Source organism: Taudactylus pleione, unplaced genomic scaffold (genome assembly GCF_031769625.1).
Source record: "Taudactylus pleione unplaced genomic scaffold, aTauple2 ptg000051l, whole genome shotgun sequence".
Classification (NCBI taxonomy): Eukaryota; Metazoa; Chordata; class Amphibia; order Anura; family Myobatrachidae; genus Taudactylus; species Taudactylus pleione.
Genome location: NW_028284453.1, coordinates 591,923 through 733,480, shown reverse-complemented (window position 1 = coordinate 733,480; position 141,558 = coordinate 591,923).

Below are 141,558 nucleotides of genomic sequence, written 5' to 3'. Positions count from 1 at the left end.
GTATGAAAGGGAAGGGCTTGTAGGAGAGGGGAGGCAGATGTAGTATGAAAGGAAAGGGCTTGTAGGAGAGGGGAGGCAGATGTAGTATGAAAGGAAAGGGCTTGTAGGAGAGGGGAGGCAGATGTAGTATGAAAGGGAAGGGCTTGTAGGAAAGGGGAGGCAGATGTAGTATGAAAGGGAAGGGCTTGTAGGAGAGGGGAGGCAGATGTAGTATGAAAGGGAAGGGCTTGTAGGAGAGGGGAGGCAGATGTAGTATGAAAGGGAAGGGCTTGTAGGAGAGGGGAGGCAGATGTAGTATGAAAGGAAAGGGCTTGTAGGAGAGGGGAGGCAGATGTAGTATGAAAGGGAAGGGCTTGTAGGAGAGGGGAGGCAGATGTAGTATGAAAGGGAAGGGCTTGTAGGAGAGGGGAGGCAGATGTAGTATGAAAGGAAAGGGCTTGTAGGAGAGGGGAGGCAGATGTAGTATGAAAGGGAAGGGCTTGTAGGAGAGGGGAGGCAGATGTAGTATGAAAGGAAAGGGCTTGTAGGAGAGGGGAGGCAGATGTGGTATATTTGGAGAGGAAGATGAGCTGGGCAGCAGCATTGAGGACAGATTGCAGAGGAGAGAGATAGGAGTTAGGCAGGTCAGATAGGAGGAGGTTAATAATATACTAACAACACTAACAATCTGCATCTCTACCCCATCTCTGTGTTATTGTGCGCTATACACACACCTGACATACACCTGCAGCTAATGCTGTATTTCAGCTGGAAGCATCTTGAGATAATTCTGGAACAACAAATGCATGAAATAAGCTTTTTCTGTGTCCTCTTTATGTACATTCTGCGCACATATGCGGCCAACTATAAATGATCCCCCTACATGTGTAATTGGGCATAAGTAGTAATCACCTGGCCCGTAACAAAGTTTGAGGGGGCTACTAAGACCCTCTATTCTGATTTTTTGAAAATTCATGGGACTGGTGCAGAACTGAAAGCTAAGATGGGCCCCTGCCCTATATGTACATTCCTTACAAAAACTTTCTTTATGATATACAGCATCTGGAGAACCACAAGTAACACAAGCCCTTTCCAGAGTAAATGTGGATTACACACTTGTGCTTGTATTGCAGAGAGTGATTATTCCTTCATTACATTTTCAGGTCTACAATGAAACCGTTCGGGATCTGCTAAGACCGTCCTCTGGATGTCTGAACCTTAGAGAGGATCCCTACGGTAACACCAGGATAGAAGGGATTGCAGAGTTCTTCCCCAGCAGTCCTGAGGAGGTGACTATCATTAGTCTGTGCTACCCTATGCAGCATCCATGCTCCACCACTAGTCATCCCTGTCTATATTATTATTATTATCATCTTTTATTTATAAGGCACCACAAGGGTTCTGCAGCACTGAACAAGGGGGATACATATGACAATAGGTTATATAAGTACAGACTAATACAAACAGGTTTGCTGTCTGTAAAGAACCTATTAATGTGTGAATGAATAAGCAGAGCCCATTACTATGTGGTCGCTGGTGTAGTGACCCTGCTGTAGCTATAACACATGGGCAAGTGTAACTTTATGAGTTGTTTTGTGTAACTATATTACTTTCTTTTCAGGCCATCGCATTACTGACGAAAGGGAATAAGCGCCGCTCTAAGGCAGCCACAGCTGCCAATAAGAACTCATCCCGCTCCCATGCTGTTGTACAAGTCACCGTAAAGCAGACGAGCAGTGATGGAGTGTGCACGGGCCGGCTGTACATGGTAGACCTGGCGGGATCAGAGCGAGCATGCCAGGTATCACTTGTATTTTACATCTCATTATCATTTCTTTGTATTTCCCCTGCAATGCCAAAGATGTAAATATGGTAAGAGTTTGCTATCCTTCTGCAGTGTTCATGCTTCACCACTAGTCATCAGGGGGAGTCTGCACTTTGGTGTCACCCCTCGGCGGGTGACACCCGGGTGCGGCCCGCACCCCCCTTGTGACGCCACTAAGTACTCCCTAAAAGAGGTCTTTCTCCCCTTAGAGCGGTGATTCCCAATCTGTTACTGCCCACCACCCCCTTTGTTACATACATTTATATCAGTGACCCCCACCCACTAAGACCTTACTCTTATCAAAGTATATAAATTATTGACTATAGTAATTTTTTAATTAATAACATAATCTAGTATTAAATTAATGATACTAATAATGGAATTACATATTTTTTAAGTAGCTTGGGGTAAATTACATGCAGTAAGAAAAGCATTTCAGCCAATATCACTAACTAAAACTAAGGTGAAAGGGAGTCACTGTCTTAGGACACAAATGAAGTATATTGTGTAATTAGTTTTATCATACAATAGTTTGTGTTTATACCACATCCATACTGTGACTGAAGCCAGATGTGTTCTCATTATCTTTTCTGTTTCAATATCAGACTAAGAACACTGGCCAAACCATGAAAGAAAGTGGCTATATAAACCGCTCGCTTCTGGCCCTAAGGATCTGCATTATGGCGCTACGCAAGAGACCAGGCGGCCATATCAATTATCGGGACAGCAAATTGACCTGGCTGCTAAAGGTATGTTATTACTATGAGATTTCCTACATACATATGACAATACAACTGTACCTGATGTCAGGAGAGAGAAGGGCCCTGTGTACAGTCTCCATGCCGGCCTCCCCCTTCTCTTACAGGCACATGCACTAATTATACTCTGACACTGCACTTTCTCTACTGGGCATGTGCAGGACTTTGGAAATATGGCACCCATGTCATTCTCTCGGTGTCTACATTAGTGATTACAGTATAGGTAATGGGTGCAGGGTGTGGACATGTGCACCGTATACCCTGCACCCATTATAGACACACCCCGGGGTGTATTTATAATGGGTACAGGGTGTGTAGTTCAGGGGGGCCTGCACCGCACACCCTGCACCCATATTTTTTTATTTATACTTACCACTCCCACTGAGTAGCGCTACACAAAATGCTTTGAAAATAACCGCTGCTGCCTTTTTCCTGGTGTTTTTTGCATGTGCAGTAGGAAGTCACCAGGAAAATGGCTGTCGCACCATTTTCCCGATGACTTACGCATGCGTAGTAGACTCCGGGCACACCTACTGCTGCTGTCAGTTCACTGATGGCAGCTGATGAGAGAGAAGGGGGCTATGGAGAGAGGAGGGGGTCCATGCTCACTCCGCGTCTGGGGCCCCCTCCTCTTCCCCCGGCTGCTGTCAGAGAACTATCTCTTAATACGCCCCTGGATACACCCATGGCTGATGTATAAGTAGCATTAGTCACCTCTTAGATATCTTGTTGGGATACAAGCATTAAGGAATATGAATGTGAGTTATCAAATAGGGCCATGTGGTATAGTGTATGGGGGTGTGGCCACAGCTTATTGTAAATGCTGAGGTCCTGTGTACAGGGAATGTGGCCACAGCATCTATGCCTGAACCCCAGTCATCAGGAATATTGTTCATAAAACATCATTGCTTTGTGTTATCTCAGACAATGGCTGCAATCAACCATGATATTAGTATTTAGTGCAATCATTTGTTTCTCACAAACATAGTATAAAACAATAGTAGTAGATCTATAAGCTGCTCATTACAATGTACAAGGATTACTCAGTGATCTCTCCTATAACCAGAGCTTTCTCTATCACAGGGCGCACTGAGTGGCAGGAGCAGAATGGTGATGATCACACACATCAGCCCTGCGGATGCTGCCTATGAAGACTCTCGCAGCACACTCACCTACGGGAGCAAGGCCAAGCACATCAAAACACTGGTGAGCAGCCCCAAGGGGTAACGGCATATTCATCTATGTTACTGGATAAAACTGTGGTTCAATAAAGGATTTATTATTAAATAAAACAAATATTATGAACATTCAAAATCAGTTTTATTAGAAGATTGGTTGGAATGTGATCATTTACTTTCTATTGGAAATTCAGCAACCGATTAAAATATGTTAAAAATATCTACTACAGGCTCAATGAGTCATAAAAGCTACACCTGGGGTATTACATGTCTGTGTGAGGGCATGTAGGTTACCCATCCATAATCTACTGTCTCCCTGTTTTCTCTGAGTGTACCGGTGCCCAGTAACTAACTCTCTGCTGTTTACCCTTCTCCTGCAGGTGGAGAGGAACCGTGTTTGTGCCCCCCACAAAATCCCTGAGGCTACAAGAGACGACAAAGTGCAGCTGAAAGACCCTCGTCCTCCAGGTATTTTTGTATCTTATAATGAAAAGATTAAGAGGTCGGTTTATCATAGTTGTGCACTAACAATCTGCATCACCCACTTATCGCAGCAATACAGATTGTAGTTACACCACAAGTTACCATGCTGGGAGGTGGGAGGTATGTTCATATGCTGGTCATTACAGTTACAGATTAGGCAAAGGAATCAACTGACCCAGGAACAATAGGAACAAATAGGGGTTTACACTTCCAAACTATATTCCATTGACTAACTAAAGCAAAACATATACCAGACATAGTAGTAACTGTACTATTTCTATATTCTTTTCTACAGAGCCAGCCCATAAGAACCATAAGGACAAAGCCCCCAGTTCCAGTAACACTGGTCCTATGAGACGCTCTGAGTAAGTACCTTGTGCAGATATTACATGAACAATATGTAACAATGTGATTTAAGGATAGAAATATAAAGTGATGATAATTAGTGTAATTTATAGATAAGAATAGATTGTTATGAAGTATTTTTTTAGCTATTACTATATAAATGTTATACACCATAATATGTAGCTACAGGTAGATTATTATATTATACTAACCTTAGCTATTGTTACATTCTCTTGGAGTCCTTCAGGTGCAAATGTGTTTGTTTTCTCTTTTTAGGGCTTTGCTGCTTAAATTGTCATCTGTGTTCCCAAGAATAGACCTGGTAGTACCTGAGACCATGGTCCCTATGCCAGAGAAACACCTGGCAGTACCTGAGGCTGTGGTCCCTATGCCAGATAAACACCTGGCAGTACCTGAGGCCATGGTCCCTATGCCAGATAAACACCTGGCAGTACCTGAGGCTGTGGTCCCTATGCCAGATAAACACCGGGCAGTACCTGAGGCTGTGGTCCCTATGCCAGATAAACACCTGGCAGTACCTGAGGCCATTGTCCCTATGCCAGAAAAACACCTGGCAGTACCTGAGGCCATGGTCCCTATGCCAGATAAACACCTGGCAGTACCTGAGGCCATGGTCCCTATCCCAAGAAAACACCTGGCAGTACCAGAGGCTGTGGTCCCTATGCCAAGAAAACACCTGGCAGTACCTGAGGCCATGGTCCTCATGCCAAAAAAACACCTGGCAGAACCTGAGGCCATGGTCCCCATGCCAAAAAAACACCTGGCAGTACCTGAGGCTGTGGTGCTTATGCCAAGAAAACACCTGGACAAACCTGAGGTAAGTGCTTTCAGTGTGATTGTGGTTACTTACCTTTTCCTTATGTCCTAGTATTTGTATATCTCTTTGTCATACAATGTAATGCTTATTACACTGACATTTACATCTTATATTACTCCACAAGTGTCACAATTTATACACAATATGAGAAAAATAGGTTTCTTGTAATACAAATGATCTTGCAAAAACATAGGCCCTCATTCAGAGCCGCTCGCTATTTGCGGTCGTTCCTTCTAAAACAAGGGGTGGCTATTCAAATGAACCGTTCGCTAATTGCGGTCTGTTCACGCCTCTAAGTCTGAACGAGCGAGCAAAACTTGCAGTTGTAATTTTGAAAAATACGCCCCCTGGCCGCTCGCATCCTACGTCATGTCCGCTATTTATTAGATTAATCGAGTACATCGAACAGCGTATGAACTGCTCGCTATTATTGTGGCTGGTTTTTTCAACCGCTATTTTGCGAGCAGTTCGGAGTAAAAAAAAAACCAAGTGACGTGGTCAATGACGCTGCTGTATTAATTATGCACTCCCTTAAAACACCTGTTTTGACCTTTAAGCACGCCTGCGATCTAATTCCACACCCCCGTTTTCAAGCACCTTCCCCTGTTACCACCCACATACGCCTCCCTCTGTCACTCAAAATAGCAGGCATTCGCTATATAGCGAACAAACAATTTTCGGCCGCATTGACTGGTTCGCGCATGCGTATTAAAATCCGTACGCATGCGCAGATGTGCGAACATTGGTCAGAACGAACGAGCGGCCGCTTACGAGCGGCTCTGAATCAGGTCCATAGTCCATTATAATTGTAAATTAAATAAAAGTAATTGGTAGTGGACAAGTCCATGACCATGATTCAATTCAAAGCAATGATGAGTAGCCACGGGAGAGAGCTCCCAGAGCTATTCCATTCAGCCTGATGTTTGGCCCGACTAAGGATTTCTTCTCGCACCCTCCTAGGGGTGCGAGGAGAAATCCAACAAAGTGCGCTAACAGCCTCGCAGCCGGAACTTTGGTAGAATGCCAGTTCTCGCGACTAAACACCCATGTTTCCGAATTAACAGCTATTTTCCTAATTAACAACGCGCTGAATTGTATCGCGGCCAATAAGATAAGCTAAATGTATAAAACTAAGAAATGTGAACAAAGGCATGAAAAACCTCCAGATAAAACTAGTAAAACAAATTTATTCTAATTATGTATAATACATGTAGTCATCCATTGTAGTATTATAGAATTAAATACTGAAATTCTATTAGATATTCAGATGCCAATTAAAATATGTTAGAAATATCTACTACAGGCTCAATCAGTCATAAAAGCTACACCTGTGGTATTACATGTCTGTGTGAGGACACGTATGTTACCCATCCATAATCTCCTTTCTCCCTCTGTACTCTGAGTGTGCCGGTGCCCAGTAACTAACTCTCTGCTGTCACCCTTCCTCCTGCAGGTGAAGGCGCACCATCTGAGTCTGGCCCACAAGATCCCTGACGGCGCCAGAAAAATCAATGTTCAACTGAGACTTGTCCACCAGGTATTCTTGTACCATGTAATTAAAAATTGAAGGGATTTGTTTATCATAGTTGTGGACTAACAATCTGCATCACAGCTTATTGCAGCAATACAAATTGTAGTTACCCCACAAGTTACCATGCTGGGGTGGCTGGGAGGTGTGTACATATGCTGGACTTTACAGTTGTACATATTTATCTATGTTACTGGGTATAACTGTGGTAGAACAAGGGATTTAGGGGCATATTTAATAAACTGAATTTTCTCTCTCCATACTTTTCACTTTCTATCGCATTTTCCTACTATATAAAGTTTGCTGCCGGGACAGCTGAAGCGATAATGGGCTGTCCCAGCAAATTGTTACTCACTACACCTCTGTTGGCTCCTTCTGCCGGACGTCGGGGCTCTTGTGCACATGCATATCCTGTAGGTCATGCATGCGCAGTCCCGTCACTGCTCCGAAAAGGAGCAGTGAAGCCACTCGCAGGGACAACAGGTTTCGTATTAGCTGTCACCACGCTGGAGCAATGATGAATTTCTGCGGCAGCCGTGGTGTTAGAATGTTAATTATCGGGGTCGTTTGGACCCCAATAATTAACATCATGAATAGGCCCCTGTGTGAGGACACGTAGGTTACCCATCCATAATCCCCTGTCTCCCTGTATTCTCTGAGTGTGCTGGTGCCCAGTAACTAACTCTCTGCTGATTACCCTTCTCTTGCAGGTGGAGAGAAACCGTGTGTGTGCCCCCAACAAAATCCTTGAGGCTACAAGAGAAGACAAAGTGCAGCTGAAAGACCCTCATCCTCCAGGTATTTTTTTATCTTATAATGAAAAGATTAAGAGGTCGGTTTATCATAGTTGAGGTCTAACAATCTGCATCATCACTTATCCCAGCAACAGATTGTAGTTACATGCTGGGAGGTTGGGAGGTATGTACATACGCTGGTCATTACAGCTACAGATTAGGCAAAGGAAGCAACTGACCCAGGAACAATAGAAACAAATAGGGGTTTACACTTCTAAACTATATTCCATTGACTAATACCCCTTTTATACCAGACCAAAAACCTGGGTTTTTGCTGGGTCTACCCGGGTCGCAGCTCAGTGTAAAAGGGTCCCTGAAGAATAACCCGGGGTAAATAACCTGGCAATTTAACCCAGGTAACTACCAGGGTCAGACCCAGAATGGACCTGGCTAATGGTGCAGTGTAAACGGCGCAACCCGTGTTATGCGACCTGGGTCATGCCTAAAATGAGCTGATTGGTGGTTGTGGAGCAGTCACCTCCCACTTTTTATGATCTCACAAGTTTAGCAGGGCAGACCCAGGTTCAGTGTGAACGGGGCTGACCTGAAAGTAACCCAGATCGATGGTGCTGTGTAAACGGTGTCTGACCTGGGTTGGAACCATGTCTCAAAACCTAGGTCGGACCCGGGTATTTGGTGGAAAAGAGGTATTACTGAAGCAAAACATATACCAGACATAGTAGTAACTGTACTATTACTGTATTCTTTTCCAAAGAGCCAGCCCATAAGGACCATAAGGACAAAGCACCCAGTTCCAGTAACACTGGTCCTATGAGACACTCCGAGTAAGTACTTTGTGCAGATATCACATGAACAATATGTAACAATGTGATTTATGGATAGAAATTATGAAAATTAGTGTAATTTATAGAAGTAAATAGATTGTGATCTATGAAGTATTTTTTTAGATATTACTATATAAATGTTAATCATAATACACCATAATATGTAGCTCTGGGTACATTATTATATTATACTAATCTTGCAAATGCGTCTGTTTTCTCTTTTTAGGGCTTTGCTGCATATATCACACCCTGTGGTCCCTATGCCAAAAAAACACCTGGCAGTACCTGAGGCCGTGGTCCCTATGCCAAGAAAACACCTGGCAGTACCTGAGGCTGTTCTCCCTAGGCCAAGAAAACACATGGCAGTACCTGAGGCCGTTGTCCCTCGGCCAAGAAAACACCTGGCAGTACCGGAGTACGTTGTCCCTCAACCAAGAAAACACCTGGTAGTACCTGAGGCCATTGTCCCTCAGCCAAGAAAACACCTGACAATACCTGAGGCCATTGTCCCTAGGCCAAGAAAGCTCCTGGCAATACCTGAGGCCATTGTCCCTAGGCCAAGAAAGCTCCTGGCAGTACCTGAGGCCATTGTCCCTCAGCCAAGAAAACACCTGGCAATACCTGAGGTAAGTGCTCTCAGTGTCATTGTGGTTACTAACCTTTTCCTTATGTCCTAGTATGTAAATATCTCTTTGTCATACAATGTATTGCTTATTACACTGACATTTACATACACAATGCACAATATGAGAAAGGAAAAATAGGTTTCTTGTAATACAAATGATCTTGCAAAAACTGGAAATAGAGTTTGATATCTCACTCAACTGATCATATTGGTGAAACCATGCTGCACTGCAGGTGGGGCAAATTTAAAATGTGCAGAGATATTTAGATTTGGGATGGAGGTGTCCAAACTGACATGTAAATTGTGGCGTAATAATAAAGCTGTGCAGTATTTGTAGGCTACATTCAGAAGCAGCCAGTATTTACCCTGCATGCAAAAAAAATGTATGTATTTACTCCCCATGCATTGCAATATGGTTTGTCCAGGTTCACAGTTAAGTGCTATTTCTCACTCTATTCCCAAAGGTGAATCAGACCCTTAGTCCATAATTGTGAATGAAATAAAAATAATTGGTAGTGGACAAGTCCATGGCCACGATTCAATTCAAAGCAATCATTAATAGCCTCTGTATAAATGCCCCTGGCTACACCTGTGGTATTACATGTCTGTGTGAGGACATGTAGGTTACTTATCCATATGCTCCTTTCTCCGTGTACTCTGAGTGTGCCGGTGCCCAGTAACTAACTCTCTACTGTCCTCCCTTTCTCTTGCAGGTGAAGGCGCACCATCTGAGTCTGGCCCACAAGATCCCTGAAGGTGCCAGAGCAATCAATGTTCAGCTGAGACTCGTCCTCCAGGTATTTTTGTACCATGTAATTAAAAGTTTAAGGGGTCTGTTTATCATAGTTGTTGACTAACAATCTGCATCACAGCTTATCGCAGCAATACAAATTGTATTTACCACACAAGTTACCATCCTGTGACAGTTGGGACGAGTGTACATATGCTGGTCTTTACAGCTGTGCAATATTTAAAAAAAATAAAAAAGGCTGCCTTGGGGTATGCTGTTATGGAGTGGCGTATATGGCGTATATGGCATAGGCCTGGAATGCAGATTAGGCAAAGGAAGTGACTGATCTGGGAACAATAGGAACAAATAGAGGTTTATACTTACTAACTATGGAGCTGATTCAGAGCTGCTCGCTAGATGCGATCGCTCGCATGATGTGTATGCAGATTGCGTAGGCAGTACTATCCCACAGCAATGCATTAGCACGCCCAATATTTCTTAGAGAGCGATCACATAGTGTATGTAGACACCCACCAGCCTGTCTTAAGACGCCCACTTGTGCACGTCATGTCCAGGAAGTGTATGCAACCATCGGTACATCGGGTAACATCGGATGCGATCGCAGTGCTTGAGGTTGACCATACCCTGCCGCAAGCACTGTGAGCACTTCAGTGTAAAAACAAGCCAGGTGACGTGTACTTTGATGCTTTCTTATAATTATGCACACCTCTAACACGCCATTGAGATGCTCAGGAACGCCTGCGTTTGCACTTCCACTCCCCCGTTTTTAATGGCCAGCCCGTTACCACCTACAAACGGCTTCTCCTGTCACTCTCTCTGCTGTGCTGTCTATGCGCAGTGAGCGAACACATTGTGAACTTTCGCTAAGGTTTGCGCACACTGCATACACACTGCATACCATCGGCAGCAGCGAGCGTTTGCATCTTAGCGAGCGGGTCTGAATGAGCTCCTATAATCCATTGACTAACTGATGCAAATCATATACCAGCCATAATAGTAACTGTATTATTTCTGTATTCTTTTCCATAGGACCGTACTAGAAGGACAAGCAGCTCAGTTCCAGGGACATTGTTCTTATGAGATGCACGTAAGTACTTTGTGCTAATATCGCATGAACAACATGTAACAATGGGAATTATGGCTAAAAATTTCACATAATGACAAATAGTGTCATTTATAGATAAGAATCGATTATTCTGAAATATTTTTAGCTAGTTATAGTTAAATGTTCATCATATACCATAACAAGGCTGTAACTAGGGTGGTGCGGCTGCTGCCTCTGCACAGAGTGCAACATGCCCTGAGGCAGGAACCTGACGCAATCTCTATATTCCACTGGGCAACCACTGCTATGTATTAGTAGCTGTGCACCCGGCTACATTACTGTAGCTGCAGCCCTGCCTGTCACTCTCAGGTTGCTCCGCCTCCTGATCCATCTGCAGGGATGGGAGAGATGTCATGACGTCTCTCCTCAGCTCCAAGAGAAGCTGTTTGTTGGAAGTTGGAACATGGGAGTGCAGGAGAGGGCGGCAGTGGCAGGCAGCGTAACAGGTCCGGCACCAGTATCCTACATAGAAGGGCCAGTGTGAGTGTCACTTTGACACACTGGACTCCAGTGCACAGTCACAGCAGGTAAATAGGTTACACATATCAAAGTACCCTCATACTGACTACTGACAGTTACACCATTTTAACTATAGTAAAAGCTAATAAAACAAATATATAGTATGTATGCAGAAGTTTCAGGGACTCACTGGAACCTCATATATTATACAATATTACTTTACACCATGGGGATATATTTCATCTACACAACAGATTTCATGTCAGTAATATAATGTAAGGACACTACTGCCAGCCTCTACTATTAGGAAATGGTGTCCTACAGAGAATAATATATTGTGTTCTTCCATCTATGAGCCTAATTCACTGCAGATCGCAATACTGCGTACACACACAGTTCAACTGCGATAACAAGATAATCTACCGCGATCACAATGCAAACTCAGCACTATATAAGGACGCCCACTTTACCATACGCACATCCATAATACTCAGCACTACATAAAGACACCCACTTTACCATACACACATCCATAATACTCAGCACTACATAAGGATGCCCACTTTACCATACGCACATCCATAATACTCAGCACTACATAAAGACGCCCACTTTACAATACACACATCCATAATACTCAGCACTACATAAGGTGCCCACTTTACCATATACACATCCATAATACTCAGCACTACATAAGGATGCCCACTTTACCATACCAACATCCATAATACTCAGCACTACATAAGGTACCCACTTTACCATATACACATCCATAATACTCAGCACTACATAAGGACGCCCACTTTACCATACACACATCCATAATACTCAGCACTACATGAAGACGTCCACTTTACCATATACACATCCATAATACTCAGCACTACATAAGGACGCCCACTTTACCATACACACTTCCATAATACTCAGCACTACGTAAGGGCGCCCACTTTACCATACGCACATCCATAATACTCAGCACTACATAAGGGCAACCACTTTACCATACGCACATCCATGATACTCAGCAGAATAGCAAAACCATCAGTACAATCGAGTACCTTCGGACCCATACAAACACTTGCACAAGCCCTGACCTTACCCAGAAATTGCTAACAGCCAAGCACACTATGAGGCCTCAGGCTGTGTATGGCTTCGCAGTGACTCATTTATACATGCACTTGAAACGGTGTGCAAATGCGCTGGCACGCCTGACCACCCCCCATCACCACCCACAAACAGCACTTCCTGTCAGTCACTCTGTGATGGTCTGCATAGCCTCTGCGAATGCAGTGTCTGGCTCGCGCACTGCGATGCGTACGCATGTGCAGAACGCAACAATTGGCCAATTGCAGGTGTATTAGCAACTGAGATCCAGGCCCTATGTACCGTACATACCTTCCAGCTATTATACACACAGAATGGGGACAAACAATATTAACAGCCAAGAGCCCCAGGACCAGACTGGTACAGTATCATTTGCCATGGCCCCTCCAGTGTTGCAAACTAACAGTAATATGAAATGATGACATGGTGGAGGGGCCACTGATGCTCCTTCTCACACAGGACACCACAATGTCTATTTACTGCTCTGCCATAATATCTAGTTATGGATTTCACTCATATACTAATCTTTGCATCTCAGTAACTATCATAGAGAACATTACATTTTACTTACAATGTCACTGTAATATATTTATATTTCTGTATAATAATATAGAATAACTGATGAGTATAAAATGAGGAGGACAATGTCCCAATGACGTGAATCAGCCTCATTAAGTTGTATAATGTTCTCATGGAGTCATTTAGGTACTATGGTGTCTGTTTTCTCTTTTAGGGGTTTGCGGCCCCGTGATCTCTATGCCAAGAAAACATCTGGCAATGCCAAGGAAACATCTGGCAATACCGTAAGTGCTTTCAGTGTAATTGTGGCTACTTTCACTTTCCTTATGACCTAGTATTTATACAACCCATATACAAGCTGGCACTCGGGATCTGGTGGTCAGAATCCTGACAACGAGATCCGGGCAGGGATAGGATACTGACACCTGTCGATAAGTATCCTAACCCTACCACTAACCCTCCCTCCATGCACCTTAAACCTAGCCCTCCCCCCTAGTGCCTAACCCTAACCGTCCCCGGAGTGCCTATCCCTAACACCCCCCCTAGTGCCTATCCCTAACCCTCCCCCCTAGTGTCTAAACCTAGCCCTCCCCCGAGTACCTATCCCTAACCCTCCCCCCCTAGTGCATAAACCCTAACCCTCCCCCTAGTGCTTAACCCTAACCTTCCCCCTAGTGCCAGCCTAACCCCTAACCCCCCTTAGTGCCTAACCCTAACCCCACTACTTACCATAGGTATGCCGGCACCGGGATTCTGAGCCCTGGCACCCCGACTGCCAGGATTTAAACTACATCCCATTTATACATCTCTTTGTCTTACCAATATATTTCTTATTACACTGCTCCTGTATTTCAATTTAATTAATACTGCCCTTGATGATTTGAGAGTAGTTACCCTCCCCAAATCCTTACCCTCTTCATGTCACCCCCTTGTGCCACTACTTCAATCTTTTCCCTTTTGAATGTAAGATCTCACTAACAGGGCCCTCCTTCCTTTTGGCTACTATACTAAGAGTCCATTCTGGTCAGTACTATGCAGGACCCCTTCATTTAAAAAATCTCAGTCACATATATATTGCTGATATTACTTTCTCCATAACTGTATCTATATTAGCATGTGCATTGCAATTACAGTATTCTAAGAAGACCCCAATCTGGTCGTCAGTATACTAAGAAGACACCAATCTGGTGGCCAGTATACTAAGCAGACCCCAATCTGGTGGCGATTATACTAAGCAGACCCCAATCTGGTGGCGATTATACTAAGCAGACCCCAATCTGGTGGCCAGTATACTAAGAAGACCCCAATCTGATGGTCAGTATACTAAGAAGACCCCAATCTGGTAGTCAGTATACTAAGCAGACCCCAATCTGGTGGCTAGCATATAAATCAAATACTCAATTAGGTATGTGTTGTATAAAACAGTCCCATAATCTGATGGCTAGTGTATGGCAGATATCCAATTTAATAGTTTGTGCATTAAACAGGTGTCAAAGATGGGTTATTAATTTATCATCTACACTTTATTCAGGTTCATCAATGGGGGTGGGGTGGGACAATAAGACTAGAGGCTTTGTAGATATCATTTGACCCTGCATCTGTATATGATATTGGTTATACCAACATTGTGCTGTATTTTTCCCATTCCTGTCAATGGACATTCCAGTGGCCCATTTGTTGCAATGGAGTTGTGTGCTGCACATAGAAACTCTATTGAAATCAATAGGAATTGACAGGAATGGAGCCTCATAGTATTGCTAATTATTATTATTTTTCCCATGTTAGCAGAGATTCATTTAATCTGTACTGATGTTTGGTTATAGCAAAGAATCCCCATGACTCCCCTCACAGCCTACCAATCACAACAGCTAGTGTAGGAAACCACCTGTAATTGGCTAAGCAGCCAGCTCATAGTCATTCTGCAGAGAAAGTCTGAGCGGAACTGTTTGTGTCTTCCATTGTTATTTTATTTCTTGTGGATTACACATTAGGAAGATTACCAATACATTACAAGAAGAAAAAAAATAATGTGACTACCAATTAAAAAGATTTTCCTGTAAATAAAAATATTTACAATGTATTTTCCTTAAAAATTAAGAAGATCCCATTAAATTACAAATTAAAATATTTTCTTATGGATTCAATATACTGTATAACACAATCCCATTGGATTACAAATTAAAATTTGGGATAAAAATTACTTTTATTTTTACATGACTGACACTATGATTGCTTACACTTTGTCATTACACACTTTTCATTAGAATACTTTGGGAAATTGTATTTTGGTTACAATTTCTCTGTCATTGCTGTTATACTTAGAGTATTCTCACTATTGTTAAAACAGAAATGTTTAATTCTTCCTATGAATTGATGATGTGAAACTTTCATTTAATTCCCTTTAGATCAAGACTACAGCTCGTTGTAGCGCACGTTCTGTCATCCATCTGGAATGTGCCCATAGAAGGTGATGAAAAGATCTGCTTGGGCCGAAGCCATCACCTTGTTGCATTGTCCAATAACACCATCGGCCACTTATCAAATTAACATCTTACCAATTAAATAAACATCATTGGTGATTTTAGTGGTTTAAATTCATTACATTTCATAACTGAATTTTATTATATACTTATTTTATTGTATTCCTTTTGTAACATTATTCTTAGGTCTCATAAGGTTTATGTTAGGGCAGTAGCATTAGAGAGATGATAAGACCTTTACAACTTGAGGAGTTCACCTTTAGCAAGCTGCCTTTCCCTTACAGCAAGACGTGCTTAAGCCCTGGGGATGGTACGGTCTTCATTTCCCACCCTACACACTAATATATAGTAAGTTTTTGCAGGGACGGATTCTAGGCAGGGTGGACAGGGCGGTCACCCAGGGCTCCCCGCAGATTGAGGGCCCCCACACTATACCAAGCATTGCCCTGAACTGGGCCACTCTGGACCGGTATACACTACCTTTCCGGTTTGTTTTGGCTTGTTACTTGAGTTGAGACTGACGAAGAAAACTTTGTCTCCGCCTCTTCATTGGGTGGCCCATCCGTGGCTGCCTATCAAAGCCTCGCCCCCTCACTGGCACATTGCTGCGATTTGGGGGTTTATGTGTGGGGGCTGGGCTTGATGCCGTGACATGCCCGTCCCCATGAGAAACTTGATGCTGGAACTGAAGCCTAAAACAAAAACAGGTAGTGTGACACTACTATTGTCAGTGTGTGTGTGCTCGTGCTCTCTCCCTTTGTCTCTCTCCCTCATCCTCCTTTCCTGTCTCTAAGGGTAATTTTATTGGTAGGGGGCCTCACAACTTAGTTGCCCTGGGGACCCCACAAGCTGTAATCCGGCCCTGAGTTTTTGGACTGTGGGAGGGGAATGTAGTCACCATCCTGGAGTACACATTGCCGCTGCTCAGAATCCCGACAGGAGTCAGAATCGGGGTTAGGTTTATGTACTAAGGGGAGGGTAAGGGATAGTTAGGGTTAGGCTGTGGGGGGCAGAGTTGGGGTTAGGCTGCGGGGGAGAGGGTTGGGGTTAGGCTGCGGTGGGGGGAGGGTTGGGGTTTGACTTTGGGAAAGTTAGGGTTAAGCTACAGGCAAGGTGGGTTAGGAGACATACCTACATGGGTCAGGATTTCCTCTGTCAGGATTACAGCACCGGGATTCTGAATGTCGGCATTGCATGTGCTGGGATTGTGTACCCGACCTGTGGGAGGAAACAAGGCACCTGGGGGAACCACACAAAGATGAGGAGGAAGATGGGGGAGAAAGTTGCAGCATTGATTTGGTAAGTGGAAACACAAGACACGCACCATGCAGACTCTTCAACAGTAACGTTGGTATTATTTTTTACTTATTAAAGTCATCCTGCCATGGCACTGCCCCCACACTGTTATAGTATGTTAGGTATCCCTTCCGTCCTGGCCACAGTGATCGGGACACAGCAACAGCTGGAAGGAGGTGGGGTGCCGTTGGCTGGACACCACAGTAGCCGTGGCTTGCTTCCAGGAGCAGTGGCTTCTGCTTCCATTGAGGTTAATGGCTGCTCTGCAGCTGCGCCGGAAAGGGGGTGCTGCTGTCTTTCAATCACTGTTGATTGAGGGGGGTGCTACTGACTGTCAGTCACACTACGGTGATGGTCCTTGATGCATGCGCAGTGTGAATCAGAAGCATGCGCGGTTTATTGATAATCGCTCAACTGTGAAAACATCGGCTTAGTGTACAACTCCGAACCAGGCCCCAAATACCCTGTGGCGTGTGACATGTTATGTGACATGATATTCTCTCTCTGGTAGGTGGCTGTCACTGATATATGTATATACTGATTTGTTTTTATGTGAGTGCATCTATTAAAGATATATTTTTCCTTTTAAAAACCAGTATCATGCTATATACTGTACGTTTTTTTGTTTATCGCACACATCCCATATGGAATGCTGTTATGGAGAAAAGTGTGAAAGAATCATTGGACATACGCTTGAAACCAGTGGTCGAAGTGGGAATTTTGAAGTGGGGGAATGGAAAAACTAAGGCTGTACTTATGCGTGTGTCGTAAAATGGGGGATGGCCACTCATCAGTGTAGTGTACCCTACCGTAGTACCCTTTATACACATTATGCTACACAATAGTAGTGCCCCTTTTACAATGCCCACAGTAGTAGCGTCCCTATACAATGCGCACAATAGTAGTGCTCCTTATGCAATGCCCACAGTAGTTGTGCAACCATGCAATGCCCACAGGAGTAGTGCAACCATGCAATGCCCACAGTAGTAGTGCAACCATGCAATGCCCACAGTAGTTGTGCCCCCTATACAATGCCCACAGTAGTGCCCCTTATACAATGCCCACAGTAGTAGTGCCCCTATGCAATGCCCGTAGTAGTAGTACCCCTTATAGAATGCCCACATTAGTTGTGCCACTTATACAATGCCCACAGACTGCATTGTATAAGGGGCACTAGTACTGTGGGAACTTTCACATTAGCACATGCACACAGTGCAATAACTTTGTAATAACTGGGTAGCAGTGCTGAGGGTGTGGTGGGTGCCCTGTCATTATTCTATTCTGTCCAGCAAGGAACACCGGACACCATCATAACAGCCACAATTTGCCTGTGTGTGCACTGCAGCATTCACTCAGCTCAGCAGCAGTGACCCAGGGCAGAGACCCAAGCGGGAGCGTGTATCGTGAATGACATTGAGGGTACAAAGTAGACGATGTGCCCGATAGCTCATCCGATCTGCCCGGATCGGTAGAGATATCATCTAGTGCAGTGGTAGCCAAACTCGGTCCTCAAGAGCTACCAACAGTTCACCTGTGCACCAGATAGGTGGTCTGGAAAACTTGAAGTCATTACACACTAACACATTTGAAAAGATCCACAGGTGGAGCTAATTATTACACTTGTGATTCTGTGAGGAGACATGGAAAACATGCACTGTTGGCAGCTCTTGAGGACCAGGGTTGGCTACCCGTGGTCTAGTGTGTACCGGGCATAAGATACATAGTCTGAGCAGAGAGCGAGCCTTTCTGTTACTGAAGGAGGACCAGGGTGCTGTCGCCATGATTTCTACAGTAGGGCTAGGGGAGACAGGGAGAGAGAGACAATGAGGAGACAGATGTGGGGGAGAGAGAGAGAGACATGGAGCAGAAAGAGACACGAAGGGGAGAGAAAGACATGGAGGTGGAGAGAGAGAGAAACATGGGGGTGAAAGAACAAGACATGAGGGACAGAGAGAGAGATGAGAGTAAAGGGAGAGAGATACAATGGAGGTAGAGAGAGACTGGGGGGAGAGAGGAACAAAACTACAATAGCTAGTAACCCCAGTGGGTTCAAATATGCCTTCCCACAAACATGTAACTCAGACCTCCCCACAGGCATGCATGTAAACACAGGACCTCCACACATAACACAAACTTACATGTCTCTGAAACCCCCCCAAAGCAGTATCATCGGCCCACACTCTCCATGTCTGTGCCCTCCCCCACATAACAGTATCAACAGCCTCCTCTCTCCATAGTTCTCTGCCCCCTTCCCCCCTCCAGCTCTTACCTGTATCTTGTGTGGCTGGGGCAGGTCCTGCTCCTGTAGTTCCGCGCTCTGGCTGGCTTGTCCTCCTCTGCAGCTGCTCAGGGCTCAGACAGGAAGTGAAAGTAAACAAACTTCCTGTCTAGCTGAGGCTGAATACGGGGTCTCTGGCATGCTGCTGTGATCTCCTGTTATTTACTCCTGGCTGGCTCAGAGCGCAGAGTACGAGGAGGAGCCACACAGTAAGGTAAGGGCCATGCAGCTTTGGCTATAGAGGCTGTGCCGCACCGCTGCACAGCCTAATTAATAGTGATCTCCAGCCCTAGCTTCTGCTGCAGCTCACGCATGCGCGTAGTCACAGCTCAGCCTCTGCGATGTCAGTGCCCCAACCACAGCCACGGCACTGTCACTGTGTGACAGCGGCCACGGCTGCTAATGATAGGGGCGTCCAGTCTAGTGATGGTCAGACCCGCTTTCACGGTGGCTCAATCTGCCCCTGCTCACAGTGTGTCAGACCTTCCTTGCAGCTCCCTTTGCACTAGTAGGCTAACGCCGGTGACAAGTACTGCAGCTCCACTATCTTCCACTCGTGGCCATACTCCTCCCCCCGCAGCTGTACTCACGAGACCCGACCTTCTCCGCCACGGCTGTGCTCCAGAGTCCTGACACCCCCCCTTCCACTCACGCCAGTACTTCAGACCTGCACTCACAGAGGAGCTGTACTAGGGGATGTCCTACACTGACACTCTGACAGCCTGTGAGCAGTGTCAGTGTAGAAGGCGGGCAGAGACATGTAGCTCTCCAGCTCAGCGCTGCAGCCACTCATCTGCCCTCAGCTCAAAAAAAATGTTTAGTGCTCGAAGTGCCGGTATGCCATTCCGCTGTACACCGCCACACTTCGAGCACTGCTTGAAACCAAGAAGCCAATGTAAGGGCATTACCATACGGTGTTATTTCTTTCATATTAAAGGTGCATCTATTCTAATGTTTATCTTACACAGATATGGGAGCTGATGCACCTATTTCCAGCACTATTACTTACAGAGGGGCCTCTCACTGGGTGTGAGTGTGGAACACAGAATGAACTCTTAAATACGCTTTAGTCAGAGGTTCCCAAACTCCGCCATTACAGTCCAGGTTTTAAGGATATCTATGCTTAATCACAGGTGACTTAATTAGTACAGCAGTCAATTTGATTTAACCATCTGGGTTCAAGCATGGATATCCTTAAGACCTGGACTGTAATGGAGGAGTTGGGGAACCACTGTGCTACGTTATTACCCTATGAACATTTTTGCTTTTTACTTCCCTTAAGTTAACAATCAGAGGAGGAAAGAAAGAGAAAAAAAAGGAGACCTCTGGAGAAACTCGTCATTAGATGTCTCTAAGGGGCCCATTTATCAATGATCACATGGTCAGTGTGATCTGGGCGCAATATTAGTGCTCATGACCGCATTGCAGTAAGCGATCATACCGGCCAAGTGTATTAAAGAGCACCCGCAGGGACAGGGGCTCCGAGTGAAGTGACCAAGTCAGCGGCCATTCCTGTGCCAGGACTTCTGTGCATATATATAATACAATCTACAGACCACACGTGTGGTGGCGATTGTAGAGGGTGGGTAGGGATTCCCGGTAATTTTTGTGATGTGTAGCTTATAGGCTACAGCAGCACAACGCCATCTAATGATGGAGTTAGCGGTGGAAGCCAATCTCCGTAATGCTTCACATTCCAGATCTTGGTAAATCTGGCAGTATTGCACCTTTGAGGGTTGCGGCTACTGTCAGAAATAGAGGGATATCGGCAGCAGATATTGCAGATACATACAGAAACATGAACAAATTGTGCCTCTGTTACCTACATCCCAAAGATCATTCTTTACCCATCTGGCACAGCGAATATTACTGTATTGTATTCTTTAGTGAAAATTACACGTGTCACGTTTTTACGGCAGGCGTGTTCCTTTCAGTGTCGTGCAAAGTGAGTGCTGCTAATGGGAGCTCCAGAAATGACAGTCTGATACCCTAATGACAGTCTGCTGCCCTAATGCTTCATTCACTGCTCTTCAGGACCAGCTCATGTCTTTTTGCCCTGAGAGATCCCATGTTCTAGGTGCAGTGCTGCTTCCTCCAGTTGCCATGGGATCTATCATCAATGGTGATGCATTATATTCTCTGCATGCCAGGTCTGGATTGAAAACAGCAGAGACTGGGAATGGACTTTTCTCTCCTTCTCTAGTAGATCAGCAGCATCTTTTGTTGCCATCAGAACAAAGTTGGTTCAATTCCCAACTCATTAAAGCGCACTCACCAGTTTCCTTTATTTGTAACCATCTCCATGGCGCTAGCTCTATTAACTAAGCCCTAATTTTCCATTAGTATTACAAAATAATAATTTATTTATCTGTCATCTATTTAACACGTAAGTTGTTTGTAAGATCAGAAGGACAGAACCGTCCGTCCTTTTTGCTAATATGTGTTTCTTATGTTATACTACCATACGCATACGCATTGTAGGACAGGATTTTGTCTTATGCGTTTGCCTGTACCAATAATAGATTGTAAGCACAGGTTATATTTTCTTATGATTACTTCCAACTTATTGTATAGTGTAGGCTATATAAAGCAATATAAAGAGAACAAGATATTCCTTAATTGGGCACACATGGAACAATAATTTCTACTATTGGAGGAATTTAGCAATGGAGATATTGACAAAACTTAAAATACAGTATAACTGTTATTATTATATCAAAAATTGTAAAGTTGTCCACAAAATATAACAGTATGAATTCATATAAGGATCAAGAATATGACCCAAAAAATATGTAAAAACTAAAGAAATGAAACCACTATATATCTCTTGTATAATTATTTCTTGAAATGTGTATAGTAATATTCCATTAATGATGGTACATGTATTTTTCGGGTGTATGTAGAGCTGAGGACAAGTCGTATTTCTAATATTGAATAAATGTAAGATAAAGATAATATTCAGGGGTCTTATCCCTTAATCATCATTCCTGTCTTATATATCCAAATTAAGATTGTACAATAAATCTGAGAGATGTTTCAACCCAACAGGTATAATGTATTGATCTAATAGGTGCCGTATGTCTTAGGTGACCCAAATCGTTATCCAGATCCGATAAGTTGGTCAGGACATAGATATAATCCAGCAATATTGGTTATGATGTACAAACAATAACATAACACTCACTTAGGAATTGTAGCAAATTCCAGAGCATTCATATAATTCGGGGTGTAATGTATTACCCTATTAAATATCTTACACATAGATTATTCATGTTATTAAACTTAATAGCTTGGTCTGGACAGAAGCATAATGAAAAAATATATCAGGATGTATATGCGTAATGTTACAACACCTTATTTACTTAAGGACTATTGTAATTCCCACAGCATATGTGTGATAATTGGTGTGTGCACTGCAACAAAATCACCCCTTCTCAGGAGGCTTATCCATAGATACATTTTGTCTCAGACATTCTTCAGCTAGTGTAATAAAATCTATAAGGGACTTAAATAAATCCTACACATAAACCAATGGGATGCAGTCAGGAAGCCGACGGTCGCAATGTCGACCGCCGGCTTCCCAACTGTCAAATCCAGGCAAGGTACAAATGACAGGCATCAAAATCCCGACGCCAGTCATTAGACCTATGCCGGGAGCCCGACACTCGGTTTACAGATCGAAGGTAAGCCGGGTGCCGGGCGCGGACAGCCGTGGGGGGGAGGGTTAGGTTAGCTACACCTGTCATCAGCGTAGGTGCGCAGGGGTGCTGTGCTCCTGTCTGTCAAGGGGCTGCTGCCCAAAAAATAAACAATTTTTTTTGTGTGCGTGTTCGCCACACCTGTCATCGGAGTAGGTGCGCAGGGGTGCAGTGCTCCTGTCTGTCAAGAGGCTGCTGCCCAAAAATAAAGAAACCATTTTTTTGTGTGCGTGTTCGCCACACCTGTCATCGGCTTAGGTGCGCAGGGGTTCTGTGCTCCTGTCTGTCAAGGGGCTGCTGCCCAAAAAATATATAAACAATTTTTTTTGTTTGTGGTTGTGTGCGTAGTCACATGATCGGAGAGCAGGATCCACATACCAGTCTTGTAGCTGCCGGCAGCAGGCATGATGACGATGCAAGGCCGTCAACGTCATCTATGAAGGCCGATGTACCAGGGCTTAAGTCAGGCCAAAAAGTCAGGCTAAAAAAATCTACTTTTACCCTGTTAAAACAAAAAAAATGTAAAGCTAAGTCAGCTTTAGAGAAACAAAAAATTGGCAATATGCCATTCACTACACGAAGTGGCAAGGAAAGGATAAGGCATTGGCCTGTATTTATGACTGATGGTTCTAATGATAATTTAAGCCCCTCTGCTGGTAGGACAGGTAAAAAGAAAATTCAAATTGTTAAGATGAGAAAGACACCGGCACCAACTGTGTGCTCGGAAAAATCACAAATCCCCGAGGAGAGTCCAAGTGTGTCCGCGGTTGCCATGTGTGAGCCTAACCTTTCTAATACTGTACTTGAAGAGGATCCTCCGTCCACCATTTGTGCGCCATCTGATGTAGAAATCGAGGATGCTTCTGTGGAATCGCACGAGGAAGATGAGGAGGATATTTATCTAGTTGGCAATAACAACAAGGATGATGAGGATGTTGATGATGATGAGGATGTTGACTGTGTAAAAACTGTAAATCAGGCAACAGTTGTTGCCATGGTGGGAAAAATTTCATTGTTGGCTTGCCTGGGCAAAGGACCAAAAACTCCACATCTCATGTGTGGAATTATTTCCACCCATATCCGGACAACCTTTGCCAAGCCATTTGTAACCATTGCCAAGTAACAGTGAGTAGAGGTAAGAAGCTTAACCATCTTGGAACCTCCTCCCTGTTACATCACTTGCAGCGCATTCATCAAATTGGAAAGGGTATTTCAAATTCTAAAACTTTGGGGACAAAGAAACCAAACAACAATCAGTCCAGTGTCACCTAGCTGCTCCCTTCTATCTGGATCCAAGCGCCTGCAATCTCTACCACCAACACATGCATCATCATCAACATCCTCATTTGTGATCAGAAGTAGTCCTGCATCCAAATTCATAAGCATGACTGACTCCTCTCCTTTCTGTGATAACTCAGAAGGATCCTGGAGTGCTACGCCTGTTGCTGCTGCTGGGGGTGGATTTTCATCCTAGAAAGGGACCAAGAAGACTACTACTAGCAGTAATTTAAAAAAAACAATTGACTATTAAACAATCCTTTGATAGAGGAAGTAAGTACTGTATAACAGCTGTGTTCACAACGGATCACTGACGCCATGATGGCTCTGCTAGTATTAGATGGTGAAATAATAATAAAATGAGGATGATAGTGTGGAGGAAGTGCAAAAGGAGGATGAGGGGGAAATTTGTGTCCTATCTGATGGTAATGAGGATGTTGATGATGAGGATATTGTTTGCGTAAATCAGGCACCAGTGGTAGCAGTTCTTGTTTATGATAAAAAGAAAGCCAGAAAAGCCACATCTTGGGTGTGGAATTATTTTAATCTAAATTCTGACAACAGTTGTTAAGGCATCTGTTCCATTTGTAAAGCGAAAGTTAGCAGAGGAAGGGACGTTAACCATCTAGGCACCTCAGCCCTGTTACATCATTTGCAGCGAGTTCATGCAACTTGTTTAATAAAGTTATAATTTTTAATTTAATAACAACAGTCCAGTATCAGCTACCAGCAGTTTGGACCAGCACATGCAATCTCCACCACCAACACCCTCATCAACCTCCTCCTTTATAATTTCAGGTAGTCCTTCCAAAAAATGTTTTGTGGGGGCCCAAACAAACCAAGGAGTTCAGCCATTAAAGTGTCAGTCCTGGTGGCTAAAGTGCTTGGTTTGTTAAACTGTGCATGTCCATTTTAATATCCCACATAAGAGTGGGTGGGAGGGACTATTCCATCTTGCATCTCTTTTCTTTACATTTTGCATAATAGGGGCATTGCCGACTGACATTATTATAATTTATTAAACAGCCATCTAGTCTGCCACTGCTGTGTGGCAATGTTTCATAGATGTCCTACATTTTTTTAAACTGCGGTGCATTTGTGTCGCTGCTCTGTCGCTTACTTTGGCCAGCCAGCTCGCTGCAGTCTTTGACCTATATTGGTGAACAATAGTGAGCTGTGAGTTGGTTAAAAATGCATGGAAATGCCTGAAATTTATTGTTATTAAGGTTAATAATACTGTAGGAACAAAAATAGGCCCACATTATGTGGTTTTAGCTGTTTATAGAATTTTGGGGAAAACATACAGATCCAAAACCGAAACCTAACAACAAAACACCAATAAAAAAAATCCAAAACCAGATCCAGATCCAAAACCAGGGGACACCCAGATCCAAAACCAAAACACGGGGGTCAGTGCACATCTCTAGTTTTAACACTTTTATCCAATTCAAAAGTTTGCCTTCAAGTGTGATACTTTTTATGCAGGGGCCATATAACTTACGTATCCGTTATAATTTTAATTGGATCAAGTGTGCCAATTCCATTCCTTCTGTCACCTCAGGACCTAAAACTATACATATAATATCCATGGGGGTCTGAAAGCTAGACAGATGTTTGCTGTCCGCATTACCCATATCGGTGGGTTCTACAAAACCCTATTCTGTGGATTTTACCAAACCCTTATTCTGTGGGTTTCACCAAACCCTTATTCTGTGGGTTTCCTTAGTAGTTCTGGGCACACCATAACCGTACCTTTGGGATATAGATTGATTGGCAAAGTTGATATAAACAAATCCCAAAATTCTCCTACTATGGTCTGGAGATAATCTCCATCAATATGGCAACCTACCAACAACCTATACTTCCAGAGTCTATTCACTCTGGAAGTATAAAGATCACAAGTTGTATTAAGGGACAATACTCATGCTAATCAGGGAAACAAATTATCAGACTGTTAAACACAATAACACATTTGCTCATATTCAAATCTATAAGGATTATAATCTGTATACATTTTTAAAGGTTCATTAGACATGTCATTTCATAACACAAAACCCAAAACCTTAAAAACAAAAACAAGAGTCAGAGACATCTGTACCTGAATCCTCAGGAAGACACAGGAGTTCCCTAATACAGCGCAGTCTAAATTGAGCAGAAAACTACTGATCCCAGGGTTAGAGTTAGAATCCACTGTCCCGGTCACTCCCGACGTGTCCGCCCTCAGATCAGCACAGGACATCTCGGTACGGGAACCTCCAAGTTTGACGGATCAATTAATACATTTTCTTTGGTTAATCACCAACCAAAGCTCATTGTCAGACCCTTGTGTTACAGAGTACTCTGGAGAGGTAAATCAACACACAGCCACCAGTCTTGTGCTTTAAGATCCTCTGACTATAATTACATGTCATCTAATAATATAAAGCATCACATTGCAACATATCAGTATTTTCACACTACATCTTAATACAGCAGTCATTGTTAGTATTAATTACATTATTATCTATACACGAGGGAGTGAACTGTAGGGAGGTTAGAATACACGGTCTATTCATAGCATTATCTGGTGTGAAACCATCTGCACATTTGCACATTCCAAGGTTGTAAAACTCAAAGGTTAGCAAAAATCTTTCTCTGTAATATTCTGCAATTTAAAGCTATGAATAACTTTATAGGCACAGATCATCCATCTTGTTACAAAATGGAGTCTTATGTGGATCGCTTAATATCAGATTCTTCAATGGTATGTCTATTTTATACTAGTCTATGCTATTTGTTGCTCACCAGCCACCTTTCTCTCACTAAAAACATAATGTGGAGGGTACATAGGTGCAAATAATGTGGAGGGTGCATAGGTGCAAATAATGTGGAGGGTGCATAGGTGCAAATAATGTGGAGGGTGCATAGGTGCAAATAATGTGGAGGGTGCATAGGTGCAAATAATGTGGAGGGTGCATAGGTGCAAATAATGTGGAGGGCGCATAGGTGCAAATATTGTGGAGGGTGCATAGGTGCAAATAATGTGGAGGGTGCATAGGTGCAAATAATGTGGAGGGTGCATAGGTGCAAATAGTGTGGAGGGTGCATAGGTGCAAATAGTGTGGAGGGTGCATAGGTGCAAATAGTGTGGAGGTGCATAGGTGCAAATAATGCGGATGATGCATAGGTGCAAATATTGCGGAGGGTGCATAGGTGCAAATATTGTGGAGGGTGCATGGGTGCAAATAATGTGGAGGGTGCATGGGTGCAAATAATGTGGAGGGTGCATAGGTGCAAATAATGTGGAGGGTGCATAGGTGCAAATAATGTGGAGGGTGCATAGGTGCAAATAGTGTGGAGGGTGCATAGGTGCAAATAGTGTGGAGGGTGCATGGGTGCAAATAGTGTGGAGGGTGCATGGGTGCAAATATTGTGGAGGGTGCATAGGTGCAAATAATGTGGAGGGTGCATAGGTGCAAATAATGTGGAGGGTGCATGGGTGCAAATAATGTGGAGGGTGCATAGGTGCAAATAATGTGGAGGGTGCATGGGTGCAAATATTGTGGAGGGTGCATAGGTGCAAATAATGTGGAGGGTGCATAGGTGCAAATATTGTGGAGGGTGCATGGGTGCAAATAATGTGGAGGGTGCATGGGTGCAAATAATGTGGAGGGTGCATGGGTGCAAATAATGTGGAGGGTGCATAGGTGCAAATAATGTGGAGGGTGCATGGGTGCAAATAATGTGGAGGGTGCATGGGTGCAAATATTGTGGAGGGTGCATGGGTGCAAATATTGTGGAGGGTGCATGGGTGCAAATAATGTGGAGGGTGCATAGGTGCAAATAATGTGGAGGGTGCATAGGTGCAAATATTGCGGAGGGTGCATGGGTGCAAATATTGTGGAGGGTGCAAATAATGTGGAGGGTGCATAGGTGCAAATATTGTGGAGGGTGCATAGGTGCAAATAATGTGGAGGGTGCATAGGTGCAAATAATGTGGAGGGTGCATAGGTGCAAATAATGTGAAGGGTGCATAGGTGCAAATAGTGTGGAGGGTGCATAGGTGCAAATATTGTGGAGGGTGCATGGGTGCAAATATTGTGGAGGGTGCATAGGTGCAAATAATGTGGAGGGTGCATAGGTGCAAATATTGTGGAGGGTGCAAATAATGTGGAGGGTGCATAGGTGCAAATATTGTGGAGGGTGCAAATAATGTGGAGGGTGCATAGGTGCAAATAATGTGGAGGGTGCATGGGTGCAAATAATGTGGAGGGTGCATAGGTGCAAATAATGTGGAGGGTGCATGGGTGCAAATATTGTGGAGGGTGCATGGGTGCAAATATTGTGGAGGGTGCATGGGTGCAAATAATGTGGTGGGTGCATAGGTCCAAATAATGTGGAGGGTGCATGGGTGCAAATATTGTGGAGGGTGCATGGGTGCAAATATTGTGGAGGGTGCATGGGTGCAAACAGGGCCAGTGCTTAACCACCCCTGCTTTCCCCAGCACATGTGCTGTAGTCACATGCCCCCCAAAAACATAAATAAACAGTTAGTATGGGCCGCACATCCAGGGGCATATCTATAATGGGTGTGCGGTGCACACAGGCCCCCAGAACTAGGGGGGCCTGCACCGAACGCCCTGCGCCCATATTATCTAAAACTTACCTCTCCGAGCTCATGCGTCAGATTTCTCAGGGCTGCTCAAAACGCCAGAGAATGACCGCCGCGGCCATTTTTCTGGCATTTTTGCGCATGCATATCCCATCTGCATATCTATGGATGGCAACATACTTAGCACAAAGAGACCGACTGCCAGCAGAATAACGAACATTGGTGCCACCCTACTGTCAATGACAGTGATAAAAAACAATAAGAATGGTACTGCACATGTGCAGTCTTCACAATCGTAGTCCTCAGTATCAACTCATATCAGGTACAATAGTGCATTCTCCCTTATAGATTGCTAATGGAATAAAAATGGTCATATACAAGCTCAAGTTGTGAGCGCCCTCAGCAGAAAGAAGCAGGTTGGAGTTTTTAATGGACAAACAAGGACCACTGGAGAGGATGTAGGGCTTACTTCCCAACTCTCCCGGAAGGTCCTTGTGAGTCTTGAATTTGGGGGGTTCTTCCGGTCTCCTGACAGAGTTAGCCAGTCTCCCGGTGCCAGCCTCTACCTGACTGAAGTGGGCGGCAAGTTGCTCCCAAATGCCAGAAAATGAACAAAAACTGTTGTTTGAACAAATTGTTTAGATCAAATATTTAACAAACTTGTCTGATGACCATTTTCCTCTGTTTTCTGGCATTTAGGAGTAAATTGCTGATCATCAGTTACTCCCACATGTTACCAGATTTTCATTCCAACCAATCAGCTTAAGAATTAACGTTTACTATGCAAATGTTAAAATATTACTCTGTCATAATGAGCAAGAAAATAAAGTTTAAAAAGTTGTTGTGCATACTATTCCTTGTAGATACATACACTCTATATGTCAGTGATCATACACCTGACACTAGGTAGAGATAGTATACATAATGCTACCAAGCTAATATTTAAATCTCTGATGATGTTCACAATGATAATTTTGCACACACAAATAAAGGTTATTTTAAATAATATAGAGAAACTGTAAAAGTGCATATAGGAGATATAAATTCCCCTGGCCTATATATTAATGGCGAAATATCACACAGTTGTATAGTAAATGAATATCATAATAAAATTGCTAGTATCCCTAGACTTCAATTTGTCTCCATGATATTATCCTTTTTAAGAAAAGAAAGTATAAGGATGGTCAGGGTAAAGAATCTGCTATTACTGATGCTGCTACTCCTCACCTGGGCCTAAGCTCATCTATGAGGAGGGAGTGATCACTAAAGAGCAGGTTGCCCCTAGAAACAACAGTGTAACAGTGATGTTGCTCAGCTGTTCATTTCTGCTGTTGAAGGTCTTACTAATTTAGCATTGGACCCACAATGAGAGAATTACTAAACCTGAGATAATCAGCTGTTAATACAGAGATAGAAGAAGGTTTTAAGATGTTAACATATATAAGTATTAAATGACATTCAATAACCTTCAGTTTGCAATCCAAAAAAACAACATTTAAGCATTTTTGTCAGATTTTTCTGTCTTTGTTTTGATACAGATGGTAATAAAACTTGCTGTATTTTTATCTTAGTTTCAAAAATATGTTACACTTTCTCAGATTCATAGTAATACATGGAGCTACTATAATCATTGAAACAAATAAACACACATCTCAGTGATCTCAAAGTTGTCATAAAAGATTGAAAAAAGTCTCACCATTTATGTATGGTTACTAGACTGCTAAAGTTTCACATGCATTAGAAAAAGGGGGCAACCAATCTCTTTATGTAAAATTTGTGTCAATATAAGGAATGGAGGGATTTATAAACCACCGTCAGTGTTCTAGAGCATGAATGCCTCAGTGTCTCATAGGTGGATTAAATCGCTGGATGTTATTTACATATAGTATGATCTACACATAAGATGCATATACACACAACGATTTTTTGAACGATTATCGATAACGATATCGTTTATCGTTCAATTGTTGAAAAAATCATTCACTTTCTGAGTTAAAACGATGATCGATTATCGCTCATGCGCGTTCACGTTTGTAGTTTGTAGTTCAGTCAGACTGACCAACTAAACGATTTTCATTAAGGGAATATGCAAAAATCATTTGTAGTTAAAAAAAAAAAGAGAACAGAAGAGATTGGTTGCCCCCTTTTTCTAATGCATGTGAAACTTTAGCAGTCTAGTAACCATACATAAATGGTGAGACTTTTTTCAATCTTTTATGACAACTTTGAGATCACTGAGATGTGTGTTTATTTGTTTCAATGATTATAGTAGCTCCATGTATTACTATGAATCTGAGAAAGTGTAACATATTTTTGAAACTAAGATAGAAATACAGCAAGTTTTATTACCATCTGTATCAAAACAAAGACAGAATAATCTGACAAAAATACTTAAATGTTATTTTTTTGGATTGCAAACTGAAGGTTATTGAATGTCATTTAATACGTATATATGTTAACATCTTAAAACTTTCTCCTTCTATCTCTCTATTAACAGCTGATTATCTCAGGTTTAGTAATTCTCTCATTGTGGGTCCAATGCTAAATTAGTAAGACCTTCAACAGCAGAAATGAACAGCTGAGCAACATCACTGTTACACTGTTGTTTCTAGGGGCAACCTGCTCTTTAGTGATCACTCCCTCCTCATAGATGAGCTTAGGCCCAGGTGAGGAGTAGCAGCATCAGTAATAGCAGATTCTTTACCCTGACCATCCTTATACTTTCTTTTCTTAAAAAGGATAATATCATGGAGACAAATTGAAGTCTAGGGATACTAGCAATTTTATTATGATATTCATTTACTATACAACTGTGTGATTTTTCGCCATTAATATATAGGCCAGGGGAATTTCTATCTCCTATATGCACTTTTACAGTTTTTCTATATTATTTAAAATAACCTTTATTTGTGTGTGCAAAATTTTCATTGTGAACAACATCAGAGATTTAAATATTAGCTTGGTAGCATTATGTATACTATCTCTACCTAGTGTCAGGTGTATGATCACTGACATATAGAGTGTATGTATCTACAAGGAATAGTATGTTAACATTTGCATATTAAAAGTTCATTCTTAATATTATCCAATCACATTTTTTCAGAGTGCTCACCAGAGTTCTTTTCTTTCTATCCTTTTACTGATATCTCTATACCCCAACTCTAGTGAGCACCACCGTGACCTCGATAACTTACTATTGGTAGTGTGACAATAAAGGAACCACAGTTCTTCCATCCATATAAATCTTCTTATTATTACATTTTCTGTATTGCTATTCAGCCAGTGTGACGATCTCTCCCTTTTCCCTCACTACATGCAATTTGCATTGAATCATGTCATTCTAGCCCCACTGACTGTAAAATGCAGGGAGCAGGGCCACAATTACAGGAATGTGGTGCCACATCCCCAACCATCAAAGAGGTCACCAATTCTAGGGTTGGGGCTGTAACAGACAGTCATACACGTATACAGATATAGATATATAGCGAGAGAGAGAGAGGTGCGTAGACTTACCTACAGTATACATAGATACACACACACACAAATACACTCATATACATATATATATATATATATATATATACACTGCATTTTGTTTATTTATGCTGTACATGCATTATTACATAGGTACACATATACTCATATAAACTCATATACATGAATAAACACACACATACAGACCCTAACATGCAAAGGGATGAAAATATACACAGATACATGGGGGCCTATTTATCATCACTTATTTTTCACAAAAGCATGTGAAAAACAAGAGATATGGTAAGAACTTACCTTTGTTATCTCTGTTTCTACGAAGTCCATAGGGTCCACAGGGTGACCTTGGGGAATAGCTGGATCCTGGATCCTCGGGCACCACGGAGTTAAAGCTTTCAGCTGCTCCCAGGATGCACTTGGGTCCAACCTCCCCTATACCCCGCCCCCGAGCCACAGGCACCTCAGTTGGTAAGCAGCCCAGGCCGGAGGAGGAGACGAAACAGAGAGAAGGAAGACTGGAACACACAAGAACCATACTCACAGAAATGGGAGACGGAAAACCGGTGACCAGTCACAGAGCCCATATGAAGCCAGGTGCGTCAGGGCGGGTGCCCTGTGGACCCTATGGACTTCGTAGAAACAGAGATAACAAAGGTAAGTTCTTACCATATCTCTTGTTTTCTACTTCAGGGTCCATAGGGGTCCACAGGGTGACCTTGGGGATGTCCCAAAGCAGTCCAACTAAGGGCGGGGATGCTCCTGTGCTGATAGGAGAACCCGGCGCCCAAAGGATGCATCCTGAGAGGCAAAGGTGTCAAACGCATAGAACCTCAAAAAGGTCTGAATGGAAGACCAGGTGGCCGCCTTACAGAGCTGAACAGCAGAGGCGCCACGGCTAGCAGCCCAAGAAGGGCCCACGGACCGAGTGGAATGAGCCTTAACAGAGGCTGGAACAGGTAAACCCTCCTGCATATAAGCCTCAATAATAACAGAACGAAGCCAACGGGCTAGAGTCTGTTTGTTGGCAGGCCAACCCCTCTTGTGAAAACCAAAGAGGATAAACAAAGAATCCGACTTCCTCACAGAACTAGTCCGGTCCACATAAACCTGGAGTGCCCTTACAACGTCTAAGGAAGTCTCCTCAGCCGAAAGATCAGGTGACTGAAAGGCTGGTACAACAATTTCCTGATTAATGTGGAACCTGGAAACCACCTTAGGCAGGAAATCAGGACGAGTGCGAAGCACCGCTCTGTCCTGATGAAAAATCAGAAAAGGGGGACGACAAGAAAGCGCCCCCAAATCTGAAACCCTCCTGGCAGAAGCAATTGCCAAGAGGAAAACAGTTTTAAAAGTTAGCCACTTGAGCTCCACTGACTCCAAGGGCTCAAAAGGAGGACCCTGTAAGGCCCTAAGAACCACCGCCAAATCCCACGGGGCCACAGGTGGCACAAAGGGAGGCTGGATTCTCAAAACACCCTGAAAAAAGGTGTGTACGTCCGGCATAGCAGCGATCCTGCGCTGGAACCACACCGACAGACCAGACACGTGTACCTTCAGTGAAGAAAGACGTAATCCTAAGTCCAAACCGGACTGAAGGAAAGCCAGAATACGCGAAACTCGGAACACCTGGGGATCATAGTTTCTGGCCTCGCACCACTGAAAGTAAGTGTGCCACACTCTGTGATAGATCCTCGCGGAAGCAGGCTTGCGCGCCCTCAGCATGGTGGTAATAACGGAGCTAGAAAAGCCCCGAGACCTCAGGACGGCTGTCTCAAGAGCCACGCCGTCAAAGATAGTCGACCCAGATCCGGGTGAAGACAGGGCCCCTGAGACAACAGGTCCCGCCGTTGAGGTAGGAGGTACGGAGCGTCGATGGACAGGCTCTGCAGATCGGAGTACCACGGCCTTCTGGGCCACGCTGGGGCCACCAGGATCAGTGTGCCTCCGTCCTGTTTGAACTTGCGCAGGACCCGAGGCAGCAGAGATATCGGAGGGAACAAGTAAGCCAGTTGAAACAGCCATTTCACCGACAGCGCGTCTATCAGACTTGCGCCTGCGTCCCTTGTCCTTGACCCGTACACAGGCAGCTTGTGATTGTAACGGGACGCCATCAGGTCCAGCTCTGGCAGCCCCCACTTGTCCACGAGTAGTTGGAATACCTCTGGATGAAGCGACCATTCCCCGGGATGCACATCGTAACGGCTGAGGAAGTCTGCCTCCCAATTGAGGACTCCTGGGATGAAAACTGCCGAGAGAGCTGGAAGATAGCGCTCCGCCCAAGCCAGGACGCGGGACACCTCCGACATCGCAGCTCGACTGCGAGTCCCTCCCTGGTGATTGATGTACGCCACCGTGGTGGCGTTGTCCGACTGCACCTGAACGGCCCTTCCGTGAAGAGCGGTGCCGGACGACTGCAGGGCTCTGTATACTGCCCACAGTTCCAGGATGTTGATGGGAAGAATCGCTTCCTCCGCCGACCAACGACCCTGAAGTGACAAGGAGCCTGTCACCGCCCCCCAACCCCGGAGACTGGCATCTGTCGTGAGCAGAACCCATTCCGGGATCCAAAAGGGGCGCCCCTCCAGGAGATGCGCTGTCTGCAGCCACCAGGCTAGGGACAGACGCACCTCCGAGGACAACACCAGCATCTGAGAGCGGATCCTGTGTGGCAATCCGTTCCATTCTGAAAGAATCAGCCCCTGCAGGGGCCTGGAATGGAACTGGGCAAACTCCACCATGTCGAATGCGGACACCATGGACCCCAAAACTCTCATCGCTGAGTGCACCGACACTCTGCCACTGCTCAGACAACTGTGAATCCGCAGCTGTAAGGAGGAGACCTTCTCCGGAGTCAGAAAAATCCGTTGCTGACGAGAGTCCAGCAGGGCCCCCAAATGAACCATCCGTTGTGATGGGATGAGGGAGGATTTCTTCCAGTTGATCAACCAGCCGTGCGCCTGTAGACAAGCGACCGTCAGGTGGAGATGCTGGATCAGTACCTCCGGGGAGCTTGCCAGCAAGAGGAGGTCGTCTAGATACGGTAGCAACCGTATCCCCTGGCTCCGAAGGTGAGCCGCCATGACCGCCATCACCTTGGTAAACACCCTTGGTGCCGTGGAGAGACCAAAGGGTAGAGCCCTGAATTGGTAGTGGTTGTGGAGAATAGCAAACCGCAGAAACCGTTGGTGCGATGTTGCTATAGGCACATGGAGGTAGGCATCCTGGATATCCAGGGAGACCATATAATCCCCCGGTTCCATCGCCAGTATGATGGAACGCAAAGTTTCCATCCTGAATTTGGGAACCCTGAGAAACCTGTTCAGGGACTTCAAATTGAGGATGGGGCGATGAGAGCCATTGGGTTTCTGCACCAGAAACAGTGTAGAGTAATACCCCATCCCACGTTGAGACTGTGGTACGGGTATAATGACCCCCGCCGTCAGCAAGGCCTTGGTTTTGTCCTGAGAAGGACTTGTGCAAAAAAACTGGCAAGGCGGCCTGTGCCGAAAAGACAGGGCGTACCCCTGGGAGACCACTTCTCGCACCCAGGCATCCGTGGTTGTTTTGTGCCAGCACTGGGCGAATTGAAGAAGTCGGCCTCCCACTCTGGGGTCCCCCAGAGGGAGGCCCGTCCCATCACGCAGAAGGCTTATCTTCTGGCTTGGAAGAAGGGCGCCTAGCACTCCAGGCTTGCTTCTTTGGCTTTGAGGCGGTCTTGGGTGCGGACTGCCTCGGGAAGGACTGACCCTTTGCCTTGCCCTGAACCCGAAAGGAACGAAACGCCGAGCTCCGGACCTTAGCAGGTGTAGTAGCTGAAGGGAGGAAGGCTGACTTGGATTTTGCCAGGGTATCTACTATTTTGTCCAGGTCCGGACCAAATAGTAATTCCCCATTAAAAGGTAAGGCCTCCAAGCCTTTCTTTGAATCCGCGTCTGCTCTCCAAGACCGCAACCACAAGGATCTACGAGCAGACACTGCTGCCGCCGAAACCCTAGAGGTCAACAGGCTAGCATCCAAAGATGCTTCTCCAATGTAGGAGGCGGCATCTCTCATCTGTCCTAACAACGCCCTCTGGACGTCCGGAGATTCATCCGTAAACGTGTCCTCCAAGGCGTTGGCCCACCCCTCAATGGCCTTGGCCACCCAGGAGATGGCCATGGACGGCCGGGCTACAGCCCCTGAGAGAGAATAAATAGACTTTAGACAAGTCTCCACCTTCCTGTCCGTAGGATCCTTCAGCGAGGATATAGACGGCAATGGCAAAGTAGCACTCCTGATGAGGCGTGTTACATGGGAATCGACTGCAGGCGGAGTTTCCCATTTCTTACAATGCGCTTCCGGGAATGGATAATTGGACGCCAAGCGTTTCTGTGGCAGGAAACGCTTACTGGGCGTCTGCCAGGCCACCGCCATGTGATCAGTCAACTGATCAGACAAGGGGAACGCTGTAGAAGTAACCTTAGCTTTTTTAAAACTAGGATACCTTGACTTGGGAGCGGGTGCCTCATCCTCAATCAGAAGAATAGCCTGCACCGCCTTAACCAGAGCCCGCACATTGATGGAAGACTTAGTGTCTACCTCCTGGACTGAGGCATCTGAGGCTGAGTCATCCTGTACCTCACCATCATCCGAGAACCCCTCAGAATCCGAAAGATGCGCAGCCTGTGCCATGACTGAGCGTTTAGACGCCCTGGAGGGCACGTCACCGTGCAACATCGACTGAAAAGCCGAAGATGCTGCCGCCAAATCTTGGACAGTGTGGGAAAGCGCATCCACCCAGGGTGGAGGAGCTGTCACAGGAGCCTGAAACGGCACCACAGCCGGCTGTGCCACAGGGGTGGACTGAATATACATTGGCAACCCCGCATAGTGACCAACAGGCTGAGACCCCGGGGGAGTCTGCAATAATTGTGGGACACCCGGGGAATGGGGGATGGCAGGCTGGGGCAACGCCCTAGTAGGGGCGGCAGTCGGGACTGACAGATGGTCCGCGATGGACACCAGCACCTGGGAAAACATCGCCCATGGTGGCTCCTGCGAAATGGGAGGTTTAGACATACCAGGGACCGCCTGGCACCGTCCGCACAGGCCGTCCTGTGACAAATCCTCCCTATCCACTCCTGCAGAACAGCGCCTGCAGGAGAACAATGCTGGAGCCCCGGAGTGCTCAATCTCCTCCTCAGACATGACTTAGGAAGAAAACGTGCGCACTCACCAGTGTGCTGAACAACAGCCCACAATATGGCACCGTGTAGCACAAACTGTATGTGACGGACCTCACAAATACGTGATCTATATAGGTGAGGTCAGTAGAAACACCCTTCCCCCGCACACCTGTAGGGCTTGTAGGAGAAGGAAAGGGATAGGTACAGGCTGACAGTAAGTAGAAAAAAGACACAGACAGGCAGCACTAGCAAAAGTCACATACCATGCAGGAAGATATACTCACTGCACCTTTCCACTACAATCAACCTGCCCAGATTCAGTGTCTGGGAGGGCTATAGCGCTGTGTACACTGTCCTTCTGCAAGGGAGAGGTACACAGGGGGACCGGTCCGCGTGCTCCCTGAGAGTATCCACGCTGCCACAGAGAAAATGGCCGCTGGAGACCTCAGAGGAGGAGTGGCCGAGTATCTGCAGCTCAGCGACGCCAGACTCCGTGCTGAAAGGCGCGCTGAGCTGAGGGGAGGAGCCGCTAGACAGGGAAGGCTTCCTCCCCTGGCTAGCATATTAACCCCCGGGTTGCCGGCATCCCGCTTGCCGCGATATTAACCCTGGTGGTCTAGTGGTCTGGCGGGGTATGCCTCCGCTGGAGGGGGGGCCCGCCGCCACCGCTAGCGCCCCCGGTCTGTCCCCTAGACCGGGGGCATGGGACTGCATTTGAAAGGAACCCGCGCACCGCCGCTAATCAGCGGTGCGCGGCTTACCTGATCTCCCCGGCGTCTTCCGGCAGCAGTCCCGGGGGAAACCAGAGTCCGGCTAGTACAGACTCTGGCTTCCCCCGCCGCGATCCCCAGTTCAGTGCTGGCGTCGGGGCGCCAGCAGGGAGAAGGAGCGGCAGCGTGGGCGTCTGTACAGACAGCCCAGCGCTGCCGCTCTAGAGAAAAAACTTATAGTAAAAAATAAATGAATTTAACTAAGTTAAATAAAAAATTAAAAGCTTTAGGGGGCTGCTCCTGCAGCCCACCCCGCAGGGTGACCCGACTCCGGCCGGGCACCATCTAAAACTGAGGTGCCTGTGGCTCGGGGGCGGGGTATAGGGGAGGTTGGACCCAAGTGCATCCTGGGAGCAGCTGAAAGCTTTAACTCCGTGGTGCCCGAGGATCCAGGATCCAGCTATACCCCAAGGTCACCCTGTGGACCCCTATGGACCCTGAAGTAGAAATTAACATTTTCACATACTTTTGTGAAAAGTAAGTGTCGGGGCTATTCATCAAGTTCCGAAAAAGCATTGTTTTTGGAACATGATGATATTACTGAACGCCACTTTCAGGTGGAGTTCAGCTCAACCCGATAACCTCCACAGGCTGCTGTTTACACGGTATACAATCGGGAAGCTGGCTGCCTTAATATCGGCAGCCGGCTTCCCGACTGTCATATCCCGGCGAGGGTGAAATGCCGGGCGTCTGGATGTAGATGCCTGACAGCCGCGTGGGGGGGGTTAGGTTTAGTGCACCCGGGGGGGACTTAGGTTTAGGCACCCCCCAGGAGGGTTAGGGGTAGGCTAGGGGGAGGGAGGGTTAGAGTTAGGCACCCTGGGGGGGACTTAAAGTTAGGCACCCCCCTGAGGGACTTAGGTTTAGGCATCGGGAAAGGGGGGGTTAGGGTTAGGCACTTAGAGGGGGGTTTAGGGTTAGGCACTTGGGGGGGAGGTTAGGGTTAGGCACCCCTAAGGAGGGTTAGGGAGTTAGGTTAGTCAGTACTTACCTATCGACGATCGTGATTTCCAGCGCTGTCGGGCTTCCGCTGCCGGGAACTCTGCTGTCGAAGCTGGATAATTGGCTGAGACAAGATTAGTTTAAAATTGAAGCGTGTGTGACGCCATCTTGCGAATGGCAACTAGACTCCATTTTAGAAACAAGAATCTGCAAGGCGCCATTTTGCGACCAGCGACATTTTAAGTTACAACTCACGAGCTAAGTACAGATGGCAATGTTTTTGATAATCTACCAAGGGCAACTGGAAGAACAGCCTCCTGAGAAAAAGTAAATAGAATAGACAATGCACCAGAATACTGTGAGTGTTTTACATACAAATTGGGAATCCCTGTATGTAGACAAGTATAGTTGTGGCAATTGTAATATAACCCAGGCATTGATCTACACAATTGAATTTGTCTGAACCCTAAATAGGTTTTAATCCCGCACCCAGACAGAATGGCCCCGGCTTCACAGCTGGGGTTAACACATTTGCATTGCAGTCTGAAACTGTGAGTGAGGAATGTATGTATGTATGTATGTGTGTGTATATATATATATATATATATATATATATATGTGTATGTACATGTATATATATATATATGTTAAGTCCATCATAGATGGAATCTCATGCATAAGCACTGCACATTACGCACAGCTGAGCTGCTAACATGACGCTCAGTAGCGAATACACAATATCCTGCATGCGAATGCTGTTTATTAGCCTCATGCGCATGCATCTGCCCCAAGTTAACTAGCGTCTTTTCCCATATCCCTAATACTTACATAATGCACACTTACACAAAAGGTTCCATAGCTATAAAGTAAAAGATTCAAGTTTTATTCATTTATTACAAATGCTGTGAAATAAAGACTATTTTGGTATCTAAGGTTTAATACATGATAAGTAAGCCGTTTTTGATATTATACTGATCCGCACTTTATCCACAGCTTCCCGGTATCAACGGTGTGAAGATCGGAACATGCATTCGCAACTTATGGACCGTAAAGACATAAAGAACCAAAATGTATTTTTGTGCATGCAGGGGAAATAGAGGAGGCAACAAGCTGTTAGAGGCTGTTCTGTGTCCATTTGAACCAACCTGTTAAATGCTCTGTAACAGATGCGCCCCCCTTGGGAACCAATGGCATCAGCAACAAGCCTTTCTATTGTGTTGTCTATTTCTGGGGGGTATAAATATGTGTGCTCTAACCCCGGGTTGTTAGTCTTCTTGCTGAATGCTGATTGACGGGGGTTTCTTGCTGATGCCTACATCTGGTCCAGAAGCGCTGCGTATGTATACTGTACTTGGGTCTGTATAATTCCTTTGCGCTTAATTGTACACAGATCATAGTGTGTAACTGACTGTACTTTTTCTTGAATAATACTTTGTGCTTTGGAACCACATGTTCTAGGTCTGGAGTCTTTATTTACTGTATGATTGCATACGCAAAATAGCGTCATCCTTAGAAGGTATAGGCAGGACATTAGAAGGTATAGGCATGAGTGTATAGAGGTTCAAATATAGGCCCTCATTCAGAGCCGTACGCTCTGAGCAGAGCGCACGCTCTGCATGAGGGCCAGGCTCCATTTTCATGGAGCGTCCTCCTGGACGCTCGTATAGCTGTGGGTCACCACCCACAGGCTATACGAGCGTGCATTTTGATGGCCGCGATGGTCGTGACCATCGCGACCATCGAAATTGCGAGCCGGAGCCTGCGGTTGAGGTTTTCAACCGCAAGCTCCGGAGTGATTTTGGCTCTATCAGAGCCAAAACACTCCCACTGACATCACTAGTGATGTCAGTGGGCCGGCTTCTGACGGGAGGCGTTCCCATGGGAACGCCCCCGTCAGGGAGGCACGCCCCCGGCACGCCCACCAAAGGGGGCGTGCTGTCAATCAACATTGACAGCAGGCCCCCTTTGATCGGACACAACGAGCGAAGGAAAGTCCTTCGCTCGTCGTGTCTGGCGCATGCGCACGACGGAGCTCCCTCCGTCGTGCGCATGCTCAGTCCATAACATCGACCCACTTGCGAGCGGACAGCCGCTCGCGAGTGGGTCTGAATCAGGCCCATAGATTCCTTAGTTGGGGGCTCATAGTGAAGTCACTTATCTACTCACACGGCACATACGGTTATCGATATCTCACCAAAGGGTGGAGTGGCCACATGCAGGGTTTGCCTGCAACCACTCGGTGCTGAGAAATCGCTACCCGTTTTCGTATGCGCCAAGGACGCTGACTAGAATCCAGGGACAAGAGAGGAAAAAGTTTGTTTTCCTTTGTTGATAGAACAATAATGTTTAAAGGGGTGCCGCAGTATTGAACACGTGGCTGAGTCACAGTTTTGCGCACCGTAAAGACGCACTTTTGTGTACGCAGCTAAAGATTGTTATATGGTTGTGTGGTAGTCGCATTATTGTGTATGCGACTGGTTGCACAATAACGTATACGTACTTCCGGTTGTGCTGCCACGTGTTTAAACAAAGCCATTGAGGTTTACATTCTTTTCAAGTGTTGCCAATAATTGGGTTAACATGTAGTTTTCTGCGCATGAAAAGAGTGTGTGATTGTGAGTATTTGTTTAGGGTGTAACACGGGACCTAAAGGTTAAGGGTATTGTATGATCCTTAAGTACTAGGCGCAGGGGTTGGCCTAGTATCTCGGTAAGTAGCTTACCATTCTATACACATCGGCAGGTGTACATGTTGTCTTTGTTGTAGGGACCAGCTCTCAGTGTGATTGCAGTGTTCGGTAATTAGGTTGGGTTACTAGAGCATTGTAATTAAGCCGCATTGGAAACTTGTGATTGTAAACTGAGAGATAATAGGTGAGCTGGGGCATCTAGAAATTTCTTCCGTAGGTAAGTGAGAGTATCTAGACTGTCTTTCACCAAATTAAATCTTTATTGAAAAACTTAGGGTTCTCCCAGGATGAGGACCAAGTGATTGGTAGAGATGTTAAATGATTTGCTGCTGTTGGAAGCGCCTCTTGGGTCGGCGCGGCATATTATGCATATCAAGTACGGTGCCAATGCAACTAAGTATTGTGATTTATGGTTTAATATGACTAGGAAGAGTGTTAAACTGTTTCCTAGAATTAGTAGTTTTGATAAGGATGTATTAGATAATGTCCAGGAACACATCAGTCTGATGCGCTCCCGAGAGAAAAAGGTAAAATATTATGAATGTTTAAAGTTGTGGCAGCATGAAGGGGATGCGTGGCTTAAAAATGCGCAAGCGACGCAAACTAGCGTTGCAAGCGCATTGCCAGAAAATACATCCGCGACGCTAAATTGCAATACGGGTGAGCCGCAAAATGGCGCGCACGTGCGGCAAGGTAGCGTTGTGGAAGGTATTGCCAGCAGTTCACGCACACCACCTCCACCTTATGTGGATGGAGGTGCAAGTGCAGTTATCAAAAATACCCATAAAAATGTAACAAGCAATTTGTACCCTCTCTTAAGCAACCATAAAGAAAATGTTCATGATGTGGATGATGAGCCTATTGTAATGTCTGCCATTTCCCATGCTGTACAGATGATAGATGCTGCATCACCACAATCATGAGTGGTGCCGTCATCTCCATCAGTAACAGTAAGGGAAGTGTTAACACCCTCTGCACCCGTAGAGGAAGTTGTTCATACCATACGTAGCAGCAGCAGATTAAACCCCCAGCCAGGTAACAAGGTCAAAGCTAGCAGCGCTGCCGGTCTGCATCCCATTCGGACAATAACTGTTCCAAACGGAAATGCAGATGCGAACGGTGTAGTGCCCACGAGGGAAGTGGTGATGCATTGTCCTTGGACAAGAGCAGTACTAAATTCCATCATAAATGATTTCCACAATCCCAAAAAGGAACTAGCCAAATGTCAAAGATTTTTGAGTAATTTGGGTAGTTCTCATGAGCCAACTAATAAAGATTGGCGTGTGGTGTTAAGGGCCTGTCTACCACGTAATACCGACGTGACAAAATTTGTCACGGATTGTGTATTGGATGGTGACGTTCCCTTAACAGACCAAGTAAACCAAGATAATATTTCCCGCATCATAACTCAATTGGGTACATATTTTCCAGTAGTAGTTAACTGGAACAAAATTTTCACTATAAAGCAAAAGGAGAGTGAATCTGCAGAAGATTATTGCGACCGGGCTCTGCAGGCTATCACCCAGTACACTGGGTTAGAGGATATTAAAGATAGCACTCACCACAGGGGAATGATTGTCACTATACTCATGGATGGTCTTAAAGAAAATCTAAAGACCCGGGTTCAGACCTCACAACCTGGGTGGAGGGGAGTCACAATAGATACCCTCATAGAATCTGCCATAGAACATGATAAAAACATCCCAAAGAAGAGAGAGACCCAGAGCGAAAAACTAATGGCTGTCAGTATCCAAGCTCTGGAAGGAATGAAGGTAACATCACAGCCAGCAGACACACCTGCACCCACACACACCTACACCTGAACAGTTACACGTCCTCACCAATCCCACACCACTGCACGCACAGCCTTATCCCACTTATCACGCATTACCACAAGTCCCATACTACCCACAAACTCCATACCCCCCACAAAATCCTTTCCTTCAATATCCTTACCCATACCCACCACCTTTCCCTCTTGCTCAAATCCCACAACAATATTTTCATCCACCCCACTCAAAAACATGTTTTAACTGCAACCAAGTGGGACACATAAGTAAGTACTGCAAAGTAAAGAACACCACACATGAACACAGGTTTCCCATGGATTCATAGGCAACCCCAGTATCTTCTCCCAGGCCTTATATGACTGTTTACAATCTTTTCAATCTGCCAATGGATCTGTTCTAATGTAAAATGTGGATGATTTATTGTTGTATTTAGGTCATGTTTAAATGATATTAAACTGTTGTGCTTTATCTCCCACCCACAGGACACAAGGTTGCTAAGGATAAACGGCAGCCATGCCAGGCTAAGGTCAAATACTTGGAATACTGTCCAACCCAGGGGTCCAGGCATTATTTAGAGCAGTAGCTATTAATAACAAGATTTAATTGCAGGAACCTGTATGCAGATACTATATCCCTAGAATTATTAAAAGTGATAGGGGGACTCATTTTACAGGTGACGTTTCCCAGAACACGTGTAAGGTGATGGTAATAACACCAAGATCATTCCAGATTGTCATTTCTTTTATCTGTCCCCCCTTTGAGATACTGTTTAAACAGGCAGCCTCATGTGAAAAAAAAATGATAATGATAATGAGGTTATTGTACAGGGTCTGACTAAGATGACACAGTACAGATTCCAGTGCATGCACAGGGAAGTGTATAGGCAGTATGGGGCATTCCTGGACAGAGATCGGGAGGTAACAGAGGGGTGCCAAATCCGGCGCACGCAGAGGTAGCATGCTATGCGAGTGTTGCAGGTGAAAGCGGCTATACTCAGACATACAGCTGCTTAAATGGGAGGCCGTACACCAATGGAAAAATTACCCTGACAAAGGGCTGGTGCAAGTTTCAAGGTGAGACCGATGGTGTGTCTAAAGATGCACCAGCCAGTAATGCAGCATTGTACGATACTGCGAGTGGGCGTCTCAGTCCTTACGTCTGCATCAGTGTCCACCTCTGAATCAGGCCATAATCTTATCATCACTGAAATAAAGTGCTAGTTTTTCTGGCACTAATTAAGAAATTATTAGCACATAAGTCCTTGGAGTAATTCAAAATTAACTCCTTGTGTTAAGTGACACTTTCAAACTGGTGGTGAAATGACGAGTGACAGACAGATGTTGTCAATGGTCCTAGTCATTACTCACATTGGGGCATATCCAATTGCAACCGTAATTTAGAAAAACACAGCAGCGATGGGTTTTACCTGCAGCCATAAGGTTTTCCCTATCCATTAGGGTGCGTGATTTTTATCAAATTCTATTTGAACACCTCCAAACCAAATCTTATTTCTAAAATCTTTATTTTTAGGAAATATTGTCAGGACGTGCCTCTAAGACACTCCCCCATGACTAATTGTGGAAAGTTTCCAATTAGCTTAATTAGTCCAACAATTCCATGTAATTACTGTTTGTCAAAACTAAAAATGGCTTCAAATAAATTACCCAAAAATCATCATTTTATATACATACATACATATATACAATCGAATCCTGCACTCACATCAAGAATAATTCGTCGGTGGGTTGCTATCCAAGATCAAATTTTAAACTGATCCAATTAATATCCACACAATATCCAGTCTCCAAGAAGTCATTCAATATGTAATCCAAAAATGACACAATTTATTCAGCATAATTTGTCCAAACGATTGCCATATAAATAATTTGTCGACGTTTCGGTTCGAATATGAACCTTTTTCAAGACCGGCAACAAATTGCAAAAATGCACCATGTGTGCATATTTCATATTACATCTAAAAATGAAACAACAAAGATATAATCAATATAAATTGAAAACTCAAATTACCAATAGAAAAATAGAAAATACAAGACACAGTGACACAGTCTATCAGGCTCCATACAAAATCTGCACAAAAGACCAACCACATTAACACATACACGACTGGACAAGAAGATTATGTGTATATATATATCTACACATATTAGCATTCCAAAAGAAAAAGCTAGGAGTATCACAGAACTCCAAATGCTGCAACCCAAAACCCAATCAGGGCTATGTTACACAATTGTCCCAGCGAGTGTGCATCATGGATACCTATACAGTTGAATATCAATGAAGTGTGCACAATCACATAAAGAAATATATATTATATCACAAACATAAGTGCTAACGATGACATTGCCACACAATCATTGATAGCCTAGAAACATTAAATAGTCAACCTTAGATACAACATCCAACTAAACAGCGAGCATATGACAAAAAGACGTGCGCTTACCAGGTTCAAATGAACACCACACTCCGCTATCTCCACTCATGGGCAACGTGGGACTCCGGTACACTAACACACACACGTGTGTGTCCCCAACTGCTTGCAATCCCCCGGGTTGCCCAACTACGCATCCCGGCAGAAGTGGTCACAGACCAACCCCTGGTCACATGTTCCCTGTCAGGCCTGAAGTTCCCTACACTAGAGTCTGTCACCATCAGTCTGGGTGCGTTCCATAGGTTGCCATGTATACATGGTAAACGATCGGGGCATAGCGCACTCTATACTGACTAAAGTAACTCAAAGTTAATCTGCATATCTACTCACAGGGAGGGACATGGTTAACCATTCATTCTTTGGATAAAAACGAACATTTAATAGACTTAATCGCTATAGTACATTAATGTAGAGGAAGACAGATTATTGGAGCCTGAATAGACACAGTGTTAGATTCCATCCATGCTGTCAATACCAAGAAGAGATAAATGGAAACTCTACACATACGTCTACAATGGAAAAATATTTAAGCCTGAGTAAACACATTGGTATATTCCATCCAATAGTAACAATATCACAAAAACAGAGAGAAAAAAATATAAACACCACACACATCTCCTATGTGCAAAAAGAAAAAATGAAAAAAATAAAAAAAATGAAAAAAAATACAAGATCAACAATAAGAAAATCAACAATAAAAAAATATATAAAAATATATACAAAAATTAAAAATACACACTAATAGAACTTAAACAATAAACAGATACAAATAAATTAAATATATACATGTGGGTACATGCATGCCTTGATGTACACATGCATCCTCACATGTACAAATAAATATTTAAACATAAATCAAGTATAGATGTGCACAGATGTAACCGTGGTAGTAAGATAATATATTAATTCAACGTAAAATATAGAGTATATTTTAAACTAATGCAATCTACCACTGTGTCAAGACAAAAGTCCAAGGGAGGACTGAAACGTCGACTACTTATGATGGCTTTCTGTTAATAAAATCCTTTTTCTACAACTACAAGTCTGGTGAGTGCGCTCAATATGTTTCTATGCTTTTGGAGCTACTATGCCCGTTCGAGTCTGCGACCCCAGCAATGGTGATACAAAAACGTGAATGTGGACCTTTTTGCTTATATATATATATATATATATATATATATATACACAAGAAATAACTGTCACTCCCAGTCCAAATACTCAGAGCAAAAACAGTACAGTAAAGCACTGTTTTTTCTCTGAGTATTTGGACTGGGAATGCCACTTATCTCTTGTATATATATGTGGAGGGATACCACACCCCAAGGTGAGCACCCCAGCAAGCATTTGGAAGGCTCTGCAACAAAGTGAGTGCCGGTATTTTTTATGTTTTATATAAATTTGTGTTTTCATTTGAATCTAACCTAAAATGTTTTTTTTAGAATTTTTTACATATTAATTTTTTTATTGACCTAAAATTACCCCGAAATCACTTTTTTTTTGAATTTTTATTTGTTTTATGCGTACAAAATTAAACAAGAAAATGTTTGACAAGAAAAAGTTTGTTTTTTATATTTTATTTTATTTTTGGGGGTGACAGACTGATTTTTTCTAATTTTTGCATGGGTATGTTTTCATAAAAATATTTGCACCCGATTTTTTAAAATTGAATACCGCAGGAATTGGGAGTGCACATACCCTAGGTGAAAAAATGGGCACGACATTAGTTTTCTCTGTCGCAAAAATTGCACTCTCAAATCGATATTACAAATTCAGTGATCAAGTATGAACATTTTAAGGCACTTACAAACCAGACAACATTCCAGGGCTGTAGCTGTGTTACAATGTTGGAGTAGCTATCTCCACTCTTCTGAAATCAGCATTTCTTTGCCATTTTTAATTTAAAACCCCCATCCACCTCTGATTACTCACTGTAGTGATCTGTACCTTCCATTTCTTCACATAAACTTTTACAGAAGAAAGTGGAGAAGGGTGGCTTCTGGAGAGTGAATACTGAAGACTCAGAAAACATCTCCAGTGTTAAACTGTATGAGGGAACTCAACCTTCTCCATCTAATGAGATTGAAATTATATTTGCACTGCCCTGTATATACTATTCATTGATCTGGAAAGCTATCTCAGCATGGCAGGCGTGGAGGAAGAGTAGAACTATAGATCACAGTACACAATGGGATCAGAGATCTTGGGCCAGAGTGCATGGGAAAGTTGGAATTGGAATTGTAAAATAAAATATAAAGCCTCTCTCTTAGGAGAGGCAGGAAATTCAGCATGAAAGTTCACACAGCAGTGGTTCAAGTAAAGACTGAACTTAAATTAAGTATCATTACTAGAATTAAGATATTAGATGGAGGCAAGTGAGATTAGAGTGGTGATGGGACAGTTGACAGTTGGTGAATGATTATTGGACGTATCGGGGGTTGGCTAGTGAAACCCATGCTCTCGCAAGCACTTTGTGGGCCTCTTTTGGTCAGGGACTGTTTGTGGGCATCTCTGTACAAATCCCAGGCACATCTGCATGGTGGATTGGTGGTCCATAAGTACAATTAGTTCTCCATCTTTGGTATTAATATAGTTGTCATAACCCCTATTCCAGTTATCGTGATACATCACTGAAATGGTTTCCCAGCGCAGATACAGTCAGGTGCATAAATATTGGGACATTGACAGAATTTTCATATTTTGGCCTCTATTCACCACCACAATGGCTTTGAAATGAAACAAACAAGATGTGCTTTAACTGCAGACTTTCAGATTTAATTGAGGGTAATTACATCCAAATCAGGTGAACGGTGTGGGAATGACAACGGTTTCTATATGTGCCTCCCACTTTTTAAGGGGCCAAAAGTAATGGGACTATCAACTCAAAAGCTATTTCATGGACAGGTGTGGGCTATTCCCTTGTTATTTCATTATCAGTTAAGCAGGTAAAAGGTCTGGAGTTGATTCTAGGTGTGACATTTGCATTTGGAATCAGTTGCTGTCGACTCTCAATATGAGATCCAAAGAGCTGACACTATCAGTGAAGCAAGCCATCATTAGGCTGAAAAATTAAAACAAACCCATCAGAGAGATAGCAAAAACATTAGGTGTGGCCAAATCAACTGTTTGGAACATTCTTAAAAAGAAAGAACGCACCGGGAAATAATTCTTCTGTCATCCACCACAGTTGTTTTCCGTGGTCTTCCGGGTCTTTTGGTGTGGCTGAGCTCTCCGGTGCTAAGGGGTGTGCAGGTGCACAACCTATATGCATGCCAACAGTTAAAGACACATATATACACAGACACATATATACAGCTACACAAAAAGTTTCACAAACACACACACATATATATATTTATATATTTTTTTTTACACCGACACTATTGTACAGACACATATATACAGCTGCACAGACATATCTGCACACACACACACATTTATATATATCAGCCATAACCTTACAGGTGAATAACATTAATTATCTTGTTACAATGGTACCTGTCAATGGGTGGAGTATATTAGGCAACAAGTGAGCCGTCAGTTCTTGAAGTTGATGGGGTTTATTTACAAAGTGTCTGGTTGTAAATCCGGGTGTTTCTGATCATATTTATGACTAGTAGCCGTGTCTTGCTAGGAAAAGCATCACCCTTTTACATATCGGGCATAAAAATGATCAGAATAGACCCCGAACTTTGAAGTAGGAAAAATGGACAAGCGTTAGAATCTCAGTAACTTTGACAAGCGTCAAATTGTGATGTTTAGACGACTAGGTCAGAGCATTTCTAAAACGGCAGCTCTTCCAGTATGCAGTGCTTAGAACTTACCAGAAGTGGTCCAAGGAAGGACAGACAGTAAACCAGCAACATGGTCATATGCGCCAAGGCTTATTAATGCGCATGTGGGATGAAGGCTAGCCTGTCTGGTCCTATCACACAGAAAAGCTACTGTAGCAAAAATTGAGCAGGGTACCAGAATCAGAAGCTGTGCTGGCTTTTTCACAGAACACATGAAATTGCCATTGAGGCCAAAAGCAGGGAAGAAATGAGGAGATAGTGTCGGTCCCAGCTAATAAGACCTGTGGCAGTCGTAGGCATCATCGAAAAAAGGAGTCTGTTTCAGAGAAATCCCTCATTTGTTTGATAGGCGGCCTCAACAGTGGCCTCCTTAGGTGACGACACCTGTGGTAGCTCTCTACAGCTGCCTAGTGGTAGCGCCGCTGCTGCATCCAAGGATGCTAACAGCATCCATCTCTGAATCAGGACCAGAGTACACCCCTGCAACATGCCCGCAAAACTCCCATACAGGGGCCTGTGTGCAGCCTTATGGGCCCTCTCCTCTTCAGCAGAGCAGTAGACTGTGGCTTTGTGCCTGAGTCTACTGCACATGCGCAGGTCTCCGGGAACATGGCGTCCGTGACTTATTTCTGGGGACATCTTTACTGAATATGTGCAAATCACTGTGAAAATGTCCACAGCGTCATTTTCCTGGTGATTAAATTCTATAGAACTGGTCAACGTGGTACTCCTCTGGAGAGGTAAATATAATTTTTATATGAGTGCAAGATGTTCAGTGTGGGCCCCCCTGCACCCCGGGACCTGTGTGCAGCGCACACCCTGCATCCATTATAGATACGCCAATGCTCCCATAACATGCCTATCAGATGGAAGATCTTTGTGCATCTGCATAGCCACCTCCCAGGAACACCTATCATTTTCCAGAGTCTATGCATCTCAATTTATCCTGCATCTCTGTGCACACTGCACAGAGGGCCTGATTCAGACCCGCTCACGAGCGCAGGGGCTTGTTCTCGTGGTTTCTCTGTCTGTATTTGCACTGTGTAATCACCGCTGTCTGTTATATGGAGATCTGAGATCAGTAATGAGCCATTAGGTAAAGGCCTGGCCCGAGGGAAGTACTGAGGCCCAGGAATTAGTGAGGGAGTAACATCAGGAATATATGTGAGGATTTGATCCCCAGCTCCTAACTGCCATTTTTCAAACACAGCCTGTGACATGGCAGTTAGGAGCTGATTGCCTGGTACTTTATCTCCATCCAAGGCTTAGTAAATAGACCCCCTAAGACTCAACTGCCACTCTTTGACCATCTGAAAGGTTGGGATGCAATCTCGGTCTGACAATGATGGATCTTTCTCCTCATTGGTGAGAGACACTCTCGGCCTCATGCAGAATTTTACTTACATCTGTTCTGATAGTGTAAAATATGCTTTCTGTATTGTAAATGCGCTCCAAAAAATACATACATATACAACTATATCACCTCTAAAGTCCGTATGACTGGAGAGGTGAAACAGGTTCAGGGGTAAATGCAGAAATATGACAGTGGGGATATATATATATATATATATATATATAAACACACAAAGAAATGCCCTTAACCTGCGCTCAGCTTTATTAGTATATAATAAATGGCTACAAAACGTCTAAAACAATCCCCCTGTTAGTAGGGGCTAGAACACAATATTTTATAGAGTAGTATAGAAGATGTGCACCAAAGAAAACAAATAACGAATTGTTCACTTCAATTAAATATATATAAAAAAGTCCAATATAAAATAAGCTCGTAATCCAATTTGCAGTATTATAAATTCTTAGAAGAGATGGATCCTACGGCCGACTTGTGCACTTTATGTATACTAAAAACTTCAGTGTGGCTTTTCTCCCATACAATTGGATTTTCTTAATATGAAGAAAAACTCCTTATCTTCTTAAGGAGATAAATATCTAAAAATAAACCCTTGCACCAAGAATACACCCAAAGAAGGCCCAAAGGCCACCATTAATATAAAAATATTTATTATACATAAAATCTTTTTCAATCAACAGTATACAGCCAGAAAGAATTCGTAGTTGTATTGATATAAAATAATATCACACCTCAATATGTATAACGCCCTTATATAGGGTAGATAGCACACACCCTTATATATACATAAATATATATATGGAGATGGAAAATTGCAGCACCAAAAGAGGTAGAAACTCTTACACTGATTTATAAAAAATAATTGAATAATTGTATACACAAATTAGTGTATAGAGGCCCTGATTCAGAGCCGGACGCTCTGAAAGAGCACTCGCTCTGAATCAGGGCATTTTTTTTTTGTGCGGCCTCCTGGAAGCTCGCATAGCTGTGGGTGACCACCCACAGCTATAGCGAGCGGCCAGGATGATGGTCGCGATGGTCAAGACCATCGCGACCATCGGGCTTGCGATGAGACCGTTGTGGTAGGGTGTCGTGGCCGCAAGTCCCAGAGAGATTTCGGCTCTAACAGAGCCGGAATCTGTCCACTAACATCACTCATGATGTCAGTGGGGCCGCCCCCAAATGGCAGGCGTTCACATGGGAACGCCTCCATTTGGGCAGCCACCCCCCGGTCCATCCACCAAAGGGGGCGAGCTGTCACTTAACACCGACAGCTCGCCCCCTTTGTTGCGAGACCCGGATCGACGGATTTCCCGTCGCTAGCCGGGTCTCGCGCATGCGGACAACGGAGCCGGCCACTATCGACCCGGTTGCGAGCGCTCAGTGCTTGCGACCGGATCTGAATCAGGCCCAGAGACCAATGGGAAAGAAAACCTGTATAGATGGTGAGCTACCTGTATACAGCACTCCCCAGCAATAAAGGTGTCGGCTCAATCAGAAGTGCAACACTGGAGATCTGTTGCTGACGGATACATACAATAATTAAATCTGCATTTGAGCGCCCAATGTCTTGTATATTTTATGTGTATACAAAAAGGAATATTCAATTCCATGTAATAAGGTAATTATTTCAAAGTGCAATATGTGCTAATGTGCAAAAAATGTGATAAAACTCTAATAATCTTTGGTATTTTGTGTATTCGAAAATTATAGTACATTCATACCATAGAGTGCATCATGCAAAAAAAGTAGTACATAATAGACTTTTCTTAATGCTTTTAAAGTGCACCATGTTTATGTATACATTAGTAAATGCAACAATATACCCTTAAGTATCTAAAACAATGATAAAAATAATTGTTTATATCAGTGCATTGTGCAAAAAAGGTGCATACTAGAATTTCACAGCACCTATCATTTTGTGCAGCAATACTATCACCTATTAATATATATAAATATGCAAAAAATGGATACACAATTACTTTGAGCTAAAAGAGCAATTTAATAAGACAATATCTAGACATAAGAGGTGGAGTAGACAATAAGTCAACATGCATTGGACATTTTTTTTAACCACTTGCCTGGCACGGTCGTATCAGATACGACCATACCAGACTGGGCTTTCCCTGACTTGGTCGTATCTGATCTGATACAACTAGTCAGAAATGCCCTGTGGGTGGCTGTTGGAGGAGAATGTTCCTGCAGCCACCAGCCCCAGAGGGACCTCCACGGTCCCTCTGCAACTACATTTTCTAATCGTTTCTGCTGATCACTGCTGGGCACAGGGATCAGCCAGCCTGGCGCCTGCTCCCCTCTACGCACACACCCGGTGCTGCTCCTGGCAGATGCCGGGTTAGTGAACTAAATGGAGCCTCTGCTCCTATGTAAGCCCCGTGCAGCCTCTGCCTGCTCCCTCCCAGCCACTCGCTCCCCTCTTCACTGATCAGCTCGGCGCTGCTCCTTGCAGATGCCGGGCTGTTGCTATGAAAGGAGCCTGTGCTCCTGTGGTAATGAATATATAGCCGCTGGCCCCCTGATTAGACCTGGCGCTGCTCCACGCAGACGCCGGGTTATAAGACTGAATGGAGCCTGTGCTCCTGTGTAACCCCAGCGTGGCTACTCGCAGATGCCGGGGTAATGAACACATACACAGCTGCTGCCCCCCCCTGGTTTAGACCTGGCGCTGCTCCTCACAGACGCCGGGTTATTAGAATGAATGAAGCCTGTGCTCCTGTGTAACCATGATGCTGCACTGCCGGGGAAATTCAGTGACTGGAAACTCTGGGCCTGATTCAGACCCGCTCGCGAGCGCTGAGCGCTCGCAAGCGGGTCGATGTTGGCCCAGTGCGCAGGCGCACGAGGGAGCCGGCTCAGTCGTGCACATGCGCGAGACCCGGATAGCGACGGCCAAGGTAGGCGTTCCCATGGGAACGCCTACCATCTGGGGCCGGCCCCACTGACATCACAAGTGATGTCAGTGGGAGTGCTCTCGGCTCTGATAGAGCCGAAAGCACTCCAGGGCTTACGGCAACGAGACCCTACCACAAGGGTCTCATCGCAAGCCGATGGTCTCAATGGTCTTGACCATCGCGACCATCTATTTGGCCACTCGCATAAGCTGTGGGTGGTCACCCACAGCTATGCGAGCAGCCAGGAGGCCGCTCTAAAAAAGAGAAGGACGGCCATTGGCAGGTTACAGTGATTTATCCCCGATCCATCCCTTCTCCCCTGCTTACAGAATATTTGGTGCTCTTGAAGTGTGCTGCTCATTCCTGACTGACACAGATCATATGCTGGCCCCTGAAGTGTGTACTGCTCATCCTTGACCCACACAGATCATACTGTATGATGGCCCCTGAAGTATGCCCAATTCATACCTACACACACTTCTCCTCCTTCTTCTCTTCCAAACAACAGGGGTGGGCAATCCTAAGGATTGTTCACTCCTACCTCTCCATATCTTCCCAGCAACAGGGGTGGACAAACCTATGAGGATTATTCACCTCATGATATTGGTGACATAGGGCCTGATTCAGACCCACTCGCAAGCGGCTGTCCGCTCACAAGTGGGTCGATGTTGTGCACTGTGCATGCGCACGACGGCGGGAGCTCCGTCGTGCGCATGCGCCAGACGCGACGAGCGAAGGAAAGTCCTTCGCTCGTTGTGTCTGATCAAACGGGGCGTGCTGTCGATGTTGATTGACAGCACGCCCCCTTTGGTGGGCGTGCCGGGGGCGTGCCTCCTGACGGGGGCGTTCCCAAGGGAACGCCTACCGTCAGAAGCCGGCCCACTGACATCACTAGTGATGTCAGTGGGAGTGATTTTGGCTCTGATAGAGCCAAAATCACTCCGGGCCTTGCGGTTGAAAACCTCAACCGCAGGCTCCGGCTCGCAGTTTCGATGGTCGCGATGGTCACGACCATTGCGGCCATCAAACTGCACACTCGTATAGGCTGTGGGTGGTGACCCACAGCTATACGAGCGTCCAGGAGGACGCTCCATAATTATGGAGGGCGGCCCTCATTCAGAGCGTGCGCTCTGCTCAGAGCGTACGGCTCTGAATGAGGGCCATATTGTTGAGAGTCCTGTGATAGTGTAGCTGAGGAGAGAGAGAGATAGACATCAGTGATTGAGATAAGGATACAATTGTTAGATATTACAGTGACTGACACAATTATAAAAAAGTTATAAAAACTGTGATCATCAAAGTACGGTGAAAACCATTATCCATGTATCATCTACAATAAGAGTGCAGCGATGTCCACCAGTGATACAGATTCTGATTCTGGAAGTGACATGTATTCCAGTGATGAAGAATAACTACTTTTGGATGCCACTCACGAAGAGCAAGATCAAGAGGAGGGGCGCCAATTTTGCGCTCTAGACGCGCAAAACTGTGCTCCAGCGCCACCACAATTTCCCTTCATGGGTGAACACCAAGTGACAATAGAAAGTGGAATTCTGGGATATTTCAAATTGTTTTTTGACCTACACTTGGTCGAATTGATTACTGTGGAAACAAATCGGTATGCTGAACGGTGCAACACCACGCCAGTTTTCAAGAAGCAATGATTGGGTCCCAACAAGGGCTGCAGAAATACTGGTATTCTTATCTCTGCTAGTGCTGCAAGGCTTGATACAAAAACCTCTGCTGGAGTGGTACTGGTCTAAGAGGAATGCCCTGGCGACACCATTTTTTGCATCAATAATGTCCCACAGATGGTTTATCTTACTGAAAAAATTCCTACATTTTGTAGATAATCAGGCTGAAGAAAAAGCCCATCCCAACCCCAAACACCAGAAAATATGGCTTGTTTAGTCCTACTTGTCCAAGAGGTTTTCTGAACTACTGACCCCAGAACGAGACTGTCAGGACTTTAACTATTTCAGTACATAAAGACAAACTACACTTGCCGAAAGTTCCACTGTGGTCGTTGGAGGATCTATCCTTGTTACTGGCGCTCATCACATCCAGTGTACAGAGTGTTAAAGTGATCATCTGTTTCTTAGGTGTCGTCAGGTTGTTGGATTCCTTGATTGCTTATTATTCCAAACCTGATTCTATTTGGGTCACATGTTCTGAACTTCCTATGGATCACAGACCTCTAGTATAAACCCCTGTTACTAACTATGCCTCATATGCCTCAACTATGTCTGTGCAACGTTACTTTCAGGTCTTCCTTAAACTCTGCCAGATCCCCGCTGTGCCTGGTGTATGCTGTGGACCTCGCTACATTCCTGCTCGTGTTCCAGTTCAAGTTCTGATACATGTTATCAGCTGCACTACAGAGCTCAGCATTGCCATTGTTTTTCCGTTGTTATCCTGCTCTATTACTGCTATTCCATTCTACGCTACACTATTTGGTTTACTTGTTATTATTGACTCATACGGACACTGGGGTTACTTCTTCTACAGTTGTCAACTGCACTGTTACAGTCTATCCTACCAGGACCGCATTATGCCTCAGGGCTCAACCCCACTCCGGACCTTCATTACCCCGCAGGGCTCAACCCTGCGCCGGACCTTCATCCTGCCGCAGGGCTCAACCCTGCTCCAGGCCTTCATCACATCGCAGGACTCAACCATGTTCCGGACCCTCATCACATCTCAGGGCTCAACCCTGTTCCGGACCCTCGTCACATCTCAGGGCTCAACCCAGTTCTGGACCCTCATCACGTCTCAGGGCTCAACCGCATTCCGGACCCTCATCACGTCTCAGGGCTCAACCCTGTTCCGGATCCTCATTACATCTCAGGGCTTAACCTCATTCCGGATCTTGTTACATCTCAGGGATCAACATTGTTCCGGACCTCCGTCACGCTACAGGGCTCAACCCTGTTATTGACCTCCATTCTATCCTGAGGCCCTAGCCTTGTGTTGAACTCGGGGTTCCACCCCACACCAGTTCAATGTGTACTTTGAACTTTGTTTCTCACAGGGGCATTCCCCTGCACCTGTTAGTGCATGTCATGAACTTTGTGTTATTGAGATTTAATGTGGAACTTTGCCATATAGCTTTTGTTCTTGAATTCTTGTTCTTCTATTTACTTTTTTTTCGTGTCAGTGATATTTCATGAAAAAGTCATTCCTAAAACCACCTCAGTTTATATTTTCTAGTAAGCCTGACTCTTCCCAGGAGCCTCAAGTGTCTGTAGCTGTGACAGAGACATCTCCATTGCTGAAAGTCTACTGCTGTACAAAGGCAGACTGGGGTGGAAGCAGTATATTCCAAGTTAAATATCCAGATTTGGAATAAAAATGTACATGCTGTGTGAAGCAAAATCAGGATACATTTGGCACCAGCATTATATATACAGGCAAAGGGACTATAGTGGACACATAATACCAAGGTTTACCATTATCTGTGCAAACAGTAATGAGTCTATTGAAACCCTTACTCAATAAGGGATATTGCTTCACAACAGACAATTTTTATACATCCCCTCTATTGGCCGATATATTGCTGACCTATCGGACTGACACCTATGGGACCCTGAGAATGACCTGAAAAGATGCCCCTGAAGCACTGAAGAAGAAAAAACTGCAAAAAGGAGATATTGTAGGCATTCAACGGGGAAAAGTGTGTGTGATGAGGTGGAGAGATAAAAAAAAGATGTCTGTATCTTATTGACAGTCCACAACATAGAACTTGTAGAAACTGAAAAATCCTACACAACCAAAATCAAACCACAGGCTGTTATTGATTATAATTTGACAATGGGTGGGGTAGACCGTGCAGACCAGCACATTACTAATTATCCCATAAGCCGTAAAAGGGGTAAGACATTTTATATCAAAATATTTACCCACCTATTAGACCAAGCAATTTGGAATGCTTACATCCTGTTTAAAAAAAATGGAGGTGGTAAAACCCACCTATAATTTAGACTGGAGCTAATAGAGAATCACCACACAGCAGAGACCTGCACAACAAAACGTGGCCGGCCACCACCTAGCCCAAACCGCTTACAGCTAACAGAGAGGCACTTCCCAGAGTATGTCCCTACTACAGAAAAAGACAATGCAGCCAGAAAATGTGCTGTTTGCTGCTCTAAGAGAGATGAAAGTGGAAAAAAAATATGCAAAGAGACACGGTTCTACTGCATAGAGTGCGACGTTGGACTTTGTGCTGTGCCTTGTTTCAAAGTCTTTCATACTGAAAAAAATGTCTAAATGTTCCATTACACTGAAAACTACTGTTACATGAGTTTTATATAAGTCTTAAATAGTTTAAAAGTGTTTAAAGTTCAAGTTCATGAATTTGAAAAAAAATAGCTATTTTATGGTATACAGTGTACTATGGGCCTGATTCAGAGCCACTCGTAAGCGGCAGCTCGTTCGCTCTGAGCGATGTTTGCCCAACTGCGCATGCGTATGGATCGTTATACGCATGCGCGAACCAGTCAGTGCGGCCGAAATTCATGTGCTCGCAAAATAGCGAATGCCTGCTAATTTGAGTGACAGAAAGAGGCGTATGTGGGTGGTAACAGGGGAAGGTGCTTGAAAATGGGGAGTGGAGATCCGATCGCAGGCGTGCTTAAAGGTCAAAACGGGCGTTTTAGGGGTGTGCATATTTAAAACAGCAGCGTCATTGACCACGTCACTGGGTTTTTTTTTAAGCCAGAACTGCTCGCAAAATTGTGGTAGCAAAAACCAACCACAAGAATAGCGAGCAGTTCATACCCTGTTCGATGTACTCGATTAATCTAATAAATAGCGGACAGGACGTAGGATGCGAGCGGCCAGGGGGCGTAGTTTCCCAAAAAACGACCGCAAGTTTTGTACGCTCGTTCAGACCTAGAGGCGTGAACAGACCGCAAACAGCGAACGGTTCATTTGAATAGCCACCCCTATTTTCTGGACGAGCGAGCGCTAATTGCGTCCGGCTCTGAATCAGGCCCTATGTTTCAAAATAGAAAAAAAAAACAGAAAAAAAAAGATTTTCTTTCATAAAATTGTGTTGAATAAGTTTTAACTAGATGTTCTTGACCTAATTCAATCATAAAAAACCCGACAATTTCGGAGCTGTTTTTGGGAAAAGAATTTGCCCGTTAAGTGGTTAAAAAAATAAATTAATTAATAATATACTGTACATAACACATCACATGAAGTATATAAAAATGGCTTATCAGGTAAAACAATGGTAAGTTCATGAAAGGTGAGAGAAGTCTCCAACGCGTTTTATCCGGGTAACAGACTTCTTGAAGAAGGAAGCACAGGTACATACAGAAAATAATCAAATGAACATAAAAGATCCCAGCACTCCTCTTGCTTGTCAGTCCACTGCAGTGGCTTGCAGCAACAATCAGCCATGCTCTCGCAGCATAGCCCTTTGTCCCTGGCACTACAGCCACTTAGGCCTACTAATTGGCTGCTTGCCGGCATCAGTGCATGGAAGACTAGGTGAATGGGGGGTTCAGAATCCTCCTCTGCTGCTGATTTCATGCTGGCTCTGGGTGACATAGAAAACCCGGAATTCCATATTTCCACTTTGAGCTGTGCAGCCGTGAAAACCCGAAGTTCCAAACTGCTGCTGTAGCTGCAGAATATGCTGGTCTTGTTTTCTTCTCCCTTAGGGGTATATTAACTAAAGTGTGGGTTTTTAGAAGTGGAGATATTGCCCATAGCAACCAGTCAGATTCTAGCTATTTTCTTCTAGAAGCTGCTAGATAAATGGTAAGTAGAATCTGATTGGTTGCTATGGGCAACATCTCCAATTCAGAAAACCCGCACTTTAGTATATATTTCCCTGCTGATCCCACCAGAATGTGGGCAACTCAGGTGAGAGACCACCCCTCTCACCACAATGTAATATAAAAAAAAATATATACACTGTATATATATATATATATATATATATATATATATATATATATATATATAATCTCAGTCTGCCGGCACTCAAATAAACCAAACAACTTGCTCCAGTGCACAAGTAACAGAAAATCCAGGATAATGAAAAAACTGTCACTTAGAGTCAATAGTCACCAAAATCCACGTATATATAGTCAAATGTTTTCGGGGTCATAGGCCGGTCCTCAGGACAAAATACATACAACAATAAATTATAAAATATTGTTGTATGTATTTTGTCCTGAGGACGGGGCTGTGACCCCAAAAACGTTTGACTATATATATGTGGATTTTGGTGACTACTGACTCTGAGTGCTTTTTTTTTCATTATCCTATATATATATATATATATATATATATATATATATATATATATATATATATATATATACACATAGTTATATACACATAGTCCAGTATGCTGCACTCACAATTCAGAGTGTATTATCCAGGGTGCTCCACTACAGGCCGCAAAGTCCAAAGTGCAAATAAAAAAAATGGGCACTCACCAATCAGTAGAAAAAATCTTCAATTTATCACTTACAAAGTACATGACTTTGGTCAACATTTCGGTCCCCAAAGGACCTTTGTCAAGACAAGTGAACCACCACAATGCTACCTTAACCAAAGAAGTCCATAGCCCAATGACCCTCCAGTCACCTAAATAGCCACCCCAATTAGTTAAGCACCACCCCCAACACAATACCCGGAAGTAGGAGCATATACATAATACAACAAATCAGTTGTGGCTAATGCCAGTACTTACAATCAGAAATGCATGGCCACCATCAAGTTTTATCGGCAGCAGCTCTGACACATAGTGTCTGTGGCTCATACTGTCCCCAAACATGCAAAGCACGTGGCGCCACGAACCGGAAGTGCCATGCGTTCCACTGCGTGGAACCGCGTGGAACGCACCCCAACCGGAAGTGACGCGGCCAGCCACACTTGGTTGCTAGACAGCGTGCTAAAGCCAATACTGCTAGTGTTAACAATCAGAAATCTATGGCCATCAACAAGAGTGTCAGCAGCAGCACTCTAGTACATAGTAACCATAAAGCATACTGTAAATGGCGCCGCAAACCGGAGAGCCTTGCGCTCCACAGATTGGAACACATCCCAACCGGAAATTACGCGGCTAGCCATGCACAGTTGCTAGGCAACGCACAAACGCTGCTAGTACTGTCAAATAGCAACAACACAGCCACAGATCTGACTGCTGAAACAACACTGGAAATAGAGCTGATGTAGATCTAATCCTGACATCCATAAGTGACTACACAAATAGGTAATAAAGGACAAGGATATACCTATTGACAAGAACATACACTAAACATATATTACAATAATCATAATAAATAACTGTTTGAAAAAACACAAAAACCCAGAAAAATAAATAAACAATGTGTGCCAGCATAGCTAAGTATTCCACATGTACATGAATATCACATATTTGTGCATGTACATATCATAGAGAACTCATCATCATGGAAAACATATATATGCACATACATGTACACGAATACACATGTACCCACATATACATGCACTTCACCACAAAAAAATGCTATAAGGGTGATATTCATTCAGGCCTCTTGGTGCCACAGTGTCCAACTTGAATATCCATCTGGCCTTCATTTTCTTCAGGAGAAGCTCCCTATCACCACCACGACTCGGTGGGGGTACATGATCTATTAGTATGCAATTCAATGAAGCCGCAGGGTGACCAAGTGCCGCAAAGTGCTTGGCCACTGGCTTATCAGAGTGCTTTGTTTGTAAAGCAGCTCGAATTGTCGATCGGTGGTTAGCCATATGGTCCCTAAACGGTCTTGTTGTCATCCTGACATAATAGAGACCGCACGGGCACATCAAAATATAGATAACAAAGTCCAAAGTGCAATATAACTGATGGCAAATTGCTATATTCTTCCCACTGTGGGGATGGGAGAAATGAGTCCCCGTGGCCATGGATCGACACGTAATACAGTAAGGACACCTGTAGCAGCTGGGTCGACGAATAGACAACCAATGTGTCTCTGTCACCTTCGGTTATTGCATAGTAGTTGGCGCAAATTGGGACCACGGCGGTACGCCATCAAGGGTGGTTGTTTGTTAATACTTTTAAGAGCTGGATCAGTGGTGATAATGGACCAATGACATCTGATGGCCTTATTTGTAGTATTAGCAGCCAAATCGTAGGTAGCAGGGTATATCATTCTTGACGGGTTAATATTTCTTTTGGTGGTAATTTGTAAATGACGCTGGCGTGCCTTTGACAAACATCTATTTACTACTGTCGGTGAGTACCCTCGTGCGAGGAATCTGTCACGCATCTCCAACAATTGTATTTCAGACACATCCTGAGATGTATTATTTCTTAGAACACGTACAAATTGTGATATGGGGAGTGACTCCTACAGGTTGCTTATGTGATGGCAAGATGCATGCAGCAATGTATTACGGTCTGTAGATTTGCGATATAGGGTTGAGCTCACACCTGTACCCTGATGTGAAATGGTCACGTCAAGGAAATTTATAGTATATTTATCTAAATTAGTGGTGAAGCGTATGGGGCCATCGATTGCATTGAGGGCAGAAACCATGTTGAAAAATTCAACATCGGTACCCCTCCAAATCAAAAACAGATTGTCAATATACCTTTCATAACAAACAATCTTTGGGCCAAAATGGCCCAAAATATATTTCTTTTCATACTGCTGCATGTACAGATTGGCATACGATGGGTCCAGATTCGACCCCATCGCCGTGCCCAACAATTGAATATAATAATCACCACAGTAGAAAAAATTATTAGAACCAAGTACAAGATCAATTAGCTCACATAGGAACTCAATTGGAGGTCCCACATGCGTACCACTACCAAGACTGGTTCTGACCGCCTCAATACCATCCTGGTGTGGTATCACGATATAAAGGGATGATACATCCAAGGTGGCCAACCACATCACATCAGTAAGATCATTCAGTAACAAAATTTTGTCAAGCAAATCAGTTGTATCACGTAAATAACTCTCCATTGCAACTACACGCGGTTGGAGAAACCCATCAACAAAAATCGCTAGGGGCTGAAGCGCAGAGCCCCTAGCAGATATAATTGGACGCCCTGGCGGGTCGACCAATGTCTTGTGTATTTTGGGTAGTAGGTAGATAATCGGGCATATAGGATGTGGAACTGTTAAATAGGCTGCCACACTTTCATCAATCCACCTATTTTGCACTGCCCTACTAACTACCTGATCAACCCTACCTTTGATCTTATACATTGGATTGGTAGCCACCTTGGTCTAAGTATGTGTATCACTCAACTGGCTAAGCACACCCGGTCATAGTCGTACCAGTCCTGTACCACAACGGCCCCACCCTTATCAGCCTGACGTATCACCAGTGACTCATCAAGTATCAATCCATGTAATGCTTGTCTCGTACATAAGTCAAATTGTCATATCTTTTGGAAACATCGGAGACGGACATATCATGTTCCACTAGTCGTAAAAAAGTCTTGATACTGGCGTTACTTGACTGAGGATCAAACGAGCTGGGATTTTTAAATTTGCTAATGGTGTTCATTTCACTAGAGTTTGAGAAATATTCATGAAGATGTAATTTACGTCCAAATTTATAATGTTCTATAGACCAATTAAATTTATCGTGTTGTACCGTAGGTACAAAAGAAAGACCAAGTGAGAGGACCTCTGTTTCAGCCTGAGTAAGTGATCTACTAGAGAGATTATAAATAGGCTCTAGTTCTTCTGTCGCCCCCTTCCCCATTTTCTTGTGTTTACCCCTGAGCCTGCTTGGGTATCGGGGGCCCGTCTGGAACCTAGGCCTTGGCCTCTGCCTAAAACAACTCCACTAGGAGGACGTTGGTTACTCGATTCACTTTCAGAATTTGATTGGGAAGGTGACATATCAAATCTAGCAGGAACCGTATATTTTGGGGTGCCACCTGGGCATCTAGAAAAATTATCGCCCCTAAGCCACCGAAAGACTTGGGGGTTAGTATAGTCAGAATTAACAGTAGCTATTTTTTTATGTTTAAACGTAATAAGGTCCCTCTGATAACTGTTAGTCTGTTCTTGCAATTTCACCAACCAACTCTCAGTATTATCAGTGGTCAAGGTATCAAGATGGCTGCTATTAAACAGTCTTATTTCATCTCTGACTTTGGGCAATTCAGTTCCCACCTCCTCAATTACATATTCACACACACACATGCTTATATATATATATATATATATACAGAGAAATATAGCACACATATATACACATACATACATATTTGCACATACACACACGTACACATCACACATACTGTACCTTATACACACACACACACACACACACAAAGGTCACTTGTTGAGCATGCAATTACAACAATGGGTACAGATGCAGAACAAGCAGGTCTTTGTGTAGAGTAGTAAAGAAATGTCTGTGCTGCACTGGCTGTAACACTGAAGAAATATCTTTACACTCTGCCCCGATTACTGGACCACAAATGTATATGGAGAACATACCCACTTTTCAACCAGACACACCAGGGTAAGGGAGAGGAATATTTAAATCCCACTGAGGATCTATATAGAAGGAGTGGGATAGCACTGCAATGGGGGTGGTGATAGGCCCTCTTTTATATATTTTTCTCTCTCTACACACATTAAACACCACCAGTATTTCAATCACCCCCCCCCCCCGCATTACAGTGCTGATTCACTCCTTCTATCTATGACAATTAGAGAGGCTGGACACCTCCAAACACAGCTGCACACAACTCCCTCCCCGTGTGTCCCAAACCCCCCCCATGTTTCACTTTGAGCGCACTGTCACAGAACTTCACTTAGGATTTAGTTGGCACTTGTTTTCTTATCCTACTGACTCCTGCTTTTACCACCTACACAGCTTCGGTTCTGCGCTACTCACTGGTCAGTGCGTGAGGCTGCGATGGTACTCGATGTTATAAATGGTTTTGTGGTCTTGCTAAGGATTATGAATGTGTGTAAGGTAAAGTGGCTGTACTTATCACAGCCGTAGGGAGGGTGCTGCGGCTGGTACCTCCGCACAGGGCGGTAGCATCCAATGTCACCGGCCGCAACCTGTCCGGCTCCGGAGGTCTGTAGAGAGACCTCCTGCAGTGCTGCTTGGAACTCGCAGAGCGACGCCGAAGAAGTTACCCACCCTCCACCCACCCCCAGGTGGAAATAGGTAAGCACTCAGAGGGAGGAGGGGGTGGAGGGGAATGCGAGGGGTGGCAGTGCAGCACAGGGCACACTGCCGTCCAGATACGGTACTTATGTTGTGCTGCATCCACATAGCGATCGCAGTGGATTAGCATACTATCGAGTAATCGCTATTGCAATTGCAGTTGCAATCCGTAACGAAGCAGGCCATTTATCCCTTGCTTTGGAAGGTCCTCTTATAGCAGCATCTGACTCAGACTGCAAAGTCCACTCAGATCTTATACTAAGGGGGAAATATACTAAGATTAATATTAGTGTGTGATCTCTAATCACATCTCTTCATCTGAACATTTTCCACAGTAAATCACAAATTTACTAAAGAGTGTATTTGGCTGGCATTTGATGGTGATACTCACCATGTTCTGGTGTGTGCGACTTCACTTGTATTGACCCATAATCACACATGAATTCACAAATTCCAGTAGCGTGTTTATCAGAAGCAAATATAGATTAGTGAGATCCGTGTATGCTTCTCTGTGTAAAAAAAGCCTTTAAAGTGTTAATTAAAAAAATAATGATGTTGGGTCCCCTCTCCCAAGCCTAACAAGTCCAAGGCTCTTTTAAGCCAGCCTTGGTTCAAAAAATACAGTGAAAAAAATGTGCAGGGGTCCCCCGTATTTATTGACCCAGCACCGGGCTCTTGGATCTGGCCCTCGTCCTAAAAATATGCAGAAAACTTTGAGCAGGGGTCCCGTATTTTTAGAACCAACACCAGGCTCCACTAGTGAGTGGGTAATGCCACAGCCTCCCCTGCATGCCGGTACTTCATAGAACCACAAGTGCACAACATGAGGGGCATTAAGGGCCCGCTGGTACCTATAGTCTCCATGTAAGAGAAATATAAAAATAATGACAGTATACTGTACACATACTAAATATTTTATTCTTTTATTATACATGCAGTCACTCATTCACTCGCTCGCACTCACACTACATACTTAACTTGTCTCTTGTGTTGGTTCGTCCCCTTGTCCAGTAGCATCCTAGGTGAAGATTAGTCCTCTTAAGTAGCATCCTTAGGTAAGAAAATAACAAACCTAACAGACGGACATAGCAGAGCTATATATGTACATACTATACATACAGTACTGATGCCGAATGTGGCACGAGTGTGTTCCTGCACTTGGAGCCCCGCCAGCCAATCAACGGCTGCTGCAGAAGGAAACAGACCTTTGATTGGCTTTGAATGACTATCTCTGAGCCAATCAGCAGGCTGGCCATTGATAGACGTAGACAGTCACTCACAGTGGGTTGGGTACGGGATCCCGATGTCACGGCCAGGGTATTTCAGCATGGCGCTAGGCAGGCGTTACCTGTGAGGTCGTTGTGGCGCGGGCTGTCTGGTGGCGGAGCTGGTGTCTGGCGGGGGGCTTTGGCAGCACGCGTTGTTGTTCGGCCCTGTTGTCACTCTGCGCTGGTGAGGCCTGGCGGTGTCTCCGTTCCGTTTGGCATGGGCGCCGCCATCTTGCCTTCTGGCCATGTGATGCGGCTGGCCAATCCTGGTGAGTCACATGTTCCCTCCGGCCAGTAACAGCACGGCATGGGGTATTTAGGAAGGGTCAGTGCCTTCCTTCTTTGCCAGTGCAACGTGTATCTCAGCCTAGCTGAGAGGGAGTTCTCTGTGCTTTCCTGTTCCTGTGAATTCGCTGTCTGCCAGTCTGCCTGTCAGCTCCTAGCTCCCACTGGACTACCCCGCTTCCTCCATCACCCTTGCCCATACCTGAGTGCCTGAGCCTGCTGACATCCTGCGCTTCAGTTCACTACTTGTATACCTGGCTTGTTTATTTTCAGTTTCACTACCTGCACACCTGGACAGCTTTAATTGTTTCTACTTGGACATTAACCCTTTTACTCCCACCACAGAACTGTTGTGCACATTATATATTCCTGGACTTTTATTTACTGCCATTATCTGTCTACTCAAGCACTTATTAAAAATTCTAGTTTTATTTTTAAATCTGCTTCTGTGATCACTCCTGCTACCACCCCGGCTCCACTAACAACCCAGAACATCACAGTTTGCACTGGCCCCATGGAGCCGGCCACGGATCAGGAGTCAGGAGTGGATTTGTTCAGGTGCATTTCTGGTCATTTAGAAAATCTGGAAAACATGCAGCATCAGATGGCTCAATTTCTGCAAGAGATGTCCAAGCGACAGGATAGTTTGCAAACTTCCTTTTCTACCCCTGGAGTACCAGCATCTACATCCGCTTTAGCGTCTGGGAATACAGGAGGCAGATCATCTCCCCGCTTACATCTTCCTTTACCAAGTAAATTTGATGGCAACCCTAAACTCTGCCGAGGATTCCTAAATCAGTGTGACATACATTTTACCCTGCAGCCTGACAACTTTCTAACTGCAAGAACTAAAGTGGCTTATATAGTCTCTGTTATCCGGCCAGGCCTTGGAATGGGCTTCCCCACTCTGGGAGCGCTCAGATCCGCTGCTGGATAATTACGCAGGCTTTGCGTCATCCTTCAGGAGGATTTTCGATGAACCTGGGCGTACTGTATCAGCATCATCAAACATCATGACACTGAGACAAGGGGTCCGTCCTGTCAGTCAATATGCCGTGCAATTTCAAATTTTAGCATCAGAGCTCAAATGGAATGAGGAAGCCCTCACCTCGACCTTCTGGCATGGGTTGTCAGACCGACTAAAGGATGATCTAGTCACTCGAGAGCTTCCTACTAATCTGAACGACATGATTTCGTTGTGTATCAAAGTTGACCTACGCTTCAGGGAACGTCAAGCTGAAAAAAACAGAACTGACCGGCAAAGGTCATTTACCCCCTCCATTTCTACCCGTCCCATTCCTTCCCCTACTGAAGAGGAGCCTATGCAGGTGAATCATACACACCTCTCTAAAGAAGAACGTCAGAGAAGAATGCAAAAGAACCTCTGTCTGTACTGCGGAGAGTCCGGTCACCTGCTGATCTCCTGCCCCCGTAAACCGGGAAATGCCAAATCCTAACTGACCCTGGAGACATCAAGTTAGGAGTTATGAACCCGTCTCCAAAGATTAAAGATTTCACGATTACCCTAGCCTTGGATCTTAAACCCAAACCTGTCTTTGCTACTGCTCTACTCGACTCGGGAGCAGCCGGAAATTTCATAACGTCTAGTTTCATAGATAAATTTCAGATTCCTTGTTTGTCTCTCAACCATGCCATCTCTCTGACCTCTATAGACGGACGCCCTCTAACTAACGGGATAGTCACCAAAGAGCCTCAACCAGTATTGGTCCGAATTGGGGCACTTCATTCTGAGTCCTTAAAATTCCTGGTTATATCAGAGGCCTCTCAAGAAATTGTTCTTGGTCTACCCTGGTTACGTCAACATAATCCCAGGATTGATTGGAGTTCTATGCAGATTCTGTCATGGGGTATGGACTGTCAGAGATTCTGTCTTCCAAAAATTCGACCTGTGAGAAAGACAGTTCCATTAGTTTCTTCTGCCATTCCCAAGGAATATCAGATGTTCGCCGATGTTTTCTCTGAACAACAAGCAAATATCTTACCCCCTCATAGGGAATGGGACTGTCCAATTGAATTGATACCTGATAAGATACCACCTCGTGGTCGTACCTATCCGCTGTCCTTGCCTGAGACTCAAGCCATGACCGAATACATCCGGGACAACCTGGCAAAGGGGTTCATTCGCCCCTCTACTTCACCTGCCGGAGCTGGGTTTTTCTTCGTTGGCAAGAAGGACGGTGGTCTAAGACCATGTATCGATTATCGAGGCCTTAATGACATTACTGTAAAGAATCGATACCCTCTTCCCCTGATTACTGAGTTGTTTGATAGGGTCAAGGGCTCTGTCATTTTTTCTAAATTAGATCTAAGAGGGGCTTACAACCTCATTCGTATCCGAGCTGGCGATGAATGGAAGACCGCTTTTAATACCAGAGATGGACATTTCGAGTATTTAGTAATGCCTTTTGGATTGTGTAACGCCCCTGCTGTCTTTCAAAGTTTCGTTAATGAGATTTTCCGGGATCTGTTATATGTTTCTGTTGTTGTCTATCTGGATGACATACTGATTTTTTCACCCTCTGTGGCTAAACATCAAGAACATGTTAAAGAAGTTCTGACCCGTTTGAGAGAAAACCACCTTTACTGCAAACTGGAGAAGTGCGTCTTTGGAGTGCCCAGTGTACCTTTTCTCGGCTATGTAATATCTGGCTCCAGTTTAGAAATGGACCCCAAGAAGGTACAGGCAATTCTGGATTGGACCCGACCTCAGACACTGAAGGCCATCCAGAGATTGTTGGGCTTCGCAAATTATTATAGACGCTTCATTAAGGGATTTTCTACACTGCTGGCTCCCATTACAGCCTTGACCCGCAAAGGTGCTAATCCTGCCCAATGGTCACCTGAGGCAGAGTCTGCCTTTCATCTTCTAAAACAGGCCTTTATCTCAGCACCAGTTCTTCGACAACCCGATCTGGACAGGCCTTTTTTGTTGGAAGTAGACGCATCATCTGAAGCTGTGGGAGCAGTCTTGTCTCAACATTATGAGGACAACCGAGTCCATCCGTGTGAGTTCTTTTCTAAAAAATTCTCTCCTGCCGAAAGGAACTACGCCATAGGTGAGCAAGAACTACTAGCTGTAAAGTTGGCGTTGAAGGAATGGAGATATTTGCTAGAAGGCGCTAAGTTTCCATTTACTATATTTACGGACCATAGAAATCACCTATTTCTCAAAAACCTCCAATGTGTGAGTCCTCGTTTGGCCCGCTGGGCAATATTCTTTGCCAGGTTTCAGTTCACCCTGACCTTCCGGTCTGGAGCACTTAATCAGAAGGCTGATGCCCTATCGAGATTTCTCCTCTGTGATGATCAATCTGAAAATCAAAGCAATACCCCTGTCTTGGAATCAAGAGTTTTTGCCGCATTACAACTTCAGCCTCTTTCGGGAAAATCATTTGTGGCCCCGGAATTAAGGAAGCAGCTTCTCACTTGGGCACATTCCTCTCGCTTCGCAGGGCACTCAGGCACTCGGAAGACCTTGGAGTTCCTGAAAAGACACTATTGGTGGCCTTCTATGAAGGCAGATGTAATGGAGTTTATCTCTTCCTGCTCCTCCTGTGCCCAGCATAAATCATCACTACAAGCTCCAGCTGGGGAATTGCTTCCATTACCTACCTCATCACGTCCATGGACGCATCTCTCCATGGATTTCGTCACAGACCTGCCAGTCTCTCAAGGTTTCAACACTATCTGGGTTGTAATAGACTGATTTTCTAAGATGGTCCACTATATACCGTTGAAGAAGTTACCTTCTGCCCCTGACCTGGCACAGTTGTTTGTCCAACACATATTTCATCTACATGGCCTTCCTGCTGAAATTGTCTCTGACCGTGGTGTGCAGTTTACTGCAAAATTCTGGAGGGCTTTGTGTTCTGTTCTTCAAGTGAAGTTAAACTTTTCCACGGCCTACCATCCGCAAAGCAACGGCTCCACCGAGAGAGTTAATCAAGATCTAGAGACTTTCTTAAGAATTTTTATGTCATCTTCCCAGGACAATTGGGCTGCCTTGCTGCAGTGGGCTGAGTTTGCACATAATGCTTCCTACCACTCGTCAACTAACCAAACGCCATTTCAGGTTGTATATGGCCTTCATCCTCGTGTTCCCGAATTCCGAAGCCTGCCTGTTTTCGATGTTCCGGCCGTGGAGGACACGGTGCAGAATTTTGCTGCCATCTGGACTCCAGTACGGTCTGATTTGTTGAAGGCATCCTCTCGCTATAAGACCCAGGCCGATAAGAAGCGTAGAATAGTCCCACGCATGCAAGTAGGAAACCAGGTCTGGTTGTCTACTCGGAACCTTCGTCTAAGAGTTCCGTCTAAGAAATTCGCACCCCGCTTCATCAGTCCCTTCACCATAACAGAAGTCATTAATCCAGTGGCCTACCGTTTACAGTTACCCCCATACCTAAAAATTCCCAATTCCTTCCATGTTTCCTTATTAAAGCCCCTAGTCCTGAATAAGTTCCATAATGCTCTACCTGCTTCTCCTCGAGTCCAGACGGAGAGAGGAGTTGAGTTTGAAGTCGCCCAGATCTTGGACTCTCGTCTGCGCAGAGGTCATCTTCAGTATTTGTTGGACTGGAAAGGTTACGGTCCAGAGGAACATTGCTGGACTGATGCTCGTGATGTCCACGCTCCCACGCTCATCAGGAGATTCCATTCTGCCCATCCGGAGAAGCCTGGTGAGTGTCCTGACGCCACCCCAAAAGGGGGGGTACTGTCACGGCCAGGGTATTTCAGCATGGCGCTAGCGGGTGTTACCTGTGAGGTCGTTGTGGCGCGGGCTGTCTGGTGGCGGAGCTGGTGTCTGGCAGGGGGCTTTGGCTGCGTGCGTTGTTGTGCGGCCCTGTTGTCACTCTGCGCTGGTGAGGCCTGGCGGTGTCTCCGTTCCGTTTGGCATGGGCGCCGCCATCTTGCCTTCTGGCCATGTGATGCGGCTGGCCAATCCTGGTGAGTCACATGTTCCCTCCGGCCAGTAACAGCACGGCATGGGGTATTTAGGAAGGGTCAGTGCCTTCCTTCTTTGCCAGTGCAACGTGTATCTCAGCCTAGCTGAGAGGGAGTTCTCTGTGCTTTCCTGTTCCTGTGAATTCGCTGTCTGCCAGTCTGCCTGTCAGCTCCTAGCTCCCACTGGACTACCCCGCTTCCTCCATCACCCTTGCCCATACCTGAGTGCCTGAGCCTGCAGATATCCTGTGCTTCAGTTCACTACTTGTATACCTGGCTTGTTTATTTTCAGCTCACTACCTGCAAACCTGGCTTGATTATTTTCAGTTTCACTACCTGCAAACCTGGACAGCTTTAATTGTTTCTACTTGGACATTAACCCTTTTACTCCCACCACAGAACTGTTGTGCACATTATATATTCCTGGACTTTTATTTACTGCCATTATCTGTCTACTCAAGCACTTATTAAAAATTCTAGTTTTATTTTTAAATCTGCTTCTGTGATCACTCCTGCTACCACCCCGGCTCCACTAACAACCCAGAACATCACACCCGACGGACAGAATGCCAAAGTTCAGAATACTCACAGTGGCCCCCCCGATAGTCAGAATGCCAACAGACTTTGATAAGTATTCTAACCCTAACCTTCCCCCTAACCCACCTTTCCCGCAGCCTAACCCTAACTCCCCCTCGCAGCTTAACCTTAACCCTTCCCTCCCACAGCCTAACCCTAACCCTGCCCTAAATGCCTAACTTTAAACCTAACTCTAATACTAACCCTAACCTTAATACTCACTGTTGGGATGTCATCGGTCAAGATCTTGGAGCCGGGATTCAGACTGCTGTCGTGATTTCAGTGCCGGGATTCTGATCACCAGTATCCTGAACGCCTGGATGCTGACTACATCCCCTCACAGCCATTCAGCAGCTTACCAGTAAGGAAATGGTTATGGTAACTGAAGCACATTCAAGTAACTGACTGTAAGTGCCAGATCATGGCCAGATTTAGGGTATGCTAATAGGCTGCAGTCTCGGGGCACCACCACCAGGAAGAAGGATCATATTTTGTTATTACATTACTCCTCGCCGACACCTGGCGGCATCCAATGAAAAATCTCTCTTTGCAATATCCAGTGGTAACTCAGGGCCTGATTCAGACTTGGACGCTAAGTCGCGAACAAACGCAGCCAAAAGGGGCCGGGTATGCAAATGCCGCGATCACACTGTCTGTTGGAAGGACGCCCTATATGCCTTAGAGAGCGACGGCAGAGCGAACGCAAGCCAGTATAAAGACGCCCACCTTTCTCTCTTAGCACACGTCATCTCCAGGAAGTGTGTGATTAATCGGTGACATTGAGAGCCATCGGAGCTGCACGCAGCGCTTGAGGTAGACCCTACCCCACCGCAAGCACAGCGATCAGTGCTGTCTAAAATACAACCAAGTGACTTGTACAATGACGCATCTTTGCTAATTATGCACAACCCTAAAACACCGTTTAGACGCCCAGACACGCCGGCAATCGCAGCACCACTCCCCCGTTCACAAGCACCTTCCCCTGTTACCACCCACAAACGGCGCTGTCACTCAAATTAGCATCCCGTCTGTGTAATAAGAGCGCACAATTCCTGAGCGCAGTGAGTGACTCACGCATGCGCATATTGATGCATACGCATGCGTGAATATGCAATTATTGGCCATAGCGTGCGTTCACGGCTTAGCATCCGGGTCTGAATCAGATCCTCAGTCCCACATGAATCCGGAGCTGCTGCCTCACACTGACACTGAATGGTGCTCAGCTCTCTGCTTTTATCCCTGATGAACATCATCACGCAGCAACACAGCAATACTGCCAGAAAGGAGCCGTGTAATAGCACCGCAGTTCATGCAAAAAATAAAGAGGAGAGAGAAAAAGGAAGGAAAAGAGAAATAGAGAACCAGAGCTAAAATAGTTATTGCAAGAGGGAAGGAGTCACTTAATGGCATATGACAGTCGTTACCAAAATGAGTGCTGTGGCACTCTAATGTTGCCATGGGGCACTTGCAGGAGTGCTATGGGTATGATAGGCAAAACCAATATAGGTTGCTGCCAATCATAAAATATGTGTACAAACAGGAACGCAATCCTGTCTACCATCACATAACTGAACCTCAGGATGACATATAAGTACAATTTACTTCATATAATAATATTTGTTGAATTTCTCATTAAAAATTTTGGCCTAGGGATGCCGTGAAAACAATGCTGATACTGTACTCTAGGGCACCAAGTTTGGGAACCAATGGCATAAGGTAAGAAAATGGTGGAGTAGAGGAGGCTTAATGATCTGTATGACATTTGTAAAAAGGCCCACATGAACAACTATATAAGGGATGGTGTCAGATAGGACCAGGCATGAATACATAAAAAAATATAGTATGGGGGCAAAGAGAATCAGACCCTCTAAAAATAGAAGGAATGTGTAGAAAGAAACAAGCCCAAATAAAAATATATAGGGGGGGCAGATATATGTAATGGCACTTCACTAACCATTAATATGTGTATTGGCACTAATAAAGCAGCATACTGCATACTAAGCACATGAGAAGAAATGGTCACTGCACTATTATAAAATCCTTCCAGCCCCCATTCTAACCAGCTGCTCCATTCTCCATTCTCTCTGTCTATCTACTCCATCTGTGTCACCCGTCTGTATGCCCAGAGCCGTAACTAAACTTTTTGGTGCCCTGTGCCAGAGAGAGCACCCCATTTTTTAAATATGGACATAAGATAGTGCACTTGAAAAAGGGCCATAGCCTCCTGGAGAAGGGCCAGAGAAGAGATAGGAGAGGCCAGGAGATGCGGGGGATAAAAGAAGAGGAAGCTACAAGTGAGAATGATAATAAACAGGAAAATTGACAGGCCCAAACATCGCACCCTGCCCTGCGGTGCCCTGTGCCATGGCACTGGTCAGACTACCCTAGCTATGGCCCTTTGTATGCCTCTCCCCATTAGAATGTAAGCTCTTACAAGCAGGGCCCTCTTCCCTTATGTGCCTCTCCTTTCCTTACTTATACTATCATCTACTCCAAACTCCCCACAAGGGCACCTAACACTTAGTTGCTGCTGCTGCTTATTTTGAGTGTTATGATCGCTAATGGTGCAATGTGTATAACCATGTCCTTGTCCTGCATTGTTATGTACTATAAGTCACTGGTTTCTTGTTCGCTCATTTGTTTATGTACTTTGTTAGGTGCTGCAGAACCCTTGTAGTGCCATATAAATAAATGAATAATAATAATAATAATTATAAATATGTATCTATCAAATTAGCAGTTATGACATGCACATGCTTGCCATAATTATAGTATATAAAAGGTATAAAATCAGCATTTTATATACTCACAGGCAGATGTGTTACCATGAACTAACAAATGTGGTCAATAGATTAGTAAGCCATTAAGTGATGCCATTATGTTGCATATTCAAAGAAAAAGATGTGTAGTGTGGCTAAGTCGCAAGGTCCGTGGCATGATTTGAGCACAGGTGTATGAGGATGAGGACACATCTGTACATAAATCAGGGAAGCAAAAAAAACAATACAATAAACAGGGGTAAGGGATGATGGGGAAAAGGGCAACGCAGCACAAGTAAATACAGACAATGTGTTCTCTAAATTATAGAAAATATAATCACATGATGCAATGGTTATGTCTGACAGAGGTGCTCTCAAGGAGTAATAAACTGAGTACAAGGGATAAAAGAGAAAAGTAACTCCTTTGATTGAGGCACACTGTGTCACATATATTAAAATGTAACTTTTAATTGAATAAATTAAACATTCTTTGTACAAAAAAACACATCATATGGTCATCATGTTTAAACCAAAGAAACTATAGTGTGGTCACACCTAGTATGAGAAATAGGAAGGTATGCAATCATATATCATTTATGTATTTAAGAGATACCATACCCATTCGAATTAGCAGCAAACAAATCAAAGTGTTAGTGCAATCAAGAATGTCCTAGAAATAGCAGCAAAAATTAATACACATATATCTGAAAGATACCATTGATATATAGATTAACAATAAATGAAATGTCAAAGTGCTAAGCGCAAAAATATCCTAAAAATAGCAGCAAAAAATTCCTAAGTGTTGATACACATGTGAATAACAATGAAAAAATATAAGTTTGGTATAAAACAATTCATCCAATCAATATCTTCATTGTGTATATGATCACTAATTATTCCCATGCTATAACTTTGTGGTACCACTATGATTGATGTACAGTGCAAAAATGCAAACCTACACAAGTCAAGTAGATGTTGTAGAAAAAACGTAAACACAACAATGTCATTTAAAGTAATATAAATATGAAAAGAATATGAAACAAATTTGTCAAACAGTTATTAAATCAGAATATTCACTGCATGCATGAACAATGACCATTTCTCATATCATGCATTGTTAATACTATAGGTGCATCAATACAAAGTGCAAAAGTGCATACGTGTGTGTATCACAAGGACATGATGAGACAACCCTCTATATTAGTTAAAAAGAGTGTAGAAGGCGAAAATAAAAATACATTTAAATATAAATGTCAATAATTAATACATAAATCATTGCCTATTTCAATGAATGCAGTGATAACACAGACCTGACAGTTTGGTAATTGACAGAAAATCTGAGGCATCCCTCATTATTCAAAAATCATCCCCATGGCAGATTGCAGGAAATTGAAAAGAAAGTATCTGTGCATTTACAGGGAATTGTGGATCTCCTATTGCCAGCCTTACATAAGAATAGGACTGGGAATGAGAGTCCCCGTCCCAAAGCACAGTGAAATATAGAAAGCACTCTCTCTGCTGTCAGTGCAGGCAGTGGGATCCCCCTGTTGCCGCAGTATTGCAGGGTGGGAACAACATAGCTGGCAACTGATGAGAGTCTGGTGAAAGGAGGATAGTACAGAAAATACCTGGTAGCGCAATCAGCGGGGAGAGGAAGAGAAAAATAATGCCTGAGCTGCCGTCCGTGTGATCCAGAGTGCCTGTGTGCACAGGGACTCCCGGCCCCCGACGCACGTTTCGCCTGAGAGACTTTGTCAAGAGGGCTCACGTGTTGATGTTGTGGCCGGAAATAAATCCCACCGGCCATCTCATGATTGGATAGGATGCTCTGATAGACAGAGTAATCCTCCAATGCCAACTGCGGAAATAATGTTCCAATAGCGCAGTAAATAACACATCTGAGGGCTGGTTTAGTGTCTATAAAGAAAACATAGCAACACAAACCGTCCCTACTATAATCAATTAATTTACTTAATGTTGACTCATGGAAACAGTACTACACGGCATTATTAAATTTAAGAAAAATATATAAATGAATATTGGTCAGGATTTGATGTTAATAACGAAACCAGATAAGTGCGGGGAGTGGGAGGAGGGTTAGGGGTAGTGTAGTGCTTGCGGGGAGTGGGATCAAGGTTAGGGGTAATGTAGTGTGTGAGGGGAGCGACAGCAGGATTAGGGGTAGTGTATTGTGTGCGGGGAGCAGGAGCATGGATAGGGGTAGGGTAGTGTGTATGGGGAGTGGGAGCAGGGTTAGGGGTAATGTAGTGCATGTGGGAAGCAGCATCAGCATTAGGGGTAGTGCAGGGTGTGCGGGGAGTGGCGGTAGGGGAAGTGTAGTGTGTACGGGGAGTGGCAACAGGGTTAGGGGTAGTGTAGTGCGTGTGGGGAGTGGGAGCAGGTTTAGGGGTTGTGTAGTGTGTGTGGGGAGCGGCAGCAGGGTTAGGGGTAGTGTACTGTGTTCGGGGAGTGGCAGCAGAGTTAGAAGTAGTGTAGTGTGTGCGGGGAGTGGGAGCAGGGTTAGGGGTAGTGTATTGTGTGCGGGGAGAGACAGCAGGGTTAAGAGTAGTGTAGTGTGTTTGGGGAGTGGGAGCAGGGTTAGGGGTAGTGTAGTGTGTGCGGGGAGTGAGAGCAGGGTTAGGGGTAGTGTAGTGTGTGCTGGGAGTGGGGGCAGGGTTAGGGGGGTAGTGTGTTCAGGGAGTAGGAGCAGGGTTAGGGGTAGTGTAGTGTGTGCATGGAGCGGGAGCATGGTTAGGGGTAGTGTTGTGTGTTCAGTGAGCGGCAGCAGGGTTAGGGGTACTGTAGTGTGTATGGGGAGTGGCAGCAGGGTTAGGGGTAGTGTAGTGTGTGCGGGGAACGGCAACAGTGTTAGGGGTAGTGTAGTGTTTGCGGGGAGTGGGATCAGGTTTAGGGGTAATGTAGTGTGTGCAGGGAGAGGGATCAGGGTTAGGGTTAGTGAAGTGTGTGCGGGGAGCGACAGCAGGATTAGGGGTAGAGTATTGTGTGCGGGGAGCAGGAGCATGGTTAGCGGTAGGGTAGTGTGTATGGGGAGTGGGAGCAGGGTTAGGGGTAATGTAGTGCATGTGGGAAGCAGCATCTGCATTAGGGGTAGTGCAGTGTGTGTGGGGAGTGGGAGCAGGGCTATGGGTAGTGTAGTGTGTACGGGGAGAGAGCAGGGTTAGGGGTAGTGTGTACGGGGAGCGGGAGCAGAGTTAGGGGTAGTGTAGTTTGTGCGGGGAGTGGGAGCAGGGTTAGGGGTAGTGTAGTGTGTGCGGGGAGTGGGAACAGGGTTAGGGGTAGTGTAGTGTGTTCAGGGAGTGGGAGCAGGGTAAGGGGTAGTGTAGTGTGGGCAGGGAGCGGCAGCAGGGTTAGGGGTAGTGTAGTGCGTGAGGGGAACAGGAGCAGAGCTAGGGGTAGTGTAGTGTGTGCGGGGAGTGGGAGCAGGGTTAGGGGTAGTGTAGTTTGCGCGGGAAGCAGGAGCAGAGCTAGGGGTAGTGTAGTGTGTGCTAGGAGCGGGAGCAGGGTTAGGGGCAGTGTAGTGTGTGTGGGGAGCAGGAGCAGAGCTAGGGGTAGTGTAGTGTGTGCGGGGAGTGGGAGCAGGGTTAGGGTTAGTGTAGTTTGCGAGGGGAGCAGGAGCAGGGTTATGGGTAGTGTAGTGTGTGCGGTGAGCAGGAGGAGAGTTAGGGGTAGTGTAGTATGTGCGGGGAGTGGGAGCACGGTTAGGGGTAGTGTAGTGTGTGCGGGGAGCAGGAGCAGAGTTAGGGGTAGTGTAGTGTGTATGAGGAGTGGCAGCAGGGTTAGGGGTAGTGTAGTGTGTGCAGTGAGCGACAGCAGGGTTAGGGGTAGTGTAGTGTGTATGGGGAGTTGCAGCAGTGTTAGGGGTAGTGCAGTGTGTGCAGTGAGTGGCAGCAGGGTTAGGGGTAGTGTAGTGTGTATGGGGAGTGGCAGCAGGGTTAGGGGTAGTGTGGTGTGTGCGGGGAGTGGCAGCAGGGTTAGGGGTAGTGTAGTGTGTGCGGAGAGTGGCAGCAGGGTTAGGGGTAGTGTAGTGTGTATGGGGAGTGGCAGCAGGATTAGGGGTAGTGTAGTGTGTGTGGGGAGCAGGAGCAGAGTTAGGGGTAGTGTAGTGTGTGCGGGGAGCGGCAGCAGGGTTAGGGGCAGTGTAGTGTGTGTGGGGAGCGGCAGCAGGGTTAGGGGTAGTGTGTTGTGTGCATGGAGCGGGAGCATGGTTAGGGGTACTGTGTAGAGTGTGCGGGGAGCAGAAGCAGAGTTAGGGGTAGTGTAGTGTGTATGAGGAGTGGCAGCAGGGTTAGGGGTAGTGTAGTGTGTGCAGTGAGCGACAGCAGGGTTAGGGGTAGTGTAGTGTGTATGGGGAGTGGCAGCAGTGTTAGGGGTAGTGCAGTGTGTGCAGTGAGAGGCAGCAGGGTTAGGGGTAGTGTAGTGTGTATGGGGAGTGGCAGCAGGGTTAGGGGTAGTGTGGTGTGTGCGGGGAGTGGCAGCAGGGATAGGGGTAGTGCAGTGTGTGCGGAGAGTGGCAGCAGGGTTAGGGGTAGTGTAGTGTGTACGGGGAGTGGCAGCAGGGTTAGGGGTAGTGTAGTGTGTGTGGGGAGCAGGAGCAGAGTTAGGGGTAGTGTAGTGTGTGCGGGGAGCGGCAGCAGGGTTTGGGGTAGTGTAGTGTGTACGGGGAGTGGCAGCAGGGTTAGGGGTAGTGTTGTGTGTTCAGTGAGCGGCAGCAGGGTTAGGGGTACTGTAGTGTGTATGGGGAGTGGCAGCAGGGTTAGGGAGAGTGTAGTGTGTGCGGGGAACGGCAACAGTGTTAGGGGTAGTGTAGTGTTTGCGGGGAGTGGGATCAGATTTAGGGGTAAAGTAGTGTGTGCAGGGAGAGGGATCAGGGTTAGGGTTAGTGAAGTGTGTGCGGGGAGCGACAGCAGGATTAGGGGTAGTGTATTGTGTGCGGGGAGCAGGAGCATGGTTAGCGGTAGGGTAGTGTGTATGGGGAGTGGGAGCAGGGTTAGGGGTAATGTAGTGCATGTGGGAAGCAGCATCTGCATTAGGGGTAGTGCATTGTGTGTGGGGAGTGGGAGCAGGGCTATGGGTAGTGTAGTGTGTACGGGGAGAGGCAGCAGGGTTAGGGGTAGTGTAGTGCGTGTGGGGAGAGTAAGCAGTGTTAGGGGTAGTGTAGTGTATGGGGGAGTGGGAGCAGGGTTAGGGGCAGTGTGTACGGGGAGCGGGAGCAGAGTTAGGGGTAGTGTAGTTTGTGCGGGGAGTGGGAGCAGGGTTAGGGGTACTGTAGTGTGTGCGGGGAGTGGGAGCAGGGTTAGGGGTAGTGTAGTGTGTTCAGGGAGTGGGAGCAGGGTTAGGGGTAGTGTAGTGTGTGCAGGGAGTGGGAGCAGGGTTAGGGGTAGTGTAGTGTGTGCGGGGAGTGGGAGCAGGGTTAGGGGTAGTGTAGTGTGTTCAGGGAGTGGGAGCAGGGTTAGGGGTAGTGTAGTGTGCGCATGGAGCGGGAGCATGGTTAGGGGTAGTGTAGTGTGTTCAGTGAGCGGCAGCAGGGTTAGGGGTAGTGTAGTGTGTGCGGGGAGCAGGAGCAGAGTTAGGGGTAGTGTAGTGTGGGCAGGGAGCGGCAGCAGGGTTAGGGGTAGTGTAGTGCGTGTGGGGAACAGGAGCAGAGCTAGGGGTAGTGTAGTGTGTGCTAGGAGCGGGAGCAGGGTTAGGGGCAGTGTAGTGTGTGCGGGGAGCAGGAGCAGAGCTAGGGGTAGTGTAGTGTGTGCGGGGAGTGGGAGCAGGGTTAGGGTTAGTGTAGTTTGCGAGGGGAGCAGGAGCAGGGTTATGGGTAGTGTAGTGTGTGCGGTGAGCAGGAGGAGAATTAGGGGTAGTGTAGTGTGTGCGGGGAGTGGGAGCACGGTTAGGGGTAGTGTAGTGTGTGCGGGGAGTGGGAGCACGGTTAGGGGTAGTGTAGTGTGTGCGGGGAGCAGAGTTAGGGGTAGTGTAGTGTGTATGAGGAGTGGCAGCAGGGTTAGGGGTAGTGTAGTGTGTGCAGTGAGCGACAGCAGGGTTAGGGGTAGTGTAGTGTGTATGGGGAGTGGCAGCAGTGTTAGGGGTAGTGCAGTGAGTGGCAGCAGGGTTAGGGGTAGTGTAGTGTGTATGGGGAGTGGCAGCAGGGTTAGGGGTAGTGTGGTGTGTGCGGGGAGTGGCAGCAGGGTTAGGGGTAGTGTAGTGTGTGCGGAGAGTGGCAGCAGGGTTAGGGGTAGTGTAGTGTGTACGGGGAGTGGCAGCAGGATTAGGGGTAGTGTAGTGTGTGTGGGGAGCAGGAGCAGAGTTAGGGGTAGTGTAGTGTGTGCGGGGAGCGGCAGCAGGGTGAGGGGCAGGGTAGTGTGTGTGGGGAGCGGCAGCAGGGTTAGGGGTAGTGTGTTGTGTGCATGGAGCGGGAGCATGGTTAGGGGTAGTGTAGTGCATGTGGGGACCAGGAGCAGAGTTAGAAGTAGTGTAGTGCATGTGGGAAGCAGCATCAGCATTAGGGGTAGTGTAGTGAGTGCAGGGAGTGGCAGCAGAGTTAGGGGTAGTGTAGTGTGTATGGGGAGTGGCAGCAGGGTTAGGGGTAGTGTAGTGTGTGCGGGGAACGGCAACAGTGTTAGGGGTAGTGTAGTGTTTGCGGGGAGTGGGATCAGGTTTAGGGGTAATGTAGTGTGTGCAGGGAGAGGGATCAGGGTTAGGGTTAGTGAAGTGTGTGCGGGGAGCGACAGCACGATTAGGGGTAGTGTATTGTGTGCGGGGAGCAGGAGCATGGTTAGCGGTAGGGTAGTGTGTATGGGGAGTGGGAGCAGGGTTAGGGGTAATGTAGTGCATGTGGGAAGCAGCATCTCCATTAGGGGTAGTGCAGTGTGTGTGGGGAGTGGGAGCAGGGCTATGGGTAGTGTAGTGTGTACGGGGAGACGCAGCAGGGTTAGGGGTAGTGTAGTGCGTGTGGGGAGAGTAAGCAGTGATAGGGGTAGTGTAGTGTATGGGGGAGTGGGAGCAGGGTTAGGGGTAGTGTGTACGGGGAGCGGAAGCAGGGTTAGGGGTAGTGTAGTGTGTGCGGGGAGTGGCAGCAGGGTTAGGGGTAGTGTAGTGTGTGTGCGGAGCAGAAGCAGAGTTAGGGGTAGTGTAGTGTGTGCGGGGAGCGGCAGCAGGGTTAAAGGTAGTGTAGTGTGAGTGGGGAGCGGCAGCAGGGTTAGGGGTAGTGCAGTGTGTGTGTGCATGGAGCGGTAGCATGATTACGGGTATAGTGGAGTGTGTGCTGGGACCAGGAGCAGAGATATGGGTAGAGTAGTGTGTGCGGGGAGTGGCAGCAGGGTTAGGGGTAGTGTAGTGTGTGCGGGGAGCGACAGCAGGATTAGGGGTAGTGTAGTGTGTGCGGGGAGCAGGAGCATGGTTAGGGGTAGGGTAGTGTGTATGGGGAGTGGGAGCAGGGATAGGGGTAATGTAGTGCATTTGGGAAGAAGCATCAGCATTAGGGGTAGTGTAGTGTGTGAGGGGAGTGGCAGCAGGGTTAGGGGCAGTGTAGTGTGTGCGGGGAGTTGGAGAAGGGTTAGGGGTAGTGTAGTGTGTGAGGGGAGTGGGAGCAGGGTTAGGGGTAGTGTAGTGTGTATGGGGAGTGGCAGCAGAGTTAAGCGTAGTGTAGTGTGTGCTGAGAGTGGGAGCAGGGTTAGGGGTAGTATAGTGTGTGCTGGGAGTGGGAGCAGGGTTAGGGGCAGTGTAGTGTGTGCGGGGAGCTGGAGTAGGGATAGAGGTAGTGTAGTGTGCGCGGGGAGTGGCAGCAGGGTTAGGGGTAGTGTAGTGTGTACGGGGAGTGGCAGCAGGGTTAGGGGTAGTGTAGTGCGTGTGGGGAGAGTAAGCAGTGATAGGGGTAGTGTAGTGTAAGGGGGAGTGGGAGCAGGGTTAGGGGTAGTGTGTACGGGGAGCGGGAGCAGGGTTAGGGGTAGTGTAGTGTGTGCGGGGAGTGGCAGCAGGGTTAGGGGTAGTGTAGTGTGTGTGCGGAGCAGAAGCAGAGTTAGGGGTAGTGTAGTGTGTGCGGGGAACGGCAGCAGGGTTAAAGGTAGTGTAGTGTGTGAGGGGAGAGGCAGCAGGGTTAGGGGTAGTGTAGTGTGTACAGGGAGTGGCAGCAGGGTTAGGGGTAGTGTAGTGTGTGTGGGGAGCAAGAGAAGAGTTAGGGGTAGTGTAGTGTGTATGGGGAGTGGCAGCAGAGTTAGGGGTAGAGTAGTGTGTGTCGGGAGTGGGAGCAGGGTTAGCGGTAGTGTAGTGTGTGCGGGGAGTGGGAGCAGGGTTAGGGGTAGTGAAGTGTGTGCGGGGAGAGGGAGCAGGGTTAGGGGTAGTGTAGTGTGTGAGGGGAGTGGGAGCAGGGTTAGGGGTAGTGTAGTGTGTGAGGGGAGTGGCAGCAGGCTTATGGGTAGTGTAGTAGTATGCAGTGAGCGGCAGCAGGGTTAGCGGTAGTGTAGTGTGTGCGGGGAGCGGGAGCAGGGTTAGAGGTAGTGTAGTGTGTGCGGGGAGTGGGAGCAGGGTTAGGGGTAGTGTAGTGTGTGCGGGGAGTGGGAGCAGGGTTAGGGGTAGTGTAGTGTGTGAGGGGAGTGGGAGCAGTGTTAGGGGTAGTGTAGTGTGTATAGGGAGTGGCAGCAGAGCTAGGGGTAGTGTAGTGTGTGCGGAGAGCCGGAGCAGGGTTAGAGGAAGTGTAGTGTGTACGGGGAGTGGCAGCAGGGTTAGGGGTAGTGTAGTGTGTGTGGGGAGCAAGAGCAGAGTTAGGGGTAGTGTAGTGTGTGTGGGGAGTAGGAACAGAGTTAGGGGTAGTGTAGTGAGTCTGGGAGCGGCAGCAGGATTAGGGGTAGTGTAGTGTGTGCATGGAGCGGGAGCAATGTTAGGAGTAGTGTATTGTGTGCGGGGAGCAGGAGCAGAGATAGGGTTAGTGTAGTGTGTGTGGGGAGCGGCAACAGGGTTAGGGGTAGTGTAGTGCGTGTTGGGACCAGGAGTAGAGTTAGGAGTAGTGAAGAGTGTGCTAGGAGCGGGAGCATAGTTAGGGGTAGTGTGTAGTATGTGTGGGGAGCAGGAGCAGAGATAGGGGTAATGTAGTGTGTGCGGGGAGCAGGAGCAGAGTTAGGGGTAGTGTAGTGTGTGCGGGGAGTGGGAGCAGGGTTAGGGGCAGTGTAGTTTGCGCGGGGAGCAGGAGCATGGTTATGGGTAGTGTAGTGTGTGCAGGAAGCAGGAGCAGAGTTAGGGGTAGTGTAGTGTGTGCGGGGAGTGGGAGCACGGTTAGGGGTAGTGTAGTGTGTGCGAGGAGCAGGAGCAGAGTTAGGGGTAGTGTATTGTGTGCAGTGAGCGGCAGAAGGGTTAGAGGTAGTGTAGTGTGGATGGGGAGTGGCAGCAGGGTTAGGGGTAGTGTAGTGTGTGCAGTGAGCGGCAGCAGGGTTTGAGGTAGTGTAGTGTGTGCGGGGAGTGGCAGAAGAGTTAGGGGTAGTGTAGTGTGTACGGGGAGTGGCAGCAGGGTTAGGGGTAATGTAGTGTATGTGGGGAGCAAGAGCAGAGTTAGGGGCACTGTAGTGTGTGCAGGGAGCGGCAGCAGGGTTAGGGGTAGGTTAGTGTGTGCATAGAGCGAGAGCAGGGTTAGGGGTAGTGTAGTGTGTGCTGGGAGTGGGAGCAGGGTTAGGGGTAGTGTAGTGTGTGCGGGGAGCGGCAGCAGGGTTAGAGGTAGTGTAGTGTGTGCATGGAGCGGCGGAAGCATGGTTAGGAGTAGTGTAGTGTGTGCGGGGAGCAGGAGCAGAGTTAGGGGTAGTGTAGTGTGTGTGGGGAGCGGCAGCAGGGTTAGGGATAGTGTAGTTTGTGTGGGGACCAGGAGCAGAGTTAGGAGTAGTGTAGTGTGTGCTAAGAGCGGGACCAGGGTTAGAGGCAGTGTAGTGTGTGCGGAGAGCAGCAGCAGAGTTAGGGGTAATGTAGTGTGTGCGGGGAGCAGGAGCAGAGTTAGGGGTAGTGTAGTTTGTGCGGGGAGCAGGAGCAGAGTTAGGGGTGGGGTAGTTTAGCGTGTGCGGGGAGTGGGAGCACGGTTAGGGGTAGTGTAGTGTGTGCGGGGAGCAGGAGCAGAGTTAGGGGTAGTGTAGTGTGTGCGGGGAGCGGCAGCAGGGTTAGGGGTAGTGTAGTGCGTGTGGGGACCAGCAGCAGAGTTAGGAGTGGGAGCAGGGTTAGGGGTAGTGTAGTTTGCGTGGGTAACAGGAGCAGGGTTATGCGTAGTGCAGTGTGTGCGGGGATCAGGAGCAGAGTTAGGGGTAGTGTAGTGTGTGCGGGGAGAGGGAGCACGGTTAGGGGTAGTGTAGTGTGTGCGGGGAGCAGGAGCAGAGTTTGGGGTAGTGTAGTGTGTGCGGGGAGCAGGAGCAGAGTTAGGGGTAATGTAGTGTGTGCGGGGAGCAGGAGCAGAGTTAGGGGTAGTGTAGTGTGTGCGGGGAGCAGGAGCAGAGTTAGGGGTGGGGTAGTTTAGCGTGTGCGGGGAGTGGGAGCACGGTTAGGGGTAGTGTAGTGTGTGCGGGGAGCAGGAGCAGAGTTAGGGGTAGTGTAGTGTGTGCGGGGAGCGGCAGCAGGGTTAGGGGTAGTGTAGTGCGTGTGGGGACCAGCAGCAGAGTTAGGAGTGGGAGCAGGGTTAGGGGTAGTGTAGTTTGCGCGGGTAACAGGAGCAGGGTTATGGGTAGTGCAGTGTGTGCGGGGATCAGGAGCAGAGTTAGGGGCAGTGTAGTGTGTGCGGGGAGTGGGAGCACGGTTAGGGGTAGTGTAGTGTGTGCGGGGAGCTGGAGCAGAGTTAGGGGTAGTGTAGTGTGTGCGGGGAGCAGGAGCAGAGTTAGGGGTAGTGTAGTGTGTGCGGGTAGAGGGAGCAGGGTTAGGGGTAGTGTAATGTGTGCATGGAGCGGGAGCATGGTTAGGAGTAGTGTAGTGTGTGCGAGGAGCAGGAGCAGAGTTAGGGGTAGTGTAGTGTGTGCGGGGAGCGGCAGCAGAGTTAGGGGTAGTGAAGTGCGTGTGGGGACCAGGAGCAGGGTTAAGGGTAGTGTAGTGTGTGCGGGGAGTGGGATCAGGGATAGGGGTAGTGTATTGTGTGCGGGGAGAAGGAGCATGGTTAGGGGTAGGGTAGTGTGTATGGAGAGGGGGAGCAGGGTTAGGGGTAATGTAGTGCATGTGGGAAGCAGCATCAGCATTAGGGGTAATGTAGTTTGTGCGGGGAGAGGGAGCAAAGTTAGGGGTAGTGTAGTGTGTGCAGTGAGCGGCAGCAGGGTTAGGGGAAGTGTAGTGTGTATGGGGAGTGGCAGCTAGTATAGGGGTAGTGTAGTGTGTGCGGGAAGCGGGAACGGAGTTAGGGGTAGTGTAGTGTGTGCGGGAAGTGGGATCAGGATTAGGGTTTGTGAAGTGCGTGTGAGGGGAGCGACAGCAGGATTAGGGGTAGAGTATTGTGTGCGGGGAGCAGGAACATGGTTAGGGGTAGGGTAGTGTGCGTGGGGAGTGGGAGCAGGGTTAGGGGTAGTGTAGGGTGTGCGGGGAGTGGCAGCAGGGTTAGGGGTAGTGTAGGGTGTACGGGGAGAGGCAGCAGGGTTAGGGGTAGTGTAGTGTGCACGGGGAATGGCAGCAGGGTTAGGGGTAGTGTAGTGTGTGCGGGAGAAGGGTTAGGGGTACAGTAGTGTCTGCGGGGAGTGGCAGCAGGGTTAGGGGTAGTGTAGTGTGTACGGGGAGTGGCAGCAGGGTTAGTGGTAGTGTAGTGTGTGTGGGGAGCAGAAGCAGAGTTAGAGGTAGTGTAGTGTGTGTGGGGAGCGGCAACAGGGTTAGGGGTAGTGTAGTGCATGTTGGGGTTAGGAGTAGTGAAGAGTGTGCTAGGAGCGGGAGCATGGTTAGGGGTAGTGTGTAGTATATGCGGGGAGCAGGAGCAGAGATAGGGGTAATGTAGTGTGTGCGGGGAGCAGGAGCAGAGTTAGGGGTAGTGTAGTGTGTGCGGGGAGTGGGAGCAGGGTTAGGGTCAGTGTAGTTTGCGCGGGGAGCAGGAGCATGGTTATGGGTAGTGTAGTGTGTGCAGGAAGCAGGAGCAGAGTTAGGGGTAGTGTAGTGTGTGCGGGGAGTGGGAGCACGGTTAGGGTAGTGTAGTGTGTGCGAGGAGCAGGAGCAGAGTTAGGGGAAGTGTATTGTGTGCAGTGAGCGGCAGAAGGGTTAGAGGTAGTGTAGTGTGGATGGGGAGTGGCAGCAGGGTTAGGGGTAGTGTAGTGTGTGCAGTGAGCGGCAGCAGGGTTTGAGGTAGTGTAGTGTGTGAGGGGAGTGGCAGCAGAGTTAGGGGTAGTGTAGTGTGTACGGGGAGTGGCAGTAGGGTTAGGGGTAATGTAGTGTATGTGGGGAGCAAGAGCAGAGTTAGGGGTACTGTAGTGTGTGCAGGGAGCGGCAGCAGGGTTAGGGGTAGGTTAGTGTTTGCATGGAGCGAGAGCAGGGTTAGGGGTAGTGTAGTGTGTGCTGGGAGTGGGAGCAGGGTTAGGGGTAGTGTAGTGTGTGCATGGAGCGGAAGCATGGTTAGGAGTAGTGTAGTGTGTGCGGGGAGCAGGAGCAGAGTTAGGGGTAGTGTAGTTTGTGTGGGCACCAGGAGCAGAGTTAGGAGTAGTGTAGTGTGTGCTAGGAACGGGACCAGGGTTAGAGGCAGTGTAGTGTGTGCGGAGAGCAGCAGCAGAGTTAGGGGTAGTTTAGCGTGTGTGGGGAGTGGGAGCACGGTTAGGGGTAGTGTAGTGTGTGCGGGGAGCAGTAGCAGAGTTAGGGGTAGTGTAGTGTGTGCGGGGAGAGGCAGCAGGGTTAGGGGTAGTGTAGTGCGGGTGGGGACCAGCAGCAGAGTTAGGAGTGGGAGCAGGGTTAGGGGTAGTGTAGTTTGCGCGGGTAACAGGAGCAGGGTTATGGGTAGTGCAGTGTGTGCGGGGATCAGGAGCAGAGTTAGGGGTAGTGTAGTGTGTGCGGGGAGTGGAAGCACGGTTAGGGGTAGTGTAGTGTGTGCATGGAGCGGGAGCATGGTTAGGGGTAGTGTAGTGTGTGCGAGGAGCAGGAGCAGAGTTAGGGGTAGTGTAGTGTGTGCGGGGAGCGGCAGCAGGGTTAGGGGTAGTGTAGAGCGTGTGGGGACCAGGAGCAGGGTTAGGAGTAGTGTAGTGTGTGCGGGGAGTGGGATCAAGGTTAGGGTTAGTGAAGTGTGTGCGGGGAAAGGCAGCAGGGTTAAGGGTAGTGTAGTGTGTGCGGGGAGTGGGATCAGGGATAGGGGTAGTGTATTGTGTGCGGGGAGAAGGAGCATGGTTAGGGGTAGGGTAGTGTGTATGGGGAGTGGGAGCAGGGTTAGGGGTAATGTAGTGCATGTGGGAAGCAGCATCAGCATTAGGGGTAATGTAGTGTGTGCGGGGAGAGGGAGCAGAGATAGGGGTAGTGTAGTGTGTGCAGTGAGCGGCAGCAGGGTTAGGGGAAGAGTAGTGTGTATGGGGAGTGGAAGCAAGTATAGGGGTAGTGTAGTGTGTGCGGGAAGTGGGATCAGGGTTAGGGTTTGTTAAGTGTGTGTGAGGGGAGCGACAGCAGGATTAGGGGTAGTGTATTGTGTGCGGGGAGCAGGAGCATGGTTAGGGGTAGGGTAGTGTGCATGGGGAGTGGGAGCAGGGTTAGGGGTAATGTAGTGCATGTGGGAAGCAGCATCAGCATTAGCATTAGGGGTAGTGTAGGGTGTGCCGGGAGTGGCAGCAGGGTTAGGGGTAGTGTAGGGTGTACGGGGAGAGGCAGCAGGGTTAGGGGTAGTGTAGTGTGTACGGGGAGCAGGAGCATGGTTAGGGGTAGGGTAGTGTGTATGGGGAGTGGGAGCAGGGATAGGGGTAATGTAGTGCATTTGGGAAGAAGCATCAGCATTAGGGGTAGTGTAGTGTGTGAGGGGAGTGGCAGCAGGGTTAGGGGCAGTGTAGTGTGTGCGGGGAGTTGGAGAAGGGTTAGGGGTAGTGTAGTGTGTGAGGGGAGTGGGAGCAGGGTTAGGGGTAGTGTAGTGTGTATGGGGAGTGGCAGCAGAGTTAAGCGTAGTGTAGTGTGTGCTGAGAGTGGGAGCAGGGTTAGGGGTAGTGTAGTGTGTGCTGGGAGTGGGAGCAGGGTTAGGGGCAGTGTAGTGTGTGCGGGGAGCTGGAGTAGGGATAGAGGTAGTGTAGTGTGTGCAGGGAGTGGCAGCAGGGTTAGGAGTAGTGTAGTGTGTACGGGGAGTGGCAGCAGGGTTAGGGGTAGTGTAGTGTGGGTGGGGAGCAAGAGAAGAGTTAGGGGTAGTGTAGTGTGTATGGGGAGTGGCAGCAGAGTTAGGGGTAGAGTAGTGTGTGTCGGGAGTGGGAGCATGGTTAGCGGTAGTGTAGTGTGTGCGGGGAGTGGGAGCAGGGTTAGGGGTAGTGAAGTGTGTGCGGGGAGAGGGAGCAGGGTTAGGGGTAGTGTAGTGTGTGAGGGGAGTGGGAGCAGGGTTAGGGGTAGTGTAGTGTGTGAGGGGAGTGGCAGCAGGCTTATGGGTAGTGTAGTAGTATGCAGTGAGCGGCAGCAGGGTTAGGGGTAGTGTAGTGTGTGAGGGGAGTGGGAGCAGGGTTAGGGGTAGTGTAGTGTGTATGGAGAGTGGCAGCAGAGTTAGGGGTAGTGTAGTGTGTGCGGGGAGCGGGAGCAGGGTTAGAGGTAGTGTAGTGTGTGCGGGGAGTGGGAGCAGGGTTAGGGGTAGTGTAGTGTGTGCGGGGAGTGGGAGCAGGGTTAGGGGTAGTGTAGTGTGTGAGGGGAGTGGGAGCAGTGTTAGGGGTAGTGTAGTGTGTATAGGGAGTGGCAGCAGAGTTAGGGGTAGTGTAGTGTGTGCGGAGAGCCGGAGCAGGGTTAGAGGTAGTGTAGTGTGTACGGGGAGTGGCAGCAGGGTTAGGGGTAGTGTAGTGTGTGTGGGGAGCAAGAACAGAGTTAGGGGTAGTGTAGTGTGTGTGGGGAGCAGGAACAGAGTTAGGGGTAGTGTAGTGTGTCGGGGTGCGGAAGCAGGGTTAGGGGTAGTGTAGTGTGTGCATGGAGCGGGAGCAATGTTAGGAGTAGTGTAGTGTGTGCGGGGAGCAGGAGCAGAGATAGGGTTAGTGTAGTGTGTGTGGGGAGCGGCAACAGGGCTAGGGGTAGTGTAGTGCGTGTTGGGACCAGGAGTAGAGTTAGGAGTTGTGAAGAGTGTGCTAGGAGCGGGAGCATGGATAGGGGTAGTGTAGTGTGTGTGGGGAGCAGGAGCAGAGATAGGGGTAGTGTAGTGTCTGCGGGGAATGGGAGCAGGGTTAGGGGCAGTGTAGTTTGCGCGGGGAGCAGGAGCATGGTTATGGGTAGTGTAGTGTGTGCAGGAAGCAGGAGCAGAGTTAGGGGTAGTGTAGTGTGTGCGGGGAGTGGGAGCACGGTTAGGGGTAGTGTATTGTGTGCAGTGAGCGGCAGAAGGGTTAGAGGTAGTGTAGTGTGGATGGGGAGTGGCAGCAGGGTTAGGGGTAGTGTAGTGTGTGCAGTGAGCGGCAGCAGGGTTTGAGGTAGTGTAGTGTGTGCGGGGAGTGGCAGAAGAGTTAGGGGTAGTGTAGTGTGTACGGGGAGTGGCAGCAGGGTTAGGGGTAATGTAGTGTATGTGGGGAGCAAGAGCAGAGTTAGGGGCACTGTAGTGTGTGCAGGGAGCGGCAGCAGGGTTAGGGGTAGGTTAGTGTGTGCATGGAGCGAGAGCAGGGTTAGGGGTAGTGTAGTGTGTGCTGGGAGTGGGAGCAGGGTTAGGGGTAGTGTAGTGTGTGCGGGGAGCGGCAGCAGGGTTAGAGGTAGTGTAGTGTGTGCATGGAGCGGCGGAAGCATGGTTAGGAGTAGTGTAGTGTGTGCGGGGAGCAGGAGCAGAGTTAGGGGTAGTGTAGTGCGTGTTGGGACCAGGAGTAGAGTTAGGAGTTGTGAAGAGTGTGCTAGGAGCGGGAGCATGGTTAGGGGTAGTGTGTAGTATGTGTGGGGAGCAGGAGCAGAGATAGGGGTAATGTAGTGTGTGTGGGGAGCAGGAGCAGAGTTAGGGGTAGTGTGTGCGGGGAATGGGAGCAGGGTTAGGGGCAGTGTAGTTTGCGCGGGGAGCAGGAGCATGGTTATGGGTAGTGTAGTGTGTGCGGGGAGCAGGAGCAGAGTTAGGGGTAGTGTAGTGTGTGTGGGGAGCGGCAGCAGGGTTAGGGATAGTGTAGTTTGTGTGGGGACCAGGAGCAGAGTTAGAGTAGTGTAGTGTGTGCTAGGAGCGGGACCAGGGTTAGAGGCAGTGTAGTGTGTGCGGAGAGCAGCAGCAGAGTTAGGGGTAATGTAGTGTGTGCGGGGAGCAGGAGCAGAGTTAGGGGTAGTGTAGTGTGTGCGGGGAGCAGGAGCAGAGTTAGGGGTGGGGTAGTTTAGCGTGTGCGGGGAGTGGGAGCACGGTTAGGGGTAGTGTAGTGTGTGCGGGGAGCAGGAGCAGAGTTAGGGGTAGTGTAGTGTGTGCGGGGAGCGGGAGCAGGGTTAGGGGTAGTGTAGTGCGTGTGGGGACCAGCAGCAGAGTTAGGAGTGGGAGCAGGGTTAGGGGTAGAGTAGTTTGCGCGGGTAACAGGAGCAGGGTTATGGGTAGTGCAGTGTGTGCGGGGATCAGGAGCAGAGTTAGGGGTAGTGTAGTGTGTGCGGGGAGAGGGAGCACGGTTAGGGGTAGTGTAGTGTGTGCGGGGAGCAGGAGCAGAGTTTGGGGTAGTGTAGTGTGTGCGGGGAGCAGGAGCAGAGTTAGGGGTAATGTAGTGTGTGCGGGGAGTGGCAGAAGAGTTAGGGGTAGTGTAGTGTGTACGGGGAGTGGCAGCAGGGTTAGGGGTAATGTAGTGTATGTGGGGAGCAAGAGCAGAGTTAGGGGCACTGTAGTGTGTGCAGGGAGCGGCAGCAGGGTTAGGGGTAGGTTAGTGTGTGCATGGAGCGAGAGCAGGGTTAGGGGTAGTGTAGTGTGTGCTGGGAGTGGGAGCAGGGTTAGGGGTAGTGTAGTGTGTGCGGGGAGCGGCAGCAGGGTTAGAGGTAGTGTAGTGTGTGCATGGAGCGGCGGAAGCATGGTTAGGAGTAGTGTAGTGTGTGCGGGGAGCAGGAGCAGAGTTAGGGGTACTGTAGTGCGTGTTGGGACCAGGAGTAGAGTTAGGAGTTGTGAAGAGTGTGCTAGGAGCGGGAGCATGGTTAGGGGTAGTGTGTAGTATGTGTGGGGAGCAGGAGCAGAGATAGGGGTAATGTAGTGTGTGCGGGGAGCAGGAGCAGAGTTAGGGGTAGTGTGTGCGGGGAATGGGAGCAGGGTTAGGGGCAGTGTAGTTTGCGCGGGGAGCAGGAGCATGGTTATGGGTAGTGTAGTGTGTGCGGGGAGCAGGAGCAGAGTTAGGGGTAGTGTAGTGTGTGTGGGGAGCGGCAGCAGGGTTAGGGATAGTGTAGTTTGTGTGGGGACCAGGAGCAGAGTTAGAGTAGTGTAGTGTGTGCTAGGAGCGGGACCAGGGTTAGAGGCAGTGTAGTGTGTGCGGAGAGCAGCAGCAGAGTTAGGGGTAATGTAGTGTGTGCGGGGAGCAGGAGCAGAGTTAGGGGTAGTGTAGTGTGTGCGGGGAGCAGGAGCAGAGTTAGGGGTGGGGTAGTTTAGCGTGTGCGGGGAGTGGGAGCACGGTTAGGGGTAGTGTAGTGTGTGCGGGGAGCAGGAGCAGAGTTAGGGGTAGTGTAGTGTGTGCGGGGAGCGGGAGCAGGGTTAGGGGTAGTGTAGTGTGTGCTGGGAGTGGGAGCAGGGTTAGGGGTAGTGTAGTGTGTGCGGGGAGCGGCAGCAGGGTTAGAGGTAGTGTAGTGTGTGCATGGAGCGGCGGAAGCATGGTTAGGAGTAGTGTAGTGTGTGCGGGGAGCAGGAGCAGAGTTAGGGGTACTGTAGTGCGTGTTGGGACCAGGAGTAGAGTTAGGAGTTGTGAAGAGTGTGCTAGGAGCGGGAGCATGGTTAGGGGTAGTGTGTAGTATGTGTGGGGAGCAGGAGCAGAGATAGGGGTAATGTAGTGTGTGCGGGGAGCAGGAGCAGAGTTAGGGGTAGTGTGTGCGGGGAATGGGAGCAGGGTTAGGGGCAGTGTAGTTTGCGCGGGGAGCAGGAGCATGGTTATGGGTAGTGTAGTGTGTGCGGGGAGCAGGAGCAGAGTTAGGGGTAGTGTAGTGTGTGTGGGGAGCGGCAGCAGGGTTAGGGATAGTGTAGTTTGTGTGGGGACCAGGAGCAGAGTTAGAGTAGTGTAGTGTGTGCTAGGAGCGGGACCAGGGTTAGAGGCAGTGTAGTGTGTGCGGAGAGCAGCAGCAGAGTTAGGGGTAATGTAGTGTGTGCGGGGAGCAGGAGCAGAGTTAGGGGTAGTGTAGTGTGTGCGGGGAGCAGGAGCAGAGTTAGGGGTGGGGTAGTTTAGCGTGTGCGGGGAGTGGGAGCACGGTTAGGGGTAGTGTAGTGTGTGCGGGGAGCAGGAGCAGAGTTAGGGGTAGTGTAGTGTGTGCGGGGAGCGGGAGCAGGGTTAGGGGTAGTGTAGTGCGTGTGGGGACCAGCAGCAGAGTTAGGAGTGGGAGCAGGGTTAGGGGTAGAGTAGTTTGCGCGGGTAACAGGAGCAGGGTTATGGGTAGTGCAGTGTGTGCGGGGATCAGGAGCAGAGTTAGGGGTAGTGTAGTGTGTGCGGGGAGAGGGAGCACGGTTAGGGGTAGTGTAGTGTGTGCGGGAAGCAGGAGCAGAGTTTGGGGTAGTGTAGTGTGTGCGGGGAGCAGGAGCAGAGTTAGGGGTAATGTAGTGTGTGCGGGGAGCAGGAGCAGAGTTAGGGGTAGTGAAGTGTGCGCGGGTAGCGGCAGCAGGATTAGGGGTAGTGTATTGTGAGCGGGGAGGAGGAGCATGGTTAAGGGTAGGGTAGTGTGTATGGGGAGTGGGAGCAGGGCTAGGGGTAATGTAGTGCATGTGGGAAGCAGCATCAGCATTAGGGGTAGTGTAGTGTGTGCGGGGAGAGGGAGCAGGGTTAGGGGTAGTGTGGTGTGTACGGGGAGAGGCAGCAGGGCTAGGGGTAGTGTAGTGTGTACAGGGAGTGGCAACAGGGTTAGGAGTAGTGTAGTGTGTGCGGGGAGTGGCAGCAGGGTTAGGGGTAGTGTAGTGTGAGCGGGGAGCGGCAGCAGGGTTAGGGGTAGTGTAGTGCGTGTGGGGACCAGGACCAGAGTTAGGGGTAGTGTAGTGTTTGCGGGGAGCAGGAGCAGAGTTAGGGGTAGTGTAGTGTGTGCGGGGAGAGGGAGCTGGGTTAGGGGTAGTGTAGTGTAGCGGGTAGCGGCAGCAGGGTTATGAGTAGTGTAGTGTGTGCGGGGAGCGGGAGCAGGGTTATGGGTAGTGTAGTGTGTGCGGGGAGCGGGAGCAGGGTTAGGGGTAGTGTAGTGTGTGCGGGGGAGTGGGAGCAGAGTTAGGGGTACTGTAGTGCGTGTGGGGAGTGGGAGCAGGGTTAAGGGTAGTGTGTGTGGGGACCAGGAGCAGAGTTAGGGTTAGTGTAGTGTGTGCGGGGAGCAGGAGCAGAGTTAGGGGTAGTGTAGTGTGTGCGGGGAGTGGGAGGAGGGTTAGGGGTAATGTAGTGTGTGGGGAGCAGTAGCATGGTTAGGGGTAGTGTAGTGTGTGAGGGGAGTGGGAGCAGGGTTAGGGGTAGTATAGTGAGTGCTGGGAGAGGGAGCAGGGTTAGGGGTACTGTAGTGTGTGGGGAGCAGTAGCATGGTTAGGGGTAATGTATTGAGTGAGGGGAGTGGGAGCAGGGTTAGGGGTAGTGTAGTGTTTGCGGGGACTGGGATCAAGGTTAGGGGTAATGTAGTGTGTGCGTGTAGATGGATCAGGGTTAGGGTTAGTGAAGTGTGTGCGGGGAGCGACAGCAGGATTAGGGGTAGTGTAGTGTGTACGGGGAGAGGCAGCAGGGTTAGGGGTAGTGTAGTGCGTGTGGGGAGAGTAAGCAGTGTTAGGGGTAGTGTAGTGTATGGGGGAGTGGGAGCAGGGTTAGGGGTTGTGTGTACGGGGAGCGGGAGCAGAGTTAGGGGTAGTGTAGATTGTGCGGAGAGCAGGAGCATGGTTAGGGGTAGTGTAGTGTGTATGGGAAGTGGGACCAGGGTTAGGGGTAATGTAGTGCATGTGGGAAGCAGCATGAGCATTAGGGGTAGTGCAGGGTGTACGGGGAGTGGCAGCAGGGTTAGGGGTAGTGTAGTGTGTGCAGTGAGCGGCAGCAGGGTTAGGGGTAGTGTAGTGTGTATGGGGAGTGGCAGCAGGGTTAGGGGAAGTGTAGTGTGTGCGGAAGCGGGAGCAGAGTTAGGGGTAGTGTAGTGTGTGAGGGGAACGGCAACAGTGTTAGGGGTAGTGTAGTGTTTGCGGGGAGTGGGATCAGTGTTAGGGGTAATGTAGTGTGTGCGGGAGAGGGATCAGGGTTAGGGTTAGTGAAGTGTGTGCGGGGAGCGACACCAGGATTAGGGGGAGTGTATTGTGTGTGCGGAGCAGGAGCATGGTTAGGGGTAGGGTAGTGTGTATGGGGAGTGGGAGCAGGGCTAGGGGTAATGTAGTGCATGTGGGAAGCAGCATCAGCATTAGGGGTAGTGTAGTGTAGCGGGGAGCGGCACCAGGGTTATGGGTAGTGTAGTGTGTGCGGGGAGCGGGAGCAGGGTTAGGGGTAGTGTAGTGTGTGCGGGGAGTGGGAGCAGAGTTAGGGGTAGTGTAGTGTGTGTGGGGAGTGGGAGCATAGTTAGGGGTAGTGTAGTGTGTGCGGGGAGCAGGAACAGAGTTAGCGGTAGTGTAGTGTGTGCGGGGAGTGGGAGCAGGGTTAGGGGTAGTGGAGTGTGTGGGGAGCAGTAGCATGATAAGGGGTAGTGTAGTGTGTGAGGTGAGTGGGAGCAGGGTTAGGGGTAGTGTAGTGTGTGCTGGGAGTGGGAGCAGGGTTAGGGGTAGTGTAGTGTGTGGGGAGCAGAAGCAGGGTTATGGGTAGTGTAGTGTGTGAGGGGAGTGGGAGCAGGGTTAGGGGTAGTGTAGTGTGTGCGGGGAACGGCAAAAGTGTTAGGGGTAGTGTAGTGTTTTCAGGGAGTGGGATCAAGATTAAGGGTAATGTAGTGTGTGCGTGTAGAGGGATCAGGGTTAGGGTTAGTGAAGTGTGTGCGGGGAGCAGGAGCATGGTTAGGGGTAGGGTAGTGTGTATGGGGAGTGGGATAATGGTTAGAGGTAATGTAGTGCATGTGGGAAGCAGCATCTGCATTAGGGGTAGTGCAGGGTGTGCGGGGAGTGGCAGCAGGGTTAGGGGTAGTGTAGTGTGTACGGGGAGAGGCAGCAGGGCTAGGGGTAGTGTAGTGTGTGCAGGGAGTGGCAGCAGGGTTAGCGGTAGTGTAGAGTGTGCGGGGAGCGGCAGCAGGGTTAGGGGTAGTGTAGTGCGTGTGGGGACCAGTGCAGAGTTAGGGGTAGTGTAGTGTGTGCGGGGAGCAGGAGCAGAGTTAGGGGTAGTGTAGTGTGTGCGGGGAGAGGGAGCTGGGTTAGGGGTAGTGTAGTGTAGCGGGGAGCGGCAGCAGGGTTATGGGTAGTGTAGTGTGTGCGGGGAGCGGGAGCAGGGTTAGGGGTAGTGTAGTGTGTGCGGGGAGTGGGAGCAGAGTTAGGGGTAGTGTAGTGTGTGTGAGGAGTGGAAGGTTAGCGGTAGTGTAGTGTGTGTGGGGACCAGGAGCAGAGTTAGGGGTAGTGTAGTGTGGGCGGGGAGTGGGAGCAAGGTTAGGGGTAGTGTAGTGTGTGGGGAGCAGTAGCATGGTTAGGGGTAGTGTAGTGTGTGCAGGGAGTGGGAGGAGGGTTAGGGGTAGTGTAGTGTGTGTGTGGAGCAGTAGCATGGTTTGGGGTAGTGTAGTGTGTGAGTGGAGTGGGAGCAGAGTTAGCGGTAGTGTAGTGTGTACTGGGAGTGGGAGCAGGGTTAGGGTTAGTGTAGTGTGGGGAGCAGTAGCATGGTTAGGGGTATTGTAGTGTGTGCAGGGAGCAGTAGCATGGTTAGGGGTAGTATAGTGTGTGAGGGGAGTGGGAGCAGGGTTAGGGGTAGTGTAGTGTGTGGGGAGCAGTAGCATGGTTAGGAGTAGTGTAGTGTGTGAGGGGAGTGGGAGCAGGGTTAGGGGTAGTGTAGTGTGTGCTAGAAGTGGGAGCAGGGTTAGGGGTAGTGTAGTGTGTGAAGAGCAGTAGCATGGTTAGGGGTAGTGTAGTGTGTGAGGGGAGTGGGAGCAGGGTTTGGGGTAGTGTAGTGTGTGCGGGGAACGGCAAAAGTGTTAGGGGTTGTGTAGTGTTTTCAGGGAGTGGGATCAAGATTAAGGGTAATGTAGAGTGTGCGTGTAGAGGGATCAGGGTTAGTGAAGTGAGAGCGGGGAGCAGGAGCATGGTTAGGGGTAGGGTAGTGTGTATGGGGAGTGGGAGAATGGTTAGGGGTAATGTAGTGCATGTGGGAAGCAGCATCTGCATTAGGGGTAGTGCAGGGTGTGCGGGGAGTGGCAGCAGGGTTAGGGGTAGTGTAGTGTGTACGGGGAGAGGCAGCAGGGCTAGGGGTAGTGTAGTGTGTGCGGGGAGTGGCAGCAGGGTTAGGGGTAGTGTAGTGTGTACGGGGAGAGGCAGCAGGGCTAGGGGTAGTGTAGTGTGTGCAGTGAGCGGCAGCAGGGTTAGGGGTAGTGTAGTGTGTACGGGGAGTGGCAGCAGGGTTAGGGGTAGTGTAGTGTGTGTGTGGAGCAGGAGCAGAGTTAGGGGTAGTGTAGTGTGTGCGGGGAGAGGGAGCTGGGTTAGGGGTAGTGTAGTGTATCGGGGAGCGGCAGCAGGGTTATGGGTAGTGTAGTGTGTGCGGGGAGCGGGAGCAGGGGTAGGGGTAGTGTAGTGTGAGCAGGGAGAGGGAGCAGAGTTAGGGGTAGTATAGTGTGTGTGAGGAGTGGAAGGTTAGCGGTAGTGTAGTGTGTGTGGGGACCAGAAGCAGAGATAGGGGTAGTGTAGTGTGTGCGTGGAGTGGGAGCAAGGTTAGGGGTAGTGTAGTGTGTGGGGAGCAGTAGCATGGTTAGGGGTAGTGTAGTGTGTGAGTGGAGTGGGAGCAGGGTTAGCGGTAGTGTAGTGTGTACTGGGAGTGGGGTTAGGGTTAGTGTAGTGTGTGGGGAGTAGTAGCATGGTTAGGGGTAGTGTAGTGTGTGCAGGGAGCAGTAGCATGGTTAGGGGTAGTATAGTATGTGAGGGGAGTGGGAGCAGGGTTAGGGGTAGTGTAGTGTGTGTGAGGAGTGGAAGGTTAGCAGTAGTGTAGTGTGTGTGGGGACCAGGAGCAGAGTTAGGGGTAGTGTAGTGTGTGCGGGGAGCAGGAGCAGAGTTAGGGGTAGTGTAGTGTGTGCGGGGAGAGGGAGCAAGGTTAGGAGTAGTGTAGTGTGTGGGGAGCAGTAGCATGGTTAGGGGTAGTGTAGTGTGTGCGGGGAGTGGGAGGAGGGTTAGGGGTAGTGTAGTGTGTGTGGGGAGCAGTAGCATGGTTAGGGGTAGTGTAGTGTGTGAGTAGAGTGGGAGCAGGGTTAGCGGTAGTGTAGTGTGTACTGGGAGTGGGAGCAGGGTTAGGGTTAGTGTAGTGTGTGGGGAGCAGTAGCATGGTTAGGGGTATTGTAGTGTGTGCAGGGAGCAGTAGCATGGTTAGGGGTAGTATAGTGTGTGAGGGGAGTGGGAGCAGGGTTAGGGGTAGTGTAGTGTGTGGGGAGCAGTAGCATGGTTAGGGGTAGTGTAGTGTGTGAGGGGAGTGGGAGCAGGGTTAGGGGTAGTGTAGTGTGTGCTGGGAGTGGGAGCAGGGTTAGGGGTAGTGTAGTGTGTGGGGAGCAGTAGCATGGTTAGGGGTAGTGTAGTGTGTGAGGGGAGTGGGAGCAGGCTTAGGGGTAGTGTAGTGTGTGAGGAGAGTGGGAGCAGGGTTAGGGGTAGTGTAGTGTGTGCGGGGGGTGGGAGTAGGATTAGGGGTAGTGTAGTGTGTGTGGGGAGCAGGAGCAGAGTTAGGGGTAGTGTAGTGTGTGCGGGGAGTGGGAGCAGGTTTAGGGGTAGTGTAGAGTGTGGGGAGCAGTAGCATGGTTAGGGGTAGTGTAGTGTGTGCGGGGAGTGGGAGGAGGGTTAGGGCTAGTGTAGTGTTTGCGGGGAGTGGGATCAAGGTTAGGGATAATGTAGTGTGTACGGGGAGTGGAAGCAGGGTTAGGGGTAGTGTAGTGTGTGTGTGGAGCAGGAGCAGAGTTAGGGGTAGTGTAGAGTGTGCGGGGAGCGGCAGCAGGCTTAGGGGTAGTGTAGTGCGTGTGGGGACCAGTGCAGAGTTAGGGGTAGTGTAGTGTGTGCGGGGAGCAGGAGCAGAGTTAGGGGTAGTGTAGTGTGTGCGGGGATAGGGAGCTGGGTTAGGGGTAGTGTAGTGTAGCGGGGAGAGGCATCAGGGTTATGGGTAGTGTAGTGTGTGCGGGGAGCGGGAGCAGGGTTAGGGGTAGTGTAGTGTGTGCGGGGAGTGGGAGCAGAGTTAGGGGTAGTGTAGTGTGTGTGGGGAGTGGAAGGTTAGCGGTAGTGTAGTGTGTGTGGGGACCAGGAGCAGAGTTAGGGGTAGTGTAATGTGCGCATGGAGCGGAAGCAGGGTTAGGGGTAGTGTAGTGTGTACGGGGAAAGGAAGCAGGGTTAGGGGTAGTGTAGTGTGTATGTGGAGCAGGAGCAGAGTTAGGGGTAGTGTAGAGTGTGCGGGGAGCGGCAGCAGGCTTAGGGGTAGTGTAGTGCGTGTGGGGACGAGTGCAGAGTTAGGGGTAGTGTAGTGTGTTCGGGGAGAAGGAGCAGGGTTAGGGGTAGTGTAGTGTGTGCGGGGAGTGGGAGCAGAGTTAGGGGTAGTGTAGTGTGTGCGGGGAGCGGGAGCAGGGTTAGGGGTAGTGTAGTGCGTGTGGGGACCAGTGCAGAGTTAGGGGTAGTGTAGTGTGTTCGGGGGGCGGGAGCAGGGTTAGGGGTAGTGTAGTGTGTGCGGGGAGTGGAAGGTTAGCGGTAGTGTAGTGTGTGTGGGGACCAGGAGCAGAGTTAGGAGTAGTGTAGTGTGTTCGGGGAGCAGGAGCAGAGTTAGGGGTAGTGTAGTGTGTGCGGGGAGTGGGAGCAGGGTTAGGGGTAGTGTAGTGTGTTGGGAGCAGTAGCATGGTTAGGGGTAGTGTAGTGTGTGCGGGGAGTGGGAAGAGGGTTAGGGGTAGTGTAGTGTGTGGGGAGCAGTAGCAGAGTTATGGGTAGTGTAGTGTGTGCTGGGAGTGGGAGCAGGGCTAGGGGTAGTGTAGTGTGTGAGTGGAGTGGGAGCAGGGTTAGGGGTAGTGTAGTGTGTGCAGGGAGTGGGAGGAGGGTTAGGGGGTAGTGTAGTGTGTGCGGGGGTAGTGTAGGGGGTAGTGTAGTGTGTGCGGGGAACGGCAACAGTGTTAGGGGTAGTGTAGTTTTTGTGGAGAGTGGGATCAAGGTTAGGGGTAATGAAGTGTGTGCGGGGAGAGGGATCAGGGTTAGGGTTAGTGAAGTGTGTGCGGGGAGCGACAGCAGGATTAGGGGTAGTGTATTGTGTGCGGGGCGCAGGAGCATGGTTAGCGGTAGGGTAGTGTGTATGGGGAGTGGGAGCAGGGTTAGAGGTAATGTCAGGCATGTGGGAAGCAGCATCAGCATTAGGGGTAGTGCAGGGTGTGCGGGGAGTGGCAGCAGAGCTAGGGGAGTGAAGTGTGTACGTGGAGTGGCAACAGGGTTAGCGGTAGTGTAGTGTGTGGGTTGTGGGAGCAGGGTAAGGGGTAGAGTAGTGTGTGCGGGGAGCGGCAGCAGGGTTAGGGGTAGTGTAGTGTGTACGGGGAGTGGCAGCAGGGTTAGGGGTAGTGTAATGTGTGTGTGGAGCAGGAGCAGGGTTAGGGGTAGTGTAATGTGTGTGTGGAGCAGGAGCAGAGTTAGGGGTAGTGTAGTGTGTGCGGGGAGCATGAGTAGAGTAAGGGGTAGTGTAGTGTGTGCGGGGAGCAGGAGCAGAGTTTGGGGTAGTGTAGTGTGTGCGGGGAGAGGGAGCTGGGTTAAGGGTAGTGTAATGTAGCGGGGAGCGGCAGCAGGGTTATGGGTAGAGTAGTGTGTGCGGAGAGCGGGAGCAGGGTTAGGGGTAGTGTAGTGTGTGCGGGGAGTGGGAGCAGAGTTAGGGGTAGTGTAGTGTGTGGGGGGAGTGGGAGCAGGGTTAGGGGTAGTGTAGTGTGTGTGGGGACCAGGAGCAGAGTTAGGGGTAGTGTAGTGTGTGCGGGGAGTGGGAGAAGGGTTAGGGGTAGTGTTGTGTGTGTGGGGACCAGGAGCAGAGTTAGGGGTAGTGTAGTGTGTGCGGGGAGTGGGAGCATAGTTAGGGGTAGTGAAGTGTGTGCGGGGAGTGATAGCAGAGTTAGGGGTAGTGTAGTGTGTGTGGGGACCAGGAGCAGAGTTAGGGGTAGTGTAGTGTGTGCTGGGAGTGGGAGACGGGTTAGGGGTAGTGTAGTGTGTGCGGGGAGTGGGAGGAGGGTTAGGGGTAGTGTAGTGTGTGGGGAGCAGTAGCATGGTTAGGGGTAGTGTAGTGTGTGCTGGGAGTGGGAGCAGGGTTAGGAGTAGTGTAGTGTGTGCGGGGAGCAGGAGCATGGTTAGGGGTAGTGTAGTGTGTGTGGAGAGCAGTAGCATGGTTAGGGGTAGTGTAGTGTGTGCGGGGAGTGGGAGGAGGGTTAGGGGTTGTGTAGTGTGTGGGGAGCACCATCAGCATTAGGGGTAGTGCAGGGTGTGCGAGGAGGGGGAGCAGGGTTAGGGGTAGTGTAGTGTGTGGGGAGCAGTAGCATGGTTAGGGGTAGTGTAATGTGTGCGGGGAGTGGGAAGAGGGTTAGGGGTAGTGTAGAGTGTGGGGAGCAGTAGCATGGATAGGGGTAGTGTAGTGTGTGCGGGGAGCAGGAGCAGAGTTAGGGGTAGTGTAGTGTGTGTAGGAAGCGGAAGCAGGGTTAGGGGTAGTGTAGTGTGTGCGGGGAGTGGGAGCAGAGTTAGGGGTAGTGTAGTGTGTGTGGGGAGTGGAAGGTTAGCGGTAGTGTAGTGTGTGTGGGGACCAGGAGCAGAGTTAGGGGTAGTGTAATGTGCGCATGGAGCGGAAGCAGGGTTAGGGGTAGTGTAGTGTGTACGGGGAATGGAAGCAGGGTTAGGGGTAGTGTACTGTGTGTGTGGAGCAGGAGCAGAGTTAGGGGTAGTGTAGAGTGTGCGGGGAGCGGCAGTAGGCTTAGGGGTAGTGTAGTGCGTGTGGGGAGAGGGAGCAGGGTTAGGTTTAGTGTAGTGTGTGCGGGGAGTGGGAGAAGAGTTAGGGGTAGTGTAGTGTGTGAGGGGAGCAGGAGCAGAGTTAGGGGTAGTGTAGTGTGTGCGGGGAGTGGGAGCAAGGTTAGGAGTAGTGTAGTGTGTGGGGAGCAGTAGCATGGTTAGGGGTAGTGTAGTGTGTGCGGGGAGTGGGAGGAGGGTTAGGGGTAGTGTAGTGTGTGCGGGGAGAGGGAGCAGGGTTAGGGGTAGTGTAGTGTGTGCGGGGAGTGGGAGAAGAGTTAGGGGTAGTGTAGTGTGTGCGGGGAGCAGGAGCAGAGTTAAGGGTAGTGTAGTGTGTGCGGGGAGTGGGAGCAAGGTTAGGAGTAGTGTAGTGTGTGGGGAGCAGTAGCATGGTTAGGGGTAGTGTAGTGTGTGCGGGGAGTGGGAGGAGGGTTAGGGGTAGTGTAGTGTGTGTGGGGAGCAGTAGCATAGTTAGGGGTAGTGTAGTGTGTGAGTGGAGTGGGAGCAGGGTTAGCGGTAGTGTAGTGTGTACTGGGAGTGGGAGCAGGGTTAGGGTTAGTGTAGTGTGTGGGGAGCAGTAGCATGGTTAGGGGTATTGTAGTGTGTGCAGGGAGCAGTAGCATGGTTAGGGGTAGTATAGTGTGTGAGGGGAGTGGGAGCAGGGTTAGGGGTAGTGTAGTGTGTGGGGAGCAGTAGCATGGTTAGGGGTAGTGTAGTGTGTGAGGGGAGTGGGAGCAGGGTTAGGGGTAGTGTAGTGTGTGCTGGGAGTGGGAGCAGGGTTAGGGGTAGTGTAGTGTGTGGGGAGCAGTAGCATGGTTAGGGGTAGTGTAGTGTGTGCGAGGAGCAGGAGCAGAGTTAGGGGTAGTGTAGTGTGTGCGGGGAGCGGCAGCAGAGTTAGGGGTAGTGAAGTGCGTGTGGGGACCAGGAGCAGGGTTAAGGGTAGTGTAGTGTGTGCGGGGAGTGGGATCAGGGATAGGGGTAGTGTATTGTGTGCGGGGAGAAGGAGCATGGTTAGGGGTAGGGTAGTGTGTATGGAGAGGGGGAGCAGGGTTAGGGGTAATGTAGTGCATGTGGGAAGCAGCATCAGCATTAGGGGTAATGTAGTTTGTGCGGGGAGAGGGAGCAAAGTTAGGGGTAGTGTAGTGTGTGCAGTGAGCGGCAGCAGGGTTAGGGGAAGTGTAGTGTGTATGGGGAGTGGCAGCTAGTATAGGGGTAGTGTAGTGTGTGCGGGAAGCGGGAACGGAGTTAGGGGTAGTGTAGTGTGTGCGGGAAGTGGGATCAGGATTAGGGTTTGTGAAGTGCGTGTGAGGGGAGCGACAGCAGGATTAGGGGTAGAGTATTGTGTGCGGGGAGCAGGAACATGGTTAGGGGTAGGGTAGTGTGCGTGGGGAGTGGGAGCAGGGTTAGGGGTAGTGTAGGGTGTGCGGGGAGTGGCAGCAGGGTTAGGGGTAGTGTAGGGTGTACGGGGAGAGGCAGCAGGGTTAGGGGTAGTGTAGTGTGCACGGGGAATGGCAGCAGGGTTAGGGGTAGTGTAGTGTGTGCGGGAGAAGGGTTAGGGGTACAGTAGTGTCTGCGGGGAGTGGCAGCAGGGTTAGGGGTAGTGTAGTGTGTACGGGGAGTGGCAGCAGGGTTAGTGGTAGTGTAGTGTGTGTGGGGAGCAGAAGCAGAGTTAGAGGTAGTGTAGTGTGTGTGGGGAGCGGCAACAGGGTTAGGGGTAGTGTAGTGCATGTTGGGGTTAGGAGTAGTGAAGAGTGTGCTAGGAGCGGGAGCATGGTTAGGGGTAGTGTGTAGTATATGCGGGGAGCAGGAGCAGAGATAGGGGTAATGTAGTGTGTGCGGGGAGCAGGAGCAGAGTTAGGGGTAGTGTAGTGTGTGCGGGGAGTGGGAGCAGGGTTAGGGTCAGTGTAGTTTGCGCGGGGAGCAGGAGCATGGTTATGGGTAGTGTAGTGTGTGCAGGAAGCAGGAGCAGAGTTAGGGGTAGTGTAGTGTGTGCGGGGAGTGGGAGCACGGTTAGGGTAGTGTAGTGTGTGCGAGGAGCAGGAGCAGAGTTAGGGGAAGTGTATTGTGTGCAGTGAGCGGCAGAAGGGTTAGAGGTAGTGTAGTGTGGATGGGGAGTGGCAGCAGGGTTAGGGGTAGTGTAGTGTGTGCAGTGAGCGGCAGCAGGGTTTGAGGTAGTGTAGTGTGTGAGGGGAGTGGCAGCAGAGTTAGGGGTAGTGTAGTGTGTACGGGGAGTGGCAGTAGGGTTAGGGGTAATGTAGTGTATGTGGGGAGCAAGAGCAGAGTTAGGGGTACTGTAGTGTGTGCAGGGAGCGGCAGCAGGGTTAGGGGTAGGTTAGTGTTTGCATGGAGCGAGAGCAGGGTTAGGGGTAGTGTAGTGTGTGCTGGGAGTGGGAGCAGGGTTAGGGGTAGTGTAGTGTGTGCATGGAGCGGAAGCATGGTTAGGAGTAGTGTAGTGTGTGCGGGGAGCAGGAGCAGAGTTAGGGGTAGTGTAGTTTGTGTGGGCACCAGGAGCAGAGTTAGGAGTAGTGTAGTGTGTGCTAGGAACGGGACCAGGGTTAGAGGCAGTGTAGTGTGTGCGGAGAGCAGCAGCAGAGTTAGGGGTAGTTTAGCGTGTGTGGGGAGTGGGAGCACGGTTAGGGGTAGTGTAGTGTGTGCGGGGAGCAGTAGCAGAGTTAGGGGTAGTGTAGTGTGTGCGGGGAGAGGCAGCAGGGTTAGGGGTAGTGTAGTGCGGGTGGGGACCAGCAGCAGAGTTAGGAGTGGGAGCAGGGTTAGGGGTAGTGTAGTTTGCGCGGGTAACAGGAGCAGGGTTATGGGTAGTGCAGTGTGTGCGGGGATCAGGAGCAGAGTTAGGGGTAGTGTAGTGTGTGCGGGGAGTGGAAGCACGGTTAGGGGTAGTGTAGTGTGTGCATGGAGCGGGAGCATGGTTAGGGGTAGTGTAGTGTGTGCGAGGAGCAGGAGCAGAGTTAGGGGTAGTGTAGTGTGTGCGGGGAGCGGCAGCAGGGTTAGGGGTAGTGTAGAGCGTGTGGGGACCAGGAGCAGGGTTAGGAGTAGTGTAGTGTGTGCGGGGAGTGGGATCAAGGTTAGGGTTAGTGAAGTGTGTGCGGGGAAAGGCAGCAGGGTTAAGGGTAGTGTAGTGTGTGCGGGGAGTGGGATCAGGGATAGGGGTAGTGTATTGTGTGCGGGGAGAAGGAGCATGGTTAGGGGTAGGGTAGTGTGTATGGGGAGTGGGAGCAGGGTTAGGGGTAATGTAGTGCATGTGGGAAGCAGCATCAGCATTAGGGGTAATGTAGTGTGTGCGGGGAGAGGGAGCAGAGATAGGGGTAGTGTAGTGTGTGCAGTGAGCGGCAGCAGGGTTAGGGGAAGAGTAGTGTGTATGGGGAGTGGAAGCAAGTATAGGGGTAGTGTAGTGTGTGCGGGAAGTGGGATCAGGGTTAGGGTTTGTTAAGTGTGTGTGAGGGGAGCGACAGCAGGATTAGGGGTAGTGTATTGTGTGCGGGGAGCAGGAGCATGGTTAGGGGTAGGGTAGTGTGCATGGGGAGTGGGAGCAGGGTTAGGGGTAATGTAGTGCATGTGGGAAGCAGCATCAGCATTAGCATTAGGGGTAGTGTAGGGTGTGCCGGGAGTGGCAGCAGGGTTAGGGGTAGTGTAGGGTGTACGGGGAGAGGCAGCAGGGTTAGGGGTAGTGTAGTGTGTACGGGGAGCAGGAGCATGGTTAGGGGTAGGGTAGTGTGTATGGGGAGTGGGAGCAGGGATAGGGGTAATGTAGTGCATTTGGGAAGAAGCATCAGCATTAGGGGTAGTGTAGTGTGTGAGGGGAGTGGCAGCAGGGTTAGGGGCAGTGTAGTGTGTGCGGGGAGTTGGAGAAGGGTTAGGGGTAGTGTAGTGTGTGAGGGGAGTGGGAGCAGGGTTAGGGGTAGTGTAGTGTGTATGGGGAGTGGCAGCAGAGTTAAGCGTAGTGTAGTGTGTGCTGAGAGTGGGAGCAGGGTTAGGGGTAGTGTAGTGTGTGCTGGGAGTGGGAGCAGGGTTAGGGGCAGTGTAGTGTGTGCGGGGAGCTGGAGTAGGGATAGAGGTAGTGTAGTGTGTGCAGGGAGTGGCAGCAGGGTTAGGAGTAGTGTAGTGTGTACGGGGAGTGGCAGCAGGGTTAGGGGTAGTGTAGTGTGGGTGGGGAGCAAGAGAAGAGTTAGGGGTAGTGTAGTGTGTATGGGGAGTGGCAGCAGAGTTAGGGGTAGAGTAGTGTGTGTCGGGAGTGGGAGCATGGTTAGCGGTAGTGTAGTGTGTGCGGGGAGTGGGAGCAGGGTTAGGGGTAGTGAAGTGTGTGCGGGGAGAGGGAGCAGGGTTAGGGGTAGTGTAGTGTGTGAGGGGAGTGGGAGCAGGGTTAGGGGTAGTGTAGTGTGTGAGGGGAGTGGCAGCAGGCTTATGGGTAGTGTAGTAGTATGCAGTGAGCGGCAGCAGGGTTAGGGGTAGTGTAGTGTGTGAGGGGAGTGGGAGCAGGGTTAGGGGTAGTGTAGTGTGTATGGAGAGTGGCAGCAGAGTTAGGGGTAGTGTAGTGTGTGCGGGGAGCGGGAGCAGGGTTAGAGGTAGTGTAGTGTGTGCGGGGAGTGGGAGCAGGGTTAGGGGTAGTGTAGTGTGTGCGGGGAGTGGGAGCAGGGTTAGGGGTAGTGTAGTGTGTGAGGGGAGTGGGAGCAGTGTTAGGGGTAGTGTAGTGTGTATAGGGAGTGGCAGCAGAGTTAGGGGTAGTGTAGTGTGTGCGGAGAGCCGGAGCAGGGTTAGAGGTAGTGTAGTGTGTACGGGGAGTGGCAGCAGGGTTAGGGGTAGTGTAGTGTGTGTGGAGAGCAAGAACAGAGTTAGGGGTAGTGTAGTGTGTGTGGGGAGCAGGAACAGAGTTAGGGGTAGTGTAGTGTGTCGGGGTGCGGAAGCAGGGTTAGGGGTAGTGTAGTGTGTGCATGGAGCGGGAGCAATGTTAGGAGTAGTGTAGTGTGTGCGGGGAGCAGGAGCAGAGATAGGGTTAGTGTAGTGTGTGTGGGGAGCGGCAACAGGGCTAGGGGTAGTGTAGTGCGTGTTGGGACCAGGAGTAGAGTTAGGAGTTGTGAAGAGTGTGCTAGGAGCGGGAGCATGGATAGGGGTAGTGTAGTGTGTGTGGGGAGCAGGAGCAGAGATAGGGGTAGTGTAGTGTCTGCGGGGAATGGGAGCAGGGTTAGGGGCAGTGTAGTTTGCGCGGGGAGCAGGAGCATGGTTATGGGTAGTGTAGTGTGTGCAGGAAGCAGGAGCAGAATTAGGGGTAGTGTAGTGTGTGCGGGGAGTGGGAGCACGGTTAGGGGTAGTGTATTGTGTGCAGTGAGCGGCAGAAGGGTTAGAGGTAGTGTAGTGTGGATGGGGAGTGGCAGCAGGGTTAGGGGTAGTGTAGTGTGTGCAGTGAGCGGCAGCAGGGTTTGAGGTAGTGTAGTGTGTGCGGGGAGTGGCAGAAGAGTTAGGGGTAGTGTAGTGTGTACGGGGAGTGGCAGCAGGGTTAGGGGTAATGTAGTGTATGTGGGGAGCAAGAGCAGAGTTAGGGGCACTGTAGTGTGTGCAGGGAGCGGCAGCAGGGTTAGGGGTAGGTTAGTGTGTGCATGGAGCGAGAGCAGGGTTAGGGGTAGTGTAGTGTGTGCTGGGAGTGGGAGCAGGGTTAGGGGTAGTGTAGTGTGTGCGGGGAGCGGCAGCAGGGTTAGAGGTAGTGTAGTGTGTGCATGGAGCGGCGGAAGCATGGTTAGGAGTAGTGTAGTGTGTGCGGGGAGCAGGAGCAGAGTTAGGGGTAGTGTAGTGCGTGTTGGGACCAGGAGTAGAGTTAGGAGTTGTGAAGAGTGTGCTAGGAGCGGGAGCATGGTTAGGGGTAGTGTGTAGTATGTGTGGGGAGCAGGAGCAGAGATAGGGGTAATGTAGTGTGTGCGGGGAGCAGGAGCAGAGTTAGGGGTAGTGTGTGCGGGGAATGGGAGCAGGGTTAGGGGCAGTGTAGTTTGCGCGGGGAGCAGGAGCATGGTTATGGGTAGTGTAGTGTGTGCGGGGAGCAGGAGCAGAGTTAGGGGTAGTGTAGTGTGTGTGGGGAGCGGCAGCAGGGTTAGGGATAGTGTAGTTTGTGTGGGGACCAGGAGCAGAGTTAGAGTAGTGTAGTGTGTGCTAGGAGCGGGACCAGGGTTAGAGGCAGTGTAGTGTGTGCGGAGAGCAGCAGCAGAGTTAGGGGTAATGTAGTGTGTGCGGGGAGCAGGAGCAGAGTTAGGGGTAGTGTAGTGTGTGCGGGGAGCAGGAGCAGAGTTAGGGGTGGGGTAGTTTAGCGTGTGCGGGGAGTGGGAGCACGGTTAGGGGTAGTGTAGTGTGTGCGGGGAGCAGGAGCAGAGTTAGGGGTAGTGTAGTGTGTGCGGGGAGCGGGAGCAGGGTTAGGGGTAGTGTAGTGCGTGTGGGGACCAGCAGCAGAGTTAGGAGTGGGAGCAGGGTTAGGGGTAGAGTAGTTTGCGCGGGTAACAGGAGCAGGGTTATGGGTAGTGCAGTGTGTGCGGGGATCAGGAGCAGAGTTAGGGGTAGTGTAGTGTGTGCGGGGAGAGGGAGCACGGTTAGGGGTAGTGTAGTGTGTGCGGGGAGCAGGAGCAGAGTTTGGGGTAGTGTAGTGTGTGCGGGGAGCAGGAGCAGAGTTAGGGGTAATGTAGTGTGTGCGGGGAGTGGCAGAAGAGTTAGGGGTAGTGTAGTGTGTACGGGGAGTGGCAGCAGGGTTAGGGGTAATGTAGTGTATGTGGGGAGCAAGAGCAGAGTTAGGGGCACTGTAGTGTGTGCAGGGAGCGGCAGCAGGGTTAGGGGTAGGTTAGTGTGTGCATGGAGCGAGAGCAGGGTTAGGGGTAGTGTAGTGTGTGCTGGGAGTGGGAGCAGGGTTAGGGGTAGTGTAGTGTGTGCGGGGAGCGGCAGCAGGGTTAGAGGTAGTGTAGTGTGTGCATGGAGCGGCGGAAGCATGGTTAGGAGTAGTGTAGTGTGTGCGGGGAGCAGGAGCAGAGTTAGGGGTACTGTAGTGCGTGTTGGGACCAGGAGTAGAGTTAGGAGTTGTGAAGAGTGTGCTAGGAGCGGGAGCATGGTTAGGGGTAGTGTGTAGTATGTGTGGGGAGCAGGAGCAGAGATAGGGGTAATGTAGTGTGTGCGGGGAGCAGGAGCAGAGTTAGGGGTAGTGTGTGCGGGGAATGGGAGCAGGGTTAGGGGCAGTGTAGTTTGCGCGGGGAGCAGGAGCATGGTTATGGGTAGTGTAGTGTGTGCGGGGAGCAGGAGCAGAGTTAGGGGTAGTGTAGTGTGTGTGGGGAGCGGCAGCAGGGTTAGGGATAGTGTAGTTTGTGTGGGGACCAGGAGCAGAGTTAGAGTAGTGTAGTGTGTGCTAGGAGCGGGACCAGGGTTAGAGGCAGTGTAGTGTGTGCGGAGAGCAGCAGCAGAGTTAGGGGTAATGTAGTGTGTGCGGGGAGCAGGAGCAGAGTTAGGGGTAGTGTAGTGTGTGCGGGGAGCAGGAGCAGAGTTAGGGGTGGGGTAGTTTAGCGTGTGCGGGGAGTGGGAGCACGGTTAGGGGTAGTGTAGTGTGTGCGGGGAGCAGGAGCAGAGTTAGGGGTAGTGTAGTGTGTGCGGGGAGCGGGAGCAGGGTTAGGGGTAGTGTAGTGTGTGCTGGGAGTGGGAGCAGGGTTAGGGGTAGTGTAGTGTGTGCGGGGAGCGGCAGCAGGGTTAGAGGTAGTGTAGTGTGTGCATGGAGCGGCGGAAGCATGGTTAGGAGTAGTGTAGTGTGTGCGGGGAGCAGGAGCAGAGTTAGGGGTACTGTAGTGCGTGTTGGGACCAGGAGTAGAGTTAGGAGTTGTGAAGAGTGTGCTAGGAGCGGGAGCATGGTTAGGGGTAGTGTGTAGTATGTGTGGGGAGCAGGAGCAGAGATAGGGGTAATGTAGTGTGTGCGGGGAGCAGGAGCAGAGTTAGGGGTAGTGTGTGCGGGGAATGGGAGCAGGGTTAGGGGCAGTGTAGTTTGCGCGGGGAGCAGGAGCATGGTTATGGGTAGTGTAGTGTGTGCGGGGAGCAGGAGCAGAGTTAGGGGTAGTGTAGTGTGTGTGGGGAGCGGCAGCAGGGTTAGGGATAGTGTAGTTTGTGTGGGGACCAGGAGCAGAGTTAGAGTAGTGTAGTGTGTGCTAGGAGCGGGACCAGGGTTAGAGGCAGTGTAGTGTGTGCGGAGAGCAGCAGCAGAGTTAGGGGTAATGTAGTGTGTGCGGGGAGCAGGAGCAGAGTTAGGGGTAGTGTAGTGTGTGCGGGGAGCAGGAGCAGAGTTAGGGGTGGGGTAGTTTAGCGTGTGCGGGGAATGGGAGCACGGTTAGGGGTAGTGTAGTGTGTGCGGGGAGCAGGAGCAGAGTTAGGGGTAGTGTAGTGTGTGCGGGGAGCGGGAGCAGGGTTAGGGGTAGTGTAGTGCGTGTGGGGACCAGCAGCAGAGTTAGGAGTGGGAGCAGGGTTAGGGGTAGAGTAGTTTGCGCGGGTAACAGGAGCAGGGTTATGGGTAGTGCAGTGTGTGCGGGGATCAGGAGCAGAGTTAGGGGTAGTGTAGTGTGTGCGGGGAGAGGGAGCACGGTTAGGGGTAGTGTAGTGTGTGCGGGGAGCAGGAGCAGAGTTTGGGGTAGTGTAGTGTGTGCGGGGAGCAGGAGCAGAGTTAGGGGTAATGTAGTGTGTGCGGGGAGCAGGAGCAGAGTTAGGGGTAGTGAAGTGTGCGCGGGTAGCGGCAGCAGGATTAGGGGTAGTGTATTGTGAGCGGGGAGGAGGAGCATGGTTAAGGGTAGGGTAGTGTGTATGGGGAGTGGGAGCAGGGCTAGGGGTAATGTAGTGCATGTGGGAAGCAGCATCAGCATTAGGGGTAGTGTAGTGTGTGCGGGGAGAGGGAGCAGGGTTAGGGGTAGTGTGGTGTGTACGGGGAGAGGCAGCAGGGCTAGGGGTAGTGTAGTGTGTACAGGGAGTGGCAACAGGGTTAGGAGTAGTGTAGTGTGTGCGGGGAGTGGCAGCAGGGTTAGGGGTAGTGTAGTGTGAGCGGGGAGCGGCAGCAGGGTTAGGGGTAGTGTAGTGCGTGTGGGGACCAGGACCAGAGTTAGGGGTAGTGTAGTGTTTGCGGGGAGCAGGAGCAGAGTTAGGGGTAGTGTAGTGTGTGCGGGGAGAGGGAGCTGGGTTAGGGGTAGTGTAGTGTAGCGGGTAGCGGCAGCAGGGTTATGAGTAGTGTAGTGTGTGCGGGGAGCGGGAGCAGGGTTATGGGTAGTGTAGTGTGTGCGGGGAGCGGGAGCAGGGTTAGGGGTAGTGTAGTGTGTGCGGGGGAGTGGGAGCAGAGTTAGGGGTACTGTAGTGCGTGTGGGGAGTGGGAGCAGGGTTAAGGGTAGTGTGTGTGGGGACCAGGAGCAGAGTTAGGGTTAGTGTAGTGTGTGCGGGGAGCAGGAGCAGAGTTAGGGGTAGTGTAGTGTGTGCGGGGAGTGGGAGGAGGGTTAGGGGTAATGTAGTGTGTGGGGAGCAGTAGCATGGTTAGGGGTAGTGTAGTGTGTGAGGGGAGTGGGAGCAGGGTTAGGGGTAGTATAGTGAGTGCTGGGAGAGGGAGCAGGGTTAGGGGTACTGTAGTGTGTGGGGAGCAGTAGCATGGTTAGGGGTAATGTATTGAGTGAGGGGAGTGGGAGCAGGGTTAGGGGTAGTGTAGTGTTTGCGGGGACTGGGATCAAGGTTAGGGGTAATGTAGTGTGTGCGTGTAGATGGATCAGGGTTAGGGTTAGTGAAGTGTGTGCGGGGAGCGACAGCAGGATTAGGGGTAGTGTAGTGTGTACGGGGAGAGGCAGCAGGGTTAGGGGTAGTGTAGTGCGTGTGGGGAGAGTAAGCAGTGTTAGGGGTAGTGTAGTGTATGGGGGAGTGGGAGCAGGGTTAGGGGTTGTGTGTACGGGGAGCGGGAGCAGAGTTAGGGGTAGTGTAGATTGTGCGGAGAGCAGGAGCATGGTTAGGGGTAGTGTAGTGTGTATGGGAAGTGGGACCAGGGTTAGGGGTAATGTAGTGCATGTGGGAAGCAGCATGAGCATTAGGGGTAGTGCAGGGTGTACGGGGAGTGGCAGCAGGGTTAGGGGTAGTGTAGTGTGTGCAGTGAGCGGCAGCAGGGTTAGGGGTAGTGTAGTGTGTATGGGGAGTGGCAGCAGGGTTAGGGGAAGTGTAGTGTGTGCGGAAGCGGGAGCAGAGTTAGGGGTAGTGTAGTGTGTGAGGGGAACGGCAACAGTGTTAGGGGTAGTGTAGTGTTTGCGGGGAGTGGGATCAGTGTTAGGGGTAATGTAGTGTGTGCGGGAGAGGGATCAGGGTTAGGGTTAGTGAAGTGTGTGCGGGGAGCGACACCAGGATTAGGGGGAGTGTATTGTGTGTGCGGAGCAGGAGCATGGTTAGGGGTAGGGTAGTGTGTATGGGGAGTGGGAGCAGGGCTAGGGGTAATGTAGTGCATGTGGGAAGCAGCATCAGCATTAGGGGTAGTGTAGTGTAGCGGGGAGCGGCACCAGGGTTATGGGTAGTGTAGTGTGTGCGGGGAGCGGGAGCAGGGTTAGGGGTAGTGTAGTGTGTGCGGGGAGTGGGAGCAGAGTTAGGGGTAGTGTAGTGTGTGTGGGGAGTGGGAGCATAGTTAGGGGTAGTGTAGTGTGTGCGGGGAGCAGGAACAGAGTTAGCGGTAGTGTAGTGTGTGCGGGGAGTGGGAGCAGGGTTAGGGGTAGTGGAGTGTGTGGGGAGCAGTAGCATGATAAGGGGTAGTGTAGTGTGTGAGGTGAGTGGGAGCAGGGTTAGGGGTAGTGTAGTGTGTGCTGGGAGTGGGAGCAGGGTTAGGGGTAGTGTAGTGTGTGGGGAGCAGAAGCAGGGTTATGGGTAGTGTAGTGTGTGAGGGGAGTGGGAGCAGGGTTAGGGGTAGTGTAGTGTGTGCGGGGAACGGCAAAAGTGTTAGGGGTAGTGTAGTGTTTTCAGGGAGTGGGATCAAGATTAAGGGTAATGTAGTGTGTGCGTGTAGAGGGATCAGGGTTAGGGTTAGTGAAGTGTGTGCGGGGAGCAGGAGCATGGTTAGGGGTAGGGTAGTGTGTATGGGGAGTGGGATAATGGTTAGAGGTAATGTAGTGCATGTGGGAAGCAGCATCTGCATTAGGGGTAGTGCAGGGTGTGCGGGGAGTGGCAGCAGGGTTAGGGGTAGTGTAGTGTGTACGGGGAGAGGCAGCAGGGCTAGGGGTAGTGTAGTGTGTGCAGGGAGTGGCAGCAGGGTTAGCGGTAGTGTAGAGTGTGCGGGGAGCGGCAGCAGGGTTAGGGGTAGTGTAGTGCGTGTGGGGACCAGTGCAGAGTTAGGGGTAGTGTAGTGTGTGCGGGGAGCAGGAGCAGAGTTAGGGGTAGTGTAGTGTGTGCGGGGAGAGGGAGCTGGGTTAGGGGTAGTGTAGTGTAGCGGGGAGCGGCAGCAGGGTTATGGGTAGTGTAGTGTGTGCGGGGAGCGGGAGCAGGGTTAGGGGTAGTGTAGTGTGTGCGGGGAGTGGGAGCAGAGTTAGGGGTAGTGTAGTGTGTGTGAGGAGTGGAAGGTTAGCGGTAGTGTAGTGTGTGTGGGGACCAGGAGCAGAGTTAGGGGTAGTGTAGTGTGGGCGGGGAGTGGGAGCAAGGTTAGGGGTAGTGTAGTGTGTGGGGAGCAGTAGCATGGTTAGGGGTAGTGTAGTGTGTGCAGGGAGTGGGAGGAGGGTTAGGGGTAGTGTAGTGTGTGTGTGGAGCAGTAGCATGGTTTGGGGTAGTGTAGTGTGTGAGTGGAGTGGGAGCAGAGTTAGCGGTAGTGTAGTGTGTACTGGGAGTGGGAGCAGGGTTAGGGTTAGTGTAGTGTGGGGAGCAGTAGCATGGTTAGGGGTATTGTAGTGTGTGCAGGGAGCAGTAGCATGGTTAGGGGTAGTATAGTGTGTGAGGGGAGTGGGAGCAGGGTTAGGGGTAGTGTAGTGTGTGGGGAGCAGTAGCATGGTTAGGAGTAGTGTAGTGTGTGAGGGGAGTGGGAGCAGGGTTAGGGGTAGTGTAGTGTGTGCTAGAAGTGGGAGCAGGGTTAGGGGTAGTGTAGTGTGTGAAGAGCAGTAGCATGGTTAGGGGTAGTGTAGTGTGTGAGGGGAGTGGGAGCAGGGTTTGGGGTAGTGTAGTGTGTGCGGGGAACGGCAAAAGTGTTAGGGGTTGTGTAGTGTTTTCAGGGAGTGGGATCAAGATTAAGGGTAATGTAGAGTGTGCGTGTAGAGGGATCAGGGTTAGTGAAGTGAGAGCGGGGAGCAGGAGCATGGTTAGGGGTAGGGTAGTGTGTATGGGGAGTGGGAGAATGGTTAGGGGTAATGTAGTGCATGTGGGAAGCAGCATCTGCATTAGGGGTAGTGCAGGGTGTGCGGGGAGTGGCAGCAGGGTTAGGGGTAGTGTAGTGTGTACGGGGAGAGGCAGCAGGGCTAGGGGTAGTGTAGTGTGTGCGGGGAGTGGCAGCAGGGTTAGGGGTAGTGTAGTGTGTACGGGGAGAGGCAGCAGGGCTAGGGGTAGTGTAGTGTGTGCAGTGAGCGGCAGCAGGGTTAGGGGTAGTGTAGTGTGTACGGGGAGTGGCAGCAGGGTTAGGGGTAGTGTAGTGTGTGTGTGGAGCAGGAGCAGAGTTAGGGGTAGTGTAGTGTGTGCGGGGAGAGGGAGCTGGGTTAGGGGTAGTGTAGTGTATCGGGGAGCGGCAGCAGGGTTATGGGTAGTGTAGTGTGTGCGGGGAGCGGGAGCAGGGGTAGGGGTAGTGTAGTGTGAGCAGGGAGAGGGAGCAGAGTTAGGGGTAGTATAGTGTGTGTGAGGAGTGGAAGGTTAGCGGTAGTGTAGTGTGTGTGGGGACCAGAAGCAGAGATAGGGGTAGTGTAGTGTGTGCGTGGAGTGGGAGCAAGGTTAGGGGTAGTGTAGTGTGTGGGGAGCAGTAGCATGGTTAGGGGTAGTGTAGTGTGTGAGTGGAGTGGGAGCAGGGTTAGCGGTAGTGTAGTGTGTACTGGGAGTGGGGTTAGGGTTAGTGTAGTGTGTGGGGAGTAGTAGCATGGTTAGGGGTAGTGTAGTGTGTGCAGGGAGCAGTAGCATGGTTAGGGGTAGTATAGTATGTGAGGGGAGTGGGAGCAGGGTTAGGGGTAGTGTAGTGTGTGTGAGGAGTGGAAGGTTAGCAGTAGTGTAGTGTGTGTGGGGACCAGGAGCAGAGTTAGGGGTAGTGTAGTGTGTGCGGGGAGCAGGAGCAGAGTTAGGGGTAGTGTAGTGTGTGCGGGGAGAGGGAGCAAGGTTAGGAGTAGTGTAGTGTGTGGGGAGCAGTAGCATGGTTAGGGGTAGTGTAGTGTGTGCGGGGAGTGGGAGGAGGGTTAGGGGTAGTGTAGTGTGTGTGGGGAGCAGTAGCATGGTTAGGGGTAGTGTAGTGTGTGAGTAGAGTGGGAGCAGGGTTAGCGGTAGTGTAGTGTGTACTGGGAGTGGGAGCAGGGTTAGGGTTAGTGTAGTGTGTGGGGAGCAGTAGCATGGTTAGGGGTATTGTAGTGTGTGCAGGGAGCAGTAGCATGGTTAGGGGTAGTATAGTGTGTGAGGGGAGTGGGAGCAGGGTTAGGGGTAGTGTAGTGTGTGGGGAGCAGTAGCATGGTTAGGGGTAGTGTAGTGTGTGAGGGGAGTGGGAGCAGGGTTAGGGGTAGTGTAGTGTGTGCTGGGAGTGGGAGCAGGGTTAGGGGTAGTGTAGTGTGTGGGGAGCAGTAGCATGGTTAGGGGTAGTGTAGTGTGTGAGGGGAGTGGGAGCAGGCTTAGGGGTAGTGTAGTGTGTGAGGAGAGTGGGAGCAGGGTTAGGGGTAGTGTAGTGTGTGCGGGGGGTGGGAGTAGGATTAGGGGTAGTGTAGTGTGTGTGGGGAGCAGGAGCAGAGTTAGGGGTAGTGTAGTGTGTGCGGGGAGTGGGAGCAGGTTTAGGGGTAGTGTAGAGTGTGGGGAGCAGTAGCATGGTTAGGGGTAGTGTAGTGTGTGCGGGGAGTGGGAGGAGGGTTAGGGCTAGTGTAGTGTTTGCGGGGAGTGGGATCAAGGTTAGGGATAATGTAGTGTGTACGGGGAGTGGAAGCAGGGTTAGGGGTAGTGTAGTGTGTGTGTGGAGCAGGAGCAGAGTTAGGGGTAGTGTAGAGTGTGCGGGGAGCGGCAGCAGGCTTAGGGGTAGTGTAGTGCGTGTGGGGACCAGTGCAGAGTTAGGGGTAGTGTAGTGTGTGCGGGGAGCAGGAGCAGAGTTAGGGGTAGTGTAGTGTGTGCGGGGATAGGGAGCTGGGTTAGGGGTAGTGTAGTGTAGCGGGGAGAGGCATCAGGGTTATGGGTAGTGTAGTGTGTGCGGGGAGCGGGAGCAGGGTTAGGGGTAGTGTAGTGTGTGCGGGGAGTGGGAGCAGAGTTAGGGGTAGTGTAGTGTGTGTGGGGAGTGGAAGGTTAGCGGTAGTGTAGTGTGTGTGGGGACCAGGAGCAGAGTTAGGGGTAGTGTAATGTGCGCATGGAGCGGAAGCAGGGTTAGGGGTAGTGTAGTGTGTACGGGGAAAGGAAGCAGGGTTAGGGGTAGTGTAGTGTGTATGTGGAGCAGGAGCAGAGTTAGGGGTAGTGTAGAGTGTGCGGGGAGCGGCAGCAGGCTTAGGGGTAGTGTAGTGCGTGTGGGGACGAGTGCAGAGTTAGGGGTAGTGTAGTGTGTTCGGGGAGAAGGAGCAGGGTTAGGGGTAGTGTAGTGTGTGCGGGGAGTGGGAGCAGAGTTAGGGGTAGTGTAGTGTGTGCGGGGAGCGGGAGCAGGGTTAGGGGTAGTGTAGTGCGTGTGGGGACCAGTGCAGAGTTAGGGGTAGTGTAGTGTGTTCGGGGGGCGGGAGCAGGGTTAGGGGTAGTGTAGTGTGTGCGGGGAGTGGAAGGTTAGCGGTAGTGTAGTGTGTGTGGGGACCAGGAGCAGAGTTAGGAGTAGTGTAGTGTGTTCGGGGAGCAGGAGCAGAGTTAGGGGTAGTGTAGTGTGTGCGGGGAGTGGGAGCAGGGTTAGGGGTAGTGTAGTGTGTTGGGAGCAGTAGCATGGTTAGGGGTAGTGTAGTGTGTGCGGGGAGTGGGAAGAGGGTTAGGGGTAGTGTAGTGTGTGGGGAGCAGTAGCAGAGTTATGGGTAGTGTAGTGTGTGCTGGGAGTGGGAGCAGGGCTAGGGGTAGTGTAGTGTGTGAGTGGAGTGGGAGCAGGGTTAGGGGTAGTGTAGTGTGTGCAGGGAGTGGGAGGAGGGTTAGGGGGTAGTGTAGTGTGTGCGGGGGTAGTGTAGGGGGTAGTGTAGTGTGTGCGGGGAACGGCAACAGTGTTAGGGGTAGTGTAGTTTTTGTGGAGAGTGGGATCAAGGTTAGGGGTAATGAAGTGTGTGCGGGGAGAGGGATCAGGGTTAGGGTTAGTGAAGTGTGTGCGGGGAGCGACAGCAGGATTAGGGGTAGTGTATTGTGTGCGGGGCGCAGGAGCATGGTTAGCGGTAGGGTAGTGTGTATGGGGAGTGGGAGCAGGGTTAGAGGTAATGTCAGGCATGTGGGAAGCAGCATCAGCATTAGGGGTAGTGCAGGGTGTGCGGGGAGTGGCAGCAGAGCTAGGGGAGTGAAGTGTGTACGTGGAGTGGCAACAGGGTTAGCGGTAGTGTAGTGTGTGGGTTGTGGGAGCAGGGTAAGGGGTAGAGTAGTGTGTGCGGGGAGCGGCAGCAGGGTTAGGGGTAGTGTAGTGTGTACGGGGAGTGGCAGCAGGGTTAGGGGTAGTGTAATGTGTGTGTGGAGCAGGAGCAGGGTTAGGGGTAGTGTAATGTGTGTGTGGAGCAGGAGCAGAGTTAGGGGTAGTGTAGTGTGTGCGGGGAGCATGAGTAGAGTAAGGGGTAGTGTAGTGTGTGCGGGGAGCAGGAGCAGAGTTTGGGGTAGTGTAGTGTGTGCGGGGAGAGGGAGCTGGGTTAAGGGTAGTGTAATGTAGCGGGGAGCGGCAGCAGGGTTATGGGTAGAGTAGTGTGTGCGGAGAGCGGGAGCAGGGTTAGGGGTAGTGTAGTGTGTGCGGGGAGTGGGAGCAGAGTTAGGGGTAGTGTAGTGTGTGGGGGGAGTGGGAGCAGGGTTAGGGGTAGTGTAGTGTGTGTGGGGACCAGGAGCAGAGTTAGGGGTAGTGTAGTGTGTGCGGGGAGTGGGAGAAGGGTTAGGGGTAGTGTTGTGTGTGTGGGGACCAGGAGCAGAGTTAGGGGTAGTGTAGTGTGTGCGGGGAGTGGGAGCATAGTTAGGGGTAGTGAAGTGTGTGCGGGGAGTGATAGCAGAGTTAGGGGTAGTGTAGTGTGTGTGGGGACCAGGAGCAGAGTTAGGGGTAGTGTAGTGTGTGCTGGGAGTGGGAGACGGGTTAGGGGTAGTGTAGTGTGTGCGGGGAGTGGGAGGAGGGTTAGGGGTAGTGTAGTGTGTGGGGAGCAGTAGCATGGTTAGGGGTAGTGTAGTGTGTGCTGGGAGTGGGAGCAGGGTTAGGAGTAGTGTAGTGTGTGCGGGGAGCAGGAGCATGGTTAGGGGTAGTGTAGTGTGTGTGGAGAGCAGTAGCATGGTTAGGGGTAGTGTAGTGTGTGCGGGGAGTGGGAGGAGGGTTAGGGGTTGTGTAGTGTGTGGGGAGCACCATCAGCATTAGGGGTAGTGCAGGGTGTGCGAGGAGGGGGAGCAGGGTTAGGGGTAGTGTAGTGTGTGGGGAGCAGTAGCATGGTTAGGGGTAGTGTAATGTGTGCGGGGAGTGGGAAGAGGGTTAGGGGTAGTGTAGAGTGTGGGGAGCAGTAGCATGGATAGGGGTAGTGTAGTGTGTGCGGGAAGCAGGAGCAGAGTTAGGGGTAGTGTAGTGTGTGTAGGAAGCGGAAGCAGGGTTAGGGGTAGTGTAGTGTGTGCGGGGAGTGGGAGCAGAGTTAGGGGTAGTGTAGTGTGTGTGGGGAGTGGAAGGTTAGCGGTAGTGTAGTGTGTGTGTGGGGACCAGGAGCAGAGTTAGGGGTAGTGTAATGTGCGCATGGAGCGGAAGCAGGGTTAGGGGTAGTGTAGTGTGTACGGGGAATGGAAGCAGGGTTAGGGGTAGTGTACTGTGTGTGTGGAGCAGGAGCAGAGTTAGGGGTAGTGTAGAGTGTGCGGGGAGCGGCAGTAGGCTTAGGGGTAGTGTAGTGCGTGTGGGGAGAGGGAGCAGGGTTAGGGGTAGTGTAGTGTGTGCGGGGAGTGGGAGAAGAGTTAGGGGTAGTGTAGTGTGTGAGGGGAGCAGGAGCAGAGTTAGGGGTAGTGTAGTGTGTGCGGGGAGTGGGAGCAAGGTTAGGAGTAGTGTAGTGTGTGGGGAGCAGTAGCATGGTTAGGGGTAGTGTAGTGTGTGCGGGGAGTGGGAGGAGGGTTAGGGGTAGTGTAGTGTGTGCGGGGAGAGGGAGCAGGGTTAGGGGTAGTGTAGTGTGTGCGGGGAGTGGGAGAAGAGTTAGGGGTAGTGTAGTGTGTGCGGGGAGCAGGAGCAGAGTTAAGGGTAGTGTAGTGTGTGCGGGGAGTGGGAGCAAGGTTAGGAGTAGTGTAGTGTGTGGGGAGCAGTAGCATGGTTAGGGGTAGTGTAGTGTGTGCGGGGAGTGGGAGGAGGGTTAGGGGTAGTGTAGTGTGTGTGGGGAGCAGTAGCATAGTTAGGGGTAGTGTAGTGTGTGAGTGGAGTGGGAGCAGGGTTAGCGGTAGTGTAGTGTGTACTGGGAGTGGGAGCAGGGTTAGGGTTAGTGTAGTGTGTGGGGAGCAGTAGCATGGTTAGGGGTATTGTAGTGTGTGCAGGGAGCAGTAGCATGGTTAGGGGTAGTATAGTGTGTGAGGGGAGTGGGAGCAGGGTTAGGGGTAGTGTAGTGTGTGGGGAGCAGTAGCATGGTTAGGGGTAGTGTAGTGTGTGAGGGGAGTGGGAGCAGGGTTAGGGGTAGTGTAGTGTGTGCTGGGAGTGGGAGCAGGGTTAGGGGTAGTGTAGTGTGTGGGGAGCAGTAGCATGGTTAGGGGTAGTGTAGTGTGTGAGGGGAGTGGGAGCAGGGTCAGGGGTAGTGTAGTATGTGCGGGGAACGGCAAAAGTGTTAGGGGTAGTGTAGTGTTTTCAGGGAGTGGGATCAAGATTAAGGGTAATGTAGTGTGTGCGTGTAGAGGGATCAGGGTTAGGGTTAGTGAAGTGTGTGCGGGGAGCAGGAGCATGGTTAGGGGTAGGGTAGTGTGTATGGGGAGTGGGAGAATGGTTAGGGGTAATGTAGTGCATGTGGGAAGCAGCATCTGCATTAGGGGTAGTGCAGGGTGTGCGGGGAGTGGCAGCAGGGTTAGGGGTAGTGTAGTGTGTACGGGGAGAGGCAGCAGGGCTAGGGGTAGTGTAGTGTGTGCGGGGAGTGGCAGCAGGGTTAGGGGTAGTGTAGTGTGTACGGGGAGTGGCAGCAGGGTTAGGGGTAGTGTAGTGTGTGTGTGGAGCAGGAGCAGAGTTAGGGGTAGTGTAGTGTGTGCGGGGAGAGGGAGCTGGGATAGGGGTAGTGTAGTGTAGCGGGGAGCGGCAGCAGGGTTATGGGTAGTGAAGAGTGTGTGGGGACCAGGAGCAGAGTTAGGGGTAGTGTAGTGTGTGCGGGGAGTGGGAGCAAGGTTAGGGGTAGTGTAGGGTGTGGGGAGCAGTAGCATGGTTAGGGGTAGTGTAGTGTGTGCGGGGAGTGGGAGGAGGGTTAGGGGTAGTGTAGTGTGTGTGGGGAGCAGTAGCATGGTTAGGGGTAGTGTAGTGTGTGAGTGGAGTGGGAGCAGGGTTAGCGGTAGTGTAGTGTGTACTGGGAGTGGGAGCAGGGTTAGGGTTAGTGTAGTGTGTGGGGAGCAGTAGCATGGTTAGGGGTAGTGTAGTGTGTGCAGGGAGCAGTAGCATGGTTAGGGGTAGTATAGTGTGTGAGGGGAGAGGGAGCAGGGTTAGGGGTAGTGTAGTGTGTGCGGGGTGTGGGAGCAGAGTTAGGGGTAGTGTAGTGTGTGTGAGGAGTGGAAGGTTAGCGGTAGTGTAGTGTGTGTGGGGACCAGGAGCAGAGTTAGGGGTAGTGTAGTGTGTGTGGGGAGCAGGAGCAGAGTTAGGGGTAGTGTAGTGTGTGCGGGGAGTGGGAGCAAGGTTAGGGGTAGTGTAGTGTGTGGGGAGCAGTAGCATGGTTAGGGGTAGTGTAGTGTGTGCGGGGAGTGGGAGGAGGGTTAGGGGTAGTGTAGTGTGTGTGGGGAGCAGTAGCATGGTTAGGGGTAGTGTAGTGTGTGCGGGGAGTGGGAGCAGGGTTAGGGTTAGTGTAGTGTGTGGGGAGCAGTAGCATGGTTAGGGGTAGTGTAGTGTGTGCAGTGAGCAGTAGCATGGTTAGAGGTAGTATAGTGTGTGAGGGGAGTGGGAGCAGGGTTAGGGGTAGTGTAGTGTGTGCGGGGGGTGGGAGTAGGATTAGGGGTAGTGTAGTGTGTGTGGGGAGCAGGAGCACAGTTAGGGGTAGTGTAGTGTGTGCGGGGAGCGGGAGCAGGGTTAGGGGTAGTGTAGTGTGTGTGGGGAGTGGGAGCAGGGTTAGGGGTAGTGTAGTGTGTGTGGGGACCAGGAGCAGAGTTAGGGGTAGTGTAGTGTGTGCGGGGAGCAGGAGCAGAGTTAGCGGTAGTGTAGTGTGTGCGGGGAGTGGGAGCAGGGTTAGGGGTAGTGGAGTGTGTGGGGAGCAGTAGCATGGTTAGGGGTAGTGTAGTGTGTGCGGGGAGTGGGAGGAGGGTTAGGGGTAGTGTAGAGTGTGTGGGGAGCAGTAGCATGGTTAGGGGTAGTGTAGTGTGTGAGTGGAGTGGGAGCAGGGTTAGCGGTAGTGTAGTGTGTACTGGGAGTGGGAGCAGGGTTAGGGTTAGTGTAGTGTGTGGGGAGCAGTAGCATGGTTAGGGGTAGTGTAGTGTGTGCAGGGAGCAGTAGCATGGTTAGGGGTAGTATAGTGTGTGAGGGGAGTGGGAGCAGGGTTAGGGGTAGTGTAGTGTGTGGGGAGCAGTAGCATGGTTAGGGGTAGTGTAGTGTGTGCGGGGAGTGGGAGGAGGGTTAGGGGTAGTGTAGTGTGTGTGGGGAGCAGTAGCATGGTTAGGGGTAGTGTAGTGTGTGAGTGGAGTGGGAGCAGGGTTAGCGGTAGTGTAGTGTGTGCTGGGAGTGGGAGCAGGGTTAGGGGTAGTGTAGTGTGTGGGGAGCAGTAGCATGGTTAGGGGTAGTGTAGTGTGTGAGGGGAGTGGGAGCAGGGTTAGGGGTAGTGTAGTGTGTGCGGGGAACGGCAAAAGTGTTAGGGGTAGTGTAGTGTTTTCTGGGAGTGGGATCAAGATTAAGGGTAATGTAGTGTGTGCGTGTAGAGGGATCAGGGTTAGGGTTAGTGAAGTGTGTGCGGGGAGCAGGAGCATGGTTAGGGGTAGGGTAGTGTGTATGGGGAGTGGGAGAATGGTTAGGGGTAATGTAGTGCATGTGGGAAGCAGCATCTGCATTAGGGGTAGAGCAGGGTGTGCGGGGAGTGGCAGCAGGGTTAGGGGTAGTGTAGTGTGTACGGGGAGAGGCAGCAGGGCTAGGGGTAGTGTAGTGTGTGCGGGGAGCGGCAGCAGGGTTAGGGGTAGTGTAGTGCGTGTGGGGACCAGTGCAGAGTTAGGGGTAGTGTAGTGTGAGCGGGGAGCCGGAGCAGAGTTAGGGGTAGTGTAGTGTGTGCGGGGAGAGGGAGCTGGGTTAGGGGTAGTGTAGTGTAGCGGGGAGCGGCAGCAGGGTTATGGGTAGTGTAGTGTGTGCGTAGAGAGGGAGCAGGGTTAGGGGTAGTGTAGTGTGTGCGGGGAGTGGGAGCAGAGTTTGGGGTTGTGTAGTGTGTGTGAGGAGTGGAAGGTTAGCGGTAGTGTAGTGTGTGTGGGGACCAGGAGCAGACTTAGGGGTAGGGTAGTAGTGTAGTGTGTGGGGGGAGCAGGAGCAGAGTTAGGGGTAGTGTAGTGTGTGCGGGGAGTGGAAGCAAGTTTAGGGGTAGTGTAGTGTGTGGGGAGCAGTAGCATGGTTAGGGATAGTGTAGTGTGTGCGGGGAGTGGGAGGAGGGTTAGGGGTAGTGTAGTGTGTGTGGGGAGCAGTAGCATGGTTAGGGGTAGTGTAGTGTGTGAGTGGAGTGGGAGCAGGGTTAGCTGTAGTGTAGTGTGTACTGGGAGTGGGAGCAGGGTTAGGGTTAGTGTAGTGTGTGGGGAGCAGTAGCATGGTTAGGGGTAGTGTAGTGTGTGCAGGGAGCAGTAGCATGGTTAGGGGTAGTATAGTGTGTGAGGAGAGTGGGAGCAGGGTTAGGAGTAGTGTAGTGTGTGCGGGGGGTGGGAGAAGGATTAGGGGTAGTGTAGTGTGTGTGGGGAGCAGGAGCAGAGTTAGGGGTAGTGTAGTGTGTGGGGAGCAGTAGCATGGTTAAGAGTAGTGTAGTGTGTGCAGGGAGCAGTAGCAGGGTTAGGGGTAGTGTAGTGTGTGAGTGGAGTGGGAGCAGGGTTAGGGGTAGTGTAGTGTGTGAGGTGAGTGGGAGCACGTTTAAGAGTAGTGTAGTGTGTGCAGGGAGCAGTAGCAGGGTTTGGGGTAGTGTAGTGTGTGAGTGGAGTGGGAGCAGGGTTAGGGGTAGTGTAGTGTGTGAGGGGAGTGGGAGCACGTTTAGGGGTAGTGTAGTGTTTGGGGAACAGTAGCATGGTTAGGAGTAGTGTAGTGTGTGAGGGGAGTGGGAGCAGGTTTAGGGGTAGTGTAGAGTGTGGGGAGCAGTAGCATGGTTAGGGGTAGTGTAGTGTGTGCGGGGAGTGGGAGGAGGGTTAGGGCTAGAATAGTGTTTGCGGGGAGTGGGATCAAGGTTAGGGATAATGTAGTGTGTACGGGGAGTGGAAGCAGGGTTAGGGGTAGTGTAGTGTGTGTGTGGAGCAGGAGCAGAGTTAGGGGTAGTGTAGAGTGTGCGGGGAGCGGCAGCAGGCTTAGGGGTAGTGTAGTGCGTGTGGGGACCAGTGCAGAGTTAGGGGTAGTGTAGTGTGTGCGGGGAGCAGGAGCAGAGTTAGGGGTAGTGTAGTGTGTGCGGGGATAGGGAGCTGGGTTAGGGGTAGTGTAGTGTAGCGGGGAGCGGCATCAGGGTTATGGGTAGTGTAGTGTGTGCGGGGAGCGGGAGCAGGGTTAGGGGTAGTGTAGTGTGTGCGGGGAGTGGGAGCAGAGTTAGGGGTAGTGTAGTGTGTGTGGGGAGTGGAAGGTTAGCGGTAGTGTAGTGTGTGTGGGGACCAGGAGCAGAGTTAGGGGTAGTGTAATGTGCGCATGGAGCGGAAGCAGGGTTAGGGGTAGTGTAGTGTGTACGGGGAAAGGAAGCAGGGTTAGGGGTAGTGTAGTGTGTGTGTGGAGCAGGAGCAGAGTTAGGGGTAGTGTAGAGTGTGCGGGGAGTGGCAGCAGGCTTAGGGGTAGTGTAGTGCGTGTGGGGAGCAGTGCAGAGTTAGGGGTAGTGTGTTCGGGGAGAAGGAGCAGGGTTAGGGGTAGTGTAGTGTGTGCGGGGAGTGGGAGCAGAGTTAGGGGTAGTGTAGTGTGTGCGGGGAGCGGGAGCAGGGTTACGGGTAGTGTAGTGCGTGTGGGGACCAGTGCAGAGTTAGGGGTAGTGTAGTGTGTTCGGGGAGCGGGAGCAGGGTTAGGGGTAGTGTAGTGTGTGCGGGGAGTGGAAGGTTAGCGGTAGTGTAGTGTGTGTGGGGACCAGGAGCAGAGTTAGGAGTAGTGTAGTGTGTTCGGGGAGCAGGAGCAGAGTTAGGGGTAGTGTAGTGAGTGCGGGGAGTGGAAGCAGGGTTAGGGGTAGTGTAGTGTGTGGGGAGCAGTAGCATGGTTAGGGGTAGTGTAGTGTGTGCGGGGAGTGGGAAGAGGGTTAGGGGTAGTGTAGTGTGTGGGGAGCAGTAGCAGAGTTATGGGTAGTGTAGTGTGTGCTGGGAGTGGGAGCAGGGCTAGGGGTAGTGTAGTGTGTGAGTGGAGTGGGAGCAGGGTTAGGGGTAGTGTAGTGTGTGCAGAGAGTGGGAGGAGGGTTAGGGGGTAGTGTAGTGTGTGCGGGGGTAATGTAGGGGGTAGTGTAGTGTGTGCGGGGAACGGCAACAGTGTTAGGGGTAGTGTAGTTTTTGTGGAGAGTGGGATCAAGGTTAGGGGTAATGAAGTGTGTGCAGGGAGAGGGATCAGGGTTAGGGTTAGTGAAGCGTGTGCGGGGAGCGACAGCAGGATTAGGGGTAGTGTATTGTGTGCGGGGCGCAGGAGCATGGTTAGCGGTAGGGTAGTGTGGATGGGGAGTGGGAGCAGGGTTAGAGGTAATGTCAGGCATGTGGGAAGCAGCATCAGCATTAGGGGTAGTGCAGGGTGTGCGGGGAGTGGCAGCAGAGCTAGGGGAGTGAAGTGTGTACGTGGAGTGGCAACAGGGTTAGGGGTAGTGTAGTGTGTGGGTTGTGGGAGCAGGGTAAGGGGTAGAGTAGTGTGTGCGGGGAGCGGCAGCAGGGTTAGGGGTAGTGTAGTGTGTACGGGGAGTGGCAGCAGGGCTAGGGGTAGTGTAATGTGTGTGTGGAGCAGGAGCAGGGTTAGGGGTAGTGTAATGTGTGTGTGGAGCAGGAGCAGAGTTAGGGGTAGTGTAGTGTGTGCGGGGAGCATGAGCAGAGTAAGGGGTAGTGTAGTGTGTGCGGGGAGCAGGAGCAGAGTTTGGGGTAGTGTAGTGTGTGCGGGGAGAGGGAGCTGGGTTAAGGGTAGTGTAATGTAGCGGGGAGCGGCAGCAGGGTTATGGGTAGAGTAGTGTGTGCGGAGAGCGGGAGCAGGGTTAGGGGTAGGGTAGTGTGTGCGGGGAGTGGGAGCAGAGTTAGGGGTAGTGTAGTGTGTGGGGGGAGTGGGAGCAGGGTTAGGGGTAGTGTAGTGTGTGTGGGGACCAGGAGCAGAGTTAGGGGTAGTGTAGTGTGTGCGGGGAGTGGCAGAAGGGTTAGGGGTAGTGTTGTGTGTGTGGGGACCAGGAGCAGAGTTAGGGGTAGTGTAGTGTGTGCGGGGAGTGGGAGCATAGTTAGGGGTAGTGAAGTGTGCGCGGGGAGTGATAGCAGAGTTAGGGGTAGTGTAGTGTGTGTGTGGACCAGGAGCAGAGTTAGGGGTAGTGTAGTGTGTGCTGGGAGTGGGAGCCGGGTTAGGGGTAGTGTAGTGTGTGCGGGGAGTGGGAGGAGGGTTAGGGGTAGTGTAGTGTGTGGGGAGCAGTAGCATGGTTAGGGGTAGTGTAGTGTGTGCTGGGAGTGGGAGCAGGGTTAGGAGTAGTGTAGTGTGTGCGGGGAGCAGGAGCATGGTTAGGGGTAGTGTAGTGTGTGTGGGGAGCAGTAGCATGGTTAGGGGTAGTGTAGTGTGTGCGGGGAGTGGGAGGAGGGTTAGGGGTTGTGTAGTGTGTGGGGAGCACCATCAGCATTAGGGGTAGTGCAGGGTGTGCGAGGAGGGGGAGCAGGGTTAGGGGTAGTATAGTGTGTGGGGAGCAGTAGCATGGTTAGGGGTAGTGTAGTGTGTGCGGGGAGTGGGAAGAGGGTTAGGGGTAGTGTAGTGTGTGGGGAGCAGTAGCATGGATAGGGGTAGTGTAGTGTGTACGGGGAGCAGGAGCAGAGTTAGGGGTAGTGTAGTGTGTGCAGGAAGCGGAAGCAGGGTTAGGGGTAGTGTAGTGTGTGCGGGGAGTGGGAGCAGAGTTAGGGGTAGTGTAGTGTGTGTGGGGAGTGGAAGGTTAGCGGTAGTGTAGTGTGTGTGGGGACCAGGAGCAGAGTTAGGGGTAGTGTAATGTGCGCATGGAGCGGAAGCAGGGTTAGGGGTAGTGTAGTGTGTACGGGGAATGGAAGCAGGGTTAGGGGTAGTGTAGTGTGTGTGTGGAGCAGGAGCAGAGTTAGGGGTAATGTAGAGTGTGCGGGGAGCGGCAGCAGGCTTAGGGGTAGTGTAGTGCGTGTGGGGAGAGGGAGCAGGGTGAGGGGTAGTGTAGTGTGTGCGGGGAGTGGGAGAAGAGTTAGGGGTAGTGTAGTGTGTTCGGGGAGCAGGAGCAGAGTTAGGGGTAGTGTAGTGTGTGCGGGGAGTGGGAGCAAGGTTAGGAGTAGTGTGTGTGTGGGGAGCAGAAGCATGGGTAGGGGTAGTGTAGTGTGTGCGGGGAGTGGGAGGAGGGTTAGGGGTAGTGTAGTGTGTGCGGGGAGAGGGAGCAGGGTTAGGGGTAGTGTAGTGTGTGCGGGGAGTGGGAGAAGAGTTAGGGGTAGTGTAGTGTGTGCGGGGAGCAGGAGCAGAGTTAGGGGTAGTGTAGTGTGTGCTGGGAGTGGGAGCCGGGTTAGGGGTAGTGTAGTGTGTGCGGGGAGTGGGAGGAGGGTTAGGGGTAGTGTAGTGTGTGGGGAGCAGTAGCATGGTTAGGGGTAGTGTAGTGTGTGCTGGGAGTGGGAGCAGGGTTAGGAGTAGTGTAGTGTGTGCGGGGAGCAGGAGCATGGTTAGGGGTAGTGTAGTGTGTGTGGGGAGCAGTAGCATGGTTAGGGGTAGTGTAGTGTGTGCGGGGAGTGAGAGGAGGGTTAGGGGTTGTGTAGTGTGTGGGGAGCACCATCAGCATTAGGGGTAGTGCAGGGTGTGCGAGGAGGGTGAGCAGGGTTAGGGGTAGTGTAGTGTGCGGGGAGCAGGAGCAGAGTTAGGGGTAGTGTAGTGTGTGCAGGAAGCGGAAGCAGGGTTAGGGGTAGTGTAGTGTGTGCGGGGAGTGGGAGCAGAGTTAGGGGTAGTGTAGTGTGTGTGGGGAGTGGAAGGTTAGCGGTAGTGTAGTGTGTGTGGGGACCAGGAGCAGAGTTAGGGGTAGTGTAATGTGCGCATGGAGCGGAAGCAGGGTTAGGGGTAGTGTAGTGTGTACGGGGAATGGAAGCAGGGTTAGGGGTAGTGTAGTGTGTGTGTGGAGCAGGAGCAGAGTTACGGGTAGTGTAGAGTGTGCGGGGAGCGGCAGCAGGCTTAGGGGTAGTGTAGTGCGTGTGGGGAGCAGTAGCATGGTTAGGGGTAGTGTAGTGTGTGCGGGGAGTGGGAGGAGGGTTAGGGGTAGTGTAGTGTGTGCAGGGAGAGGGAGCAGGGTTAGGGGTAGTGTAGTGTGTGCGGGGAGTGGGAGAAGAGTTAGGGGTAGTGTAGTGTGTGCTGGGAGCAGGAGCAGAGTTAGGGGTAGTGTAGTGTGTGCGGGGAGTGGGAGCAAGGTTAGGAGTAGTGTAGTGTGTGGGGAGCAGTAGCATGGTTAGGGGTAGTGTAGTGTGTGCGGGGAGTGGGAGGAGGGTTAGGGGTAGTGTAGTGTGTGTGGGGAGCAGTAGCATGGTTAGGGGTAGTGTAGTGTGTGAGTGGAGTGGGAGCAGGGTTAGCGGTAGTGTAGTGTGTACTGGGAGTGGGAGCAGGGTTAGGGTTAGTGTAGTGTGTGGGGAGCAGTAGCATGGTTAGGGGTATTGTAGTGTGTGCAGGGAGCAGTAGCATGGTTAGGGGTAGTATAGTGTGTGAGGGGAGTGGGAGCAGGGTTAGGGGTAGTGTAGTGTGTGGGGAGCAGTAGCATGGTTAGGGGTAGTGTAGTGTGTGAGGGGAGTGGGAGCAGGGTTAGGGGTAGTGTAGTGTGTGCTGGGAGTGGGAGCAGGGTTAGGGGTAGTGTAGTGTGTGGGGAGCAGTAGCATGGTTAGGGGTAGTGTAGTGTGTGAGGGGAGTGGGAGCAGGGTTAGGGGTAGTGTAGTGTGTGCGGGGAACGGCAAAAGTGTTAGGGGTAGTGTAGTGTTTTCAGGGAGTGGGATCAAGATTAAGGGTAATGTAGTGTGTGCGTGTAGAGGGATCAGGGTTAGGGTTAGTGAAGTGTGTGCGGGGAGCAGGAGCATGGTTAGGGGTAGGGTAGTGTGTATGGGGAGTGGGAGAATGGTTAGGGGTAATGTAGTGCATGTGGGAAGCAGCATCTGCATTAGGGGTAGTGCAGGGTGTGCGGGGAGTGGCAGCAGGGTTAGGGGTAGTGTAGTGTGTACGGGGAGAGGCAGCAGGGCTAGGGGTAGTGTAGTGTGTGCGGGGAGTGGCAGCAGGGTTAGGGGTAGTGTAGTGTGTACGGGGAGTGGCAGCAGGGTTAGGGGTAGTGTAGTGTGTGTGTGGAGCAGGAGCAGAGTTAGGGGTAGTGTAGTGTGTGCTGGGAGTGGGAGCCGGGTTAGGGGTAGTGTAGTGTGTGCGGGGAGTGGGAGGAGGGTTAGGGGTAGTGTAGTGTGTGGGGAGCAGTAGCATGGTTAGGGGTAGTGTAGTGTGTGCTGGGAGTGGGAGCAGTGTTAGGAGTAGTGTAGTGTGTGCGGGGAGCAGGAGGATGGTTAGGGGTAGTGTAGTGTGTGTTGGGAGCAGTAGCATGGTTAGGGGTAGTGTAGTGTGTGCGGGGAGTGGGAGGAGGGTTAGGGGTTGTGTAGTGTGTGGGGAGCACCATCAGCATTAGGGGTAGTGCAGGGTGTGCGAGGAGGGGGAGCAGAGTTAGGGGTAGTGTAGTGTGTGCAGGAAGCGGAAGCAGGGTTAGGGGTAGTGTAGTGTGTGCGGGGAGTGGGAGCAGAGTTAGGGGTAGTGTAGTGTGTGTGGGGAGTGGAAGGTTAGCGGTAGTGTAGTGTGTGTGGGGACCAGGAGCAGAGTTAGGGGTAGTGTAATGTGCGCATGGAGCGGAAGCAGGGTTAGGGGTAGTGTAGTGTGTACGGGGAATGGAAGCAGGGTTAGGGGTAGTGTAGTGTGTGTGTGGAGCAGGAGCAGAGTTAGGGGTAGTGTAGAGTGTGCGGGGAGCGGCAGCAGGCTTAGGGGTAGTGTAGTGCGTGTGGGGAGAGGGAGCAGGGTTAGGGGTAGTGTAGTGTGTGCGGGGAGTGGGAGAAGAGTTAGGGGTAGTGTAGTGTGTGCGGGGAGAAGGAGCAGAGTTAGGGGTAGTGTAGTGTGTGCGGGGAGTGGGAGCAAGGTTAGGAGTAGTGTAGTGTGTGGGGAGCAGTAGCATGGTTAGGGGTAGTGTAGTGTGTGCGGGGAGTGGGAGGAGGGTTAGGGGTAGTGTAGTGTGTGCAGGGAGAGGGAGCAGGGTTAGGGGTAGTGTAGTGTGTGCGGGGAGTGGGAGAAGAGTTAGGGGTAGTGTAGTGTGTGCGGGGAGCAGGAGCAGAGTTAGGGGTAGTGTAGTGTGTGCGGGGAGTGGGAGCAAGGTTAGGAGTAGTGTAGAGTGTGGGGAGCAGTAGCATGGTTAGGGGTAGTGTAGTGTGTGCGGGGAGTGGGAGGAGGGTTAGGGGTAGTGTAGTGTGTGTGGGGAGCAGTAGCATGGTTAGGGGTAGTGTAGTGTGTGAGTGGAGTGGGAGCAGGGTTAGCGGTAGTGTAGTGTGTACTGGGAGTGGGAGCAGGGTTAGGGTTAGTGTAGTGTGTGGGGAGCAGTAGCATGGTTAGGGGTATTGTAGTGTGTGCAGGGAGCAGTAGCATGGTTAGGGGTAGTATAGTGTGTGAGGGGAGTGGGAGCAGGGTTAGGGGTAGTGTAGTGTGTGGGGAGCAGTAGCATGGTTAGGGGTAGTTTAGTGTGTGAGGGGAGTGGGAGCAGGGTTAGGGGTAGTGTAGTGTGTGCTGGGAGTGGGAGCAGGGTTAGGGGTAGTGTAGTGTGTGGGGAGCAGTAGCATGGTTAGGGGTAGTGTAGTGTGTGAGGGGAGTGGGAGCAGGGTTAGGGGTAGTGTAGTGTGTGCGGGGAACGGCAAAAGTGTTAGGGGTAGTGTAGTGTTTTCAGGGAGTGGGATCAAGATTAAGGGTAATGTAGTGTGTGCGTGTAGAGGGATCAGGGTTAGGGTTAGTGAAGTGTGTGCGGGGAGCAGGAGCATGGTTAGGGGTAGGGTAGTGTGTATGGGGAGTGGGAGAATGGTTAGGGGTAATGTAGTGCATGTGGGAAGCAGCATCTGCATTAGGGGTAGTGCAGGGTGTGCGGGGAGTGGCAGCAGGGTTAGGGGTAGTGTAGTGTGTACGGGGAGAGGCAGCAGGGCTAGGGGTAGTGTAGTGTGTGCGGGGAGTGGCAGCAGGGTTAGGGGTAGAGTAGTGTGTACGGGGAGTGGCAGCAGGGTTAGGGGTAGTGTAGTGTGTGTGTGGAGCAGGAGCAGAGTTAGGGGTAGTGTAGTGTGTGCGGGGAGAGGGAGCTGGGTTAGTGGTAGTGTAGTGTAGCGGGGAGCGGCAGCAGGGTTATGGGTAGTGAAGAGTGTGTGGGGACCAGGAGCAGAGTTAGGGGTAGTGTAGTGTGTGCGGGGAGTGGGAGCAAGGTTAGGGGTAGTGTAGGGTGTGGGGAGCAGTAGCATGGTTAGGGGTAGTGTAGTGTGTGCGGGGAGTGGGAGGAGGGTTAGGGGTAGTGTAGTGTGTGTGGGGAGCAGTAGCATGGTTAGGGGTAGTGTAGTGTGTGAGTGGAGTGGAAGCAGGGATAGCGGTAGTGTAGTTTGTACTGGGAGTGGGAGCAGGGTTAGGGTTAGTGTAGTGTGTGGGGAGCAGTAGCATGGTTAGGGGTAGTGTAGTGTGTGCAGGGAGCAGTAGCATGGTTAGGGGTAGTATAGTGTGTGAGGGGAGAGGGAGCAGGGTTAGGGGTAGTGTAGTGTGTGCGGGGTGTGGGAGCAGAGTTAGGGGTAGTGTAGTGTGTGTGAGGAGTGGAAGTTTAGCGGTAGTGTAGTGTGTGTGGGGACCAGGAGCAGAGTTAGGGGTAGTGTAGTGTGTACGGGGAGAGGCAGCAGGGCTAGGGGTAGTGTAGTGTGTGCGGGGAGTGGCAGCAGGGTTAGGGGTAGTGTAGTGTGTACGGGGAGTGGCAGCAGGGTTAGGGGTAGTGTAGTGTGTGTGTGGAGCAGGAGCAGAGTTAGGGGTAGTGTAGTGTATGCTGGGAGTGGGAGCCGGGTTAGGGGTAGTGTAGTGTGTGCGGGGAGTGGGAGGAGGGTTAGGGGTAGTGTAGTGTGTGGGGAGCAGTAGCATGGTTAGGGGTAGTGTAGTGTGTGCTGGGAGTGGGAGCAGGGTTAGGAGTAGTGTAGTGTGTGCGGGGAGCAGGAGCATGGTTAGGGGTAGTGTAGTGTGTGTTGGGAGCAGTAGCATGGTTAGGGGTAGTGTAGTGTGTGCGGGGAGTGGGAGGAGGGTTAGGGGTTGTGTAGTGTGTGGGGAGCACCATCAGCATTAGGGGTAGTGCAGGGTGTGCGAGGAGGGGGAGCAGGGTTAGGGGTAGTGTAGTGTGTGGGGAGCAGTAGCATGGTTAGGGGTAGTGTAGTGTGTGCGGGGAGTGGGAAGAGGGTTAGGGGTAGTGTAGTGTGTGGGGAGCAGTAGCATGGATAGGGGTAGTGTAGTGTGTGCGGGGAGCAGGAGCAGAGTTAGGGGTAGTGTAGTGTGTGCAGGAAGCGGAAGCAGGGTTAGGGGTAGTGTAGTGTGTGCGGGGAGTGGGAGCAGAGTTAGGGGTAGTGTAGTGTGTGTGGGGAGTGGAAGGTTAGCGGTAGTGTAGTGTGTGTGGGGACCAGGAGCAGAGTTAGGGGTAGTGTAATGTGCGCATGGAGCGGAAGCAGGGTTAGGGGTAGTGTAGTGTGTACGGGGAATGGAAGCAGGGTTAGGGGTAGTGTAGTGTGTACGGGGAATGGAAGCAGGGTTAGGGGTAGTGTAGTGTGTGTGTGGAGCAGGAGCAGAGTTAGGGGTAGTGTAGAGTGTGCGGGGAGCGGCAGCAGGCTTAGGGGTAGTGTAGTGCGTGTGGGGAGAGGGAGCAGGGTTAGGGGTAGTGTAGTGTGTGCGGGGAGTGGGAGAAGAGTTAGGGGTAGTGTAGTGTGTGCGGGGAGAAGGAGCAGAGTTAGGGGTAGTGTAGTGTGTGCGGGGAGTGGGAGCAAGGTTAGGAGTAGTGTAGTGTGTGGGGAGCAGTAGCATGGTTAGGGGTAGTGTAGTGTGTGCGGGGAGTGGGAGGAGGGTTAGGGGTAGTGTAGTGTGTGCAGGGAGAGGGAGCAGGGTTAGGGGTAGTGTAGTGTGTGCGGGGAGTGGGAGCAGAGTTAGGGGTAGTGTAGTGTGTGCGGGGAGTGGGAGCAAGGTTAGGAGTAGTGTAGAGTGTGGGGAGCAGTAGCATGGTTAGGGGTAGTGTAGTGTGTGCGGGGAGTGGGAGGAGGGTTAGGGGTAGTGTAGTGTGTGTGGGGAGCAGTAGCATGGTTAGGGGTAGTGTAGTGTGTGAGTGGAGTGGGAGCAGGGTTAGCGGTAGTGTAGTGTGTACTGGGAGTGGGAGCAGGGTTAGGGTTAGTGTAGTGTGTGGGGAGCAGTAGCATGGTTAGGGGTATTGTAGTGTGTGCAGGGAGCAGTAGCATGGTTAGGGGTAGTATAGTGTGTGAGGGGAGTGGGAGCAGGGTTAGGGGTAGTGTAGTGTGTGGGGAGCAGTAGCATGGTTAGGGGTAGTGTAGTGTGTGAGGGGAGTGGGAGCAGGGTTAGGGGTAGTGTAGTGTGTGCTGGGAGTGGGAGCAGGGTTAGGGGTAGTGTAGTGTGTGGGGAGCAGTAGCATGGTTAGGGGTAGTGTAGAGTGTGAGGGGAGTGGGAGCAGGGTTAGGGGTAGTGTAGTGTGTGCGGGGAACGGCAAAAGTGTTAGGGGTAGTGTAGTGTTTTCAGGGAGTGGGATCAAGATTAAGGGTAATGTAGTGTGTGCGTGTAGAGGGATCAGGGTTAGGGTTAGTGAAGTGTGTGCGGGGAGCAAGAGCATGGTTAGGGGTAGGGTAGTGTGTGCGGGGAGTGGGAGAATGGTTAGGGGTAATGTAGTGCATGTGGGAAGCAGCATCTGCATTAGGGGTAGTGCAGGGTGTGCGGGGAGTGGCAGCAGGGTTAGGGGTAGTGTAGTGTGTACGGGGAGAGACAGCAGGGCTAGGGGTAGTGTAGTGTGTGCGGGGAGTGGCAGCAGGGTTAGGGGTAGAGTAGTGTGTACGGGGAGTGGCAGCAGGGTTAGGGGTAGTGTAGTGTGTGTGTGGAGCAGGAGCAGAGTTAGGGGTAGTGTAGTGTGTGCGGGGAGAGGGAGCTGGGTTAGTGGTAGTGTAGTGTAGCGGGGAGCGGCAGCAGGGTTATGGGTAGTGAAGAGTGTGTGGGGACCAGGAGCAGAGTTAGGGGTAGTGTAGTGTGTGCGGGGAGTGGGAGCAAGGTTAGGGGTAGTGTAGGGTGTGGGGAGCAGTAGCATGGTTAGGGGTAGTGTAGTGTGTGCGGGGAGTGGGAGGAGGGTTAGGGGTAGTGTAGTGTGTGTGGGGAGCAGTAGCATGGTTAGGGGTAGTGTAGTGTGTGAGTGGAGTGGAAGCAGGGATAGCGGTAGTGTAGTTTGTACTGGGAGTGGGAGCAGGGTTAGGGTTAGTGTAGTGTGTGGGGAGCAGTAGCATGGTTAGGGGTAGTGTAGTGTGTGCAGGGAGCAGTAGCATGGTTAGGGGTAGTATAGTGTGTGAGGGGAGAGGGAGCAGGGTTAGGGGTAGTGTAGTGTGTGCGGGGTGTGGGAGCAGAGTTAGGGGTAGTGTAGTGTGTGTGAGGAGTGGAAGTTTAGCGGTAGTGTAGTGTGTGTGGGGACCAGGAGCAGAGTTAGGGGTAGTGTAGTGTGTGTGGGGAGCAGGAGCACAGTTAGGGGTAGTGTAGTGTGTGCGGGGAGTGGGAGCAAGGTTAGGGGTAGTGTAGTGTGTGGGGAGCAGTAGCATGGTTAGGGGTAGTGTAGTGTGTGCGGGGAGTGGGAGGAGGGTTAGGGGTAGTGTAGTGTGTGTGGGGAGCAGTAGCATGGTTAGGGGTAGTGTAGGGTGTGCGGGGAGTGGGAGCAGGGTTAGGGTTAGAGTAGTGTGTGGGGAGCAGTAGCATGGTTAGGGGTAGTGTAGTGTGTGCAGGGAGCAGTAGCATGGTTAGGGGTAGTATAGTGTGTGAGGGGAGTGGGAGCAGGGTTAGGGGTAGTGTAGTGTGTGCGGGGGGTGGGAGTAGGATTAGGGGTAGTGTAGTGTGTGTGGGGAGAAGGAGCACAGTTAGGGGTAGTGTAGTGTGTGCGGGGAGCGGGAGCAGGGTTAGGGGTAGTGTAGTGTGTGTGGGGAGTGGGAGCAGGGTTAGGGGTAGTGTAGTGTGTGTGGGGACCAGGAGCAGAGTTAGGGGTAGTGTAGTGTGTGCGGGGAGCAGGAGCAGAGTTAGCGGTAGTGTAGTGTGTGCGGGGAGTGGGAGCAGGGTTAGGGGTAGTGGAGTGTGTGGGGAGCAGTAGCATGGTTAGGGGTAGTGTAGTGTGTGCGGGGAGTGGGAGGAGGGTTAGGGGTAGTGTAGAGTGTATGGGGAGCAGTAGCATGGTTAGGGGTAGTGTAGTGTGTGAGTGGAGTGGGAGCAGGGTTAGCGGTAGTGTAGTGTGTAGTGGGAGTGGGAGCAGGGTTAGGGTTAGTGTAGTGTGTGGGGAGCAGTAGCATGGTTAGGGGTAGTGTAGTGTGTGCAGGGAGCAGTAGCATGGTTAGGGGTAGTATAGTGTGTGAGGGGAGTGGGAGCAGGGTTAGGGGTAGTGTAGTGTGTGGGGAGCAGTAGCATGGTTAGGGGTAGTGTAGTGTGTGAGGGGAGTGGGAGCAGGGTTAGGGGTAGTGTAGTGTGTGCGGGGAACGGCAAAAGTGTTACGGGTAGTGTAGAGTTTTCTGGGAGTGGGATCAAGATTAAGGGTAATGTAGTGTGTGCGTGTAGAGGGATCAGGGTTAGGGTTAGTGAAGTGTGTGCGGGGAGCAGGAGCATGGTTAGGGGTAGGGTAGTGTGTATGGGGAGTGGGAGAATGGTTAGGGGTAATGTAGTGCATGTGGGAAGCAGCATCTGCATTAGGGGTAGAGCAGGGTGTGCGGGGAGTGGCAGCAGGGTTAGGGGTAGTGTAGTGTGTACGGGGAGAGGCAGCAGGGCTAGGGGTAGTGTAGTGTGTGCGGGGAGTGGCAGCAGGGTTAGGGGTAGTGTAGTGTGTACGTGGAGCAGGAGCAGAGTTAGGGGTAGTGTAGAGTGTGCGGGGAGCGGCAGCAGGGTTAGGGGTAGTGTAGTGCGTGTGGGGACCAGTGCAGAGTTAGGGGTAGTGTAGTGTGAGCGGGGAGCAGGAGCAGAGTTAGGGGTAGTGTAGTGTTTGCGGGGAGAGGGAGCTGGGTTAGGGGTAGTGTAGTGTAGCGGGGAGTGGGAGCAGAGTTAGGGGTAGTGTAGTGTGTGTGGGGAGTGGAAGGTTAGCGGTAGTGTAGTGTGTGTGGGGACCAGGAGCAGAGTTAGGGGTAGTGTAATGTGCGCATGGAGCGGAAGCAGGGTTAGGGGTAGTGTAGTGTGTACGGGGAATGGAAGCAGGGTTAGGGGTAGTGTAGTGTGTGTGTGGAGCAGGAGCAGAGTTAGGGGTAGTGTAGAGTGTGCGGGGAGCGGCAGCAGGCTTAGGGGTAGTGTAATGCGTGTGGGGAGAGGGAGCAGAGTTAGGGGTAGTGTAGTGTGTGCGGGGAGTGGGAGAAGAGTTAGGGGTAGTGTAGTGTGTGCGGGGAGAAGGAGCAGAGTTAGGGGTAGTGTAGTGTGTGCGGGGAGTGGGAGCAAGGTTAGGAGTAGTGTAGTGTGTGGGGAGCAGTAGCATGGTTAGGGGTAGTGTAGTGTGTGCGGGGAGTGGGAGGAGGATTAGGGGTAGTGTAGTGTGTGCAGGGAGAGGGAGCAGGGTTAGGGGTAGTGTAGTGTGTGCGGGGAGTGGGAGAAGAGTTAGGGGTAGTGTAGTGTGTGCGGGGAGCAGGAGCAGAGTTAGGGGTAGTGTAGTGTGTGCGGGGAGTGGGAGCAAGGTTAGGAGTAGTGTAGTGTGTGGGGAGCAGTAGCATGGTTAGGGGTAGTGTAGTGTGTGCGGGGAGTGGGAGGAGGGTTAGGGGTAGTGTAGTGTGTGTGGGGAGCAGTAGCATGGTTAGGGGTAGTGTAGTGTGTGAGTGGAGTGGGAGCAGGGTTAGCGGTAGTGTAGTGTGTACTGGGAGTGGGAGCAGGGTTAGGGTTAGTGTAGTGTGTACTGGGAGTGGGAGCAGGGTTAGGGGTAGTGTAGTGTGTGCGGGGAGTGGGAGGAGGGTTAGGGGTATTGTAGTGTGTGCAGGGAGCAGTAGCATGGTTAGGGGTAGTATAGTGTGTGAGGGGAGTGGGAGCAGGGTTAGGGGTAGTGTAGTGTGTGGGGAGCAGTAGCATGGTTAGGGGTAGTGTAGTGTTTTCAGGGAGTGGGATCAAGATTAAGGGTAATGTAGTGTGTGCGTGTAGAGGGATCAGGGTTAGGGTTAGTGAAGTGTGTGCGGGGAGCAGGAGCATGGTTAGGGGTAGGGTAGTGTGTATGGGGAGTGGGAGAATGGTTAGGGGTAATGTAGTGCATGTGGGAAGCAGCATCTGCATTAGGGGTAGTGCAGGGTGTGCGGGGAGTGGCAGCAGGGTTAGGGGTAGTGTAGTGTGTACGGGGAGAGGCAGCAGGGCTAGGGGTAGTGTAGTGTGTGCGGGGAGTGGCAGCAGGGTTAGGGGTAGTGTAGTGTGTACGGGGAGTGGCAGCAGGGTTAGGGGTAGTGTAGTGTGTGTGTGGAGCAGGAGCAGAGTTAGGGGTAGTGTAGTGTGTGCGGGGAGAGGGAGCTGGGTTAGGGGTAGTGTAGTGTAGCGGGGAGCGGCAGCAGGGTTATGGGTAGTGAAGAGTGTGTGGGGACCAGGAGCAGAGTTAGGGGTAGTGTAGTGTGTGCGGGGAGTGGGAGCAAGGTTAGGGGTAGTGTAGGGTGTGGGGAGCAGTAGCATGGTTAGGTGTAGTGTAGTGTGTGCGGGGAGTGGGAGGAGGGTTAGGGGTAGTGTAGTGTGTGTGGGGAGCAGTAGCATGGTTAGGGGTAGTGTAGTGTGTGAGTGGAGTGGAAGCAGGGTTAGCGGTAGTGTGTGTACTGGGAGTGGGATCAGGGTTAGGGTTAGTGTAGTGTGTGGGGAGCAGTAGCATGGTTAGGGGTAGTGTAGTGTGTGCAGGGAGCAGTAGCATGGTTAGGGGTAGTATAGTGTGTGAGGGGAGAGGGAGCAGGGTTAGGGGTAGTGTAGTGTGTGCGGTGTGTGGGAGCAGAGTTAGGGGTAGTGTAGTGTGTGTGAGGAGTGGAAGGTTAGCGGTAGTGTAGTGTGTGTGGGGACCAGGAGCAGAGTTAGGGGTAGTGTAGTGTGTGTGGGGAGCAGGAGCAGAGTTAGGGGTAGTGTAGTGTGTGCGGGGAGTGGGAGCAAGGTTAGGGGTAGTGTAGTGTGTGGGGAGCAGTAGCATGGTTAGGGGTAGTGTAGTGTGTGCGGGGAGTGGGAGGAGGGTTAGGGGTAGTGTAGTGTGTGTGGGGAGCAGTAGCATGGTTAGGGGTAGTGTAGTGTGTGCGGGGAGTGGGAGCAGGGTTAGGGTTAGTGTAGTGTGTGGGGAGCAGTAGCATGGTTAGGGGTAGTGTAGTGTGTGCGGGGAGTGGGAGCAGAGTTTGGGGTAGTGTAGTGTGTGTGAGGAGTGGAAGGTTAGCGGTAGTGCAGTGTGTGTGGGGACCAGGAGCAGACTTAGGGGTAGTGTAGTAGTGTAGTGTGTGGGGGGAGCAGGAGCAGAGTTAGGGGTAGTGTAGTGTGTGAGGGGAGTGGGAGCAAGTTTAGGGGTAGTGTAGTGTGTGGGGAGCAGTAGCATGGTTAGGGGTAGTGTAGTGTGTGCGGGGAGTGGGAGGAGGGTTAGGGGTAGTGTAGTGTGTGTGGGGAGCAGTAGCATGGTTAGGGGTAGTGTAGTGTGTGAGTGGAGTGGGAGCAGGGTTAGCTGTAGTGTAGTGTGTACTGGGAGTGGGAGCAGGGTTAGGGTTAGTGTAGTGTGTGGGGAGCAGTAGCATGGTTAGGGGTAGTGTAGTGTGTGCAGGGAGCAGTAGCATGGTCAGGGGTAGTATAGTGTGTGAGGAGAGTGGGAGCAGGGTTAGGGGTAGTGTAGTGTGTGCGGGGGGTGGGAGTAGGATTAGGGGTAGTGTAGTGTGTGTGGGGACCAGGAGCAGAGATAGGGGTAGTGTAGTGTGTGCGGGGAGTAGGAGCAGAGTTAGGGGTAGTGTAGTGTGTGCGGGGAGTGGGAGCAGGGTTAGGGGTAGTGTAGTGTGTGGGGAGCAGTAGCATGCTTAGGGGTAGTGTAGTGTGTGCGGGGAGTGGGAGGAGGGTTAGGCGTAGTGTAGTGTGCGGGGAGCAATAGCATGGTTAGGGGTAGTGTAGTGTGTGAGGGGAGTGGGAGCAGGGTTAGGGGTAGTGTAGTGTGTGCTGGGAGTGGGAGCAGGGTTAGGGGTAGTGTAGTGTGTGGGGAGCAGTAGCATGGTTAGGGGTAGTGTGTGAGGGGAGTGGGAGCAGGGTTAGGGGTAGTGTAGTGTGTGCGGGGAATGGCGAAAGAGTTAGGTTGTAGTGTAGTGTTTTCAGGGAGTGGGATCAAGTTTAGGGGTAATGTAGTGTGTGCGTGTAGAGGGATCTGGGTTAGGGTTAGTGAAGTGTGTGCGGGGAGCAGGAGCATGGTTAGGGGTAGGGTAGTGTGTATGGGGAGTGGGAGCAGGGTTAGGGGTAATGTAGTGTATGTGGGAAGCAGCATCAGCATTAGGGGAAGTGCAGGGTGTGCGGGCAGTGGCAGCAGGGTTAGGGGTAGTGTAGTGTGTACGGGGAGAGGCAGCAGGGCTAGGGGTAGTGTAGTGTGTGCGGGGAGTGGCAGCAGGGTTAGGGGTATTGTAGTGTGTACGGGGAGTGGCAGCAGGGTTAGGGGTAGTGTAGTGTGTGTGTGGAGCAGGAGCAGAGTTAGGGGTAGTGTAGAGTGTGCGGGGAGCGGCAGCAGGGTTAGGGGTAGAGTAGTGCGTGTGAGGACCAGTGCAGAGTTAGGGGTAGTGTAGTGTGTGCAGGGAGCAGGAGCAGAGTTAGGGGTAGTGTAGTGTGTGCGGGGAGAGGGAGTTGGGTTAGGGGTAGTGTAGTGTAGCGGGGAGCTGGAGCAGGGTTAGGGGTAGTGTAGTGTGTGCGGGGAGTGGGAGCAGAGTTAGGGGTAGTGTAGTGTGTGTGGGGAGTGGAAGGTTAGCGGTAGTGTAGTGTGTGTGGGGACCAGGAGCAGAGTTAGGGGTAGTGTTGTGTGTGTGGGGAGCAGTAGCATGGTTAGGGGTAGTGTAGTGTGTGAGTGGAGTGGGAGCAGGGTTAGGGGTAGTGAAGTGTGTACTGGGAGTAGGAGCAGGGTAAGGGTTAGAGTAGTGTGTGGGGAGCAGTAGCATGGTTAGGGGTAGTGTAGTGTGTGCAGGGAGCAGTAGCATGGTTAGGGGTAGTGTAGTGTGTGCAGGGAGCAGTAGCATGGTTAGGGGTAGTGTAGTATGTGCAGGGAGCAGTAGCATGGTTAGGGGTAGTATAGTGTGTGAGGGGAGTGGGAGCAGGGTTAGGGGTAGTGTAGTGTGTGCGGGGATTGGGAGTAGGATTAGGGGTAGTGTAGTGTGTGTGGGGAGCAGGAGCAGAGTTAGGGGTAGTGTAGTGTGTGCGGGGAGCGGGAGCAGGGTTAGGAGTAGTGTAGTGTGTGCAGGGAGCAGTAGCAGGGTTAGGGGTAGTGTAGTGTGTGAGTGGAGTGGGAGCAGGGTTAGGGGTAGGGTAGTGTGTGAGGGGAGTGGGAGCACGTTTAGGGGTAGTGTAGTGTTTGGGGAGCAGTAGCATGGTTAGGGGTAGTGTAGTGTGTGAGGGGAGTGGGAGCAGGTTTAGGGGTAGTGTACTGTTTGGGGAGCAGTGGCATGGTTAGGGGTAGTGTAGTGTGTGAGGGGAGTGGGAGCAGGTTTAGGGGTAGTGTAGTGTGTGGGGAGCAGTAGCATGGTTAGGGGTAGTGTAGTGCGTGCGGGGAGTGGGAGGAGGGTTAGGGGTAGTGTAGGGTTTGCGGGGAGTGGGATCAAGGGTAGGGGTAATGTAGTGTGTGCGGGGAGAGTGATCAGGGTTAGGGTTAGTGAAGTGTGTGCGGGGAGCGACAGCAGGATTAGGGGTAGTGTATTGTGTGCGGGGAGCAGGAGCATGGTTAGGGGTAGGGTAGTGTGTATGGGGAGTGGGAGCAGGGTTAGGGGTAATGTAGTGTGTGCGGGGAACGGCAACAGTGTTAGGGGTAGTGTAGTTTTTGTGGAGAGTGGGATCAAGGTTAGGGGTAATGAAGTGTGTGCGGGGAGAGGGATCAGGGTTAGGGTTAGTGAAGTGTGTGCGGGGAGCGACAGCAGGATTAGGGGTAGTGTATTGTGTGCGGGGCGCAGGAGCATGGTTAGCGGTAGGGAAGTGTGTATGGGGAGTGGGAGCAGG